Genomic DNA, 144,179 nt, shown 5'->3' with positions numbered 1-144,179 from the left:
GGACTTCCCTGGACCGCCCACTCGCACAGCGTAATTTATGTGGTTCTCATCACCCACTGTGTTTGGCAGGCCACACCGCACAATGATGAAAGTGGCTTTTCTCTCCCTGCACACAGTAGCTAACACAAGTCAAAACAAAAAGAGGGGTTCTTGGATGTTACTTAGGGGTCACTGGTTGGGCAGAAACCTGCTAACTGACCTTTAGGAAATTTGTGTAAAGAAAAAACTTTCCTAATACACACAGAAAAACCCTTTTTCAACCTGAAAAACTGTTAAAAAGGACAAAGTGGATCCTTATGAAAAACACGGGACGTTTCACAGTAAAACAATTACACAGAGGTAAACCGAAAAACTGCGCCAAAAGTAACCTTGTTGCTGACGCAAAAATCACTCCTATCAGCACCGCTAAACGATCCACGTTATACACGCAATCTTTACTGCAACCACCTAGAACCGTTTACACAAAAAGTCTGCTGGACGTGAAACACGCGACACAGCAGCTTAAAACAAACCCGCTTTACAATAAGGAACTACTTTTAACAGGAAAAACACAAGAAAAACATAATCACTATACAAGAAATCTATGTGCAAAAACCCAGACTACACCGCGCTCATTAAATGTGGAACACGTGAAGGGAAAACTCGCTTAATACACTTTAAATTGGCTGGCAATACGCAAATTTAAAGCTAAAAGCAAACAAATGAAACTGTAAAAAATTTGGATTAAAAACACAATATGGGTCAAATGCATATAGGAAACTTCATGCACATTGCATAGAGATTACTGCACATTTGGTAGCCAACAAAATGGCCACCAAACAAAAGGAGTCCATGTGGTTTAGTCAAGAAAATGACCCCCCACAGGGAAGCACATGGTAATACTAGAATGACCCCCCACAGGGAAACACACGGCAGACTCTAGCCTCAAAATTGCCTCTTACATAAAACAGACTTTTAGACAGAACATACACTGGACAATTACACAACAATATGAAGCACACATACAACACAATTTGGGCACAATCACAGAACGGACATAAAACACCAACATATCACACTAACATGCACATGTAACAGAAAGGACCCCCTGCTGCATGCTTGCTGGGAGCAGTAGTACCACAAAACATTGTACAGACTACATACACACAGATCTTACAACAGTTAACAATTAACCTAAGCCTTTCAGCACTGTAATAATTACCTCACGTGGAGGGGGTAGAGCAATCACCACAGTACCTACAGCCCACAAATACTTACCTAACACTATGCAACAACTTTTACCCACTAAAACATATACCCGTTTAATTTTTGGTTGGAAGATTTTTAAACTTGACCAAATCCAGCCAACCAAACCCACCCCCCCTGCTGCTCTCAGCAGAGACAAACCCTCGTCTTTTCACCCACAAATCAAGAGTTTAGGACAAAAAATGAGGTCCTTGCCAAGCGGTATTTCTTGTTAGCTAACAGAGAGCGAAATCAGCCACACGAACACGCAAAAAGCGATCCTCTTAATGGCAGAGAGACCTGAAATGTGCCGGCATACTTTTTGCTAGTTCATGATGGCCATTCCCCCCTCGTTCTAGGTTAGCTACGCAAGAATACGCGTTAGTATCCACCAGGCTCGCCAAACTGTCTTGGAAATTCGCTTTAACGAATTTCTCCTTACCGTGAGTACTCGCAGTTGGATGCGCAGAAATCCCCCATAAAGCTGTGCGAATCTCGCTTACCACGACTGCAGCCAAACTACACGATTCCTGCCCATCCAAATACTTTGGTTCTGTTGAATTTGTGGGTGATTGGAGCTCCGTTACCCTAGAATGATCACACGACACTCTAAGGCTGGTTGCAATCCACATAAGGGCCGGCTTTAGGCTCAGCTCTCTGTTTTATTAAGAATACACACATGCCCCCCACATGAATAAAGTCAATCCCTCCCACCGAACAATACAATGGGGATTGCCTATACAGAGGATGTACATTCCAATTGGAGCATAGCCTTTCCTATTATCTATCACTGGTCCTCCCCCATGAGTCTTCTGAGGTCAGCAGACTTCCTCCCCTTCCCCCCTATGAGCCATCTGAGGTCATATTTCCTGTCCTACTAGCTTCTATTGGTATGTAAAATTCTCTGCACAAGCGCTCCCTAAAAATATCAGTCTGTACCTGGATGGGCCCGATACGATCTTTATTAAAACACATCCATCCCAGATACAGTTCAGATTAGTAATGGGTTGTAAGATATGCATAAGCCTACACGTGGAGTTCACACCGCTTGCGCATTGCGTTATGAAGCCCACGTGGTACCATGCTGCTGATATGTGGATACAGGCCCACGGTCTACTGACAGCAGCATTCGCATGGAATGCCGTGGTGGTATACACGCCGGTCTATAAGCGCAGATCTGCCATCTCATCCATTACCAAGCTGAGTACTGTAATACATACATTGTACATGCGCATGGCCCAATTGCAGCCTTCAGAGCTTTAATTAAGCCACACGAGAGACATATGAATAACACGAATATATGACACATTTAAAGTTCGACCAACAATACAAAATTTCCATGACAGCCCCTTGAGGGTTAGGGATTGATGTGAATTTACCACATCTATATGTAAAGCGCGGTGCAAATTGACAGCACCATATGCAAATATGTCCAAACTAACCAACCAAAAGCCCCCTATTGCACCTCAAGACCATGTTATGTACCAATGAATAGGTCGTGTTCAATGTGTAGCTAGATATTCTTCTTCTACAATCCTCATAACAGTAATAAATTGGGCCCCCAATTTATGTTGACTTTGGGCCTTTACCACCAAATATATATTCACCAATGTCATATACACAGTATAGCTGCAAGCATACATTCACCAATGTCATATACACAGTAGAGCTGCAAGCATACATTCACCAATGTCATATACACAGTATAGCTGCAAACATACATTCACCAATGTCATATACACAGTATAGCTGCAAGCATACATTCACCAATGTCATATACACAGTATAGCTGCAAGCATACATTCACCAATGTCATATACACAGTATAGCTGCAAGTATACATTCACCAATGTCATATACACAATGGAGCTGCATGTAAAATTGCTATGGTGCACAAATAAACGCCAAGACGGCTGTTGGAGGAGGCACTAGAGCAGCTGTCATACCTGAAATACGTCATGACGTTTGCGGAAGGACGTTTGCACACACCCGGAAGTGGCAGTGGGGAGTGTGAGTGGATGGGAGTGTAGTTAGGAGAGTTTAGTGGTCATTTACAAGTCTATTTTTTAGTTTTGTGAATTGTTCTTTTGTGGAATTCCAGGCCACATCTGGACATGGCGAGATCGCTGTTCTCCACCGAGGAGCTGATCCTCATTGGCTGGGGAAACATTACTAATAATTGTTGTATGTTCAGGATGAAACATGTCCAATTCCTAGATCCATTGAGGTACATAGCAGAGGTTCAAGGTTCTTCCTAACTATACAGGTGGCACAGACACAAGCATACACCCAGGGCCACTGTTAGATATCACGGGCCCCGTACAGCATACCTGACAGCCCCCCACCGCCAGAGAAAATATCCAAATTATATTTATGGTAAAAATACACTAAAAACATTATTAATGGACATAATCCCAACCATATTCCTGTGAAATCTAAATGATAAAACTGTACTGAGTTCATAAATCAAGCTGTGTGTGTAATGGAGGTCTTGGGGCTCATTCACATGGGTGCTGTGGCCTGTAGAGTGTGAATCAGTGGTTGGTTTTTGTGGCTATCGCCATTTGCAGGCAACCTATGTTACACTATGGAAATGCTGCAGGTCCTAATCTGACAAGCATATGGGTGCAGGTGTACAGCCCTGAACACAGACAGTGAGCATTAAGGGCCACTTCCCCACGCCTTCACACCTGTCAGATGACAACCTGTGTTCATACAGCTGCTGTGTCCCCATAGTGTAACAGGTGTCTCCAGCCACATGAACAACCCCCTCATTCATGCTGTACAGGACAGAGGACCTGTGTGAATGGGGCACTTTTTACTTTTTTTTTCCCTCAGATCATTAATTTCAATGGGCTGCCTAACATGTGGGAACATGCAGAGATACTGCAGGCATGTTATTGTAAACGTGTGTTACACCTAACTGCACAGTAGTGTGGTGCCATGCGTTTTGGTGGCTGTGAATGCATCTGTGTTTACTAGACATGTGGAGGTGCAATTAAGTTTTCATCATGGTACCTGCGCACATCTGCAGAGGGCATTGCGTGTCTTTGCTGTGCAGGACAATGCGTGTTCTTCCATGCGTTTCTGCACCACCAATGGTGTGAACAAGTCCTAAGGGCCAGTTCACACTATAGAAACACAGTAAATTGCAGTATCTCTCCCATAGTTTGTATCTCTATAACATTCACACAAAGCAATCAATATCCACTTATTGGATTTTTTTACCATAAACATGCAGCGGGAGACATTTTGGCCTAAATTTATAACTAACTTTGAGTTTACTATATATTATTTATAGTCGGAAGTAAAAAATATAATTTTTATTCAAAATGTTTGGTCTTTTTTTGTTTATAGTGCAAAAAATAAAAAGCGCACAGGTGATCAAATACCACCAAAAGAAAGATCTATTTGTGTGAAAAAAGGACGTAAATTTCATTTGGGTGCAGCGTTGCATGACCGCGCAATTGTCAGTTGAATTAGTGCAGCACCGAGTAGCAAAAAGAGGCGTGGTCATTAAGGGGGGTAAATCCTCAGGAGTGGGAGGGGTTAATGACTGATAATGAACGTATAAACATTAAACTATAATAACTGCATTGTGTCACTATCTTGTCTCAGGCCAGTAATAGTGTGCAGATCATCTCACAGGATATATACTATGTCTATAACAATACATATTAATACTATAAGATGCTAATGTAAGCCACGAGGTGTATATATATATATATAGCAATGCCACTATATCAATTATTTCATAATTAAAAAAACCTGATTTATATTAAACACATGAAATAAAAATATAGAAAAATACATATATAACAAATATAATATTATAACTAAAATTTACAGATCACAAATATATATACAGTACATATGAAATCCATATATATTAATTCCCTATAATGATCCTAAAATGTATTTAAACCACACTAACTCTGAGGTATAATTATAATAAACATAAGATTAAATATTCACCCTCAACCCAATTTATATACCACCATAAAATCTTACTAAATATATAATGAAATGTGTTTATTATGAATCTCCTATTGGCAGATCATAGTATCCACTACTCCTTTAATACTAAAATAACTAAAAAATTTAAATATTTGATGATATGAGGTTAAAACTTATTAAAATATCCCCAACATTGATAATTAAGATATAAATCTGAGATAAAATCAATTATTTATTTAAAATTAGTAATTACTTATAAAACATGAGAAGTCAAACTCTTTATTTAGGCCCTTAGGGGCTAGACAACTCACTTCATGTATCCCTTTAGACTCCTTCTTGCTAATCTCTCTAATGATGTTGTCTCCTCTCCAATGACTAATGTGTTTTTCAATGCCCCAAAATTCCAGCATCTTTGTTATGGTCGTGCCTAAAATTCTGCGATACATAATGATTTGTATCCTCTATTATTGTTATAGACACGCTCCTTTATCCGCTCTTTCAGCAACCTTTTATTGCCTCCTATATATATTAAGTTGCACGGACACTGCAAGGCATATATCACCCCTTTGGTTTCACACGAGATGAACTGTTTGATTTTATACTCGTTGTTATTGTTTGTATTGTGAAACTTCAATCTGCGTTTAGGGTTGTTGTTACCCTACTACATCTGTAGCACCGCCCACACGCATAACAACCTCCTCCTTGGAAAGAACTGAAGTCATTACCTATTACTGGTGGCTCTAAAATATTTGTTACCACTTTATCTCTTATGGTGGAGCTTTCCTGTAAATACATTTAGGTTTATCAGGAATGATGTTAGTCACATTGTTATCCAACCTGAACACATTGCAATGCCTACTAATAATATTCTGTACGCTTTATACTGTGTATTATATTGTAGTACCGCTTTATACTGTGTATTATATTGTAGTACCGCTTTATACTGTGTATTATATTGTAGTATCGCTTTATACTGTGTATTATATTGTAGTATCTCTGGTACTTCCATATATTCTGTAGTTACATTTTGTTTGTTTACATGATTTTCCTCCCATTAGTCCCTCTGTGTTTCTCTCTCTGTTTTCTTTGTGATATCCTTTATCTATAATCTCTGTGATAATATCATACTTTCATCTTTATAATCGATATCCTTCCTGCAGGTTCTTCCTAACCTCATGAACTGCCCCCGAGGTATATTATTCAGCCATGGTTGATAATGACAGATATTCATCGGAAGATATGAATTTCTGTCCGTTTTGTTTTTTAAAATTTTGTATATAAATTAGGTCCCTCTTTTATAATTTGAATATCCAAAAAGTTAATACATTCTGTACTTATATCCCAACTTAAAATAATATTTTTGTCATTCTTATTTAAACCTTCATAAAACTTGATGAGTTGTTTCCTATCACCATCCCGTATAATCAGCACATCATCGATATATCTATCATACACAAACATTTCTTTCCTGGTATTATGGGAGATAAACTCTTCTTCCCACTTAGCCATGTATAGATTAGCTATACTTGGGGTGAACTTGGCCCCCATAGCCACGCCTTTTATTTGTACAAAGTATACCAGAAATAATTGTGATCTTGGCTGAATTTTAAACATTTCAAAACAAATCTTTTCTGTTTAGTTGGAATATTAGAATATGTATTAAGGGCCCATTTTGCTGCTTCTATATCTCCTTCATGGTCCATGTTTGTATATAGCGAGGAGACATGTGCTGGACTTACACGCGTGTTTATATTTACATTCACATGTTGGATGACTTGTATGACATGCTTTGTGTCTCTGAGGTCAGCTGGTGTCTGTTCCACCAATGGTTGTAGAGAATGATCAATGTATTCCCCTAATCTAGATGTCAGAGAATCTATCCCATTGATGATTGGTCTGCCTGGCGGGTGACGGCCATCTTTATGTATCTTTGGGACTGAATAGATTTTGGGTCATTTACAGACTGAGGGGACCAAATACTTCTCCTCTTTATTATTTACAATTCCTTTCCGGCTGCCACACTGTATTCCTTTCATCAACTCTTTCTTGTAGGTTTTATAGGATTTCTGTTCAGTTTCTTGTCTGTATGAACATCAGCGATCATATTATTCATAGTAGACTGATAATAGTCTGTAGATAATCCCGCCATGGCTCCTCCCCCCGCTGGACGCATTACTACGTCTTTCCTGCTTTATAAACCTTTCATCCCTTTTTCCAAGATGCGTTCTTCTTTGTATGTTTAATATTTAGGGCCCCTAAATCTTCTATTCCCGATATCAATATATTTATTATGTACAATGTTGGGGCTAAAAACCGACTTATCCCTGAAATTGCTGCAATGTTTTACCCCCCCTCACAATTGTTCTGATAATAGGATTTGGGGCGTAATATTTGTTTAGGTTGAGATTTCTTACTACCGCCGGAGTGAAGAACTCCATTAATTTGCGGGGCCCCTCCTTTATTTTCTGCTTCCCCATCCTACTGCCTCTGTGCCCCCCCACCCGGAGGTGAGTAGTAATGTCGGCGGGTTTCCCCGCTGTCACTCCTCGCTTTGACACCCTGCGGCTCTCGGCGGCTCCCGGAGCTCTGCTACTGTGCGGCCATCTCTGTCCATGGCTGGCCACGCCCCCCAATTACATTTATTCTTAACAGTTGAAAAACAACAGTTATATTTGACAGTTGAAAAATGACAGTTTATTTTACCGTGGCAATAAAATGCAGATAATTTTTGACAGTGAAAAAAAAATCACACTTTAAAAAGAGGGTTTTTTTTGACAATTGAAAAATTTTTTTTTCATCATTTTTTTCACCCCCTTTACTCTGATGGCCAATGTCCCCAGTTACCCTGATAGCAAGTGATTCCCTTTACCATAATAGCCAGTGCCCCCCCTTTCCCTAATAGCCAGTGCCCCCCCTTTCCCTAATAGCCAGTGTCCCTCCCTTTCCCTAATAGCCAATGTCCCCCCTTTTCCTTATGCCCAGTGTCCCCCCTTTTCCTAATAGCCAGTGTCCCCCCTTTCCCTTATGCCCAGTGTCCCCCCCTTTCCCTTATGCCCAGTGCCCCCCCTTTCCCTTATGCCCAGTGCCCCCCATTTCCCTTATGCCCAGTGCCCCCCCTTTCCCTTATGCCCAGTGCCCCCCCTTTCACTTATGCCCAGTGTCCCCCCTTATGCCCAGTGTCCCCCCTTATGCCCAGTGCCCCCCTTTCCCTTATGCCCAGTATCCCCCCTTATGCCCAGTGCCCCCCTTTCCCTTATGCCCAGTGCCCCCCCTTTCCCTTATGCCCAGTGCCCCCCATTTCCCTTATGCCCAGTGCCCCCCCTTTCCCTTATGCCCAGTGTCCCCCCTTATGCCCAGTGTCCCCCCTTATGCCCAGTGCCCCCCCCTTTCCCTTATGCCCAGTGTCCCCCCTTACAATGATGCCCAGTGCCCCCCCTTATGCCCAGTGGCCCCCCCCTTTCCCTTATGCCGAGTGTCCCCCCCTTATGCCCAGTGTCCCCCCCTTATGCCCAGTGCCCCCCCCTTTCCCTTATGCCCAGTGCCCCCCCTTATGCCCAGTGTCCCCCCCGTATGCCCAGTGCCCCCCCATTATGCCCAGTGTCCCCCCCTTATGCCCAGTGTCCCCCCTTACAATGATGGCCAGTATCCCTGTACCGGACATGTAAGATGTGATTGGTGGAAATCTGGATCCTAGCCATAGCCGGTGTGAGTAGATTAGATGTGGATTGGCCCTTTCATTACACGTGTGTTCAGGAACAGATCTGCAGACATTCCCGCCCGGCTCATTCAGGATATATATGGAGTCCGGGGCATTCGGGAGATGAGTAGACGGGACACACTGATTGGCTAGTATGGGGAATCTCCCATCCATCTGCAGAACACGCCACAATCCAAACATCAACACGCATGACACTCCGGTCACATCAAAGCCCATTTACAAATCATGCCACTTGCAGTAACGTTCACCATTTCAGTGCAATTTTCCCGACATGTGACACAGATCTCTCTGCAAATCACCACTAAAGTAGTCCACGTACTATAGAGATCCGTGTCAGAATCGCACCCATGTGACCCTCTAATAGCAGACAATGGGGTGCGACTTGGCATACGATTTGTGACTCACATGTTGTGCAGATCACATGCCAAGTCGCCCTCCATGTGCCCGCTATTGGGGCGTTCATATTGTTGTGGTTCAAACTTGGTTGGAGCCGCAAGAAATAATAAAGTGAGGAATACACGACTTTTCATGCGATTTGCAGAGAGATCTGTCAGATGTGTTGGAAATTGCAACTGAAATCAGCATGTCCTCCGACTTTGAAATCATGTGACGTCAATGTAAGTCCCATGATGTGACGTCAATGTAAGTCCCATGATGTGACCGCGGTGTAAGTCCCATGATGTGTCCGCGGTGTAAGTCCCATGATGTGACCGCGGTGTAAGTCCCGTGATGTGACCGCGGTGTAAGTCCCATGATGTGACCGCGGTGTAAGTCACATGATGTGACCGCGGTGTAAGTCCCGTGATGTGACCGCGGTGTAAGTCGCACCGCTTAGAAATCTGCTGTAATGTGAGCGGGGTGGCCCAGTAACATTGGTGGCCCCAGTAACATTGGGTGCGATTTGCCATGTAAATGGGAAGTCGCTGGCCATGTCGATCACATGACAAGTCACATCCAGGGTGTGCAGTTTCAGGTGTGATTTGTGACTTGACATGGTACCTGATATCGGATATAATGACTGGGAATGTGAGGGGAGGAACATTCGCCATTTGTTGCAGCGACATTTCAAGGGGAGTTCTTGGAGAAGTTTTGGGCCATTTAGTAGCGATTTCACATCTAGACTCCAATAGAAATCGCAATGCTGAACACAACTGGAATCACAACTAGTCTGAAAATCTCTAGAAAACACTGAAATTGGCAACTTAAAGCGCAATTTTCAATCGCATCGAGTGTTAGCGAAGCGGGAAAACCAACAAAGGAAATCCATCATTGAAGGCGTGCGGCACCTGCCTGCTGAGAGGAGGGTATGCTATGCATTTGGGGGGAATCCACACCAGTAATTGTAACAATTCTGATGTGTGGATTCCCCACCCAAGCATCTTCTCCCTCACTCTTCAGTATGTCTCCTTTATCACTCTTCAGTATGTATCTCTTTATCACTCTTCAGTATGTATCTCTTTATCACTCTTCAGTATGTATCTCTCTTTCTCTCTTCTGTACTTCTCTCCTTATCACTCTTCAGTATTTATCTCTTTATCACTCTTCAGTATGTATCTCTTTATCACTCTTCAGTATGTATCTCTTTATCACTCTTCAGTATGTATCTCTCTTTCTCTCTTCTGTACTTCTCTCCTTATCACTCTTCAGTATTTATCTCTTTATCACTCTTCAGTATGTATCTCTCGCTCTCTCTTCTTTGTCTCACTGGCTCACTCTTCTCTCTCTCTCACTCTTCAGTATGTATGTATCTCTCGCTCACTCTTCTCTCTCTCAGCTCTTTGCTTTACAAATCTTTCCCAAAAGCGGGCGGAGTAAACCAGTATTATCCAATCAATGATTAGTCCCGGCCCTTATCTCCTCCCGTTTGACATTCACATAAGGTGCAGCATTGAAGGTGATTGGACAGACAAGGCCTCATTCTAATTCACATTCTAGGGATCATTAGACAGAAAGCAGAGATGCTGCCACCAGCACATGTATGTTAGGGTAGTCACACGGAGATCATACAAAGTCATTGCTGTGGTTGGGATTCACACCGACACCCCTAGTGTTGTGAGGCAGCAGTGCTAACCACTAATCCACGGAGCTGTGACACTAATCCTGCCTGTATTTCTGTGCTGTGAATCCACCCGAAGTCCCTGGGCAAGGTCAGTGTAACTACCAGATATCTCCAATGTGACACACATGTTGTGCTATGTTACCAATTCACATGTATGTTGGTTGTATGTATCCCAATACAAAGGATTACAATACTAATGCAGGCGTACCTCGGGGTCCCCCCACCTCGGGGAACGTCATATTTGGGGTACAAATGCCAAACCATTTCCATGAATTGTTGGGTGTAGAAATGTTGGGATCATTTGGCTGACAATATGAAGTGTATGTCGGCTGATTCCTCAATGCTAATGGCGTGCTCAGCTGTCACTTTCCCCGAAGTTACAGGAAAATCTCTTCATTATAATAACTAAAAGTCACCTTGTTACCTTTCAGGAAATAAACTCCAAACTTTCTCCTTTAGTCGGGGGAGGTGACAGCCGAATTTCTGAGCTATAGTGAAGACCCAAAAAAGACAGAATTACATGTAAAAACCGGCACCATAGTAATAAAAAACGGCGTGGGGTCCCCCCAAAACCCACACCAGACCCTTATCCGAGCATGCAGCCTGGTAGGTCAGGAAAGGGGGGGCGAGACGAGCGAGCACCCCCCCTGAACCATACCAGGCCACATGCCCTCAACATGGGGGGGTGCTTTGGGGCAGGGGGGGCTCCCCCTCAAAGCACTTTGTCCCCATGTTGATGGGGACAAGGGCCTCTTCCCCACAACCCTGGCAGGTGGTTGGGGGGGTCTGCGGGCGGGGGGCTTATCAGAATCTGGAAGCCCCCTTTAACAAGGGGGCCCCCAGATCCCACCCCCCCTTACATGAATGAGTATGCAGTACATGGTACCACTACTCATTCACAAAAAAACAAAGTGTAGTGTAAAACCACAGTACAGGGTGTGACGGGAGTGACTTTTGGGGGTGGGGGGACCGCTTGGTCAGCTCATGTCCCCCTCATTATGTTTAACCCACCCTGTGCCTGTTAAGGGGTACAGGGTGTACATGTGAATGTCCCAGTATTGTGTATAGTGTGTGTTCCTTTGTCCCTGCCATATGGTTGCCTATTGTTCTATGCCATGTGCTACCCCCCATCTGTGTCTTGCCATGTGTTCCTGCATTGTCTACTGCCATGTGGCTATTCCTTTGTTCTAGACCACATGGCTGTCCATTGTTTGTTTGCCATGTGCTTCATCCCATTGTTCTGTGTCTTGGGTTGGTTGGGGTGGTTCCCTGTAGCCCTTCCCACTGATGGGGCGGGCTGATGATGTATTTCCTGTTCCTGGTTGTGTTTCCCCGCCCTCTGTATATATCCTGTGTTTTGTGTACAATAAAGAGCGTTGGCTTCCTGTTTAAGAAGCGCTGGGTGCTGTCTGTTTCCTGAGGGATTTCAAGGCTGTGGTCTGTGGATGGTGGATGGACGTCGGGTACCGGTTCCGTAAATTGGTGGCAGCGGTGGGATTGTGCTTCCAGCTGTAAACACATCCAAACCACCACCGGGATTCAAGAGCAGGAGAAGACGTCAGTCACCCCAGTGGAGATATGGACCTGGCATCAGAGTTCCCAGGGCTGCTACAGACTGTTCTTGCAACATACCCCAGGACTGTGTCTAGGGATCAGTACCTGGAGCTCAGGCAGTGGATTTGAGAGGTGCTTTATTTGATCGCCTGTGCGGTTTTTATTTTTTGCGCTATAGAAAAAAAGGCTGACAATTTTGAGGAAAAAAAACAATATTTTTGGCTTTTTGCTATAAAACACATCCAGTAAAAAAAAATTTAAAAATCAAATTTAGTCATAAATTTCTGCCAAAATGTATTCTGCTCCGTGTCTTTGCTAAAAAAATCCCAATACGTGTAAATTAATCGGTTTACGTGAAAGTTATAGCGTCTACAAATGGCGGGAAAAATACTGGGATTTTTAGTTTTTTTTATACTAATTATGGCGGTGATCAGCGACTTGGCGGGACTGCGGCGGACATTCTGACACTGGGGGGGGGGGAACTGACTTGGGGTCACTGACATCCCCAGTGACACCAATACAGTGATCAGTGCAAAAAAAAACACTGACACTGTACTAATGGCACTGGGGAGGAAGGGGTTAGGTTTATTATTCAGTAAAAGGGTTAACTGTGTGACGGGAGCGACTTTTGGGGGTGGGGGGACCTCTGTATCATCTCCCCAAATCATTATGTTTAACCCACCCTGTGCCTGTTAAGGGGTACAGGGTGTGTATGTGAATGTCCCAGTATTGTGTATAGTGTGTGTTCCTTTGTCTAGGCCACATGGCTGTCCATTGTCTGTTTGCCATGTGCTCCCCCCCATTGTGCTGTGTCTTCCTGTCCAGCCAACTATTATGGGATGTACTGTTTGTGTATTGGTGTGGGGGTTGGTCAATGTCCTTTACCATGTGTTTCATCCCATTGTTCTGTGTCTGGGTGGGATGGGGCGGGCTGATGATGTATTTCCTGTTCTGTTTCCTTCTCATCACCTTCTCCTTCCCCACAAGATTCTATGGACTGAATCCTGCCAGTCACATCTTGTTCTACAGCCTACTTCTCTCGCAGATGACCGATGCCACCCACACAGTTGACACTTGCGGGTTTATTCAGTTGACCCCTCCCCTGACTGCAGATGCCGCACACCCGTATCCTTACATTTGCCCGTTGGGCTCCAATTGTTTTCTCATAACCTCTTCCTTTACAGCTCAGGACCTTCTTCACCTTAAATGCAATTTGCTGGTTTATTTCTTCGTTGGTTATGTCTGAGCTGCTGTTGTGCCTCTATCCTACTCGGAGGACCCTCGGTTCCGGCAGCTCGGTCGGTTTGGTCTCCGCTTCCCTGTAGTCAAGCCTGACTGGCCGGAGCCGCCCGCCCCGAGGTTCTCTCGGTTCTTTGCTCACAGATTTTGTTGTTTTCTTTCCCACCAGGATCGCTTTAGCATGCAATTGTCCACATGCTGTCTTCCCAGCCGCCCCCGTGTCTGTGCACTCTCCACTAGCCCCCCTGGTGTCGCGGTTTTCTATTTACACCACTTGGGCTACAACCGTTCCCCAGGCCTCCCGGGCTCTAGGTGCTCCTCACCATCCCTTCTCCACCCTCCCTTTTCCTCCCCCACCCCCCTCACCCTCCCTTCTCTACCCACCCTCACCCTCCCTTCCCCACCCCCCCACCCCCTCACCCTCCCTTCTCCACCCCCCCAACACTCCCTTCTCCACCCACCCTCACCCTCCCTTCCCCACCCCTCACCCTCCCTTCTCCACCCCCCCTAGCCGCTCACCATCCCTTCTCCACCCCCCCACTCTCCCTTCTCCACCCCCCCACCCCCTCTCCCTCCCTTCTCCACCCCCCCAACACTCCCTTCTCCACCCCCCCTCACCCTACCTTCTCCACCCCCCCTCCCCCTCCCTTCCCCACCCCCCCACCCCCTTTTCTATTAGGCTTCAGTTGCCAGATGCCAATTCTTGATACATAACATTGTATCTATGGGAATTTTTATTGTACAAATGCTTTATACTTCCAACGTCCCATTTATTTTCTCCTGTTAAAACAATAAAATATTCAAAAAAGAAAAATTAGTGTTTTTCATAGTTGAAAAATGACAGTTATTTTTTGTCATTAAAATTTTTTTTTTTTTTTACAGTTGAAAAATTAGATTAACCAGATGAAAAATAACAGTTATATTTGACAGTTGGAAAATGACAGGTTTTTTTACAGTGGCAATAAAATGCAGATCATTTTTGACAGTGAAAAAAAAATCACATTTAAAAAAAGAGGGTTTTTTTCAACAGTTGAAAATAACAGTTAATTTTATACAGAAGCAAAAAATGACAGGTGATTTTTGACAGTGGAAAAAATTGGCAATTGAAAAATGAGTTTTTTTTGACAGTTGAAAAATTTATTATTTTTTGTCAATTGAAAAATGACAGTTATTTTTTGTCGTAAAAAATAAGGGTTTTTTTACAGTTGAAAAATTACATTTATTTTTAACAGTCGAAAAACGACAGTTATATATGACAGTTGAAAAATGACAGGTTTTTTTGACAGTGGCAAAAAATGAGTTATTTTTTTGTCAATTGAAAAATGACATTTATTTTTGACAGTAGAAAAATGACAGTTATTTTTTGTCAGTTGAAAAATGACAGTGGCAAAAATGACAGTTATTTTTTACATCTAAAAAATGTTTTTTTTTTGTAATTTAAAAAAATTAGTTATTTTTGTCAGTTGAAAAATGACAGTTATTTTTTACAACAAATTTTTCAACTGTCAAAAAAACCCTCATTTTTCAATTGCCATTTTTTCCACTGTCAAAAATGACTAATTTTTCTACTCTTAAATATAAGTTTTTTTCAAAAATAAAATTTTAACTGACAAAAAAGTAATTTTTAAAATGTTAAAAAAAACCCCTAATATTTCAATTGGAATTTTTTTGTCACTGTCAAAAATAACTGTCATTTTTCAACTGACAAAAAACCCCTCATTTTTAATTGTCAAAAATATCTCATTTGTTGCCTCTGTCAAAAAAAAGCTGTCATTTTTCAACTGTCAAAAAAAGAACTCATTTCAGTGGTCAAAAATAATTATCAACTGACAAAATAACTGTCATTTTTCGACTGTCAAAAACAACTCAATTTTTATGACAAAAAAAACCTGTCATTTTTAAATTGTCAATAAAGCCATAATTTTTCAATTGCTTTTTTTTGCCACTGTCAAATATAACTGTCATTTTCAACTGAAAAAAATTACTGTCATTTTTTAAATGACCAAAAAAATACACATTTTTCATCTGTCAAAACCCCTTCATTTTTTCAGCTGTCATTTGTTTGCCACTGTCATAAATCAACTGTCTTTTTTCAACTTAATATAAATAACTGTCATTTTTTAATTGTCATAAAAACTCATTTTTCGATTGCCATTTATTGCTACTCTCAAAAATAAGTTCTATAGGCGATATATAGATGACATACTGCTCCTATGGGAAGGGGAGGAGAGCTCTCTGGTTAATTTTTTCAGTACCCTCAACAATAACAATTTAAACATGAAATTGACTTATGAGTATAACACAAAAGAAATACATTTTCTGGATGTAATACTCATCAACAACGGAGAACATATTGTTTGTGAAGAATTCTTTAAAAATACAGATAGAAACAGCTTCATTCCCTCGGGTAGCTGCCACCACCCTATCTGGCTAGCAAACATCCCTAAGAGTCAGTTCATGAGGGAAGAAGAAACTGCACTAACCTAACATCTTACTATATTAAGGCAGACATCTTAAAAGAAAGGTTCATAGAAAAAGGCTACGGCAAAGATAAACTTGATATGGAAATGGAGAATGTAGCAAAGATGAACAGAGAGCTCATGTTATCTAACTCTACAACTCAAGCCATAGGTAAAACTTGCCCATTAGTAACCACTTTTTCACTTCAATACAAAGCAATTAACAAAATCATTCATGAACATTGGGGCATCTTGAAGGCAGACCCGATTTTATCCAACGAGCTGCCAGATAGACCTGAGATAGTTTTCAGGAGAGCACCCACTCTTCGCAATAGGATAGCCCCTAACATCATAGATCCCCCCATACACTCTACCTTTTTCTCACAAATGAAGAGATTCTATCCTTGCAAGAAATGCGTTATTTGCCAACAAAGTAAAATGAAACTTAAGAAGGTAGACACCTTTTCATCTACATCCACAGGACAAACGTATGAGGTCACCTCCTTTATCTCTTGCAACAGCAAGTTTGCTGTCTATCTTCTAGAATGTCCTTGCAAGAGACAGTACATAGGACGTACCATCAGATGCTTACGCGATAGATTTAGAGAACATGTGTATAACATCAGTAAAGGCTTTAAGGAACATCCTTTGTCCAAACACTTTCGATATCATCATAATCGAGACCCTTCTATGCTGAAATTTATGGGCATCGAAATTATTACCAACCATTGGAGGGGGTGTAATGGAACCGGAACCCAGACCGCACTGAGTTTTTCCGTTATACCACAGCTTCCCCTGTCCGAACACCATCCACGGACCCCACCCTTGAAATCCCTCAGGAAACAGACCGCACCCAGCTCTTCTTAAGACAGAAAGCAAACTCCTTTTTATTGTACACAAAACACAGGATATATACAGAGGGCGGGGCAAGACAACCAGGGACAGGAAACACCTCATCAGCCCGCCCCATCCAACCAAGACACAGAACAATGGGATGAAACACATGGTAAAGGACATTGACCAGCCCCCACACTAATACACAAACAGTATATCCCATAATAGTTTGCTGGACAGGAAGACACAGCACCATGGGGGGTAGCACATGGCAAACAAACAATGGACAACCATGTGGCCTAGACAAAGGAAAACACACAAATGCACAATACTGGGACATTCACATGTACACCCTGTACCCCTAAACAGGCACAGGGTGGATTAAACATAAGGATTTGGGGAGATGATACAGAGGTCCCCCCCTCCCCCAAAAGTCACTCCCGTCACATAGAGCACCCACTCTTCGCACAAGAGACAGTACATAGGACGTACCATCAGACGCTTACGCAATAGATTTAGAGAACATGTGTATAACATCAGAAAAGGCTTTAAGGAACATCCTTTGTCCAAACACTTTCGATATCATCATAATCGAGACCCTTCTATGCTGAAATTTATGGACATCGAAATTATTACCAACCATTGGAGGGGGTGTAACAAGACAAGACAAGTCTCACAGGCCGAGACCAAGTGGATCTTTAATATGAGAACCCTGACACCGGCAGGTCACAACGTGGATATTGATCTGAACTGCTATATCGGTAACAGTTAACAATGTATTTTACCCCCTACACATTTTTCATGTCCATATAGACAACATTCAATTTCACTTGACTATGTTACCATTCTTTATCTGTTTTTGTTCACATTCTTGTGACTGGATTACATCTCTATTATATATTTTGACATACCCTTTTAATAATATTAATTTAATAATTTTATTATCATTTTTATGTATTCCCTGGGAAAAAAAACGCGTCCATATGGCGTATGGATACGTTTTTCTCCAATGAAACTTCCCCTTTTTATAATTTCTTTTTATCATTGTTATTCCTTTTTTATCATTGTTATTGTATTTCTTACTATTGGTACTGCATTTATAATATTCATTGTTTTATTTTATGTAATGTAGAGACTCAGATGGCTTTAAATATTCCATATTATAATTTTTATACCATAGGAAGCATCAAATACGCGTAACTTTCATGATACAGCAATATTTATTTTATTTCACTGTATATTCAACCCCTTTTTTTACTTACCAGTGAGACCTATATAAGCCACTGCATGTGATATATAAGTAATATGGTTGCTAGAAATAGCACTACATCACAAAATTGTACTGTCGAGTTCGAAACGCGTTAAGGAGGAGCCCTTGTAAGCCGTTGACGTCAAGCCGTCGGATCACGGGGATCCGACGGCCACTTCATATTTCCAGCTGGTCAGTTGTTCGTGTGTTTTATATAAGCGAACCTTTTGTGGCACTTCTATAATACTACAGTTCTTTCTGTACGTTTTTTAAACACAATTTTTATTATTACCAATAAAGTACCTTTATAATACTACACTATGGGATATTCCTAATGTTTGCTCTGTACTGAGCATCTTAAATCCCCCAGCACCACTTCCAGTTAGTATTCCGGCACCCTGAAGAGGCTGAGTTACCTGTATAGACCAGTGTACCCCAGCACTTTGAGGAGGATCATCCATCCCTAGGCTGCATCTTCATCCACACCTGAGGGACCTCTTCATACCAGGAATACTAAAAACAACGCGCTTTTAATTAGCGCATCTGGTAAGTGCGCATTCTGTACATTTATTACATCATCCTGAGGAGAACAAACATTTTGAGACTCCATACAAGCTTTTTGAAGATTGCACCTGATCCTTAGAAATTTGGACATTAGGATACTTCTACGCATGTCATGATCATGCGTTTTTTATGATCATACTAATTCATTCATTTTCAGTGTACTTTTGCTACCTTTCATGATTACTATGCATATGCATAATGCATTTATCTTACACATGCGTTTATAATACATACATCAGGTTTTTTGTTTAACATCCAGCATGCATCCAGTGAAGGCGGAACACTCGGACCTCCTGCATGCTTGTTCCTGGTCAGTGAGACACTAGGGAGTGAAGTGAAGTTTAGGATGAAGATGACGGCCCCGGAACCTGCACCTTTCTCCACAAGTCACTCCTGTTTCCTGCCCTTCCTCCTATTGGCTGAGTATTGCCCCAATCACCAATCAGATCATCCCCCTTCTGATGTCTCTGGGCAGATCTCTCACTTCTGGCTCCTCCCACATATCTTTATACAACCTCCCCCTCCCCCTACCCATACCCCGGCATGGAGGGGCTGAGTGAAGGTGGTGGTGAAGGTGTGGAGGTGTCGGATCGGGTCACACAGATCATAGAAGGAGATCCGCCCGGCCTCATAATCCAGATCTATCCTGACTCTGGTACTGGAGACACCGCCGGGGAATCGGGTCCTATTACTGTCATGTATCACTGAGCACTGATTACCCCCCAACCACCCCCCCCTCTCCAACCCCCAGGACTTCTTATTACATCCAATCACTGACTGATCTCCTCTCCTGTCTATATTGGGGTAACACATCCCGACTCTCCAGTACCATGACCCCCCGACATCCACTTCCCAGTAATGTCTCCCGGAGGAGAAGCTCTGACTGCTCATCACCTGAGGATAACCCTGGAACCTCTCTGGTGTTTCTGGCCGATCTGATGTGATGATGACCAGGATGCAGTTTTCCCGTCATCTGATATATGTAGATGATTACCAGCTGTCCTCACATCCAGTAATATGTCTGTAACCCCCGACACCCCCCGTGTTTGCTGTACAGCCCCAATATTTGGTCCTCCAGCGGGGGAGGGTTGGGGGTCTGGCCTGGATGGTGGACCATTGATGGGACCTTTGCCCTTTGTAGTAGAATGTGGAGAGACATGTGTGCCTGTACATTTCTGTACATTGACCCCAGACATGATATCAGATAAACCCGTGTGTAATGTGTGTGAGATCCCCCCCACATCCCCATCCCCTCCATCATGGAGGAGGGTCTCATGTCTCTCTCTGTCCTCATTATCTCCATCCTCAGTATCACACAAGTCACCTGTGTCTGATTCTTGTAGGACAGTCAGTGGATCCGTCATGTTACACAGCTCCTCAATGTCCCTCATCTTCCTGGACAGCTCCTCCTTCTTTATTTCCAGATCCCAAATATAATCCAACATGGGACGGGAGACCCGCTCTGCCCACCCGGAGATGTCCCTCTGGACTCTCTTCTCCAGGTCTTCCAGACGTCTCCTGAGGTCTCTGAACAGGGCAGTGACTCTCTCGGTTTCATCATCTGCTTTTCCTTGTACTTTCCTCCTGCGTTCCTGCAGACTCTGGACTCTTTTCTCCATCTCCTCTCTCTCTGTCATCAGTTTCTGCAGAACATTCCTCAGTTTCTTCTTCTTCATCTCAGAGGCCTCCTCCAGAGTCTCCACCTGGTGTCCCCGATGTTCTCCAATGTACCCGCAGTACACACAGATACAGGTGGAGTCCTTGGTGCAGTAATACTCCAGGATCTTCTTATGGATGGAGCATTTCCTGTCCTTCAGGGAAGTGGTGGGGTCACATAGGACGTGTTCTGGTGACTTGCTGTGGACTCTCAGGTGGTTGTCACACAGAGAAGCTTCACACAGCAGACAGGATTTCACAGCCGGTACAGGAGTGTGAATACAGTGAGTACAGAAGACCCCGGACTCCTCCTGCTCTGGATGGGTAGACTGGAAGTTCTCCACTATGTTACGTAGTGTTATGTTCCTGTGCAGTGCAGGACGTTCCTGGAACTCTTCTCTGCATTCAGGACAGGAATAACCTCCAGACCCCTCCTGTGTATCCAACACACGGCCAATACAGTCCCGGCAGAAGTTGTGTCCACATCTCAGGGTTACAGGATCTGTATAAATGTTCAGACAGATGGAACATTCCAGCTCCTTCCTCAGATCAGCAGACGCCATCGCTGAGAGCAGAAGACAGAATGACGGGGAAAGTCTCTGACACTCCGTATCCAATGTGACCCGTTCTGTACCCTCCTACACGGGGCGAGGTGTACATTCCTACACAGGGAGAGGCTGGGACTGAGACACGTAGCTAGAAGAATTCTTCTACAGAAGGACACAGACATGTAATAAGTAGTGACGGGTCCAACACCCCCCTGTTCGGTTCGCGGTCCAACATTCCAACTTGACGAAAGTTCAACCGCAAACTTCGAACTCAATGCAAGTCTATGGGACTGGAACTTGTAAATGGAAAAGTGTCCATTCTGAAGGCTTTTATGCCAGTTATTGGCCCCAGAAGTGGTATGGGGACTCGGGGACGGCCCTGAGGGACAGGAATCACTGGGGAAAAAAAAAGTACCATTTTTAAAGGGGCCGTCATTTTTCATTGCTTAAATGAAAAAAAACAAAAAAAATGAAAAAATGTAATTATCATGCCTGGGGGGTCCCCATAAACTCCCTGCAAAGTTGCACATCTGTACAATGTATAGGACCTGCTGCACCACGACTGATATTTATATTAAAAAAAAGACATGTGGGGTCCCCCCTAATCCATAACAGACTCATTAGGTCTGGTGGGAAGGTTAGGAGGGACCCCACAGTGATTTTTTTTTAAAGTGTGTGGAGTTCCCCCTAAATGCCACACCAGGTCCTTTAGACCTTATAGGCCTTCTAAGGAGAACCCCACCCCCCACAAATAGGTGAAAAAAGTGTGGGGTCCCTCCTAACTTCCTACCAGACCCTTCATCCGAGCACAGGCCTGGTAGGCCTGAAAGGGGGGTGAACAAGTGGCCCTCCCCTCCCTGGGCCTTACCAGGACACATGCCCTCGGCATGGGGACAAGGGCCTCTTCCCCAAAACCCTGGTTGTGGGGGTCTGCGGGCAGGGAGCTCATTAGCATTAGTGTACCCCTTTAAATAAGGAGGCACCTGATGCTGCCCCCCTTGTGAATGAGTAAGGGGGTACAAAATAATTAAAATTGGGCCTTGGGTGTTGGTGGTACCTGGACACTGTAACCCCTCACAGTCACTCTTGCTGGGCGCAGGCAGGGGCCCCGCAGTTAAAAATTGATAACAATTACAGAAAAATGGTAAACAAACATTGAAATGACTTGCACCTGTGAAACGGGGGCCGAAAAATTGTGCCTTGAGTGTTGGTGGGGCCCTAAACCAAACAAATAGTTGGAAGCGACCATAATCAGGATTGAGGAATAGGATAGGCAGCATAGGCAGTCTTCAAGGGATCCCAGATCCCTAACAAATGGAATCAGTTACATCAGCATCAGGGACAAGATAGTTGCTGTTGATCCAGGACTGATTCATGTTGATAAATGTCAGCTGGTCAGCGGAGTCTGTGGACAGACGCACTCTTTTATCCATCACAAAACCTCCAGCAGCACTGAATGTCCGTTCGGAAAGCACGCTGGATGTAGGACAGGTCAGTAGCTCGATGGCATATTGAGCAAGTTCTGGCCAGTGATCCATCCTCAAGACCCAGTAACCCAGTGGATGCTCAGTTGGAAAGGTCTCCAAGTCTGCTCTTGCCCCTAGATAATCCTGCACCATATGATGCAGACCCTGCCGATGGGTGCTTAAACCTAACATCCCTGGGCTCTGAGGACTAAAGAACTGTTTGAAGGCATCGGTCAGCCGGCCACCTTCTCCACCGCTCTTCCTTTGACAGAACGAAGCCTCAGAAACACATTGTCCTGGAAATGGTAACCTCCCATTGTCTGGAAAGGTGCTACACAGATTTTTTTTTTTCTTGGTGTCCTCAAGATGTTTCATCCTCTGCTCCCTCTGTGAAGGCTGGATGAGCTCTGCAACTTCACCCTTGTAACATGGATCAAGAGGGGTTGACAACCAGTACTGATCCCTCTCCTTGATACCACGAATCCTCGGGCCCTTACGCAGGCTTTGCAGAGTCATGGAGCCCATGCAGCGTAAGTTTGAGGAGGCAGGAGATTCTAAGTCCTCTGGGTCACTGAGGATGACATTGTCAGGAACTACCTCCTCCCAGCCATGTACTACTCCTGGTTGGGGTTCTGGGGACTGAACACCACCCCTTGAAGACTGCTGTATGTGATCCTCTACTTCCATGCTGCTGCAATCCTCCTCCTTCTCTTCCTCCTCCTGCTGTGTATTTTGTGGCCCCTCAGGAATGGTTTCTGCATAAAGGGGGCCTTGAGAGGACAGGAAATCCTCCTCTTCCTCCTGCTGTTCTTCCTCAAGTGCCCTGTCCATGATTCCAGGCAGCGTGTGCTCCAGCAGGAAGACTAGAGGGATAATGTCACTGATGCATGCATTGTCACGGCTCACCATCCCTGTGGCCCCTCAAATGGTGACAGGACAGTGCATGCATCCTTTTCAGCAGCCACTGGTGTGGTGAAAAGAAGCCAAGCTCCCCTGAGCCTGTCCTTGTGCCATATTCACACAGGTACTCATTGTTGGTCCTCTGCTGTGTGTGCAGCCGCTGCAGCATTGCCAATGTTGAGTTCCACCTGGTGGACATGTCACAAATGAGGTGGTTGGTGGGCAGGTTGAATTCCCGTTGAATGTCAGCCAGCCGAACACTGGGCGTGTATGACCGCAGGAAATGGCCACAGACTTTTCTGGCCTGCCTCAGAAGATCTGGAAAGCCTCGGTACCTGTACAAGAAACACTGCACCACAAAATTCAGGACGTGTGCCATGCATGGAACATTTGCCAAGTGTCCCTGTTGGAGGGCAGAGAGAAGGGTGGTGCCATAGCCACATGCAACCATTCAAGGATCAATCTGCCATGGTGTCAACCACCTCTGAGCCTGCCCCTGCAGAGCTGACAGAATCTCTGGCCCGGTGTGGCTCCTGTCCCCTAGACAGACCGGCTGAAGCACCACGTGGCATCTCTTAGCCTGACTGCTTGTGTAGCCCCTTGAATGCTTACGGAGCACTGCTGGTTCAGAGGACAATTCAGCAGAAGAGGCCATAGAGGCAGAGGAAGAGGAGGGGGTGGGGCAGACAGATGTGGCAGAATCACCACTAGATTTTTGGAGGCGTGGTGGTGGAACAAGCTCCAGCACTGAACCCTGTCCTGCATCCTTCCCAGCTGCTAGCAGAGTCACCCAGTGTGCCGTGAAGGATATGTAATGTCCCTGACCACGCCTGCTGGACCACGTGTCAGTAATGTGGACCTTGCTGCTGACCGCCCTGTCCAATGAGGCCAATACATTGCCTTCCACATGATGGTACAGAGCTGGAATGGACTTACGTGATAAGAATTGTCTTTTCAGAACCTGCCACTGTGGTACCGAACATTCTGCAAATTCACGGAAGGGGCGGAGTCCACCAGATGGAAAGGCAGAAGTTGTAATGCAGCAATTTGGCCAGGCTAGCATTTAGATGCTGAGCATGTGGATGGGTGGGACATGTGGATGGGTGGTACATGTGGATGGGTGGGACATGTGGATGGGTGAGACATGTGGATGGGTGGGACATGTGGATGGGTGAGACATGTGGACAGGTGAGACATGTGGACGGGTGAGACATGTGGACAGGTGGGACATGTGGAGGGGCGGGACATGTGGACATTCACGGTTCAGTAAATGAGGTAGCAACATTTTATAAATATATTTCAAATATACAGAATGTCTTTAAAAATAAAATCTACATTTTTGGAATTCATTTACAAATATAAGTAAAACTATATGTTAAAAAACATCTGAAGAATATACAGGTGAAACTGGAAAAATTAGAATCTGGTGCATTCATTCATTCATTCATTTATTTCAGTGCAGCAACTTAAAAGGTGAAACTAATATATGAGATAGACTCATTCCATGCAAAGCAAGATAGTTCCAGCCGTGATTTGTCATCATTGTGATGATTATGGCTTACAGCTCATGAAAACCCCAAATCTACAATCCCAGAAAATGAGAATATTCTATGCAATCAATAAAACACGGATTGTACATAGAACAATATCGCACCTCTGAAAAGTAGAAGCTGCATATGTACTCAGTACTTGGTTTGGGCCCCTTTTGCAGCAATTACTGCCTCAATGCGGCGTGGCATGGAAGCTATCAGCCTGTGGCACTGCTGAGGGGTTATGGAAGACCAGGATGCTTCAATAGCGGCTGTAACGGAACCGAAACCCGACCGCACTTGGGTATATTCCGTTATCCTGCAGCTTCCCCTGTCCGAACACCATCCACGGACCACACCCTTGAAATCCCTCTGGAAACAGACAGCACCCAGCTCCTCTTAAACAGGAAGCCAACTCTTTATTTTACACAAACAACATGTTTTATACAGAGGGCGGGGAAACACAACCAGGAACAGGAAATACATCATCAGCCCGCCCCATCCCACCCAGACACAGAACAATGGGATGAAACACATGGTAAAGGACATTGACCAACCCCCACACCAATACACAAACAGTACATCCCATAATAGTTGGCTGGACAGGAATTCACAGCACAATGGGGGGTAGCACATGGCAAACAGACAATGGACAGCCATGTGGCCTAGACAAAGGAACACACACTATACACAAGACTCCGACATTCACATACACACTTTGTACCCCTTAAACAGGCACATGGTGGGTTAAACATAATGATTTGGGGAGATGATACAGAGGTCCCCCCACCCCCAAAAGTCACTCCCGTCACAGCGGCCTTCAGCTCTTCTGCATTGTTCGGTCTCATGTCTCTCATCTTTCTCTTGGCAATGCCCCATAGATTCTCTATGGGGTTCAGGTCAGGCGAGTTTGCTGGCCAATCAATCACAGTAATCCCACGGTCAGTGAACCAGGTTTTGGTGCTTTTGGCAGTGTGGGCGGTGCCAAGTCCTGCTGGAAAATGAAGTCAGCGTCCCCATAATGCTGGTCTGTGGAAGGAAGCATGAAGTGCTCCAAAATCTCCTGGTAGACGGCTGCGGTGACCCTGGACTTAATGAAGCACAGAGGACCAACACCAGCAGATGACATGGCTCCCCAAATCAACACAGACTGTGGAAACTTCACACTGAACTTCATGCATCTTGCAGTGTGTGCCTCTCCATTCTTCCTCCATACTCGGGGATCCTCGGGCCTCTCCATTCTTCCTCCATACTCGGGGGTCCTCGGGCCTCTCCATTCTTCCTCCATACTCGGGGGTCCTCGGGCCTCTCCATTCTTCCTCCATACTCGGGGGTCCTCGGGCCTCTCCATTCTTCCTCCATACTCGGGGGTCCTCGGCCCTCTCCATTCTTCCTCCATACTCGGGGTCCTCGGGCCTCTCCATTCTTCCTCCATACTCGGGGTCCTTGTGCCTCTCCATTTTTCCTCCATACTCGGGGTCATTGGGCCTCTCCATTCTTCCTCCATAGTCGGGGTCCTCGGGCCTCTCCATTCTTCCTCCATACTCAGGGTCCTTGGGCCTCTCCATTCTTCCTCCATACTTGGGGTCCTTGGGCCTCTCCATTCTTCCTCCATACTTGGGGTCCTTGTGCCTCTCCATTCTTCCTCCATACTCGGGGTCCTTGGTTTCCAAATGAGAGGCAAAAGTTGCTCTCATCAGAAAAGAGGACTTTGGACCACTGAGGACAGACCAGGTCTGTTTTTCTTTAGCCCAGGTAAGACACTTCTGACGTTGTTTGTTGTTCAGGAGCGGCTTGACAAGAGGAATACGACATTTGAAGCCCATGTCCAGGATCTGTCTGTGTGTGGTGGCTCTTTTTTTTTATATTAACAATTTTTATTGGTTTTCAAAGAAATCATATGTTACAGAAAACAAAGGAGAGAAAAACAAAAAAGACAAGCAAAACAGAGAAGTACTTCGATGGCAAGGATTACATTTAGTCAAGACCAATGGAGTCATATAATAACAGTGCGTTAATAATCAGGGTCTTACATTTCAGGCCAGCATAGAGGAAGAGAAATTATCCCACGGGAGCCAAATCATCTCAAATACAGCAAACGAACCACTATGTGAAGCAGTCAAACACTCCATCTGTCTTACATCGGTAATAAGTTTATACAAAGTTGGCAATGAAGGTGGAGTAGAGGATAACCAACACATAGGAATACTTCTCCTGGCCGCGGTTAGCACATGTGCAGCAAGTTTTCTGGCTAGTTTAGGTAGACCCGGGAATGGCAAGCCCAGCAAAAAATGCAGTGGGTCAAATGGGAGAGAAACTTGCAACAATGATTGCAACAAGGAGCGGACCTCTTCCCAAAAAGGAGCAATGGAGCTGCAGGTCCAAAAAATATGATAAAGAGAGCCAGAAGCTCTACTACAGCGCCAGCAGGCAGGAGAAGCACTTGGATTATAAATAGAGATGAGCGAAGTATTCAAAAATTCGATTCTGCTGATTCGGCGAATTCGAGGAATAAATTTGATTCGAGTCGAATATATTCGCTGCGAATTCAACTTATAAAAAGGGTGTTTCTAGGCTTCAGAGAGCCTTTATATTAGTGCAGAACACTGTACCTTTAATTTAAATGCCCTTGGAGTCTGCTGGGGAAGAGAAATAATACTGTCAGTCAGTATGACATGCAGATGAGTGCCGTCGATCTTAGAATCACCGCACACTTCACTCATTTGGGCAGTCACGGGGCCAAAACCAGAGTGTGGAGCCACAGTTTGGCGGTGGAGGCAGCAGCAATGGGAGGCCATACAGCACCCTATGACAAAATGGAACCCACCAGCAGTGTGAGGAGACCTGAAAGTGGCACATGGCAGAGTGTGGCGATGGAGACAGCAGCAATGGGAGGCCGTACAGGGACCCATGACACACTCTGGACCTGGCAGCAGCATGAGGAGGCGGTACAGGGGCCCATGACAGATTACGGGCCTGGCAGCAGCATGAGGAGTCGGTACGGGGGCCCATGGCAGATTACGGGCCTGGCAGCAGCAATGGGAGGCCCGTAATCTGCCAGCACCCTATCACAAAATGGAACCCACCAGCAATGTGAGGAGACCTGAAAGTGGCACATGGCAGAGTGTGGCGATGGAGACAGCAGCAATGGGAGGCCGTACAGGGACCCATGACACACTCTGGACCTGGCAGCAGCAAGAGGAGGCGGTACAGGGGCCCATGGCAGAGTGGCGAAGCGTAAGCAGCTTAAATTGAAGGCCATACAGAGGCCTATGTTAAAAATAATAACATGTTTGGGGCATGATTCATGGCGGATTTAGTCAGTTGTGTCAGGAACTGGTGGTTTGAAATCCAGACTAATCCACGCCTGATTCATTTTCACAAACGTGAGTCTCTCCACACTTTGGGTGGACAGTCGTGTCCTCCGCGGAGTTACAATACCTCCTGCCGCACTAAACACGCGCTCCGATGCCACGCTACTGGCCGGGCATGACAGCCTTTCAAGGGCAAATTCAGCTAGTTGGGGCCAAAGGTCAAGTTTCGTTGCCCAGTAGTCAAGGGGATTGTCTACCTCGGTTGGCAGGGTGCTGTCCAAGTAGGCCCAAGCCTGTTGTTTGAGCTCCTGCTCCAGGTCCACCTGATGCTGCTGCTGCTGCGGCTGGTTAGTAGTTTCCTCACTGCGCTGGTGAAGAAAGCTACTCATCATCGACTGCAGACTGAGGCAGCCGCTGCTGGTGGAGCTGCCACTGCTCCTACCATCCCACCCCTCCCCTGCTGCCATGGCAGCGGAACGCGAGCGCACAGGGCCCACAGTGTCTGAGGATGGACGTTGGAGCAGAAAGGCAGAGACCAACTGACTACATAGGTGGTTTTTATAGTACGTTATTTTGGCCTCCCTCTCAGCAGGTGTGAAAAAGGCCACCATTTTGGAACGGTAGCGAGGGTCCAACAAGGTGGACAGCCAAAAGTCATCCCTCTGTCTGATGGTTATTATTCGGCTGTCGCTACGCAAGCAACCGAGCATGCTATGGGCCATTTGTGCCAAGGAATGCGAGGGACTCCCTGCCTCCATCTCCACAGCATACTGCCACGGTGCGTCTGGGTCCTCTGTCTCCTCCTCCTCCTCTACCAGATGCTCCTGCTCCTCCACTCCTGTCCGCTGAGTGGAAAAACCACCCATTTCACTCAATAATTCCTGAGCACCAATGTCCTCCTCTACCTCCTCCTCTTCTTCCTGTCCTGCCCCCACAGGGGTCATGTGGCGTTGAGATCTGTGCGCCACGTCTACCGCACCCTGACCAGCCATTGTTAACAGCATTTGTTCCAGGACGTGCAGCAGAGGAATGACGTCGTTCATCCCATAGTCCTGCCGACTCACGAATAGCGTGGCCTCCTCAAAGGGCCTGAGCAAGCGGCAGGTGTCACGCATGAGCTGCCAATGGCTGACATCTAAGTTACACAGGGGAGTACCTTTATCCGCTTGTAACATCAGGAAATCGGTGATGGTCTTTCGCTGTTCGTAAAGGCGGTCTAACACATGTAGGGTTGAATTCCACCTTGTTGCAACGTCGCAGATCAGGCGATGCTGTGGAATTCCGTTCTGCCGCTGCAGCTCAAGGAGGGTGTGCTTTGCGGTGTAGGAATGGCTGAAATGCATGCAAAGTTTACGTGACATTTTAAGGATGTCTTGCAGTGGGATGGTGGATTTTAGGAACCGCTTGACAACCAGATTGAACACGTGAGCCATGCATGGCGCATGGCACAACCTTCCTTGACGCAGAGCAGACACCATGTTCTTTCCGTTGTCGGTCAACATGGTTCCGATTTTCAGTTTGCGCGGAGACAGCCATCTGTCGATTTCTCTGTTCATTACACTCAGAAGTTCCTCCCCTGTGTGACTACATTCGCCAAGGCATACCAGGTGCAGCACAGCGTGACACCGTTGCGCCCTGCACATGTGATATGCCGGTCGGGTAATGGGACTTGGCATGGGGGTGGCGGCTGAGGACACGGCGGAAGAAGAGGTGGTAGAGGCGGACATCTTTGCCGGACCAAGGACGTGCAAACGTGGAGGCAAAAGCGGCGTGACCTGTCCAAGTTGCTGGTGCGGCTGTGCCGGCACCACGTTCACCCAGTGGGCCGTAAATGACATATACTGTCCCTGACCGTAGTTACAGCTCCACACGTCGGCGCTGCCGTGCACTTTGGCAGAGACCGTCATGCTCAAAGACTGGCCCACCATCTCTTCTACATGTGAATGCAGGGCTGGCACTGCCTTTTTGGCAAAGAAATGCCGGCTTGGCACTCTCCACCGCGGCGCGGCACAAGCCATCATTTCTCGGAAAGGTGCTGAGTCCACCAGTTGGAAAGGGAGGGACTGCAGCACCAGCAACTTGGACAGGAGGACGTTCAGCTTTTGCACCGTCGGGTGCGTGCTCGCAAACTGTTGTCTCTTGGAAACGGATTCCAAGAAAGACTGCTGACGGAATCCGTGAAGAGGAGTAGCAGGAGAAGGAGCATCTGACCGAGCGGAAGATGCCAACGAGCGACAACTCCCCTCAGCAGAGGTGTTGGAGCCTTGACTGGCTGATAGAGGGCGATTGACGTCGGGTGACGGAGCAAGTAACGGAGCGGGTGATGGAGCGGGGGCTGGGGCAGGCAGAACCGCCGTATCTTTATCACGGTTTTCCCAGGCCACCGAATGGCGACCCTGCATATGCTGACGCAACGCTGTAGTCCCAACATGGGCCCCCTGGCCACGCTTGACTTTCTGGCCACATAGTCGACATACGGCTACGTTTACGTCCTCGGGCGGCTTGACGAAAAACTGCCACACCGCCGAGTAGGAAACTTTGCCCCCGCTACTCCTCACTGGCTGACTGCTACTTCCTCCGTGCACACCGGCACCACTACTGGCCGTGGTGGTAGGCTGCAGTGGAGCTGGTGCTCTACTCCGTGGCCGTTTGCCTCCACTGACACTGCTGCGACCCTGCTGCCTCCTGGGCAACCCACCGACTGTTTTGCTCGCTGCCAAGCTGCCACCCTCTTCTCCTGATGATGCGGAAGCAATAGCCTGATGACGACGAGGCTGCCAAGTGCGATCAGCCTCATCATCATCAATTAGGGTCTCCGCCTCACTACTAGCCCCCTCGGCTGCGTGTGGGTCAGGAGACAGACCTGTCTCTAGACCGGCTACCGAGCCACTCTCCTCGCCAGTACTTCTTCGCCTGGCTGCTGAAGAGGCAGATGTCTCCCCCCGTTCCTGACCGCCCTCTGTTAGCTCTTCCTCACTGTACAGTGGGGCTGAGCCCACAGCATGCGATACTTTGCTTGGTGAGGGAACAGCAAAGGACAGGGGCAGGTAGAGGACACGTGATTTCAGTGGGCTTGCTCCCGGGCCATGCCAACTAACGGTTGTGTTTGACGTACACACCGACCGTTGGCTGTAGGTGTCAGAGGTGACCTGGGAAGAGGAAGACGACCGAGCCAACCAATCGATGACGGCAGGGTTGTCGGTGGAGACACAACCGCTGGATGACACCGGGAGCACTGGTCTCTGGCTGCGACTAGTGCTGCCTTGACCCCTTCCTCTGCTGCCACGTCTGCTCGCTCCTGAAACATTGCCTCCTCTGCCACTCCTCTGCGTGTTGTCTGACATACTCTTTAATTCAACGATTCTGTGTCCCTGAGCAACAATTCTGTGTCCCTGAGTAACGATTCTGTGTCCCTGAGTAACGATTCTGTGTCCCTGAGTAACAATTCTGTGTCCCTGAGTAACAATTATGTGTCCCTGAGTAACAATTCTGTGTCCCTCAGTAACGATTCTGTGTCCCTCAGTAACAATTCTGTGTCCCTCAGTAACAATTCTGTGTCCCTGAGTAACAATTCTGTGTCCCTCAGTAACGATTCTGTGTCCCTCAGTAATGATTCTGTGTCCCTGAGTAACGATTCTGTGTCCCTGAGTAACGATTCTGTGTCCCTGAGTAACAATTCTGTGTCTGTCCCTGAGTAACGATTCTGTGTCCCTCAGTAACAATTCTGTGTCCCTGAGTAACAATTATGTGTCCCTGAGTAACAATTCTGTGTCCCTCAGTAACGATTCTGTGTCCCTCAGTAACAATTCTGTGTCCCTGAGTAACGATTCTGTGTCCCTGAGTAACGATTCTGTGTCCCTCAGTAATGATTCTGTGTCCCTCAGTAACGATTCTGTGTCCCTGAGTAACGATTCTGTGTCCCTGAGTAACAATTCTGTGTCCCTCAGTAACGATTCTGTGTCCCTCAGTAACGATTCTGTGTCCCTGAGTAACGATTCTGTGTCCCTGAGTAACAATTCTGTGTTCCTGAGTAACGATTCTGTGTCCCTGAGTAACGATTCTGTGTCCCTGAGTAACAATTCTGTGTCTGTCCCTGAGTAACGATTCTGTGTCCCTCAGTAACAATTCTGTGTCCCTGAGTAACAATTCTGTGTCCCTGAGTAACAATTCTGTGTCCCTCAGTAACGATTCTGTGTCCCTCAGTAACAATTCTGTGTCCCTCAGTAACAATTCTGTGTTCCTGAGTAACAATTCTGTGTCCCTGAGTAACAATTCTGTGTCCCTCAGTAACGATTCTGTGTCCCTCAGTAACAATTCTGTGTCCCTCAGTAACAATTCTGTGTCCCTGAGTAACAATTCTGTGTCCCTGAGTAACAATTCTGTGTCTGTCCCTGAGTAACGATTCTGTGTCCCTCAGTAACAATTCTGTGTCCCTCAGTAACGATTCTGTGTCCCTGAGTAACAATTCTGTGTCCCTCAGTAACGATTCTGTGTCCCTCAGTAACAATTCTGTGTCCCTGAGTAACGATTCTGTGTCCCTGAGTAACAATTCTGTGTCCCTGAGTAACAATTCTGTGTCTGTCCCTGAGTAACGATTCTGTGTCACTCAGTAACAATTATGTGTCCCTCAGTAACAATTCTGTGTCCCTGAGTAACAATTCTGTGTCCCTGAGTAACAATTCTGTGTCCCTCAGTAATGATTCTGTGTCCCTTAGTAACAATTCTGTGTCCCTGAGTAACGATTCTGTGTCCCTGAGTAACAATTCTGTGTCCCTGAGTAACAATTCTGTGTCTGTCCCTGAGTAACGATTCTGTGTCCCTCAGTAACAATTCTGTGTCCCTCAGTAACAATTCTGTGTCCCTGAGTAACAATTCTGTGTCTCTGAGTAACAATTCTGTGTCCCTCAGTAACGATTCTGTGTCCCTCAGTAACAATTCTGTGTCCCTGAGTAACGATTCTGTGTCCCTGAGTAACAATTCTGTGTCCCTGAGTAACAATTCTGTGTCTGTCCCTGAGTAACGATTCTGTGTCCCTCAGTAACAATTCTGTGTCCCTCAGTAACAATTCTGTGTCCCTGAGTAACAATTCTGTGTCCCTGAGTAACAATTCTGTGTCCCTCAGTAACGATTCTGTGTCCCTCAGTAACAATTCTGTGTCCCCCAGTAACAATTCTGTGTCCCTGAGTAACGATTCTGTGTCCCTGAGTAACAATTATGTGTCCCTGAGTAACAATTCTGTGTCCCTGAGTAACAATTCTGTGTCCCTGAGTAACGATTGTGTGTCCCTGAGTAACGTCTCATTAAGGCGCCAGTGACACGGTTTGGGCATAGCAGGGGGAAAAAAAAGATTTAAGGTCAAAGAGGCATGGTCAGACCAAGTGATGGGATTGATTTCAGAGGAAACCAGAAGTGGGAGCAAAGAGACAGAGATGAAAAAATGATCTAGGCGGGAATAACTACGGTGAGGGTTGGAGTAAAATGTAAATTGTTTATGAAGGGGGTGTTTAATCCGCCAAGCGTCAAAGAGACGATGCTCCCTAATCAATTTACGGAAAGATTTTGAAGAGGAGCATTGCCGCTTCGAGGGGGTGGACTCAAAAAGCACTTTTCTGTCTTTATGGGGGGAAACAATCAGATTAAAATCTCCCCCTACAATCACCTGTGAGGTAGTAATAGAGTCTAGATTAGCGAGCGTTTGGGATAGGAATTGCAGTTGACCTGTATTGGGAGCATATAAATTCAACAGAACAAGGGGAGTCTCGCCATGCATACACTCTAAAATAATAAAACGACCCTGGCGGTCAACCTTGGAGGAAACAACCCGAAGGGAGCAGTGTGACCCAATAAGGATTGCCACCCCGGCCTTCCCAGAAGGATTAAAGGCCGAGTAGGCTTGGGGAAAAAATCTCGAGGCAAAACGAAAAGAGCCAGTTGATTTAAAATGGGTTTCTTGGACAAAAATAATGTCTGCTCCAGAGGATCGGAATTCCCTCAAAGCCATCCACCATTTTTGAATGGAGTTGAGGCCCTTGACGTTATAGGACAGAAACCTCAACGCCATTATGAAACAACGACAACTGACCTACATGTAATAGCATGAAAAATGAATGGAATACCATCGATGTAATATAGTGAGAAACAAAAAACATAAAACAGTTGAATAACACAGTACAGTGCAAGGTAATAGTATAAAAAACAAAAAACAGAGAACTAACACTAATAAGTATCCGCAAGGATATAAACTCGGGGGTAACAATGGGACCCAAGTCGTCTAGGCCTATGGCTAGACAAAGTCGGGGGCAACACGACAACCAGGACATCGGAAAGATCGTCAAGCCCGGCCAGAAAAAAAAAAAAAAAATCAACCATGAAAAACACCCGACAATTTGGCCGGACAGATAAGGTAAACCTGTGGGAAAATTATGTAAAGACAAAAAGAACCAAAAACCCAGGAAGGAAGGTTCATCACCGGATTCAGAAGGGCGCCCCAGAGAATCGTCAAGCAGGTGGATCAGTTGACCGAGGAAGACGCGGACGTTGTGGGGTACGAGAAAGTCTCTTCCGACCTCTGCGAACTGGGGTCCAGATCTTGTTGGGGGTGGCGGATGTACGAGACGGAGTTGGTGGCAGTGGGGATACATCTTCAGACAGAGGTGGAAGTCCCAGGCGTTTTAAGAAGGAGTCCGCCTCATGAAGATCACGGAGCACAACTTGGGTATTGTCCCTAGTTACGATCAGCCGAAAGGGAAACCCCCAGGGGTAAGGGACACGGTGGTGTTGAAGATGTGTGGTGATCCGTTTCAGATCTCGTCGCTTAGCCAGTGTAATCGGGGACAGGTCGCAGAAGAGTTGGAGTCTGTCCCCCTGAAATTCCAGAGACGATTTATGGCGAACAGCAGAAAGTAGAGCTTCTTTGCTTTGAAAAAAATGAAAGCGAAAAATAACGTCGCGAGATCTGGTGCCTTCAGCAGGTTTTGGGCCCAAGGAGCGGTGAGCCCTATCCATACGCCAATCTGCTTCTGGAACCAAGGGGGCAGTCGCGGTAAAGAAAGACAGAAGATGAGGGTGCAACTGTGCATCTGCAATAGACTCGGACATACTGCGGATACGGATATTTTGGCGCCGTTCCCTGTTTTCCAGATCCTCTTGCTGGAGCTGCATTTGGGACATGGAATGCTTCAGATAAGCGTTATCCTCCTCCAGCACGTGGACGTATTGAACCAGATCATCAAACTCATTTTCCAGTCTGTCCGTGCGATCTCCAATCTGGGTAATGTCCCCTCTAAGATCCAAGGCCAGCTTTCCAATTTCAGCGGATATGGACGCGGTAATGTTGCGCAAAAAATTTTGTAGCTTGTCATCCAACGCTGACAATGTGAGGGAAGGTGACTGGGTGGCCTGTTGAGATGCCAGGGTGGAAGGAGGATGCTTCTCTGAGGCAGAGTGCTCCGCAGCCCTTGCAGTAGCATGCTGAGGCTCATAGTCCTCCAGCAGGGAGTGTGTCAGGGCAGAGGCTGGAGTGTCTGTGGGTGCAGTACCCTCCGCGACCACCGGGGGGCCGTGATCCCTCCCTGGGCTCTCAGTCATACCTGAGGCTGGGGATTGTGGCCTGGAGAGGAACCTCCGGTGCGGCGAGGGCCGCGGGTCACGTGGTTGCGGGGAGGGGGGCCTCCAGCGCCCTATCTTCCCCATCAAGCCTTCGCTCAGGTGCCGGGCCGGGTGCAGAGTATGGGTGACTCACCCGCAGCGGAAGAGGAGCGGAGGCGAGTGTCGGGTGAGTCTTCGCTGGCCGGGATGAGCGGAGCTCACTTAAAGTGCGGCCGCCATCGTCCCTGGCCACGCATGCGCCCCCAACTTTTTTACTTTTAATGCACAGAAACACTAAATATTGACCAATTATTTGGTAAAATATAAAAGATAATGGTATGCCGAGTAAATAGATACCAAACATGACATGCTTTAAAACTGCGCATGCCCCGTGCAATGGTGACAAACTGCATATGTGTTTAATATTCATAGACAACATTTAAGATCCTTTACAAGCCACCATTATAGATTTACAGAGGAGGTCTGGTGTTAGAATTACTGCCCTTCATCTGACGTTCGTGGCGATACCTCACATACATGGTACAACCGCTGTTTCCATACTGGCGCAGGGTCAAGGCTCACAAATGCAGATGCGGGCGTGCACAGGGGGGGGAGGGTACTTTTTTTAAGTTATTTTGATTTTTTTTATTATTTTTACACTGTCCCTTCTTTGTTTTTTATCACTTTTAATGCTATCACAGGGAATGCAAATATCCCCGATAGCTTCAATGGGCATTGTCATAGATTCTATTTTGAGGAATCTGGGGTCTATCAGACTCTGGATCTCTCCTCTGCCCTCACATTATCTCATCTCACCAACATCGCTGATCAGATGCTTTCCCAATTTACAAATGGCGCTGTTTATATCCTGCGAAACTGAAGTGATGAAATGCTCGTAGCTTCCGATTTCTTAGGCTATAGAGATGATTGGCACCACTTTGGTCTCTAATCAGCTCTATGGTCAGCTGGCAGAAACACTGGCTGCATTCTCAGGTTCCCCCGATGGCACGGGACTGCCTGAGAAGGCCATGGAAGGCAGTGGGGGAGGGGGGACATCATTTCCCACTGCTTGTAAAAGCAATCCTGCAGCTAATTAGCCAATAAAAGCTGATCGCCGGCTGAAAAAACTATACCAGGATGATGCCTGCAGCTGTACCATCATCCTGGTATAACCATTCAAAGTCCAGTGATGTACCAGGACCTCGGTCTACGAATTTAATTTGTTCTGTAGGACATTTCATATAGCAAAAAATTTGTAAACCAAAACACTGTTTCCCATAGGAATGCATTGAAAACCAATTAATACGTTCTGAAGGTCAGAAAAACAGTAAACACGACTAAAATACTGCGTGAGTTATGTTATTAACTCGTTATTAATTTATTATTTAGTAGTGACAACCATGTGCTCATGTTTCAGCTGTCAGCGGGGTTCCCCACTGAATGTAAAAGAATTGCTGGCAATTAAGAAAAAGTGTTTTTTTCTTCTCTATACAATAGTTCAGAAATTCAGCAGTTACTTCCCCCTCCCCCACCTGAAAGAGAGAAAGTTTCCTTTAGTTTATTTCCCCAAGTTACAAGATACAATGTTTCCTTTAAATTTCCTAAAATATACAATGTTTCATTTCAGTTTCTTAGAAGATACAAAGTATCCTTTAGCTCCAGGAAACTGACAGCGAATGTTGTGAGTTATAGTGAAGAAAATAAAAGATGACAATTGCATTTAAAAATCAGCGCCGACATACACTTAGTATTGTGAAAACAATTAGTAAACAATCAGTAATCCGAGGCGTTATTTTCAATGGATTTTCATTCGTAAATCACAAATAACGTGATTGGAGGCATTGGTAAAGGTATTGCTGTACATGTTATGTTCATTATTCTTGTATGCAGCCTGTGGACTGAATGAAAAAAAGAGAAGAAATCTCTGCCAGAAAAGTGTGTGGTATGCCCACCACTGGAATATACCGCCCTGCATCCACCCACTTCTAATGGTGGGCACACATTAGGTCGCACGGTGCCACATGCGCCAGTTCCAGGATTGTACAAAGGTCTAAATAGTGGCACGCTTGGATAAACATTGTCCACGTATAAGTGGTACCCCATATGGAGAAGGATGACACCAAGTCCCAAACTATCTTGTCACTGCTCCCCATGTAGTCTGGGCATCCGGGGGGTTCCACGTGACTATCTTTTCCCTCGCAAATCCTAACAATACTTGTGCTCACCACCGCACCAGCTTGTACTACACTTATGGGACTCGCCACGTCACCAAGTCATACTGCAGTGCTGGTATTATTATTATTATACAGGATTTATGGCGCCAACAGTTTGCTCAGCACTTTACAATATAACGGGAGACAATACAGCAACAATACAGTTCAATACAAGAGGGTTAGGAGGACCTGATCCTGGGAGCTTACAATCTAAGAGGTATGTGAAAGACCAGGATGTACTAGGCCGCTGGTGTCGCCAGTTCACCAAAAGGTAGCGCGGCACTAGTACTGGCACTCTGCTGCATATGAGAGTCATCAAAATTTACCGACAAGTGCTAACAGAGATCAGGCCTGAATCTGCCAACACTGCGGTTTTGTGTGCAATGTATCAGGTGACAGTGACCTACTGACATTGTACTTGCTGGGGGAGAAGGGGGGGGTAAGCGTAGGGGCTAAACACAGGTGCTGGCAGGTGCCGGGGCTGATCCCGCTAACGCTGCATTTGTGGGGACGCTATACTAATGTGAACGCTGGTATAGTGCTGATCTGATGAAAGATATTGACCCGTTCAGATACTATACTAGCAATGGAGGTTTATTGTGCATGAGTGTCTTCCTGGCAATCAAGGGGTTAAATGTGATGACTGCTGTACTGACTGACAATCTGACACCATCCGGGAGGGGCGTGAAAACCACGGGAGTGCAAATCGTGTATATATATGTGATTTTGCGCACCCATGCCGCCCTGTAGCAGCATTTCTGCTGGTCAGGAAGCGGTTAAAGAAGCAGTTTGTGTTACGTCGCTGCGTTACTTTAACTGACAATTGCGCGGTCGTGCAACGCTGCACTAAAATTACATTTACATCTTTTTTTCCAACAAATTGATCTTTCTTTTGGTGGTATTTGATCGCCTGTGCGTTTTTTATTTTTTGCGCTATAAAAAAAGACCGACAATTATGAGGAAAAAAACATATTTTGGACTTTTTGCTATAAAACATGTCCAGTAAAAAAATTAAAAAATCTAATTTTGTCATGAATTTTGGCCAAAATGTATTCTGCGACATGTCTTTGCTCAAAAAAATCCCAATACGTGTAAATTAATTGGTTTATGTGAAAGTTATAGCGTTTACAAATGGCGGTATAGATACTGGATTGTTAATTTTTTTATACTAATAATGGTGGTGATCAGCGACTTATGGTGGCGATCAGCGACTTATGACTTATGAGTTTTTGAGCTGTCAGTGTGCGCTGCCTGCGCTGGGATCTATAGAGAGCCGGGACCCTGGTGAGACACTGCGGATGCATGCTGACCTGGATGGGGGCTGCTCATGGAGAAGGCCGATTGCAAGGTGTTGGACAAAGAAGGGGACCTGACCAGATCTGACCAGACTTCAGTTGAGACATTGGAGGTCTCCATGTTATAGAAAAGCGCACAAAGGTTGCGCATCTGGTGAGTGCGTAATCTGTACCCCCATTATTTCACCGTGCACACAGTCTGTGTTGTCTGGAGAGCCATAGATCGGTTGAGATCTTGTTCACATCCTCACGCTGGACTTACCTTTGGATATAATAATCCTTCTAATAATCACGTTCTATTAGCCACTATACAGTGGCGTATATTCGAATGCACAGTGTCACTTTATACCTTTGCATGAGTTTGTACATGTATATACACCTTTGTCTTTTTGTGTTTTAGCGCTGCACCTTTTTGTATATTACTGTGATCGGTGACTTATGGCGGCGATCAGTGACTTATGGTGGTGATCAGCGGCTTATGGCGGCAATCAGTGAATTATGGTGGCGATCAGTGACTTATGGTGGTGATCAGCGACTTATGGTGGTGATCAGCGACTTATGGTGGCGATCAGTGACTTATGGCGGCGATCAGTGACTTATGGCGGCGATCAGCTACTTATGGCAGCGATCATCGACTTATGGCGGCGATCAGCGACTTATGGCAGCGATCATCGACTTATGGCGGCGATCATCGACTTATGGTGGCGATCAGTGACTTATGGCGGCGATCAGTGACTTATGGCGGCGATCAGCTACTTATGGCAGCGATCATCGACTTATGGCGGCGATCAGCGACTTATGGCGGCGATCAGTGACTTTTGGCGGGACTGCAGTAGACATTCTGACACTGGGGGGGGGTACTGACTTGGGGTTACTGACATCGCCAGTGACACCAATACAGTGATCAGTGCAAAGAAAACCACTGAAACTGTACTAATGGCACTGGGGGGGAGGGGTTAAATGTTTTAGGCAATCAAAGGGTTAATTGTGTGAGGGGAGTGTTTTACTAGGGGGTGGGGGGGGGGTGTACTTCACAGGAACACGCTGATCCCCAGAGGTAAACTCCGCTCTCAGGAACAGTGTGCTGGAAACTGACAGGGAGCAGAGTTACATTGAAAACAATACAGCTGTGCTCTGTGTCACTGTTTGCCAGCAATCGCCGGGACCTGGCGGGTAATGACTGGCCGGGACCCGGTGATTGACACCCGCGATCAGCGGTGCGGGTAGGGCGGTCGTGCGCCTCGCGCATGCCCCCTACCTGTTTTGCAAAATGAGGTTTTAAATGTGATTTTGTGCAGCGGTGCCGCCCTGTCGCAGTATATACACCGTGGCTGGTCGGCAACCAGTTAAATACTTGTTTTTGATTATAATCTTGAATTTCTCTCTGATATTTCTTCTTTTTCTTGTTTTTAATCTCTGAATTCCTGTTTTTATCGTTTTTGTTCAGCTCATTCATATATTTAGAAAACTCTGGATGCTCTTTGAATGTTTCTACTTTAGCTATATAATCCTCCAAAACCATCTCCATTTTCCTCATTTTCTTTGTTTCCTTTTAATAGAAAATAATAATAATTCCACGCTTTTGTCACTAAAGAAATCGTACCATTCTAGAATATTCCTTCTTCTATGAACCCCCCGCAATGGGAAATACCATCTTCATTTTCAGGGGGTTATTCCTTCTTTAATGTATCTCTCCATAGTTGTTATACCCCCCCAAGTGTGGATCCTTTTATCCAGAATATCCCCCCCTTTCTGAATACATTATTCATGTTAATATCCACTTTTTCTTCCCCTTTAAAAATGCTTTCTATATCTAAATACGAAAAACCTCCATTGTGTCTGCTAACAAGTGTATGACTTCTAGTGATTAAAGGGTATAAATTGTACTTGTGAGCCACAAAAACTGTACATTATATACTGAATTGGTCAATAATGCGATTCGCTGACATTAATTATGTGTAATCTGATCCTCATCCCCTCCCCCAATATTTCCATGTGTAATCTGATCCTCATCCCCACCCCCAATATTTCCATGTGTAATCCGATCCTCATCCCCACCCCCAATATTTCCATGTGTAATCCTATCCTCATCCCCACCCCAAATATTTCCATGTGTGATCTGATCCTCATCCCCACCCCCAATATTTCCATGTATAATCTGATCCTCATCCCCACCCCCAATATTTCCATGTGTAATCTGATCCTCATCCCCACCCCCAATATTTCCATGTGTAATCTGATCCTCATCCCAATCCCCCAATATTTCCATGTGTAATCTGATCCTCATCCCAATCCCCCAATATTTCTATGTGTAATCCGATCCTCATCCCCACCCCCAATATGTCCATGTGTAATCCGATCCTCATCCCCACCCCCAATATTTCCATGTGTAATCTGATCCTCATCCCCACCCCCAATATGTCCATGTGTAATCCGATCCTCATCCCCACCCACAATATTTCCATGTGTAATCTGATCCTCATCCCCACCCCCAATATTTCCATGTATAATCTTATCCTCATCCCCACCCCCAATATTTCCATGTGTAATCTGATCCTCATCCCCACCCCCAATATGTCCATGTGTAATCCGATTCTCATCTCTATCCCCAATATTTCCATGTGTAATCTGATCCTCATCCCCACCCCCAATATTTCCATGTGTAATCCGATTCTCATCCCCACCCCCAATATTTCCATGTGTAATCTGATCCTCATCCCAATCCCCAATATTTCCATGTGTAATCTAATCCTCATCCCCACCCCCAATATTTCCATGTGTAATCTGATCCTCATCTCTATCCCCAATATTTCCATCTGTAATCCGATCCTCATCCCTATCTCCAATATTTCCATGTGTAATCCGATCCTCATCCCCACCCCCAATATTTCCATGTGTAATCCGATCCTCATCCCCAACCCCAATATTTCCACGTGTAATCCGATCCTCATCCCCACCCCCAATATTTCCATGTGTAATCTGATCCTCATCCCTATCCCCAATATTTCCATGTGTAATCTGATCCTCATCCCCACCCCAATATTTCCATGTGCAATCTGATCCTCATCCCCACCCCCAATATTTCCATGTGTAATCTGATCCTCATCCCCACCCCCAATATTTCCAGGTGTAATCTGATCCTCATCCTCACCCCCAATATTTCAATATTTCCATGTGTAATCTGATCCTCATCCCCACCCCCAATATTTCCATGTATAATCTTATCCTCATCCCCACCACCAATATTTCCATATGTAATCTGATCCTCATCCCCACCCCCAATATTTCCATGTGTAATCTGATCCTCATCCCCACCCCCAATATGTCCATGTGTAATCTGATCCTCATCCCTATCCCCAATATTTCCATGTGTAATCTGATCCTCATCCCCACCCCAATATTTCCATGTGTAATCTGATCCTCATCTCTATCCCCAATATTTCCATCTGTAATCCGATCCTCATCCCTATCCCCAATATTTCCATGTGTAATCCGATCCTCATCCCCACCCCCAATATTTCCATGTGTAATCCGATCCTCATCCCCACCCCCAATATTTCCATGTGTAATCTGATCCTCATCCCTATCCCCAATATTTCCATGTGTAATCTGATCCTCATCCCCACCCCAATATTTCCATGTGTAATCTGATCCTCATCTCTATCCCCAATATTTCCATCTGTAATCCGATCCTCATCCCCATCCCCAATATTTCCATGTGTAATCCGATCCTCATCCCCACCCCCAATATTTCCATGTGTAATCCGATCCTCATCCCCACCCCCAATATTTCCATGTGTAATCTGATCCTCATCCCCACCCCCAATATTTCCATGTGCAATCTGATCCTCATCAGATCCTCATCCCCACCCCCAATATTTCCATGTGTACACATACTGTACATACACTAAACCCATCAGGTGCTAAAGGGGTGTGGCCACATGAACACCAACCATTTGGATCCACCCACTTGAAGAGATAAAATGAATTTCATGGTGACATCACCTTCTAGACAGAGTATCTATCTGACCCTTTCTCTGCCAGGTCCAGATGAGGCTGCAGGAAAGGAACTGCAGACTGTCAAGAAAGGGACATTAGAGGTCTGTTTGAACCCCTAATGTCTCCAAAGCCCCCCCCCCCCACAAAAAATGTACAAATATAAAAAAAACTATAACTGTACTTGTGTAAAAAAAAAAGATAAAACACACAGTAAGAGTAGAGTTAGACCTGCATCTAAAACTCCCTTTCCTCTGAAGCTTGATCTGTATTTGGATTGCTCTTCAGAGGCTACTGACAGGCAGTGAGGAAGCGATGTGACCCCCCCCCCCTCACCACCTGTTTTATCCCCATTTTACCGACCAATGAACCGACACCTACACCCGCACAGATGTCTGATCTGTCCTTGCACCTGCTGTGTCCCGATTCCCATGAATGGGACTGTCTGCATAGGGAGGCACAGATCACCCGTCCATCCCCATGCAGGTAATCCCAGCCCCCCCCATGGGCGCATGCTTCTCTACCCCCCATGTGACCGAGGCCTTGGTAGGAATTTAGCAGGAATTTTGTAAGTTACGTTGTGTCTATGTGCGCCAATAAGGATTTTACTGCTTTTCTGAAAATAACGATTTGATAAACATTTCTGCAACTATTGCTGGGCCTAAAAAATCAGCAGCCCCTTCTGTTTATTCTACTGGTCATGTGATTTCAGGAAACGTCTGGTATGGGGGGTCTTGTAGAAACTCTGAAAACTAGAAGTAAATAATAAAAAAAAAATTTGAAAAATTGCCAAACTGGCAGGGCGTGTCAGTGAGAGGGTTCAACTGCAGTGACACCTTCCAGTGTCGGGATCCTGAGAAGAGAAACCTGTGATTTCTGAGACATGAGAGTGTGTGATCAGCGAGTTTCATTTCCTCTACGTATCCCTTGTTATCCTGTGATTGGCTCCAGCTCAGCCACCTCCCTATGTTTCCTCTATAGAAATATCTAACCTGCAAATACAATGTAGATACTGATGTAAACACCAACAAGAAAACGAGCGCTAAAATCCAAAGCTGCTGCAGCATCGAAAAGGTAACCAAATAAAGCTTCCAAAGTCACTGATAAATGATAGGTGCAGCGCTAAAAAGACTGAAATGACTCTAAAAGTAGTATATGTGATAAAGTGCAAACATAATAAAGTGCTGATGCAATCATCAAAGTAAAACATTATATATATCTATCACTGCCCCAGATGAGTGACAACAATAAATAAATAAGGTGACTGTTAGTGCTGATAAAGTGACAAATATGATTAGGGGTGCAATTATGACTAAGTACATTGGCACGAAACGCGTCAGTGAGGAGCTGTACGTCATGACGTTATGCCGCCAGAGCCTCGAGCAGGTCCGGTAGCCATCTTGGATTTCCCTCATGATCAGTTTTTTGTACTCTTATTATTGTATACCAAACGGAAGGAATACATTTACTTTGAAGCAGTATCACGCTATTGGCATCCTTTCTTTGGGCTCTTTATGAGCTTACCAACCCCCAGAGCTTAATACGGAGGATGGCAGAGGTAATGCAGATGACCCAGAGAGGGGGACTCCATACCAGGCTGTAGACATCCTTAAAGGGACCTCCGACTGACCACAGTATATATATATACAGGCATATTATTATTACGCATCTGGTGAGTGCGTAATTCTACTACTTACCTGGCACATCACCAAATCATTGAGTATGGCGTGTGGAACACTGATTTTGAGATCATACATACCCAGATCTCCACTTTGTCACTTTATGGACTTTGTATTGTTATTTCTGTGGAATTATTTGTTTATTGCATTGATCACTTATATATATATAATGTTTTACTTTGATGATTGCATCAGCACTTTATTATATTTGCACTTCATCACATATACCAGTTTTAGAGTCATTTAAGTCTATTTAGCGCTGCACCTATCATTTATCAATGTAGATACTGAGCCATCCAATCCCTGCCTGTGCCTTGTGTCTTCTGGAATCCCAAGCTCCTGGGAAGAATCTGATCCAGCAGAAGAGACACCAAAGTCTGCCGCAGATTTAACCCTGGGGGATTATGGGAGGAACCCAACACCTCCACACTCCGCCACACACCACCATACACCTCCATACACCTCCATACACCCTCACACATTTCTAGCACACTTTACATTAAACAGGAATTTATGGTTCACATACATGGCAATACATGTTCAAGCTGGCCGACTACAACAAAGTAATCCCTGTCTGGCCAGTCCCTACTCTACCCACCTGAAGACCTCCTAATGTACATATACGTTGTGGCTTTCAAGTGGTATAGTGGGATGATATCTGCAGCTACAGACATCATCCTGGTATTGGTTGTTTCTGCTGAGAAGCGCCTCTAAGTGCAATAAGTCTTTTAATTCAAGTCTAAATGTAGAAACACTCACATGTGTGAAGTAATCATAAGCATAAAAACCGTGGTTAACAATAGTTACCGGTGGGGTGGTAACCCGGGTGAAGAGCCGTCATCTCTCTGCGATGTGGGGAGGTCAGCTCTCGGCTGGAACAGCGTGGTGGCTGGAGGGGGAACAGTGGTGAGGCAAGCCTTCATGCACGTCCTCCCTCAAAGCCGGATGGAACGCACGCTGGAACGTAGCGGCGGCGTGGCCGTGATGACGTCAGATCCCAGGGTGCACTGCGACGCGTTTCGGAGCATGCACTGGCCGTGGAAGGCGGAAGTGCACTCCTTTTTCAAGCAGGGGGAAGTGGATGAACAGGGGTGAATATATAGGGAACGTGAGTCTAATTGATCAATTAACCAATTAACCAGTGATTGACCATTGCTGTCAGGTGAATAGTGTAAAGTCATGGATGTTAACTGGGGGGTAAAAGGAAACCAAATGGAAAAAAGAGAGGATGTAATAAATAAGAAAACGGAAGACGAAAGAAAAAAAAAAAAAAAAAAAAAATTATGTTCTGGGAGATTAGTGGGGTAAAATGTTCACCTTGCAGCACTGGCACATCAATTATGTAACAGTAGTGAGCAGATATTTAGTGGTAATACAGCATGATTGCAAGATGATAAACATATTGGTAATAATACATGCAGATGACATTATAAAAAGTAAATTACATTGTAAAAAATTGTAAAAAATAGAATAAAATATAAATAATGAACAAAAGGAAAAAAAAAAAAAAAAAAAAAAATTCGATAAAAAATTTTTTTGATTAAAAAATTTGATTAAAAAATTTGATTAAAAAAATTATAAAGAAGGGGGGGGGGGAAGTATCATTGTGAGTGTTGAGTGGCTTTGAATGGGAGATTGTAGTGTTTATAGTATAGTGTTAATGTCTAATTCCTCGTTGAGTCCGCCTGGGGACAATGTATCTAATGTAAATATCCAATAAGTTTCTTGTGAACAGAGTTTTTTGAAACGATCAGACTCAGAGAGATTGTTGTGTATGGATTCTAAGACCCATACTTGTAGGCCATCAGTGGATTTTTGGTGATATTCAAGGAAGTGGCGGGGGACGCTATGTTTGTCTTTACCATCTTCAATAAGACGTCTGTGCTCGCCAAACCTGGCGCGGAGGGGTCTGATGGTTCGTCCCACATATAGGAGGCCGCAAGGGCAGGATATACAATAGATCACATGATCAGTGGAGCAGTTGTAAAATTCTTTGAATGAATAGGTTTTTCCTTTTGTGGTGAAGTTTTTTTGTCCGTGTTTAACGAATTGGCAAGTTTTGCATAGCGCTTTGTTGCATCTATACATGCCGACAATGGGTATGAGGCAGATTGTGTTGAGTGTGTTGGTGGGTGGGTTGTATTTGCTGGGGGCAATCTTGTTTTTAAGGTTGATGGCTTTGCGGTAGGTGTATTTTGGTTTTTTATCTAAGATGTCTATTAAATGTGGATCCTGTAGTAGTATCGGCCAATGTCTATTGATGATAGACTCCATTTTGTGAAAGTTGTTGTGGAATTTGGTTATAAATCTGACCTGGTTGGGAGGCTCTGAGTTATTGTGTGTTTGGGGTCTACCCTTGTGGTAGAAGGAGTGGGCCTCATCTACTAGCTTGTGTGGGTAACCTTTGTCTAGGAATTTCTTTATTAGAATGTCACTCTGGAGATTGTAATCTGAATCTGTGGTGCAGTTTTGTCTGAGACGACAGAATTGTCCTTTAGGTATATTTTGGATCCATTTGGGGTGGTGGCAGCTGTTGAAGTGGAGGTATGAGTTGCCAGATACGGGTTTGAAGTGGTTTTTTGTTAATATTTGGAGATTGTCATGGTATAATTCGAGATCTAGGAATACAAGAGTATGTTTGTGGTGAGTGGAGGTGAAGGACAGTCCAAAAGGATTTGAATTGCAATGGGTTACGAACTGGTCTACGTGTGATATTGGTCCATCCCAGATGACGATAATGTCATCTATGTAACGGCCGTAAAAGATGATGTGGGCGGCAAAGGGATTGTTGTGCCATATGTGTTTGTCCTCCCAGAAACTCATAGTCAAGTTGGCATATGAGGGTGCAAAGTTGGCTCCCATGGCTGTACCTTGAGTTTGTAAGTAGAAATCGTGGTTGAATGTGAAGTAATTGTGTTTGAGGCAAAATGAGGTGGCGTCTACTATAAAGGAAGATTGTTTGGGGTTGAGTGATGGATCCAAGGATAGATAATGCTGGATGGCGGTGATGCCTACATCATGGGGTATCGAGGTGTATAGGGAGCAGACATCTAACGAGACCCAACAATAGTCGGGTTCCCAGGAGTATGTTTGGAGTAATTCTAGCAAGTGTCCGCTGTCCCGGATATATGAGTGTTGAGCCTGTGCAAGGGGTTGTAGGAAGTGGTCGATATATTGGGAGAAACCGCTGGTAATGCTCCCTGTGGCCGCTACGATTGGTCTTCCTGGTGGATTATTTGGATTTTTGTGTACTTTGGGGAGAAAGTAAAAATACGGGGTGTTGTAGAAGTCTTTAGATAGAAAAGAGGCTTCCTGCTTGGTGATGACACCATCAAGTAAGGCTGTGTTCGTTAGTAGTAGTGCGTCCTGTTTGAATTCGGGTAGTGGGTCTTTAGTTAATTTGGTATACGTGGATGTGTCTGAGAGGAGTCTGAGGGCTTCGTCTATGTAGTCAGTGGTATTAAGAAGTACAATGCCGCCGCCTTTATCGGCGGGCTTGATAATAATGTCCTTATTGTTTGATAAAGTGGTAATGGATTTTTTTACAGTGTTTGGTAGATTAGAGGCGGAATGGTGCTGGTTGGGATTGCACAATTTGATGAATTCCGAGTAGACTACTCTATAAAAACTTTCCAGGTAGGGGCCCTTAGAATGTGTGGGATTGAATACTGATTTGGGTCTGAGCGTAGTGTGTGCCACAGGTGGGGGGTATAAAAGTTGTGAAGTGAGTGTAAAATCTAAAGGTGGGCCATCATCAGGGTGAGACTCAGCAAATAATTGTTCTAATATGTCTAAGGCGTCTGAGTCAGATGGGGTTGAGGGGTTGATATTGTCTGTGTCAGGTGAAATGGCTGTAGGCTGAGTTTTTTTGGATTGAATGTGAAAGAATCTTTTTAAGGTGAGATTGCGTATAAATTTATTCAGGTCTTTGAATAGTGTGAATAAGTTGGGTGGGGAAGTTGGGGCAAAGTTTAGACCGTGATTGAGCAGAGAGATTTCAGTTTGTGATAGTTGATGGTTGGATAAGTTGAAGATTTTTACAGTTTGCGGTGTTTGTGTTTGGTGTGTGTTGCGGTGTTTATTTCGTCCCCCCCTACAGCCTCTGTGTGTTTTCTTTTTCCGTGGGGGGGATTTTGACCTAAAAAAGACGGTGAGGTGTTGGTGGGGGAGTGGTGAGCAGAAATGAGAGTGGGGTTAAGATGATTGTTCGAAATCGGAAGGCCAAGGGTGATGACAGTATGGGCATCGGTGGATGGGGATATGGGTTGAGGGGTGTTTGTGTGGGTGATGGGAATCTGAGTGCCATTAGGTGTGGTGTCACCAGTTATGGGTATAGGGGTGGTGATGGTCTGAGGTATATTTATAGGGTTTTTTTGTTGTTGGTTTGTGGAAGTGTTATTGGGAGGTGTTTTAGTGTTGGGGCGAGACTTGGGTGTGTCTTTATTGTGCAAGCTTTTATGGTTGAAGTGATTGGTGTGTTGTGTGGGATATGATTTGGTGAATCGTGTTTGAATGAGAGGGGGGATGGGTTGTCGTGGTGTGGTATGTTGTTGTGGTGTTCTAGATGTGCGGAGGAGGACTAAATCCATGAGGGCGGGGATGCTGTGATTTTTCCAAGTGAAAACTCTATTGTGGTTATAGTCATCTAGATCTCTTTTAAATTTGGCAATTTTGTTTGATACTATGAGGTTCTCTTGATGTTTGGTGTTCTTTTTTAGAGTTTTTAGCCACTGTGTGGGTAATTTGTGTCCGCTGTCTAGGAATTCTTGTAACATGATTTGGATGTGATGTGTATGCTGTTGGAATTTGTTCTCTCTTTGGGAGATGATGACTTCTATCCACTTGGTGGTACAAAATTCAGAGAGATTTTGCCAATTTTTGTGGTTTGTAGGATCCAAGACTCATTTCCATCGCCAACCACCAATGGTGGGACAAATTCTTCCTCAATCAATATCTTACATACAAGATTACCCCTAGGGGCCTGAGAATCTTAAAGGCCTGCCCCTTCTTGGATCCTACAAACCACAAAAATTGGCAAAATCTCTCTGAATTTTGTACCACCAAGTGGATAGAAGTCATCATCTCCCAAAGAGAGAACAAATTCCAACAGCATACACATCACATCCAAATCATGTTACAAGAATTCCTAGACAGCGGACACAAATTACCCACACAGTGGCTAAAAACTCTAAAAAAGAACACCAAACATCAAGAGAACCTCATAGTATCAAACAAAATTGCCAAATTTAAAAGAGATCTAGATGACTATAACCACAATAGAGTTTTCACTTGGAAAAATCACAGCATCCCCGCCCTCATGGATTTAGTCCTCCCCCGCACATCTAGAACACCACAACAACATACCACACCACGACAACCCATCCCCCCTCTCATTCAAACACGATTCACCAAATCATATCCCACACAACACACCAATCACTTCAACCATAAAAGCTTGCACAATAAAGACACACCCAAGTCTCGCCCCAACACTAAAACACCTCCCAATAACACTTCCACAAACCAACAACAAAAAAACCCTATAAATATACCTCAGACCATCACCACCCCTATACCCATAACTGGTGACACCACACCTAATGGCACTCAGATTCCCATCACCCACACAAACACCCCTCAACCCATATCCCCATCCACCGATGCCCATACTGTCATCACCCTTGGCCTTCCGATTTCGAACAATCATCTTAACCCCACTCTCATTTCTGCTCACCACTCCCCCACCAACACCTCACCGTCTTTTTTAGGTCAAAATCCCCCCCACGGAAAAAGAAAACACACAGAGGCTGTAGGGGGGGACGAAATAAACACCGCAACACACACCAAACACAAACACCGCAAACTGTAAAAATCTTCAACTTATCCAACCATCAACTATCACAAACTGAAATCTCTCTGCTCAATCACGGTCTAAACTTTGCCCCAACTTCCCCACCCAACTTATTCACACTATTCAAAGACCTGAATAAATTTATACGCAATCTCACCTTAAAAAGATTCTTTCACATTCAATCCAAAAAAACTCAGCCTACAGCCATTTCACCTGACACAGACAATATCAACCCCTCAACCCCATCTGACTCAGACGCCTTAGACATATTAGAACAATTATTTGCTGAGTCTCACCCTGATGATGGCCCACCTTTAGATTTTACACTCACTTCACAACTTTTATACCCCCCACCTGTGGCACACACTACGCTCAGACCCAAATCAGTATTCAATCCCACACATTCTAAGGGCCCCTACCTGGAAAGTTTTTATAGAGTAGTCTACTCGGAATTCATCAAATTGTGCAATCCCAACCAGCACCATTCCGCCTCTAATCTACCAAACACTGTAAAAAAATCCATTACCACTTTATCAAACAATAAGGACATTATTATCAAGCCCGCCGATAAAGGCGGCGGCATTGTACTTCTTAATACCACTGACTACATAGACGAAGCCCTCAGACTCCTCTCAGACACATCCACGTATACCAAATTAACTAAAGACCCACTACCCGAATTCAAACAGGACGCACTACTACTAACGAACACAGCCTTACTTGATGGTGTCATCACCAAGCAGGAAGCCTCTTTTCTATCTAAAGACTTCTACAACACCCCGTATTTTTACTTTCTCCCCAAAGTACACAAAAATCCAAATAATCCACCAGGAAGACCAATCGTAGCGGCCACAGGGAGCATTACCAGCGGTTTCTCCCAATATATCGACCACTTCCTACAACCCCTTGCACAGGCTCAACACTCATATATCCGGGACAGCGGACACTTGCTAGAATTACTCCAAACATACTCCTGGGAACCCGACTATTGTTGGGTCTCGTTAGATGTCTGCTCCCTATACACCTCGATACCCCATGATGTAGGCATCACCGCCATCCAGCATTATCTATCCTTGGATCCATCACTCAACCCCAAACAATCTTCCTTTATAGTAGACGCCACCTCATTTTGCCTCAAACACAATTACTTCACATTCAACCACGATTTCTACTTACAAACTCAAGGTACAGCCATGGGAGCCAACTTTGCACCCTCATATGCCAACTTGACTATGAGTTTCTGGGAGGACAAACACATATGGCACAACAATCCCTTTGCCGCCCACATCATCTTTTACGGCCGTTACATAGATGACATTATCGTCATCTGGGATGGACCAATATCACACGTAGACCAGTTCGTAACCCATTGCAATTCAAATCCTTTTGGACTGTCCTTCACCTCCACTCACCACAAACATACTCTTGTATTCCTAGATCTCGAATTATACCATGACAATCTCCAAATATTAACAAAAAACCACTTCAAACCCGTATCTGGCAACTCATACCTCCACTTCAACAGCTGCCACCACCCCAAATGGATCCAAAATATACCTAAAGGACAATTCTGTCGTCTCAGACAAAACTGCACCACAGATTCAGATTACAATCTCCAGAGTGACATTCTAATAAAGAAATTCCTAGACAAAGGTTACCCACACAAGCTAGTAGATGAGGCCCACTCCTTCTACCACAAGGGTAGACCCCAAACACACAATAACTCAGAGCCTCCCAACCAGGTCAGATTTATAACCAAATTCCACAACAACTTTCACAAAATGGAGTCTATCATCAATAGACATTGGCCGATACTACTACAGGATCCACATTTAATAGACATCTTAGATAAAAAACCAAAATACACCTACCGCAAAGCCATCAACCTTAAAAACAAGATTGCCCCCAGCAAATACAACCCACCCACCAACACACTCAACACAATCTGCCTCATACCCATTGTCGGCATGTATAGATGCAACAAAGCGCTATGCAAAACTTGCCAATTCGTTAAACACGGACAAAAAAACTTCACCACAAAAGGAAAAACCTATTCATTCAAAGAATTTTACAACTGCTCCACTGATCATGTGATCTATTGTATATCCTGCCCTTGCGGCCTCCTATATGTGGGACGAACCATCAGACCCCTCCGCGCCAGGTTTGGCGAGCACAGACGTCTTATTGAAGATGGTAAAGACAAACATAGCGTCCCCCGCCACTTCCTTGAATATCACCAAAAATCCACTGATGGCCTACAAGTATGGGTCTTAGAATCCATACACAACAATCTCTCTGAGTCTGATCGTTTCAAAAAACTCTGTTCACAAGAAACTTATTGGATATTTACATTAGATACATTGTCCCCAGGCGGACTCAACGAGGAATTAGACATTAACACTATACTATAAACACTACAATCTCCCATTCAAAGCCACTCAACACTCACAATGATACTTCCCCCCCCCCTTCTTTATAATTTTTTTAATCAAATTTTTTAATCAAATTTTTTAATCAAAAAAATTTTTTATCGAATTTTTTTTTTTTTTTTTTTTTTTTTTTCCTTTTGTTCATTATTTATATTTTATTCTATTTTTTACAATTTTTTACAATGTAATTTACTTTTTATAATGTCATCTGCATGTATTATTACCAATATGTTTATCATCTTGCAATCATGCTGTATTACCACTAAATATCTGCTCACTACTGTTACATAATTGATGTGCCAGTGCTGCAAGGTGAACATTTTACCCCACTAATCTCCCAGAACATAATTTTTTTTTTTTTTTCTTTCGTCTTCCGTTTTCTTATTTATTACATCCTCTCTTTTTTCCATTTGGTTTCCTTTTACCCCCCAGTTAACATCCATGACTTTACACTATTCACCTGACAGCAATGGTCAATCACTGGTTAATTGGTTAATTGATCAATTAGACTCACGTTCCCTATATATTCACCCCTGTTCATCCACTTCCCCCTGCTTGAAAAAGGAGTGCACTTCCGCCTTCCACGGCCAGTGCATGCTCCGAAACGCGTCGCAGTGCACCCTGGGATCTGACGTCATCACGGCCACGCCGCCGCTACGTTCCAGCGTGCGTTCCATCCGGCTTTGAGGGAGGACGTGCATGAAGGCTTGCCTCACCACTGTTCCCCCTCCAGCCACCACGCTGTTCCAGCCGAGAGCTGAGCTCCCCACATCGCAGAGAGATGACGGCTCTTCACCCGGGTTACCACCCCACCGGTAACTATTGTTAACCACGGTTTTTATGCTTATGATTACTTCACACATGTGAGTGTTTCTACATTTAGACTTGAATTAAAAGACTTATTGCACTTAGAGGCGCTTCTCTCCTTTTTCTCATCTACAGAAGTTGCTACAGCTTATTTGGAAGCCTTGCCCTCAGTGCCACACGGAATCCTACGCTCTTCATACAGTAGCCACTAATACCACCATCACCCATACTACCATTTCCCAGGACTTTGCAGTGTTTGCGCTGTTACAACCCTTCCTCATTGGTTGTTTCTGCTGGTGGACGGTTTGTTTGTATAATCCATCCTAGAAGATAATTAGCAGCTAGATTGCTTTTGCAGGCAGTGTGAGGGGACTCCCCCCACCACACACAGATGCCTCTCCGGGTTCTGTGTCCCAACAGAGAAACCAGAACTGAAGCCAACAATCCCACCAGCTTATCAAAGAGCTTTTTGAGGACCAGAAGATCCCTCATGAGTAGAGATGAGCGAATTATTCAAAAATTTGATTCGACTGATTCGGCGATTTCGTGGAAAAAATTTGAGTCGAATATATTCGCTGCAAATTTAATAGAGATGAGCGAATCGAAGTAGGCGAAGTGGAATTCGTTTCGAATATTGGAAAATTTTCTATTCGCGGCGAATCCGAAAAATAGCCTACTTCGGATGCGCGAATCAAAATTTTTCCTAAAATGGCGGCGACATGTGCGGCGACGGAGCGGGGATGTCTGGGAAGGCGCGCAGACAAGGCGCGCTGACCCATAATGCATTCATTAATGACATGTAATCGCATTAGCCAATCAGCAGCCAGCCAGCCAGCACTGTGTAATGGTCGAGCTATAAATGGTGGCCATTTTAGAATTCTCCATTTGCCTCCAGTCATTCAAGAGAGGCAGACCGCTCTGTATTAGGGACAGAGTTAGGGCCACAGAAACGTTACTCGGACACAGAATTGTTACTGAGGGCCATAGAACCGTTACTTAGGGCCACAGAAACTTTACTTAGGGACACAGAATTGTTACTCCGGGACAGACACAGAATTGTTACTCCGGGACACAGAGGGCCACAGAACCGTTACTCAGGGACACAGAATTGTTACTTAGGGCCACAGAAACGTTACTCAGGGACACAGAATTGTTACTTAGGGCCACAGAATTGTTACTCAGGGACACAGAATTGTTACTGAGGGCCACAGAACCGTTACTTAGGGCCACAGAATTGTTACTCAGGGACAGACACAGAATTGTTACTGAGGGTCACAGAATTGTTACTGAGGGCCACAGAACCGTTACTTAGGGCCACAGAATTGTTACTCAGGGACACAGAATTGTTACTGAGGGCCACAGAACCGTTACTTAGGGCCACAGAATTGTTACTCAGGGACAGACACAGAATTGTTACTGAGGGTCACAGAATTGTTACTGAGGGTCACAGAATTGTTACTGAGGGCCACAGAACCGTTACTTAGGGACACAGAATTGTTACTGAGGGCCACAGAACCGTTACTTAGGGCCACAGAATTGTTACTCAGGGACAGACACAGAATTGTTACTCAGGGACACAGAATTGTTACTGAGGGTCACAGAATTGTTACTGAGGGTCACAGAATTGTTACTGAGGGTCACAGAATTGTTACTGAGGGTCACAGAATTGTTACTGAGGGTCACAGAATTGTTACTGAGGGCCACAGAACCGTTACTTAGGGACACAGAATTGTTACTGAGGGCCACAGAACCGTTACTTAGGGCCACAGAATTGTTACTCAGGGACAGACACAGAATTGTTACTGAGGGACACAGAACCGTTACTTAGGGCCACAGAAACGTTACTCAGGGACACAGAATTGTTACTGAGGGCCACAGAACCGTTACTTAGGGCCACAGAATTGTTACTCAGGGACACAGAATTGTTACTGAGGGCCACAGAACCGTTACTTAGGGCCACAGAATTGTTACTCAGGGACACAGAATTGTTACTGAGGGCCACAGAACCGTTACTTAGGGCCACAGAACTGTTACTCAGGGACAGACACAGAATTGTTACTCAGGGACACAGAATTGTTACTGAGGGCCACAGAACCGTTACTTAGGGCCACAGAAACGTTACTCAGGGACACAGAATTGTTACTGAGGGCCACAGAACCGTTACTTAGGGCCACAGAATTGTTACTCAGGGACAAATAATTGTTACTGAGGGCCACAGAACCGTTACTTAGGGCCACAGAATTGTTACTCAGGGACAGACACAGAATTGTTACTGAGGGACACAGAATTGTTACTGAGGGCCACAGAACCGTTACTTAGGGCCACAGAATTGTTACTCAGGGACACAGAATTGTTACTGAGGGCCACAGAACCGTTACTTAGGGCCACAGAATTGTTACTCAGGGACAGACACAGAATTGTTACTCAGGGACACAGAATTGTTACTGAGGGCCACAGAACCGTTACTTAGGGCCACAGAAACGTTACTCAGGGACACAGAATTGTTACTGAGGGCCACAGAACCGTTACTTAGGGCCACAGAATTGTTACTCAGGGACACAGAATTGTTACTGAGGGCCACAGAACCGTTACTTAGGGCCACAGAATTGTTACTCAGGGACAGACACAGAATTGTTACTGAGGGACACAGAATTGTTACTGAGGGACACAGAATTGTTACTGAGGGACACAGAATTGTTACTGAGGGACACAGAATTGTTACTGAGGGCCACAGAACCGTTACTTAGGGCCACAGAATTGTTACTCAGGGACACAGAATTGTTACTGAGGGCCACAGAACCGTTACTTAGGGCCACAGAATTGTTACTCAGGGACAGACACAGAATTGTTACTCAGGGACACAGAACTATTACTGAGGGCCACAGAACCGTTACTTAGGGCCACAGAATTGTTACTCAGGGACACAGAATTGTTACTGAGGGCCACAGAACCGTTACTTAGGGCCACAGAATTGTTACTCAGGGACAGACACAGAATTGTTACTCAGGGACACAGAACTGTTACTGAGGGCCACAGAACCGTTACTTAGGGCCACAGAATTGTTACTCAGGGCCACAGAATTGTTACTGAGGGCCACAGAACCGTTACTTAGGGCCACAGAAACGTTACTCAGGGACACAGAATTGTTACTGAGGGCCACAGAACCGTTACTTAGGGCCACAGAAACGTTACTCAGGGACACAGAATTGTTACTGAGGGCCACAGAACCGTTACTTAAGGCCACAAAATTGTTACTCAGGGACAGACACAGAATTGTTACTCAGGGACACAGAATTGTTACTGAGGGCCACAGAACCGTTACTTAGGGCCACAGAATTGTTACTCAGGGACAGACACAAAATTGTTACTCAGGGACACAGAACTGTTACTGAGGGCCACAGAACCGTTACTTAGGGCCACAGAATTGTTACTCAGGGACAGACACAGAATTGTTACTGAGGGACACAGAATTGTTACTGAGGGACACAGAATTGTTACTGAGGGACACAGAATTGTTACTCAGGGCCACAGAATTGTTACTCAGGGACAGACACAGAATTGTTACTCAGGGACAAAGAATCGTTGAATTAAAGAGTATGTCAGACAACATGCAGAGGAGTGGCAGAGGAGGCAATGTTTTAGGAGCGAGCAGACGTGGCAGCAGAGGAAGGGGTCGAGGCAGCACTAGTCGCAGCCAGAGGCCAGTGGTCCCGGTGTCATCCAGCGGTCGTGTCTCCACCGACAACCCTGCCGTCATCGACTGGTTGGCTCGGTCGTCTTCCTCTTCCCAGGTCACCTCTGACACCTACAGCCAACGGTCGGTGGGTACGCCAGACACAACCGTTAGTTGGCATGGCCCGGGAGCAAGCCCACTGAAATCACGTGTCCTCTACCTGCCCCTGTCCTTTGCTGTTCCCTCACCAAGCGAAGTATCGCATGCTGTGGGCTCAGCCCCACTGTACAGTGAGGAAGAGCTAACAGAGGGCGGTCAGGAACGGGGGGAGACATCCGCCTCTTCAGCAGCCAGGCGAAGAAGTACTGGCGAGGAGAGTGGCTCGGTAGCCGGTCTAGAGACAGGTCTGTCTCCTGACCCAGACGCAGCCGAGGGGGCTAGTAGTGAGGCGGAGACCCTACTTGATGATGAGGAGGTTGATCGCACTTGGCAGCCTCGTCGTCATCAGGCAATTTCTTCCGCATCATCAGGAGAAGAGGGTGGCAGCTTGGCAGCGAGCGAAACAGTCGGTGGGTTGCCCAGGAGGCAGCAGGGTCGCAGCAGTGTCAGTGGAGCCAAACGGCCACGGAGTAGAGCACCAGCTCCACTGCAGCCTACCACCACGGCCAGTAGTGGTGCCGGTGCGCACGGAGGAAGTAGCAGTCAGCCAGTGAGGAGTAGCGGGGGCAAAGTTTCCTACTCGGCGGTGTGGCAATTTTTCGTCAAGCCGCCCGAGGAAGTAAACGTAGCCGTATGTCGACTATGTGGCCAGAAAGTCAAGCGTGGCCAGGGGGCCCATGTTGGGACTACAGCGTTGCGTCAGCATATGCAGCGTCGCCATTCGGTGGCCTGGGAAAACCGTGATAAAGATACGGCGGTTCTGCCTGCCCCAGCCCCCGCTCCATCACCCGCTCCGTTACTTGCTCCGTCACCCGACGTCAGTCGCCCTCTATCAGCCAGTCAAGGCTCCAACACCTCTGCTGAGGGGAGTTGTCGCTCGTTGGCATCTTCCGCTCGTTCAGATGCTCCTTCTCCTGCTACTCCTCTTCACGTATTCCGTCAGCAGTCTTTCTTGGAATCCGTTTCCAAGAGACAACAGTTTGCGAGCACGCACCCGACGGTGCAAAAGCTGAACGTCCTCCTGTCCAAGTTGATGGTGCTGCAGTCCCTCCCTTTCCAACTGGTGGACTCCGCACCTTTCCGAGAAATGATGGCTTGTGCCGCGCCGCGGTGGAGAGTGCCAAGCCGTCATTTCTTCGCCAAAAAGGCAGTGCCAGCCCTGCATTCACATGTAGAAGAGATGGTGGGCCAGTCTTTGAGCATGTCGGTCTCTGCCAAAGTGCACGGCAGCGCTGACGTGTGGAGCTGTAACTACGGTCAGGGACAGTACATGTCATTTACGGCCCACTGGGTCAACGTGGTGCCGGCACAGCCGCACCAGCAACTTGGACAGGTCACGCCGCTTTTGCCTCCACGTTTGCACGTCCTTGGTCCAGCAAACATGTCCGCCTCTACCACCTCTTCTTCCGCCGTGTCCTCAGCCGCCACCCCCGTGCCAAGTCCCATTACCCGACCGGCATATCACATGTGCAGGGCGCAACGGTGTCACGCTGTGCTGCACCTGGTATGCCTTGGCGAACGTAGTCACACAGGGGAGGAACTTCTGAGTGTAATGAACAGAGAAATCGACAGATGGCTGTCTCCGCGCAAACTGAAAATCGGAACCATGTTGACCGACAACGGAAAGAACATGGTGTCTGCTCTGCGTCAAGGAAGGTTGTGCCATGCGCCATGCATGGCTCACGTGTTCAATCTGGTTGTCAAGCGGTTCCTAAAATCCACCATCCCACTGCAAGACATCCTTAAAATGTCACGTAAACTTTGCATGCATTTCAGCCATTCCTACACCGCAAAGCACACCCTCCTTGAGCTGCAGCGGCAGAATGGAATTCCACAGCATCGCCTGATCTGCGACGTTGCAACAAGGTGGAATTCAACCCTACACATGTTAGACCGCCTTTACGAACAGCGAAAGGCCATCACCGATTTCCTGATGTTACAAGCGGATAAAGGTACTCCCCTGTGTAACTTAGATGTCAGCCATTGGCAGCTCATGCGTGACACCTGCCGCTTGCTCAGGCCCTTTGAGGAGGCCACGCTATTCGTGAGTCGGCAGGACTATGGGATGAACGACGTCATTCCTCTGTTGCACGTCCTGGAACAAATGCTGTTAACAATGGCTGGTCAGGGTGCGGTAGACGTGGCGCACAGATCTCAACGCCACATGACCCCTGTGGGGGCAGGACAGGAAGAAGAGGAGGAGGTAGAGGAGGACATTTGTGCTCAGGAATTATTGAGTGAAATGGGTGGTTTTTCCACTCAGCGGACAGGAGTGGAGGAGCAGGAGCATCTGGTAGAGGAGGAGGAGGAGACAGAGGACCCAGACGCACCGTGGCAGTATGCTGTGGAGATGGAGGCAGGGAGTCCCTCGCATTCCTTGGCACAAATGGCCCATAGCATGCTCGCTTGCTTGCATAGCGACAGCCGAATAATAACTATCAGACAGAGGGATGACTTTTGGCTGTCCACCTTGTTGGACCCTCGCTACCGTTCAAAAATGGTGGCCTTTTTCACACCTGCTGAGAGGGAGGCCAAAATAACGTACTATAAAAACCACCTATGTAGTCAGTTGGTCTCTGCCTTTGTGCGCCAACGTCCATCCTCAGACACTGTGGGCCCTGTGCGCTCGCGTTCCGCTGCCATGGCAGCAGGGGAGGGGTGGGGTGGTAGGAGCAGTGGCAGCTCCACCAGCAGCGGCTGCCTCAGTCTGCAGTCGATGATGAGTAGCTTTCTTCACCAGCGCAGTGAGGAAACTACTAACCAGCCGCAGCAGCAGCAGCATCAGGTGGACCTGGAGCAGGACCTCAAACAACAGGCTTGGGCCTACTTGGACAGCACCCTGCCAACCGAGGTAGACAATCCCCTTGACTACTGGGCAACGAAACTTGACCTTTGGCCCCAACTAGCTGAATTTGCCCTTGAAAGGCTGTCATGCCCGGCCAGTAGCGTGGCATCGGAGCGCGTGTTTAGTGCGGCAGGAGGTATTGTAACTCCGCGGAGGACACGACTGTCCACCCAAAGTGTGGAGAGACTCACGTTTGTGAAAATGAATCAGGCGTGGATTAGTCTGGATTTCAAACCACCAGTTCCTGACACAACTGACTAAATCCGCCATGAATCATGCCTCAAACATGTTATTATTTTTAACATAGGCCTCTGTATGGCCTTCAATTTAAGCTGCTTACGCTTCGCCACTCTGCCATGGGCCCCCGTACCGCCTCCTCATGCTGCTGCCAGGTCCAGAGTGTCTCATGGGTCCCTGTACGGCCTCCCATTGCTGCTGTCTCCATCGCCACACTCTGCCATGTGCCACTTTCAGGTCTCCTCACACTGCTGGTGGGTTCCATTTTGTCATAGGGGGCTGGCAGATTATGGGCCTCCCATTGCTGCTGCCAGGCCCGTAACCTGCCATGGGCCCCCGTACCGACTCCTCATGCTGCTGCCAGGTCCAGAGTGTCTCATGGGTCCCTGTACGGCCTCCCATTGCTGCTGTCTCCATCGCCACACTCTGCCATGTGCCACTTTCAGGTCTCCTCACACTGCTGGTGGGTTCCATTTTGTCATAGGGGGCTGGCAGATTATGGGCCTCCCATTGCTGCTGCCAGGCCCGTAACCTGCCATGGGCCCCCGTACCGACTCCTCATGCTGCTGCCAGGTCCAGAGTGTCTCATGGGTCCCTGTACGGCCTCCTATTGCTGCTGTCTCCATCGCCACACTCTGCCATGTGCCACTTTCAGGTCTCCTCACACTGCTGGTGTGTTCAATTTTTTGTCATAGGGTGCTGGCAGATTACGGGCCTCCCATTGCTGCTGCCAGGCCCCTAATCTGCCATAGGCCCCTATATACCGCCTCCTCATGCTGCTGCCAGGCCCGTAATCTGTCATGGGCCCCTGTACCGCCTCCTCATGCTGCTGCCAGGTCCAGAGTCTCTCATGGGTCCCTGTACGGCCTCCCATTGCTGCTGTCTCCATCGCCACACTCTGCCATGTGCCACTTTCAGGTCTCCTCACACTGCTGGTGGGTTCCATTTTGTCATAGGGTGCTGGCAGATTACGGGCCTCCCATTGCTGCTGCCAGGCCCATAATCTGCCATGGGCCCCCGTACCGACTCCTCATGCTGCTGCCAGGCCCGTAATCTGTCATGGGCCCCCGTACCGCCTCCTCATGCTGCTGCCAGGTCCAGAGTGTCTCATGGGTCCCTGTACGGCCTCCCATTGCTGCTGTCTCCATCGCCACACTCTGCCATGTGCCACTTTCAGGTCTCCTCACACTGCTGCTGGTTTCCATTTTGTCATAGGGTGCTGTATGGCCTCCCATTGCTGCTGCCTCCACCGCCACACTGTGGCTCCACACTCTGGTTTTGGCCCCGTGACTGGCCAAATGAGTGAAGTGTGCGGTGATTCTAAGATCGACGGCACTCATCTGCATGTCATACTGACTGACAGTATTATTTCTCTTCCCCAGCAGACTCCAAGGGCATTTAAATTAAAGGTACAGTGTTCTGCACTAATATAAAGGCTCTCTGAAGCCTAGAAACACCCTTTTTTAAGTTAAATTCACAGCGAATATATTCGACTCGAATAGAATATTGTCCACAAATTCGTCGAATCAGTCGAATCGAATTTTTGAATACTTCGCTCATCTCTAGTCAGAACCAACATCGGAAGCAACGCCAGAACCATTGCTAGAGCCCAGAGAACAGAGAGAGCGTAGAGTTATTCAACCCCCAAAGAGACTGACATATGATGTGTTGGGTGAAAACTCTGAGGAAGTAGTACATGCTTCTCAAAGGAATCACGTGACGCCTGGTTCTCCTACAGCAGTTTCGGTAGAGAACAGCCCCAACTCACCCCCTGGAACATCTGGTTGGGCCATTCCCATTAGTGTGGCCTATGGGCAGGACAACCCTCACTCTGCTACATGGTGGGAGGTTCCTCTGCCAGATTCTTATGCAAGTGTGAATAATTTAATTTCCTGTGTATACTAACTTTGCTTTTTCTCCGCGTGTATATAAAAAGCATGTAACAGGTTGCTTTTACTGCTGTCTTTGGAGAACCAAAGCTTCTCTGGTGGGGGGAGTGTGTAGCAGGCTCCTTGTACAAGAGGATTCAGAAGGAATCACATGTTCAGCAGTCAGTCCTTTCTCTCTCTCTCCTATTTGTAAAACCTGGGCATTCTGCCAAGTTCATGACTCATCCACTACACAGCAAAGAAGGCTGGGAGGGGGAGGAAGCAGGAAGGGAAGGGGAGAACAGAGAGACATGAGGCTGGAGAAAAGACAGGGACACGTGGAGCCCGTCCAAGCAGTGGAGGAGGCACTACAGCACCCAGCTCAGATAGAGGGACCCTGCTGTGTGTTCAGAGTCTGGTGAGCTGTCCCCCTGGAGAGAGTAAGACACACCATTTACACTTTGCATATAGACTGGGACATCCGCACCCCACTGCTGGGATCTCACCCATCCGGGGCCCTGTGCAAGCCACAGATCCCTCTGCCTGCTTTGCCCCTCACCACCAGTGTAATTGAGACTGTCTGCCCCGGGGACTGACACATACTGGGAGATTGCATCCTGCGACTGCCCCTGTTCTTGGGGTGCTTTGTGTTGCGTTTAGACACTGAGGTTGGACCCTCTCAGCCCAGAAACCTAGTGAAATTGGATGTAACCCACACCAGCTGAAACTCCAAAGAAGCCTTCAGCTGCTATTTACTTCATTGTAAGGACTAAACGTGCACCAACTAGAGCTCCACCGTTACAAGGACTGAAGTGGGGGAATCTGGCTTAGTAGCTTTATTAGAGGTACCTCTTTATTGCATTCTGTTCTGACTCTGAGGTGATTTTTGGCTAACGCCCCTCAGAAGCAGAATCATACCCCGGTGTGGGTAATACATTTCATTGATAGAGTATAAGTAAGTTTATTTGTTTGATATCAGTTGTATTCGACTTAAAGTGCGACTCTGCCATCCGGAGACTCTTGGCTGTGAAGCCCTCTAGTGGCAGACCACATTTACTGCATTGCATAAAAGAAGAAAAGTAAGTTTTGAAGTTGAAAGGGGAACCCCACCCCTCTACACTGCATTTCATTCTCCAAAAAATTGTTCTTGTTTCATGTAACCCCGTGTCAGCAGATTTCTTGGCGGGGTATTTGCTATTCATTACCAGTTGTGCCAGAGGGATTGGGTTTTCTTAGGGTTGGATCTATTGAGCGCAGGACCCATAATATATTCCAGCTTGTCCCAAGGGGCAGTGCTACATACGGAAAAGAACAGAGGAGGCAACACCGTGCCCCAACCTTTTTTGGAATTGGGGTTGTAGTTCAGATAGGAATGTCATCTCAGAATCAGATTTGTCTTTGAGTGTAAATTCTAAAGCTGTAATTTCCCAGTTGAGTTGAGAATCGTACCTCACTGTATTCAGAGAATTTGGACCGAACACTTCAATCCCTTATTATAGAACTCACCCTTCTGTCTGCCTATTGCAGGTGATTGCGGATTCTGATTGTACAAGAGAGTATTCTTGCTCTATAACAGTGGTCTCGAAACTGTGGCCCACGGATTAGATGTGGCCCTTTGCTTGCCTTTATCCAGTTCTTAGGGCACGGATCCTCCCACTGGAACCAACAATGGGGTACTATTCATCCCACTGACACCAACTAAGGGGACACTATTCCTCCCACTGATACCAATGATGGGACACTATTCCTCCCACTGATACCAATGATGGGGCACTATTCCTCCCACTGACACCAATGATGGGGCACTATTCCTCCCACTGACACCAATGATGGGGCACTATTCCTCACATGACACCAATGATGGGGCACTATTCCTCACATGACACCAATGATGGGGCACTATTCCTCCCACTGATACCAATGATGGGGCACTATTCCTCACATGACACCAATGATGGGGCACTATTCCTCACATGACACCGATGATGGGGCACTATTCCTCCCACTGATACCAATGATGGGACACTATTCCTCCCACTGACACCAATGATGGGGCACTATTCCTCCCACTGATACCAATGATGGGACACTATTCCTCCCACTGACACCAATGATGGGACACTATTCCTCCCACTGATACCAATGATGGGGCACTATTCCTCCCACTGACACCAATGATGGGACACTATTCCTCCCACTGACACCAATGATGGGGCGCTATTCCTCCCACTGATACCAATGATGGGGCACTATTCCTCCCACTGATACCAATGATGGGGCACTATTCCTCCCACTGACACCAATGATGGGGCACTATTCCTCCCACTAACACCAATGATGGGGCACTATTCCTCACATGACACCAATGATGGGGCACTATTCCTCACATGACACCAATGATGGGGCACTATTCCTCCCACTGACATTAATGATGGGGCACTATTCCTCCCACTGACACCAATGATGGGGCACTATTCCTCCCACTGACACCAATGATGGGACACTATTCCTCCCACTGATACCAATGATGGGGCACTATTCCTCACATGACACCAATGATGGGGCACTATTCCTCACATGACACCAATGATGGGGCACTATTCCTCCCACTGATACCAATGATGGGACACTATTCCTCCCACTGACACCAATGATGGGGCACTATTCCTCCCACTAACACCAATGATGGGGCACTATTCCTCACATGACACCAATGATGGGGCACTATTCCTCACATGACACCAATGATGGGGCACTATTCCTCCCACTGACATTAATGATGGGGCACTATTCCTCCCACTGACACCAATGATGGGGCACTATTCCTCCCACTGACACCAATGATGGGACACTATTCCTCCCACTGACACCAATGATGGGACACTATTCCTCCCACTAACACCAATGATGGGGCACTATTCCTCCCACTAACACCAATGATGGGGCACTATTCCTCCCACTGACATTAATGATGGGGCACTATTCCTCCCACTGACACCAATGATGGGGCACTGTTCCTCCCACTGACACCAATGATGGGACACTATTCCTCCCACTGACACCAATGATGGGACACTATTCCTCCCACTAACACCAATGATGGGGCACTATTCCTCCCACTGACACCAATGATGGGGCACTATTCCTCCCACTAACACCAATGATGGGGCACTATTCCTCCCACTAACACCAATGATGGGGCACTATTCCTCCCACTGACACCAATGATGGGGCACTATTCCTCACATGACACCAATGATGGGGCACTATTCCTCACATGACACCAATGATGGGGCACTATTCCTCTCACTGAAATTAATGATGGGGCACTATTCCTCCCACTGACACCAATGATGGGGCACTATTCCTCCCACTGACACCAATGATGGGGCACTATTCCTCCCACTGACACCAATGATGGGGCACTATTCCTCCCACTGACACCAATGATGGGACACTATTCTTCCCGCTGATACCAATGATGGGGCACTATTCCTCCCACTGACATTAATGATGGGGCACTATTCCTCCCACTGACACCAATGATGGGGCACTATTCCTCCCACTGACATTAATGATGGGGCACTATTCCTCCCACTGACACCAATGATGGGGCACTATTCCTCCCACTGACACCAATGATGGGGCACTATTCCTCCCGCTGATACCAATGATGGGGCACTATTCCTCCCACTGACACCAATGATGGGGCATTATTCCTCCCACTGACACCAATGATGGGGCACTATTCCTCCCACTGACATTAATGATGGGGCACTATTCCTCCCACTGACACCAATGATGGGGCACTATTCCTCCCACTGACACCAATGATGGGGCGCTATTTCTCCCACTGACACCAATGATGGGGCACTATTCCTCCCACTGATACCGATGATGGGGCACTATTCCTCCCACTGACACCAATGATGGGGCACTATTCCTCCCACTGATACCAATGATGGGGCACTATTCCTCCCACTGACACCAATGATGGGACACTATTCCTCCCACTGACACCAATGATGGGGCACTATTCCTCCCACTGACACCAATGATGGGGCACTATTCCTCCCACTGACACCAATGATGGGACACTATTCCCCCCACTGACACCAATGATGGGGCACTATTCCTCCCACTGACACCAATGATGGGGCACTATTCCTCCCACTGACACCAATGATGGGACACTATTCCTCCCACTGACACAAATGATGGGGCACTGTTCCTCCCACTGACACCAATGATGGGGCACTATTCCTCCCACTGACACCAATGATGGGGCACTATTCCTCCCACTGACACCAATGATGGGGCACTATTCCTCCCACTGACACCAATGATGGGACACTATTCCTCCTCCACTGACACCAATGATGGGGCACTATTCCTCCCACTGACACCAATGATGGTACACTATTCCTCCCACTGACACCAATAATGGGGCACTACTCCTTCTACTGACACGTATGATGGGGCACTATTCCCCCCACTGACACCAATGATGGGGCACTATTCCTCCCACTGACACCAATGATGGGACACTTTTCCTCCCACTAACACCAATGATGGGGCACTATTCCTCACATGACACCAATGATGGGGCACTATTCCTCACATGACACCAATGATGGGGCACTATTCCTCACATGACACCAATGATGGGGCACTATTCCTCCCACTGACATTAATGATGGGGCACTATTCCTCCCACTGACACCAATGATGGGGCACTGTTCCTCCCACTGACACCAATGATGGGACACTATTCCTCCCACTGACACCAATGATGGGACACTATTCCTCCCACTAACACCAATGATGGGGCACTATTCCTCCCACTGACACCAATGATGGGGCACTATTCCTCCCACTAACACCAATGATGGGGCACTATTCCTCCCACTAACACCAATGATGGGGCACTATTCCTCCCACTGACACCAATGATGGGGCACTATTCCTCACATGACACCAATGATGGGGCACTATTCCTCACATGACACCAATGATGGGGCACTATTCCTCTCACTGAAATTAATGATGGGGCACTATTCCTCCCACTGACACCAATGATGGGGCACTATTCCTCCCACTGACACCAATGATGGGACACTATTCTTCCCGCTGATACCAATGATGGGGCACTATTCCTCCCACTGACACCAATGATGGGACACTATTCCCCCCACTGACACCAATGATGGGGCACTATTCCTCACATGACACCAATGATGGGGCACTATTCCTCACATGACACCAATGATGGGGCACTATTCCTCCCACTGACACAAATGATGGGGCACTATTCCTCCCACTGACACCAATGATGGGGCACTATTCCTCCCACTGACACCAATGATGGGGCACTATTCCTCCCACTGACACCAATGATGGGGCACTATTCCTCCCACTGACACCAATGATGGGACACTATTCCTCCTCCACTGACACCAATGATGGGGCACTATTCCTCCCACTGACACCAATGATGGTACACTATTCCTCCCACTGACACCAATAATGGGGCACTACTCCTTCTACTGACACGTATGATGGGGCACTATTCCTCCCAGTGATACCAATGATGGGGCACTATTCCTCCCACTGACACCAATGATGGGACACTTTTCCTCCCACTAACACCAATGATGGGGCACTATTCCTCACATGACACCAATGATGGGGCACTATTCCTCACATGACACCAATGATGGGGCACTATTCCTCCCACTGACATTAATGATGGGGCACTATTCCTCCCACTGACACCAATGATGGGGCACTATTCCTCCCACTGACATTAATGATGGGGCACTATTCCTCCCACTGACATTAATGATGGGACACTATTCCTCCCACTGACACCAATGATGGGGCACTATTCCTCCCACTGACACCAATGATGGGGCACTATTCCTCCCACTGACACCAACGATGGGTCACTATTCCTCCCACTGATACCAACGATGGGGCACTATTCCTCCCACTGATACCAATGATGGGGCACTATTCCTCCCACTGACACCAATGATGGGGCACTATTCCTCCCACTGACACCAATGATGGGGCACTATTCCCCCCACTGATACCAATGATGGGGCACTATTCCTCCCACTGACACCAATGATGGGGCACTATTCCTCCCACTGACACCAATGATGGGGCACTATTCCTCCCACTGATAACAATGATGGGGCACTATTCCTCCCACTGACACCAATGATGGGGCACTATTCCTCCCACTGACACCAATGATGGGGCACTATTCCTCCCACTGACACCAATGATGGGGCACTATTCCTCCCACTGATACCAATGATGGGACACTATTCCTCCCACTGACACCAATGATGGGGCACTATTCCTCCCACTGACACCAATGATGGGGCACTATTCCTCCCACTGATAACAATGATGGGGCACTATTCCTCCCACTGATAACAATGATGGGGCACTATTCCTCCCACTGACACCAATGATGGGGCACTATTCCTCCCACTGACACCAATGATGGGGCACTATTCCTCCCACTGACACCAATGATGGGACACTATTCTTCCCGCTGATACCAATGATGGGGCACTATTCCTCCCACTGACACCAATGATGGGACACTATTCTTCCCGCTGATACCAATGATGGGGCACTATTCCTCACATGACACCAATGATGGGGCACTATTCCTCCCACTGACACCAATGATGGGGCACTATTCCTCCCACTGACACCAATGATGGGGCGCTATTTCTCCCACTGACACCAATGATGGGGCGCTATTCCTCCCACTGATACCGATGATGGGGCACTATTCCTCCCACTGACACCAATGATGGGACACTATTACTCCCACTGACACCAATGATGGGGCACTATTCCTCCCACTGACATTAATGATGGGGCACTATTCTTCCCGCTGATACCAATGATGGGGCACTATTCCTCCCACTGACACCAATGATGGGACACTATTCTTCCCGCTGATACCAATGATGGGGCACTATTCCTCCCACTGACACCAATGATGGGACACTATTCTTCCCGCTGGTACCAATGATGGGGCACTATTCCTCACATGACACCAATGATGGGGCACTATTCCTCCCACTGACACCAATGATGGGGCACTATTCCTCCCACTGACACCAATGATGGGACACTATTCCTCCCACTGATACCGATGATGGGGCACTATTCCTCCCACTGACACCAATGATGGGACACTATTACTCCCACTGACACCAATGATGGGGCACTATTCCTCCCACTGACACCAATGATGGGACACTATTCCTCCTCCACTGACACCAATGATGGGGCACTATTCCTCCCACTGACACCAATGATGGGGCACTATTCCTCCCACTGACACCAATGATGGGGCACTATTCCTCCCACTGACACCAATGATGGGGCACTATTCCTCCCACTGATACCAATGATGGGACACTATTCCTCCCACTGACACCAATGATGGGACACTATTCCTCCCACTGACACCAATGATGGGGCACTATTCCTCCTCCACTGACACCAATGATGGGGCACTATTCCTCCCACTGACACCAATGATGGGGCACTATTCCTCCCACTGATACCAATGATGGGACACTATTCCTCCTCCACTGATACCAATGATGGGGCACTATTCCTCCCACTGACACCAATGATGGGGCACTATTCCTCCCACTGACACCAATGATGGGGCACTATTCCTCCCACTGACACCAATGATGGGGCACTATTCCTCCCACTGACACCAATGATGGGGCACTATTCCTCCCACTGACACCAATGATGGGACACTATTCCTCCTCCACTGACACCAATGATGGGGCACTATTCCTCCCACTGACACCAATGATGGGGCACTATTCCTCCCACTGATACCAATGATGGGACACTATTCCTCCCACTGACACCAATGATGGGGCACTATTCCTCCCACTGACACCAATGATGGGGCACTATTCCTCCCACTGATACCAATGATGGGGCACTATTCCTCCCACTGACACCAATGATGGGGCGCTATTCCTCCCACTGACACCAATGATGGGGCGCTATTACTCCCACTGACACCAATGATGGGGCACTATTCCTCCCACTGACACCAATGATGGGACACTATTCCTCCCACTGACACAAATGATGGGGCACTATTCCTCCCACTGACACCAATGATGGGACACTATTACTCCCACTGACACCAATGATGGGGCACTATTCCTCCCACTGACACCAATGATGGGACACTATTACTCCCACTGACACCAATGATGGGGCACTATTCCTCCCACTGACACCAATGATGGGACACTATTCCTCCCACTGACACAAATGATGGGGCACTATTCCTCCCACTGACACCAATGATGGGGCACTATTCCTCCCACTGACACCAATGATGGGGCACTATTCCTCCCACTGACACCAATGATGGGACACTATTCCTCCTCCACTGACACCAATGATGGGGCACTATTCCTCCCACTGACACCAATGATGGGGCACTATTCCTCCCACTGACACCAATGATGGGGCACTATTCCTCCCACTGACACCAATGATGGGGCACTATTCCTCCCACTGACACCAATGATGGGGCACTATTCCTCCCACTGATACCAATGATGGGACACTATTCCTCCCACTGACACCAATGATGGGGCACTATTCCTCCAACTGACACCAATGATGGGACACTATTCCTCCTCCACTGACACCAATGATGGGGCACTATTCCTCCCACTAACACCAATGATGGGGCACTATTCCTCCCACTGACACCAATGATGGGGCACTATTCCTCCCACTGACACCAATGATGGGGCACTATTCCTCCCACTGACACCAATGATGGGACACTATTCCTCCTCCACTGACACCAATGATGGGGCACTATTCCTCCCACTGACACCAATGATGGGGCACTATTCCTCCCACTGACACCAATGATGGGGCACTATTCCTCCCACTGATACCAATGATGGGACACTATTCCTCCCACTGACACCAATGATGGGGCACTATTCCTCCCACTGACACCAATGATGGGGCACTATTCCTCCCACTGACACCAATGATGGGGCACTATTCCTCCCACTGACACCAATGATGGGGCACTATTCCTCCCACTGACACCAATGATGGGGCACTATTCCTCCCACTGATACCAATGATGGGACACTATTCCTCCCACTGACACCAATGATGGGGCACTATTCCTCCCACTGACACCAATGATGGGGCACTATTCCTCCCACTGACACCAATGATGGGGCACTATTCCTCCCACTGACACCAATGATGGGGCACTATTCCTCCCACTGACACCAATGATGGGGCACTATTCCTCCCACTGATACCAATGATGGGACACTATTCCTCCCACTGACACCAATGATGGGGCACTATTCCTCCCACTGATACCAATGATGGGGCACTATTCCTCCCACTGACACCAATGATGGGGCACTATTCCTCCCACTGATACCAATGATGGGGCACTATTCCTCCCACTGATACCAATGATGGGGCACTATTCCCCCCACTGACACCAATGATGGGGCACTATTCCTCCCACTGACACCAATGATGGGGGACTATTCCTCCCACTGACACCAATGATGGGGCACTATTCCTCCTCTTACTGCCCACAGGCATTTACCCTGATTGACCACCAAGTCTGAAGCATTTTCTACTCCCACTGGCCACAATCCAGCCCTCCTAAAGTCTGAAGACAGTAAACTGGCCCTTTGCTTAGAAGGTATAGAGACCCCTTCTCTGTAATTCAGGATCTGTGGGGGGGGGGGGGGGGCTTCCTATATATAACACATATTCACACACTGAATCTTCAGGTGTATCCCGGCCAGAACCAGAGATGGGATTTCCAGGAAGACAATGTTACATCGGAGATAAGTGAGTATATACCGGAATCGTCATTCTGGGAGTTTCACAACCAAGTCAACGATTAGCTGGAGATATAGTTTGTTGTTTAATCGCCGAGAATTGTCCATAATGAGCAAAATTCTCCAGAAACGTAGAGAAGAGGAGCCAGGAATGGTCACCGTGGCAGGAGGAAACCTGACACCATGTATGATGTGCAGCCCAGACTAAGGGGGCTCAGAGTCCTTCATTCAAACAGCTTAACTAGCAATACAGATCTCAGTGTCCTCATCAGTAACTAGTACAGATCTCGGTGCCCCCAGCAGTGACCAGTACAGATCTCGGTGTCCCCAGCAGTGACCAGTACAGATCTCGGTGTCCCCAGCAGTGACCAGTACAGATCTCAGTGTCCTCATCAGTGACCAGTACAGATCTCGGTGTCCCCAGCAGTGACCAGTACAGATCTCAGTGTCCTCATCAGTGACCAGTACAGATCTCGGTGTCCCCAGCAGTGACCAGTACAGATCTCGGTGTCCCCAGCAGTGACCAGTACAGATCTCGGTGTCCCCAGCAGTGACCAGTACAGATCTCAGTGGCCCCAGCAGTGACCAGTACAGATCTCGGTGTCCCCAGCAGTGACCAGTACAGATCTCGGTGTCCCCAGCAGTGACCAGTACAGATCTCGGTGTCCCCAGCAGTGACCAGTACAGATCTCGGTGTCCCCAGCAGTGACCAGTTCAGATCTTGGTGTCCCCAGCAGTGACCAGTACAGATCTCGGTGTCCCCAGCAGTGACCAGTACAGATCTCGGTGTCCCCAGCAGTGACCAGTTCAGATCTCAGTGGCCCCAGCAGTGACCAGTACAGATCTCAGTGTCTCCAGCAGTAACTAGTACAGATCTCGGTGTCTCCAGCAGTAACTAGTACAGATCTCAGTGGCCCCAGCAGTGACCAGTACAGATCTCAGTGTCTCCAGCAGTAACTAGTACAGATCTCGGTGTCCCCAGCATTGACCAGTGCAGATCTCAGTGTCTCCAGCAGTAACTAGTACAGATCTCAGTGGCCCCAGCAGTGACCAGTACAGATCTCAGTGGCCCCAGCAGTGACCAGTACAGATCTCGGTGTACCCAGCAGTGACCAGTACAGATCTCGGTGTCCCCAGCAGTGACCAGTACAGATCTCAGTATCCCCAGCAGTGACCATTACAGATCTCAGTATCCCCAGCAGTGACCAGTACAGATCTCAGTATCCCCAGCAGTGACCAGTACAGATCTCAGTGGCCCCAGCAGTGACCAGTACTGATCTCAGTGTCTCCAGCAGTAACTAGTACAGATCTCAGTGTCTCCAGCAGTAACTAGTACAGATCTCAGTGGTCCACCTGCATCGGATGACGTGGCCAATCAGAGTGATTGGTTAGCCATTTGGGTCCTTCCTTCTTCCTGGCCAGATTATTGCAATGTCACATAGTCCTGCCTGCTGCTCTGTGATTCCTCTATTACTACTTGCTACCGACATTGGCTTGTGACCCAGAAGCTGATTCTCTGCTACCTTGTGATCTGGACTGCTTGATTCCTTCCACTAAGAACTGTCCCTAATCGGAGGTTTCTGGCAACTGGTCTCCATTACAGGTCCTAACACCAGTACAGATCTCAGTCCCCCCAGCAGTGACCTATACAATCCTAAATTCCCCCAGCAGTGATCAATACGAATCCAGCAGTGAGCAGTATGGATCTCGGTGCCCCCAACAATGACCAGTAGACATCTTAATTCCCCTTTAAATTAACCAGTACAGATCTCATATCCCCCAGCAGCAACCAGTAGAGATCTCAGTGCCCAGAGCAGTGACCAGGACAGATCTCAGTGTCCTCAGCGGTGAGCAGTACAGACCTCAGTGCACCTAGCTGTGACCAGTAGAGATCTCGGTGACCAATCAGGGACCTGTACAGATCTTTTTGCCCCCAGCAGTGACCAATAGAGATCTCAGTACTCCCAGTAGTGACCAAAACAGATTCCAGTTTCCTCAGCAGTAGCCTGTAAAGATCAGTGTCCCCAGCAATGACCAGTACAGACCTTATGGTTCCCATCAGTGACCAATAGAGATCTCAGTGACCAAACAGTGACCAGTAGGGATCTCAGTGCCCCCATCAGTGACCAGTAGGGATCTAAGTGACCAAGCAGTGACCAGTACAGATCTTAGTGCACCCAGCAGTACCAGCACATATCTGTGTCCCCAAAATTGACCATTAGAGATCTCAGTACCCCAATATTGACCAGAACAGATTTCAGTGTCCCTCAGCTGTGAGCCATACAGACCTCAGTGCACCTAGCTGTGACCAGTTGAGATTTCAGTGACCTATACAGATCATTGTGCCCCCAGCAGTAGCCATCAGAGATCTCAGTGCTCCCAGTAGTGACCAAAACAGATCTCAGTCTCCTCAGCAGTAACCAGTAAATATATCTGTCCCCAACAATGACCAGTACAGGCCTTAGGGTCCCTATCAGTGACCAGTTGAGATCTCAGTGACCAAGCAGTGACCATTAGGGATCTTAGTGCCCCCATCAGTGACCAGTAGAGATCTAAGTGACCATACAGTGACCAGCACAGATCTTAGTGCACCCAGCAGTACCAGTACATATCTGTGTCCCTAAACAGACCAATTGAGATCTCAGTACCCCAACAGTGACCAGTACAAATCTCAAGGCCCCCAGCAATGACCAGTACATGTCTTGGTGGCCCCAGCAGTGTCAATCACAGATCTTGGCGCCCACAGCAGTGAACAATACAGAACTCTATGCCCCCTCAGGAGGAAAATCTATAAAATCTGATTGATGAGGCCCAAATAAAACTGAAGAGAACCTGTTGTGTCACCCCAAGGAAATGTCCTTCTCTGGCCTCCCACTGATAGGAATAATAGGAAAGAATCCAGGTTTAGGGTGGAGTAAATGAGAGACTTTCAGGAAAACTTTATTTGCCACAAAGGAAACCACAAAATATCAATCTCAGTCTTTTATAGTTGGGCCCCGTAAGCCGTTCTATGAAGCTACAACTTCTATGATGTGCAGCTCCCAGCTGATTGTGATAGTAGAGATCATTCAGGGGTGTCACTCCCATCGATGAGCGTCCCCCCTCTGGTGGTCAGACTACTTAGATCCGACCTTGCAGCAGCGGGCCGATGTCCAGTCCATATTGTTGCACTGACAGTGGCACGTTCTCTCCGATTGGATGTCCCACGAGCCGCAGCCCATCCCGCAGGAACACCCCGTGGTGCTGTAATCTGCATAAAATGAGAAGGCGGTGATGAAATATCAGATTAGAACATTCTACAATCATACATATACTGTATACACACAATGTGCAGAGGTTTGCAGCCCCGAGGTGTACCCCAAAAATAACCTCATAGAGGCTTTTGGTTGAATGTCCAGCACTCCCCTCCTGTCATTTCTTGGATTGATCCCATCCTGTTCTTCTGGGGAGGTGACAGCGGTCCTTCTTTGGTCTGAGATCTCTAGGACCTCATGGGTGGTCTGGAATGAAGTATACATCTCATCACACTGACATTGAGGTCTATTGGAGGTCTTGTGGTCATTTACCTGCAGGACAGGCAGCGTATGCTCCTGGTTGGCTGACAGCAGTGCAGACAAGCTTACTGTTCTGCAAGATTATAGAAGCTGGAAGAGAAGACAGAGATATGAGGAACCAACAAATGTAAATGAGCAGATATGGCTGCCCCCCTCCCCCCAATACTAGCAAAACATTTTCCCTTATTGACTATGCAACCAAAACATAACCCACCCTTATCAATATTATCTACCAATGCCTAGAAGACCTTTGGTCATCTTGGCTGGACCTTATTATTATTATTATTATACAGGATTTATGGCACCAACAGTTTGCTCAGCACTTTACAATATAACGGGAGACAATACAGCAACAATACAGATCAGTACAAGAGGGATAGGAGGGCCTGATCCTGGGAGCTTACAATCTAGGAGATTTGAGGACCAGCCTTCAAAGGATTGGGATCCCACCTTCCTTCCTCAACAAAATTGTATCTTTATGACTGATCAATGGCTAGCTAATGATGCAAACAATTTCTTGCTTTTTAGCCATTAAGTATTTTGGGGTTCCTCTAACCTGTACAACCCGCAAGGGCTTTTCAAGATGGACATTGTCCCTTATCAACGTCTTTCAAGCATTGCCCCAAAATGAAAACCACATTACTGAACTGTATCTGGGCTCACCCCTCCCAATTATGATGCAATATCTTTGTCAGGTAAACGTCAGCTGGTGGTGTGTGGTCTTCCTCACCTCAAACTATATTAGAATGCCATGAGCTTCTATTACTAACCTCTATCCTTGACTGGATACATCAATGGAAGGACACGTTATGGGTCACAATTCAGAACCAGCCAACAATTTTCCTGGCTGTTTCTTGGATATCACTCCAAAAGCTCCCCCAACTCTTCACCTTTCCCATTGGGTTTCCTCCTCTCTTAAAGGCCCGGGACTTCATTTGTAAACATCAATATCTGTCTCCAGATGTTGGACCACTCACTCCTTCCCTGGGCAATTCTGAGTTGCCACCAGGATTCTCCCTTTCTCAAACTGATGTTACAGATCTTTCTCCGATCTCTGGAGCTACTCACCATGTTAAACATAAATATATTTTCCACTATAACATCCACTCTACAACCCGCCCCATGACCTGGCTCCAGTACTTTCAATGGCGTGGTCTTCTTACCTACTGGTCACACCTCCAGGGACTAGACTTCTTTTTGAATCCCTTTGGATATTTGTGCCCTTAAGCAGCCATACTTGGATCAAAATTTAATTGCTTCAGTAGGGACCGGTTGAATTTCAATCCATGTATGGGCAGGCTGGTTGTACAGAAGTCGACCTACTAATCGACTTCTGTACAATCAGCCTCTAGGAAAATTTCTGCACAATTATCAGCGCCGGGTATAGCTGGCAGCACTGATCAGTGTATTCTGGTGGCAATGAAGTCTCTTCACTGTCAGAACACATTACCTCGGCAGGAGTGATTCCCCATCTACATTGAATTTGTGGATGAGAGAACTGAGTAACATTTTTTTTCGTTCAACACATTGTTGGACGAGAAAGAATGACTAATGTATAGACTGCCTCACTGAGCCTACCTTAATGGAGAACACCATTAAAACCAGCAACTATTGAGAAAATGAACACCTTGGTCAGGTCCCCCTTACATCAGAGTCCAGAAGATTTCCCCTTACATCAGAGTCCGGCAGAGTGCCCCTTACATCAGAATCCAGCAGAGTGCCCCCTTACATCAGAATCCAGCAGAGTGCCCCCTTACATCAGAATCCAGCAGATTTCCCCTTACATCAGAGTCCAGCAGATTTCCCCTTACATCAGAGTCCAGCAGAGTGCCCCCTTACATCAGAGTCCAGCAGAGTGCCCCCTTACATCAGAGTCCAGCATAGTGCTCCCTTACTTCAGAGTCCAGCAGAGTGCCCCCTTACATCAGAGTCCGGCAGAGTGCCCCCTTACTTCAGAGTCCAGCAGAGTGCCCCATGACAAAGGGATTTTTTAAGGGCACTTTTCTCCTGTCTATGATCATTTGCAGATAGGAGAAAAGTGTCTGTTTTATACAAACTGTAAATTTATGGCTGGTTGGCAGCACAGGGTTGGGGTGTACACATAATGCCACTCTGATGTTTTGTGGCTGTGGAAGAAATTCTATCCACTGTTGCTTTCTGTGGGCACAGTGCCTGCTGAATGTGACCCATTCAAGTGAATGAAGCTGCTCTGCAAGCACCCCACAACTACATGCAATGCACATGGTTGCAGTGAGCTAGTGTGGGGTTCTAGGGGTTAAAGCAGGTGGTGAGGAGACTACATCTCCTCATTGCCTGCTAACTGCTCTCTGAAGAGTGATCTGAATGCAGATCGCTCTTCAGAGACCAAAGTTCATGTGAACAATCCCATAAAGGGATGCTGAGGCTGGGCAGGAAGGGGTTAAACAGAAGCATCACAAACTTGTGAGTAATAACTCCATCAGTTTATCCAGCCTTCAGATTGTCAGCCATCCCAATAATACTGAAATTGTCCCTGTGTGTTAACATGAACAGAGAGGGGGAGGGAGACAAATGGGGGAGAGAGGAAAGGGGGAGAGAAGGGAGGAGATACAGGGGGGATAGAGGGGGAGAGAAAAGGGATAGAAGGGCAGAGAAGGGGGGGAGGGAGATAGAGGGGGTGATGGGGGGGGGAAGGGGGGTGATAGAGGGGGAGAGAAGATGGAGAGAAAAAGGGGGGAGAGAAAGGAGGGGAGAGAGGGGGAGAGAAAGGGGGGATATAGAGGGGGGAGAGAAGGGAGGGGAGAGAAAGGGGGGATATAGAGGGGGGAGAGAAGGGAGGGAGTTAGAGGGGGAGAGAAGGGGGGTGATAGAGGGGGGCAAAGGTGGGAAGAAAGGAAGGAGAGATAGAAGGGGGATAGAGGGGGGGAAATAGAGGTGGGAGAGAAGGGGGATATAGAGGGGGGAGAGAAGGTGTGGAGAGAAGGGGGCAAGATAGAGGGGCAGAGAAAGGGGGATACAGAAGGGTAGAGGGGGAGAGAAGGAGGGAGATGGGGAGAGTTCAGCTGTAGTGTAGCTCAGCTCACTCACTCAGACTGGTCTATGCAGGCACAGACAGAGGAGTCAATCCTGCAGCCACCATGTAGTTGCCGGCTGCAGTGCTTCAAATTTCCCACCCACACATCTTCTTAGGCACAGCACTGGCTGGGAATTGGAGTGTGGGCGGGGCAGACAGGAGGAAAGGGGCGGGAGGAAGCAGTGTACATCAATCTCCTCTGCTGTGAGTGCAGGGAAGGGGAGGAGGAAATGTGCTGTGTCGGGCTGTGTGAGCCACTGCAGACAGCTTCTCTTGTTGGACAAAGTCCATGGGTTGCTGGGGGGGCACAGCTGAAATGTGGGGGGCATAGCCCACCCCAGCACCCCCTAGATGCAGCCATATTCCACGCTGTATACTCTGTTTTCAATGATGTGATCCAGATGTATGGATATGTCTGAGAACATATATTCTAACTCCTAGTACACACGTTCAGAAAACTGGATGACAAAAATAGCTTTTGGAGGATCGTTTGATAGTCTGATCGATAGTGCACGGCTTTCCTGACAGTTCATGTGACAATATCTGAAGTGAAGAGCATGAACGTTTTTCTCGTACGATAACAGAGCAAACAATTTTCGTTTAATCAGTATAGTAGTTGTCCAAAAAAAAACATGAAATGACATGAAAGAGCTTCTACTAAGGGGTCTACATATCAGTGCTTTCACCCAAAATTCACAGATTTGTTAAAAATTTTATGTTTTGTGAATTTTGTATGAAAACTGATAAATACCCCCAAGAGGATAGCTTAACTGCCCTGAGGGGCCCCATGTGATCAAACACCTTGAATAAATCAATATACTATTGAGAAACAGTATAGGTGAGGGCCCCTGGCCTCCATGCATTTTATTCCCTCCATACCCTTCCCAACCTAACATTCCCCCAACCTTTCTACCCACTAAGCCAGCGTTTTTCAACCACTGTGCCGCGGCACACTAGTGTGCCGTGAGATATTGTCTGGTGTGCCGTGGGAAAAATTGCAATTTCATCCGTAACATAGACCTTTTAATCCGGCCCGCGGAGCGTGATACTGTCAGGATGATCTGTCCCCCTGGACGTATCTGCGCATGTGCCGGAGATCGCCGATCGGCAGCTAATGCCTGAAACTGGCACATGCGCAGATACGTCAAGGGGGACAGATCCTTATAGGAGACAGATTTTCATGCTACACCGGAACGGCGCGGGAAGACGGCGAGAGGAACGCGCGGAGCAAAGGTAAGTGAATTGACACAGGGGGGGCTTGGGGACTTAATATGGGGGATGAATTAATATGGGGGATGAATTACTATATGGGGGATGAATTACTATATGGGGGATGAATTACTATGGGGGATGAATTACTATATGGGGGATGAATTACTATATGGGGGATGAATTACTATGGGGGATGAATTACTATGGGGGATGAATTACTATATGGGGGATGAATTACTATGGGGGATGAATTACTATGGGGGATGAATTACTATATGGGGGATGAATTACTATATGGGGGATGAATTACTATGGGGGATGAATTACTATGGGGGATGAATTACTATGGGGGATGAATTACTATATGGGGGATTAATTACTATATGGGGGATAAATTACTATGGGGGATGAATTACTATATGGGGGATGAATTACTATGGGGGATGAATTACTATATGGGGGATGAATTACTATATGGGGGATGAATTACTATATGGGGGATGAATTACTATGGGGGATTAATTACTATATGGGGGATGAATTACTATGGGGGATGAATTAATATATGGGGGATGAATTACTATGGGGGATGAATTACTATATGGGGGATTAATTACTATATGAGGGATGAATTACTATATGGGGGGTGAATTACTATGGGGGATGAATTACTATATGGGGGTGAATTACTATATGGGGGATGAATTACTATGGGGGATGAATTACTATATGGGGGATGAATTACTATATGGGGGATTAATTACTATGGGGGATGAATTACTATGGGGGATGAATTACTATATGGGGGATGAATTACTATGGGGGATGAATTACTATGGGGGATGAATTACTATATGGGGGATGAATTACTATATGGGGGATTAATTACTATGGGGGATGAATTACTATGGGGGATGAATTACTATATGGGGGATGAATTACTATGGGGGATGAATTACTATATGGGGGATTAATTACTATGGGGGATGAATTACTATATGGGGGATGAATTACTATATGGGGGATGAATTACTATATGGGGAATGAATTACTATGGGGGATGAATTACTATATGGGGGATGAATTACTATATGGGGATTGTATTACTATGCTTACTATGGGGGAATATTACTATACTTACTATTAGAGATGAGCGAAGTATCCAAAAATTCGATTCGACTGATTCGGCGAATTCGTGGACAATATTCAATTCGAGTCGAATAAATTCGCTGTGAATTTAACTTAAAAAAGGGTGTTTCTAGGCTTCAGAGAGACTTAATATTAGTGCAGAACACTGTACCTTTAATTTAAATGCCCTTGGAGTCTGCTGGGGAAGAGAAATAATACTGTCACTCAGTATGACATGCAGATGAGTGCCGTCGATCTTAGAATCACCGCACACTTCACTCATTTGGCCAATCATGGGGCCAAAACCAGTGTTTGGAGCCACAGTGTGGCGGTGGAGGCAGCAGCAATGGGAGGCCATACAGCAACCTATGACAAAATGGAAAACCGCAGGAGTGTGAGGAGACCTGAAAGTGGCACATGGCAGAGTGGGAGCAATGGGAGGCGGTACAGGGACCCAGGTCACACTGTGGGCCCAGCAGCAGCGTGACCAGGCGGTACGGGGGCCCATGGCAGATTTGGGGCCTGGCAGCACCTATGGGAGGCCTGTAATCTGCCAGCAAACTATGACAAAATGGAACACACCAGCAGTGTGTGAGGAGACCTCAAAGTGGCACATGTTTGTGGCATGATTCATGGCGGATTTAGTCAGTTGTGTCAGGAACTGGTGGTTTGAAATCCAGACTAATCCACGCCTGATTCATTTTCACAAACGTGAGTCTCTCCACACTTTGGGTGGACAGTCGTGTCCTCCGCGGAGTTACAATACCTCCTGCCGCACTAAACACGCGCTCCGATGCCACGCTACTGGCCGGGCATGACAGCCTTTCAAGGGCAAATTCAGCTAGTTGGGGCCAAAGGTCAAGTTTCGTTGCCCAGTAGTCAAGGGGATTGTCTACCTCGGTTGGCAGGGTGCTGTCCAAGTAGGCCCAAGCCTGTTGTTTGAGCTCCTGCTCCAGGTCCACCTGATGCTGCTGCTGCTGCGGCTGGTTAGTAGTTTCCTCACTGCGCTGGTGAAGAAAGCTACTCATCATCGACTGTAGACTGAGGCAGCCGCTGCTGGTGGAGCTGCCACTGCTCCTACCACCCCACCCCTCCCCTGCTGCCATGGCAGCGGAACGCGAGCGCACAGGGCCCACAGTGTCTGAGGATGGACGTTGGCGCAGAAAGGCAGAGACCAGCTGACTACATAGGTGGTTTTTATAGTACGTTATTTTGGCCTCCCTCTCAGCAGGTGTGAAAAAGGCCACCATTTTTGAACGGTAGCGAGGGTCCAACAAGGTGGACAGCCAAAAGTCATCCCTCTGTCTGATGGTTATTATTCGGCTGTCGCTACGCAAGCAACCGAGCATGCTATGGGCCATTTGTGCCAAGGAATGCGAGGGACTCCCTGCCTCCATCTCCACAGCATACTGCCACGGTGCGTCTGGGTCCTCTGTCTCCTCCTCCTCCTCCTCCTCTCCCAGATGCTCCTGCTCCTCCACTCCTGTCCGCTGAGTGGAAAAACCACCCATTTCACTCAATAATTCCTGAGCACAAATGTCCTCCTCTACCTCCTCCTCTTCTTCCTGTCCTGCCCCCACAGGGGTCATGTGGCGTTGAGATCTGTGCGCCACGTCTACCGCACCCTGACCAGCCATTGTTAACAGCATTTGTTCAAGGACGTGCAACAGAGGAATGACGTCGTTCATCCCATAGTCCTGCCGACTCACGAATAGCGTGGCCTCCTCAAAGGGCCTGAGCAAGCGGCAGGTGTCACGCATGAGCTGCCAATGGCTGACATCGAAGTTACACAGGGGAGTACCTTTATCCGCTTGTAACATCAGGAAATCGGTGATGGCCTTTCGCTGCTCGTAAAGGCGGTCTAACATGTGTAGGGTTGAATTCCACCTTGTTGCAACGTCGCAGATCAGGCGATGCTGTGGAATTCTGTTCTGCCGCTGCAGCTCAAGGAGGGTGTGCTTTGCGGTGTAGGAATGGCTGAAATGCATGCACAGTTTACGTGACATTTTAAGGATGTCTTGCAGTGGGATGGTGGATTTTAGGAACCGCTTGACAACCAGATTGAACACGTGAGCCATGCATGGCGCATGGCACAACCTTCCTTGACGCAGAGCAGACACCATGTTCTTTCCGTTGTCGGTCAACATGGTTCCGATTTTCAGTTTGCGCGGAGACAGCCATCTGTCGATTTCTCTGTTCATTACACTCAGAAGTTCCTCCCCTGTGTGACTACGTTCGCCAAGGCATACCAGGTGCAGCACAGCGTGACACCGTTGCGCCCTGCACATGTGATATGCCGGTCGGGTAATGGGACTTGGCACGGGGGTGGCGGCTGAGGACACGGCGGAAGAAGAGGTGGTAGAGGCGGACATGTTTGCTGGACCAAGGACGTGCAAACGTGGAGGCAAAAGCATCGTGACCTGTCCAAGTTGCTGGTGCGGCTGTGCCGGCACCACGTTCACCCAGTGGGCCGTAAATGACATGTACTGTCCCTGACCGTAGTTACAGCTCCACACGTCGGCGCTGCCGTGCACTTTGGCAGAGACCGACATGCTCAAAGACTGGCCCACCATCTCTTCTACATGTGAATGCAGGGCTGGCACTGCCTTTTTGGCGAAGAAATGACGGCTTTGCACTCTCCACCGCGGCGCGGCACAAGCCATCATTTCTCGGAAAGGTGCTGAGTCCACCAGTTGGAAAGGGAGGGACTGCAGCACCAGCAACTTGGACAGGAGGACGTTCAGCTTTTGCACCGTCGGGTGCGTGCTCGCAAACTGTTGTCTCTTGGAAACGGATTCCAAGAAAGACTGCTGACGGAATCCGAGAAGAGGAGTAGCAGGAGAAGGAGCATCTGAACGAGCGGAAGATGTCAACGAGCGACAACTCCCCTCAGCAGAGGTGTTGGAGCCTTGACTGGCTGATAGAGGGCGATTGACGTCGGGTGACGGAGCAAGTAACGGAGCGGGTGATGGAGCGGGGGCTGGGGCAGGCAGAACCGCCGTATCTTTATCACGGTTTTCCCAGGCCACCGAATGGTGATGCTGCATATGCTGACGCAACGCTGTAGTCCCAACATGGACCCCCTGGCCACGCTTGCATTTCTGGCCACATAGTCGACATACGGCTACGTTTACTTCCTCGGGCGGCTTGACGAAAAATTGCCACACCACCGAGTAGGAAACTTTGCACCCGCTACTCCTCACTGGCTGACTGCTACTTCCTCCGTGCGCACCGGCACCACTACTGGCCGTGGTGGTAGGCTACAGTGGAGCTGGTGCTGTACTCCGTGGCCGTTTGGCTCCACTGACACTGCTGCGACCCTGCTGCCTCCTGGGCAACCCACCGACTGTTTCGCTCGCTGCCAAGCTGGCACCCTCTTCTCCTGATGATGCGGAAGAAATTACCTGATGACGACGAGGCTGCCAAGTGTGATCAACCTCCTCATCATCAAGTAGGGTCTCCGCCTCACTACTAGCCCCCTCGGCTGCGTCTGGGTCAGGAGACAGACCTGTCTCTAGACCGGCTACCGAGCCACTCTCCTCGCCAGTACTTCTTCACCTGGCTGCTGAAAAGGCCGATGTCTCCCCCCGTTCCTGACCGCCCTCTGTTAGCTCTTCCTCACTGTACAGTGGGGCTGAGCCCACAGCATGCGATACTTCGCTTGGTGAGGGAACAGCAAAGGACAGGGGCAGGTAGAGGACACGTGATTTCAGTGGGCTTGCTCCCGGGCCATGCCAACTAACGGTTGTGTCTGACGTACCCACCGACCGTTGGCTGTAGGTGTCAGAGGTGACCTGGGAAGAGGAAGACGACCGAGCCAACCAATCGATGACGGCAGGGTTGTCGGTGGAGACACGACCGCTGGATGACACCGGGAGCACTGGCCTCTGGCTGCGAATAGTGCTGCCTCGACCCCTTCCTCTGCTGCCACGTCTGCTCGCTCCTAAAACATTGCCTCCTCTGCCACTCCTCTGCATGTTGTCTGACATACTCTTTAATTCAACGATTCTGTGTCCCTGAGTAACAATTCTGTGTCCCTGAGTAACAATTCTGTGTCTGTCCGAGTAACAATTCTGTGGCCCTAAGTAACGGTTCTGTGGCCCTCAGTAACAATTCTGTGTCCCTGAGTAACGTTTCTGTGGCCCTAAGTAACGGTTCTGTGGCCCTCAGTAACAATTCTGTGTCCCTCAGTAACAATTCTGTGTCTGTCCCTGAGTAACAATTCTGTGGCCCTAAGTAACGGTTCTGTGGCCCTCAGTAACAATTCTGTGTCCCTGAGTAACGTTTCTGTGGCCCTAAGTAACGGTTCTGTGGCCCTCAGTAACAATTCTGTGTCCCTGAGTAACAATTCTGTGTCTGTCCCTGAGTAACAATTCTGTGGCCCTAAGTAACGGTTCTGTGGCCCTCAGTAACAATTCTGTGTCCCTGAGTAACAATTCTGTGGCCCTAAGTAACGGTTCTGTGGCCCTCAGTAACAATTCTGTGTCCCTCAGTAACAATTCTGTGTCTGTCCCTGAGTAACAATTCTGTGGCCCTAAGTAACGGTTCTGTGGCCCTCAGTAACAATTCTGTGTCCCTGAGTAACGTTTCTGTGGCCCTAAGTAACGGTTCTGTGGCCCTCAGTAACAATTCTGTGTCCCTGAGTAACAATTCTGTGTGTGTCCCTGAGTAACAATTCTGTGGCCCTAAGTAACGGTTCTGTGGCCCTCAGTAACAATTCTGTGTCCCTGAGTAACAATTCTGTGGCCCTAAGTAACGGTTCTGTGGCCCTCAGTAACAATTCTGTGTCCCTCAGTAACAATTCTGTGTCTGTCCCTGAGTAACAATTCTGTGGCCCTAAGTAACGGTTCTGTGGCCCTCAGTAACAATTCTGTGTCTCTGAGTAACGTTTCTGTGGCCCCAAGTAACGGTTCTGTGTCCCTCAGTAACAATTCTGTGTCCCTGAGTAACAATTCTGTGTCTGTCCCTGAGTAACAATTCTGTGGCCCTAACTAACGTTTCTGTGGCCCTAAGTAACAGTTGTGTGGCCCTCAGTAACAATTCTGTGTCCCTGAGAAACGTTTCTGTGGCCCTAAGTAACAATTCTGTGTCCCTCAGTAACAATTCTGTGTCTGTCCCTGAGTAACAATTCTGTAGCCCTAAGTAACGGTTCTGTGGCCCTCAGTAACAATTCTGTGTCCCTCAGTAACAATTCTGTGTCTGTCCCTGAGTAACAATTCTGTGGCCCTAAGTAACGGTTCTGTGGCCCTCAGTAACAATTCTGTGTCCCTGAGTAACGTTTATGTGGCCCTAAGTAACGGTTCTGTAGCCATCAGTAACAATTCTGTGTCCCTGAGTAACAATTCTGTGTCTGTCCCTGGGTATATATTCTGTGGCCCTAAGTAACGGTTCTGTGGCCCTCAGTAACAATTCTGTGTCCCTCAGTAACAATTCTGTGTCTGTCCCTGAGTAACAATTCTGTGGCCCTAAGTAATGGTTCTGTGGCCCTCAGTAACAATTCTGTGTCCTTGAGTAACGTTTCTGTGGCCCTAAGTAACGGTTCTGTGGCCCTCAGTAACAATTCTGTGTCCCTGAGTAACGTTTCTGTGGCCCTAAGTAACGGTTCTGTGGCCCTCAGTAACAATTCTGTGTCCCTGAGTAACAATTCTGTGTCTGTCCCTGAGTAACAATTCTGTGGCCCTAACTAACGTTTCTGTGGCCCTAAGTAACAGTTCTGTGGCCCTCAGTAACAATTCTGTGTCCCTGAGTAACGTTTCTGTGGCCCTAAGTAACAATTCTGTGGCCCTCACTAACAATTCTGTGTCTGTCCCTGAGTAACAATTCTGTGGCCCTAAGTAACGGTTCTGTGGCCCTCAGTAACAATTCTGTGTCCCTGAGTAACAATTCTGTGGCCCTAAGTAATTGTTCTGTGGCCCTCAGTAACAATTCTGTGTCCCTCAGTAACAATTCTGTGTCTGTCCCTGAGTAACAATTCTGTGGCCCTAAGTAACGGTTCTGTGGCCCTCAGTAACAATTCTGTGTCCCTGAGTAACGTTTCTGTGGCCCTAAGTAACTGTTCTGTGGCCCTCAGTAACAATTCTGTGTCCCTGAGTAACAATTCTGTGTCTGTCCCTGAGTAACAATTCTGTGGCCCTAAGTAACGGTTCTGTGGCCCTCAGTAACAATTCTGTGTCCCTCAGTAACGGTTCTGTGGCCCTCAGTAACAATTCTGTGTCCCTCAGTAACAATTCTGTGGCCCTAAGTAACGGTTCTGTGGCCCTCAGTAACAATTCTGTGGCCCTCAGTAACAATTCTGTGTCCCTCAGTAACAATTCTGTGTCTGTCCCTGAGTAACAATTCTGTGGCCCTAACTAACGTTTCTGTGGCCCTAAGTAACAGTTCTGTGGCCCTCAGTAACAATTCTGTGTCCCTGAGTAACGTTTCTGTGGCCCTAAGTAACAATTCTGTGGCCCTCAGTAACAATTCTGTGTCTGTCCCTGAGTAACAATTCTGTGGCCCTAACTAACGTTTTTGTGGCCCTAAGTAACAGTTCTGTGGCCCTCAGTAACAATTCTGTGGCCCTGAGTAACGTTTCTGTGGCCCTAAGTAACAATTCTGTGGCCCTCAGTAACAATTTTGTGTCTGTCCCTGAGTAACAATTCTGTGGCTCTAACTAACGTTTCTGTGGCCCTAAGTAACAGTTCTGTGGCCCTCAGTAACAATTCTGTGTCCCTGAGTAACGTTTATGTGGCCCTCAGTAACAATTCTGTGGCCCTCAGTAACAATTCTGTCTGTCCCTGAGTAACAATTCTGTGGCCCTAACTAGCATTTCTTTGGCCCTAAGTAACAATTCTCTGTCCCTAAGTAACGTTTCTGTGGCCCTAAGTAACGTTTCTGTGGCCCTAACTCTGTCCCTAATACAGAGCGGTCTGCCTCTCTTGAATGACTGGAGGCAAATGGAGAATTCTACAATGGCCGCCATTTATAGCTCGACCATTACACAGTGCTGGCTGGCTGGCTGCTGATTGGCTAATGCGATCACATGTCATTAAGGAATGCATTATGGGTCAGCGCGCCTTGTCTGCGCGCCTTCCCAGACATCCCCGCTCCGTCGCCGCACATGTCGCCGCCATTTTAGGAAAAATTTCGATTCGCGCGTCCGAAGTAGGCTATTTTTCGGATTCGGCGCGAATCGAAAATTTTCCAATATTCGACTCGAATTCCACTTCGCCTACTTCGATTCGCTCATCTCTAGTTACTATGGATGACACATACACATCATTCATCTACTCTTGGTCCGGCCCCCGGGTCCAATTATAAAATACTTTATTATTTCATAATAAAGTAATTATAAAATAATTTCTTTGTGTTTGATTCCTATTCAAGAGAATTACTTTATATATAGTCAATATAGGCACAGAGGTAAATTTTTTTAACATTTTCTAATGGTGGTGTGCCTCGTGATTTTTTTCATGAAAAAAGTGTGCCTTTGCACAAAAAAGGTTGAAAAACACTGCACTAAGCTATCTCTTCTACCATTTCTTCCTTTACCCTTCTGTCCCCTACAGCTGTTCACCCAGTCTTCCTTCAAGTTCCGATGTCTAACACCAACACAGCTTACAAACACTGCATTCAACTGTCCAACCAATGGAGGGTCACCACTACATGTTCTACAGCAGTGGTCTCCAAACTGCGGCCCTTTGCTTGTCTTTATCTGGCCCTTGGGGCACTATTCCACCAAATGACACCAATGATGAGGCACCATTCCCCCTATGACACAATCAATGGGGCACTATTCCTCCCACCATTACCAACAATGGGCCACCATTCCCCCCATTAAAACCAATGATGGGCCACTGATGCCAGGGTATTTTATACTCCCACTGGCCACAGTCTGGCCCCCCTAAAGTCTGAAGGACAGTAAAATTGACCTTTTCTCAGAAAGTTTGGAGACTCCTGTTCTACAGAATAGGCAACCTCAACAGTCCTTTCTTGCGCCCAGCCATGAAACCGACCATCATTCTTTTTGGAATTTATTGAAGAATAGAGTTGCTCTTGTGTTGGGTTCCATTGCCTTGTGGGCTTCACCTCCCACCTGGACAGTATTTGATAACAGCCGGGTCTATGACAACAAAGCTCTGTGGGAACCTTTCGGTGATGCAAATTGATTCAGAATCATGCGGTACGAAGATACATAGCAGACTTACAATTGTGTTATTATCATGAAGAGGTTAAACCTACCCATAGACTTCATGAGGTTGGAACATTCCCCAGGAGAGCTACTGGTGTCTGCTGTGACCACAGACAGGAGAAAGAAACAAAGTAGAAGCCTCATCTTCTGGATTCCAGGAACACCTGAGAGGGATGGAGAATGTGCGGATATCTCACCACAAATAACAAATCTCTATACAAGTACAGCTGACAACTACGACACCAAGTATGACATGAATAATGGAAAACATCACAAGGAATCCCACCATCTATCTACACCGGGAAGCAATTTTTAAGAAAGAAAAAAATAATTTCAGGTTTTTACTGATACATTTCCCCACTATGTCCACAACATGGAGAAGCTTCACCAGGAACTCGAAGTGTCGGCTAAGGTGAAATGTTCCTCCTCTGGCTTCTTCCACTGATAATAATTGATGTCACTGGCTTAAAGGTGGAGTAAAGTGGTGTGAAATGGAGTTTTGTACATCAGAATATATTTGGGAAGATTATAAAAGAGGAATTTATCTTGTGGAAGTCTCTTCTATTTACTTCTGGTGTGATGTCCCATAGACTCTCCAAGTAGAGCTGTACGGGGGGTTATTGGAAGAGTCAACACGCTCCACTCCTTTAGTAGATCCCCCTGAGCTCTCTATATATATTTCAGTATTATTATTATTCAGGATGTATATAGCACCAACATTATAAAGGGAGGCAGGACATCAGTAACCCATCATTATCTCAGTGATACGAAGATTCAGGACCCCCATACAGGACTGAGCTCTGCCCCCTCCCATAACACTTACCTGATGGATATGAGAGAAGTTCTACATCTCCTGAAGGTAAGAGGACACTTATATACCTGATGGGAACCGACCTTCCACCAATCACAGCTTCTTATAAGGAAAGGAGTCATCTTTCTCATTAACCCTTCCCATGCTAGAGGCCAGCCACCTCCCTGAATGGAAGAGAATAGAATGTGTATACTCCCAGATACAATTCTACCTTTGTGAGCCCACAGAGCTGACAATCCAGAATTTCACATAAAACAGTAATGTTTATATCTGCAGGACTGTACTAGCATGTTCTGATCTTACACAGCGATAGCATATATCATAGCGCAGTACAGAGAATGTGGACTTCATACACTGTTGGTATAATTATACATGTATATAGCTCTGACATATACCGCAGCGCTGTACAGAGAACATTGAGCCAGTCCCATCAGTCTCTGTACCAGAGGAGCTTACACTCTAATGTCCCCTCCCCCACAGTCCCATCAGTCTCTGTATCAGAAGAGCTTACACTCTAATGTCCCCTCCCCCGCAGTCCCATCAGTCTCTGTACCAGAGGAGCTTACGCTCTAATGTCCCCTCCCCCATAGTCACATCAGTCTCTGTACCAGAGGAGCTTACACTCTAATGTCCCCTCCCCCACAGTCCCATCAGTCTCTGTACCAGAGGAGCTTACACTCTAATGTCCCCTCCCCTACAGTCCCATCAGTCTCTGTACCAGAGGAGCTTACGCTCTAATGTCCCCTCCCCCACAGTCACATCAGTCTCTGTATCAGAGGAGCTTACACTCTATTGTCCCCTCCCCATAGTCACATCAGTCTCTGTATCAGAAGAGCTTACACTCTAATGTCCCCTCCCCCATAGTCACATCAGTCTCTGTATCAGAAGAGCTTACACTCTAATGTCCCCTCCCCCACCATTCAGCAGATTATTGAGGTAGAAATGGGGAGATGCATGGTCTTAGATGTCTCCATGGGGGGGGCAGGACCTGCACCTGATTAACATCTATGGGCCCCAGACAAAATGGGACAGGAAATGCCTCTTCATGAAGATCAAGCCTTTCCTTTTTACAGCCCAGCAAGTTGTCTTCGGTGGTGACTTTAACACCGTCACTAGGACTAAGGACAGGAGAGGGACCGGAGTCAGGCTGGACTGTGACGGCTAGAGAGGCAGGTCTGGTTGATGTGCACATTCATTGCTGCCCAGACGACACGGGATTCACTTTTCAGCGAGGTTCCAGTCAGAGTAGAATAGATAGGTTTTTCTTAAAGGGGAACTCCGCCTTCTCGGCACCAGTGTGTCAGGTGGTGGAGTTTTCCGATCACTGTATTCTGTCTGTGACTCTGAGTGGCCCCGATACACCACCTAAGGGGAGGGGTACCTGGAAGCTGAATTCAGCACTGCTGGACGATGAGAAGGTGAGTCAATCCTTTGAGGATTATTTTCAGGCACAGGAATCGATCATGGACGTTTGCAGCAGTAAGTCCGAGTGGTGGGAGCTTACAAAACGAAGGATCGTTGGGTTTTTCAAGGCCATAGGAAGGAATAAACAGCTTGATAAGTATGTCACCTACCAGCGTCTGCGGAGGAAGCTCGATCGGCTTGTCTAGAATAATGGAGATCCAGAAGCGATCTCTGAGGTTAAACTCTTGCTCAGGCAGTGTCAATATGACAGGCATGCCTCTTTGCTTCTGGAAAGGGATTATGGGAAATATCACTCGCCTGACCCTTACCAGAACTGCAAACAAGGTAGAGCAGTTAAGTCAGTTGTAGGCCTGGCTGACAGTACGGGTTCCCTGACAAAGTCCAAGTCAGGGATCCTGGAAACCTCCAGGTCATATTATGCTGACCTCCTGGGTAGGAGGGACCTCGATCGAGCGAGCATGTCGGGTTTTCTGGACTCTACTCCAGGACTGGGAAATGGCAGTTCTCTTGTGAGTTTGACAGAGGACATCATGGCAGATGAGGTGGTGAAAGCTATTGATCAGCTTGCCATGAAGAAGTCGCCTGGGCCAGATGGATCGACAGCTGAGTTTTATAAGCACTTTAAGGTGACTCTGGCCCCATATTTGGTGGAGGTGTTTAATGGCTGTCTGAGAGAGGGTTCGCTCTCTCCCTCCATGCGACAATCTGCAGTGATTCTTCTGGCAAAGATACTTTATTGCTTTTATAGTCTCTTGCCATCAGCACTGTTCGGTTCAGGGTAGAAGCACTTTTTCAGCGGTGTTAGCTGTCCAGGAGGCCCTGGAGCGGTGCAGGGCTTCAGGCTGGGGAAAGTTTCTGCTGGCATTGGATCAGGCCAAAGCTTTTGATTGGGTCAATCATGAGTACTGTGACAGTATGAATGGCGAGGTGATTGATGGACGTTATGTGTCACCTTGCATGCCTTCATATCTGGGAGATTGTTGAGAAGGAATGTTTGGCCATCAAATGGGCCTTGGAGGCCCTGAAATATTACCTGTTGGGGAGAAAATTCAAATTGGTTACTGATCATGCCCTGCTCAAGTGGATGTGTGATAACAAGGAAAAAGGTAGTCGAGTGACAAGGTGATCTCTTGCGCTACAAGTATTCAAATTTTCAGTGGAGCATAGAGTGGGGAAATTTCAGAATAATGTAGATGCCCTTTCCCGTATCCATTGCCTGGTTGGGACAGTTGCTCAGCAACGGTGGCTTGAGCAGAGAGGGGGGATATGTGACAGTATGAAAGGCGAGGTGATTGATGGACATATGTGTCACCTCGCATGCGTTCATATCTGGGAGCTTAAGGTGGAGTCCAGTCCAGGATTTCCAGGCCACTATGGCACAGGCAGTTCCAGATCGGATTTGTGGTCCACTGATGACCACCAGCAGGTGGTACAAATAAGGCAGGGCTGGAGCAAGAAGTTTCTCTTGGCCTGGGACTCAGAGAGTCATATCTGAGTGAGCTGTGGATGAAAGTTTGTGTTATACAAGCAAGGAAAAGGTTTGCATACTGGTTTCATTTTGTTGGTGACAGGGAGAAGCCCTTCACCTTTGAGAGAGGAATCTTCTGTGTTTAGTTAGTGCCTGGATGGCGAGGATTTATTTTCTGTTTTGTTTTGATGCTTGCAACCTTGTAAATAAAACTGACAACAAGTCAGATTTTAAGAAAGCCCTGCGGTTTGGATTACCTTTTTCCCAGGGAAGGTGATCCTCCACCTGAGCTACCTCCATAGTACCTATGGCTGCTTCTTGGCAAGTATGGCCTGGAGGAGGTCTTTATTGATTGGCTGAAGTTATACAAGGGGGCTGAAAGATTCATGCTTATAAATGGTTGGATTGGACGGTTCTTTGAGGTTCGCTCAGGTGTGCATAAGGGGTGTCTTTGAGTCCTCAGCTATACGCATTTGCAATGGATCCCTTCATTCGGAGGTTAGAGAGTGGACCTTTGTGTGGAGTTTCTTTGAGAATTCCTGGGGAGCCCCCTCTGAAGGTCATGGCCTATGCTAATGACGTGTCTGTTTTCATCTCCGGGATGCAGGAGGCGGAGGAGGTGGTCTCGGTGATGGAACAGTATGCTGAGGCAGGAGATGGAGGAGGTGGTTTCGGTGATGGAACAGTATGCTGAGGCAGGAGGTGGAGGAGGTGGTCACAGTGATGGAACAGTATGCTGAGGCAGGAGGCGGAGGAGGTGGTCTCGGTGATGGAACAGTATGCTGAGGCATCTGGCTCAAAGATCAATCAGGATAAGAGTGAGATTTTCTGGATGGGAGAGGAAGGCGAAGGCTTTACCCTTCCGGACGCCTTCCCAGAGCCCCAGCAGGAAATTAAAGTTTTAGGCATCAGATTTAGTCCCGGTGATTACGGCCTTGCAAATTGGGTAAGCAGGCTACAAGATGCCGATGCCAAGGTTGCCAGCTGGAAGGATTGGCAACTTTCTTACAGGTAAAAGGATTGACCGGATTAAAACTTACCTGATCCCGGTATTTCTGTATGTCAGCTTTGTCTGTGTTTTGCCAGTGTCTCTCTATGCGAGGATCTACAGTTGTTTCTTCCAGCTGTTAGGGGGGAACAGACTGAACCTCATTAAAAGGTCTGTAACCTACCTTCCCAGGCAGATGGGTGGCCTAGGTATGGTCAACCCGGTGGTTTTCTTTTCTCTGATGTTTTTGAAACATAATTTTGGTAGCATGCTGGCCGTGGAACCGCCTGGGTGGGTTGGTATTTTTCAGTCCTGGTTTAGGTCTTTTCTGCGGAGCTGGGAGAATGGTGGGCCAGTGAAAAGCCTGAGGGTCCAACATGGTAAGCTCCTGGCTTATGTTGCCCCATGTCTGAAAATGCTTTGGCAATGGCGAGTGATGGTGGAGGAAACTAAGTCTCTTCCTAGGAAGGTCCTGGAGAGGAGGGTTGTTGAATCTGCCTTTAGTGAGCCATTGGCCTTGAGGGATTGCCCAGGCCCGGTTATGAGGGAGGGTCTGCTTTTGATGAATCTGGAGAGAATCCCTTTAAAGTTTTGGGATTTGGCCTGGCTCTCGTTCCATGGCAGACTCTATGTGAAGGGCAACCTGAAGCATCGCTCTGCGGAGAACCGTGGTTGTCCAAAAGTGGAGTGCGGTGGGGTGGAGGAGATGGTGGACCATTTCTTGCTTCAGTATCCCTTCAATATAGAAGTCTACAAGCGGGTGGGTGGGGCTCTGGGGAACCCTTTCCTTTCCTGCTTGAGTTATGCGGAGTGGTCTTACGGAGCCTTTCAGACTCACCGGGACTTTGATTTTGAGACACTTTTTCTAGTTAGCTTAGTAGTCCGTTACTACACGTGGAATGCACGGTGTCAGGTTTCCATTCGCAAAAAAGTCCTTCCTGTCGAGGTGGTGGTGACCAACATTCTGGGTGAGGTTGGGAAGATTTGGGGTCTTGAGAAGGACAGGTGGTGGCCGGGAGCCTGGACAAAGGCGTGGAGGAATGTCAGGTCCCCGTAGCTGCTGTCTGTCAGTCTCTGGGGGCGTGGCTTCTTTCTGTCCTTTCACGTCCCCTAGATTTTTGTAACATCAGATTTTTGAAAAAAGGCGGCATGTATAGGATCAATGTTTCATCGTTTCTTAGTCTGGGGGGGGGGGGGGGGTTAGGTGACGGTCGGGTTTGTTAAGATGCATTATAAAGATGATAATAATAGTAATATTAAAATGAATGGCTCTGTTTTGTTGTTTTCCGGCAAAAAAGCCGTTTGTTTCTATGCTGAAGTAAGATGTTTTTTGCTTAATTTTATATATATATATGTGTACATTTTTTTTTATTATGATGTTTGTAAGATGTTTAATAAACAAAAATTTAGACTCTAATGCCCCCCAATATCTCCATGTCCTAGCACCTCATTCATAAGAACCTAAAGCATGCACCCTACAATATCTCCATGTCCTAGCACCTCATTCATAAGAACCTAAATCATGCACCCTACAATATCTCCATGTCCTAGCACCTCATCCATAGGAACCTAAAGCATGCACCCTACAATATCTCCATGTCCTGGCACCACATCCATAGGAACCTAAAGCATGCACCCTACAATATCTCCATGTCCTGGCACCTCATCCATAGGAACCTAAAGCATGCACCCTACAATATCTCCATGTCCTGGCACCTCATCCATAGGAACCTAAAGCATGCACCCTACAATATCTCCATGTCCTAGCACCACATCCATGAGAACCTAAAGCATACACCCTACAATATCTCCATGTCCTAGCACCACATCCATGAGAACCTAAAGCATGCACCCTACAATATCTCCATGTCCTGGCACCACATCCATAGGAACCTAAAGCATGCACCCTACAATATCTCCATGTCCTTGCACCTCATCCATAGGAACCTAAAGCATGCACCCTACAATATCTCCATGTCCTGGCACCACATCCATAGGAACCTAAAGCATGCACCCTACAATATCTCCATGTCCTAGCACCACATCCATGAGAACCTAAACCATGCACCCTACAATATCTCCATTTTCTAGCACCTCATCCTTAAGAACCTAAAGCATGCACCCTACAATATCTCCATGTCCTAGCACCTCATCCATAAGACCCTAAACCATGCACCCTACAATATCTCCATGTCCTAGCACCTCATCCATAGGAACCTAAAGCATGCACCCTACAATATCTCCATGTCCTAGCACCTCATCTATAGGAAGCTAAAGCATGCACCCTGCAATATCTCCATGTCCTGGCACCTCATCTATAAGAACCTAAAGCGTGCACCCTACAATATCTCCATGTCCTAGCACCACATCCATAGGAACCTAAAGCATGCACCCTACAATATCTCCATGTCCTAGCACCTCATTCATAGGAACCTAAAGCATGCACCCTACAATATCTCCATGTCCTGGCACCTCATCCAGAAGAACCTAAACCATGCACCCTACAATATCTCCATATCGCACCTCATCCATAGGAACCTAAAGCATGCACCCTACAATATCTCCATATCGCACCTCATCCATAGGAACCTAAAGCATGCACCCTACAATATCTCCATATCGCACCTCATCCATAAGAACCTAAATTTGACAACCATGTCTTTTTTTTAGAGCCTGACCTAGATTAGCTTGGAGACAACACACATCTCAGAACGGGGGTCTTTCTGCAGTATGTGAAAGACATCTGTCTTCGTAAAACTGAGCAGTGTTTCGCAGTAGTTTGAACAATGGGATGATATTCCTCTGAGTAGGCATTTATGAATGCAACTCTCTCATGTCTTGACAGATACAATATTTCACCCTCTTTGTATTTAGCTGTCAGGTTTATCTCGCCCTCTAAGTATTTCTTGCATAACGTAGTAATCATCAGAGCCTAAAATATCATTTGTTACATCATAAATACCAGACCTCTTCGAAGTCTTCCTTGCCGGACATTCGAAAGAGTATAGATTGTATATAAATGAACAATTACTCCTCGATGAGAAATTCCCCTCCAGCTGCTTCGGGTGTGGAGGACGACAACCAGACACCTTTAGTGGAGAGTTGTCAGCACAAGATTTGCAGAACCTTTTTTCCATAGTACAGCCTTGCCCTCACACACCCAGAAACTCTAGAGATTCTTTCCAGCAATTTGATGTATCAGTAAGAGGGGGAGATTTAGTTATGGAGAAATTTTGACAACATTTCTGTAGCAATTGACTGTTTCAGGTGGCTGGTTGTCATCCTACATACAATGGAAGCTGCACCTGCGGGGGAACTTTCTCATGGGTAAGGCGATTGTTCTACTAATACTCATTTTTTTCTTCTGACTGTTATGTCCCGCAAGAAAAATGTTTAGAATACAAGAATAATCTGGCAGCTTAATACACAGAGGAAGATATTGCCACCTGTCATGACATGGGAGAGTCTACTTGGACCTGGCAAAGCCAGAATCGGTGAACTGAGACGGGGGAGGGAGAAACGAGGTACATCTGTAATATGTGTTCAGTAGGGATGGGCTACATGTTCTCCAACATCGGCTGTTCAAGTGTTCGCCGAACACTCCAACGGTATGGGCTTTCGGCGGGAAGTTCACCCGTGCGCCCCATAATGCAATGCACGCAATGTGATTGGCCAAAGCATTGCACCTTACCCCGGGTCAGGTGCAATGCTTTGGCCGATCACAGCTGAGTTCACAGGAAGACCCATTTTTTGGCCAAACTTTCAGTGACTTTGGCCAATCCACGCCCCACACTATATAAGACTTCTTACACAGCAGCCTTGTGTAGTGTGTTGGTGGAGTTATGCCGGCCATAGATGGGTCGAACATCGGCCGAAAACCCAGAAAAATCGGTCATTCATTCGGCTGACGTTACCACCAACAGTAAAAAAAATCGGCCAACAAAATTTATAAAGTTCACCCCATAACTTCTGTCCCTTGCAGGTCACGGCTCATGCGCGGATTTTTTATCAGTAAAACTATTGACCGATTTGCCCTTCACTGCCGGGAAAATCGGCCGCAAATTTTCCAACATGACTGATAAAAAAACTGTGCAAAAAAACCCTAAATACGGCCGACCAATTAACCCACTAACAGTGTGAAAATCGGCCGATTTTTGACCCGTCTATGGCTGGCATTAGATAGGTGAGGATAGTTAGTGGTGTGTTAGGAGACAGGGTAGTCAGGGTAGTCAGTGTAGCCAGTGTAGTGCAGTGTTGTGGTGTCAGCAGGGGCAGACTGACAACTCATGGGGCCCCCAGGCAATAGGGGATCATTGGGCCCCTATGTCCTTGCCCACACTCAAAGCACACCCAAAAAAGCCTATAAAAAAGGTACCAGGGGCATTGCATGGGGCCCCCTACTGACCCCGGGCCCTCAGGCAGTGCCTGAGTGCTCGAATGGTCAGTCTGCCCCTGGGTGTCAGTGTTGTGGTGTCAGTGTCGTGGTGTCAGTGTCGTGGTGTCAGTGTCGTGGTGTCAGTGTGTTGATTTTGTGACACTTTTGCATCACTGCTGTTCCAATATTTTTTTTTTTTTTTTTTTTGTCAGCATCAGGTTATGTTGCTGCTTCTCTAGTTTTCCCCTTTTGTGTCGCAGGTGTTCCTCCTTCTGTGTCAGCACTGGTTTCCTTTTTTTTTTTTTTTTTTTTTAATTTATATTTTTTAATTTGATTTTTTTTTTGGCTGCACCACTAAAACCATTTATGGCATAATTATTGTTCTCCCCTTTTGGAGGTGTTCCTCCTTCTGCGTCAGCAGTGGTTCACTTTTTTTTCTTTTACATTTATTTTATTTTTTTACTGCTGTGGCAAAAAAAATAATTTGCCACTATTTTCTATTATAAAAAGAAAAAAATGTTAATAATAAAACAGTTTATAGTGCACCAAACATATTGCACCCAAACACCAAAATCCCATCCCCCACAGAAAAATAAAGTGATATAAATCCCCATCATGTCGGAAAGGCCAAGAAGGAGAGGCAGATTCTCACAGGCAGCTAAGAGAGGGCAAGCAGCCTCTGTGTCCACAGTGACCAGTGGTGGCCGTGGACATGGTGGACCCTCTGCAGGCAGGGCACGCTTGTCCTTTGTTTCTGGTGCTGGCCGTATTATTGAGCCACAACATGCCGAAGAGGTGGGGGAGGGGATAACTCAGTCATCCTCATCCTCCTCATCCTCTGTCACCCAGGATCATACTATTTTGCCTTCCACCACAGCTGCCAAAGCGGCCTGTTCCACAGGCTCCTTGTCCACCACAGCTGCTCCTTCCGTAGCCCCACCATCATGCATGGAGGAGTCACCTCAATCATGTGATCCTGGTGTCAGTCCCATGCTGCTGGAGGATGGGCAGCAATCTGAATGCTCCGATGTTGGTTCCCAGGATGAGGAAAGGAGTGACGTGAGCCTAGAGAGAGGGGGCGCCAGTGAGGGAAAAGAAATTGGCAGTCATGTTCCCCCAGCCGCAGCACACTGCCAGCGCCTGCATCATATGCTGCAGGATTATCTAGGGACAAGAGCAGACTTGGAGACCTTTCCAGCTGAACATCCACTGGGTTACTGGGTCTTGAGGATGGATCACTGGCCAGAACTTGGTCAATATGCCATCCAGCTACTGACCTGTCCTGCACCCAGCGTGCTTTCCGAACGGACATTCAGTGCTGCTGGAGGTTGTGTGACGGATAAAAGAGTGCGTCTGTCCACAGACTCCGCTGACCAGCTGACATTTATCAACATGAATCAGTCCTGGATCAACAGCAACTATCTTGTCCCTGATGCTGATGTAACTGATTCCATTTGTTAGGGATCTGGGATCCCTTGAAGACTGCCTATGCTGCCTATCCTATTCCTCAGTCCTGATTATGGGCGCTTCCAACTATTTGTTTGGTTTAGGGCCCCAACAACACCCAAGGCACAATTTTTGGGCACCCGTTTTACAGGTGCAAGTCATTTCCATTTTTTTAACCATTTTTCTGTAATTGTTAACAATTTTTATCTGTGGGGCCCCTGCCTGCGCCCAGCAAGAGTAACTGTGAGGGGTTACAGTGTTCAGGCACCACCAACACCCAAGGCCCAATTTTTTGGCACCTGTTTGACAGGTACATGTTATTTAAATTTTTTTTCCATTTTTCTGTATTTGTTACCAATTTATATCTGTGGGGCCCAATCCTGCACCCAGCAAGAGTAACTGATGAGTTACAGTGTCCAGGTACCACCAACACCCAAGGCCCAATTTTTCGGCACCTGTATGACAGGTACATATAATTAGAATTTTTCCAGCAGGGTCCAATCCTGCACCCATCAAGAATAACTCTGATGCGGCCCTTTGCTTTCTTTTATCTGGCCTTTTGGGCCACCGTTCCATCCATTGACACCGGCAATGGGGCATAATTACTCCCAGTGGCTTCAACAAAGGTGCACAATTATTCCCAATGACACCAAAAATGGGGCACTATTTCTCCCACTGACACCAATATTAGGGTCCTATTCCTCTCACTGACACCAATAATGGAGCAATATTCCTCCCACCAATGATAGGACACTTCCTTACACTGACATTAATGATGTGGCACCATTCTATCCACTGACACCAACAAAGGGGCACTATTCCTTCCACTAACCCCAACAAAGAGGCACAATTGTTCCCAATGACACCAAAGATGGGGCACTATTTCTCCCACTGATACCAATGTGAGTGCCCCCCCAGCAGTGACCAGAAGAGATCCCAGTGCCTCCAGTATTGACCAGTACAGATCTCTGTGTCCCCAGCAGTGACCAGTACAGATCTCGGTGTTCCCAGTAGTGCCCAGTACAGATCTCAATGTTCCCAGCAGTGACCAGTATAGATTCCAGTGTCCTCAGCAGTGACCAGTACAGATCTCGGTGTCCCCAGCAGTGACCAGTACAGATCTTGGTGTCTCCAGCAGTGACCAGTACAGATCTCGGTGTCCCCAGCAGTGAGCAGTACAGATCTCAGTGTCCCCAGCAGTGACCAGTACAGCTCTTAATGTTCCCAGCAGTGACCAGTATAAATCTCAGTGTCCCTAGTAGTGACCAGTACAGATCACATTGTCCCCCGCAGTGACCAGTACAGATCTCAGTATCCCCAGCCGTGACCAGTACAGATCTCTGTGTCCCCAGTAGTGACCAGTACAGATCTCAGTATCCCCAGCAGTGACCAGTACAGATCTCAGTGTCCCCAGCAGTGACCAGTACAGATCTCAGTGTCCCCAGCAGTGACCAGTACAGATCTCAGTGTCCCCCAGCAGTGACCAGTACAGATCTCAGTGTCCCCAGTAGTGACCAGTACAGATCTCAGTGTCCCCAGCAGTGACCAGTACAGATATCAGTGTCCCCAGCAGTGACCAGTACAGATCACATTGTCCCCAGCAGTGACCAGTACAGATCTCAGTGTCCCCAGTAGTGACCAGTACAGATCTCAGTGTCCCCAGCAGTGACCAGTACAGATCTCAATGTTCCCAGCAGTGACCAGTATAGATTTCAGTGTCCCCAGCAGTGACCAATACAAATCTCAGTGTCCCCAGCAGTGACCAGAACAGATCTCTGTGTCCCCAGCAGTGACCAGAACAGATCTCTGTGTCCCCAGCAGTGACCAGAACAGATCTCTGTGTCCCCAGCAGTGACCAGTACAGATCTCAGTGTTAATACATTGATCACCGTGTTTTGTAGATGAACTGACAGTTGTCCTGAAGGGATTATGCCAATATTTGCAGTTTTTTGGGTATTTTCACTGTCATTCTCAGAATGTGTGTATTTCCTATGCTCCTCAGCTCCACCTAGTGGCCATAATGCAATATTGTAGTACTGCCCCAACCAATCATATTGCTCAGCCTTGTCAGATTTATGGCTCTTTGCTTCAGACAAAAGAACAACTAAAACTTTTTCCATTATACTCACTGAAGGATCCATATACACAGTTCATGGGGGGCAGTGCTTGCGGCCATGAGGGTCCTTGATTGGCTGATTCTGACCTGTTACTCAGGTAACCAATCTTATCACTCCATATTTGTGTGTTCTCCCATCTCAAATGTCTGAAATCTGCATACATCTCAGGAGGAAAATCTATAAAATCGGATTGATGAGGCCCAGCTAAAAGTGAAGAGAACCTGTTGTGTCACCCCAAGGAAATGTCCTTCTCTGGCCTCCCACTGATAGGAATAATAAGAAAGAATCCAGAATTAGGGTGGAGTAAATGAGAGAATTTCAGGAAAACTTTATTTGCCACAAAGGAAAATCACAAAATATCAATCTCAACCTTGGGCCCCGTAAGCCGTTCTATGAAGCTACAACTTCTATGATGTGCAGCTCCCAGCTGATTGTGATAGTAGAGATTATTCAGGGGTGTCACTCCCATCGATGAGCGTCCCCCCTCTGGTGGTCAGACTACTTAGATACGATCTTGCAGCAGCGGGCCGATGTCCAGTCCATATTGCCGCACTGACAGTGGCACGTTCTCTCTGATCGGATGTCCCACGAGCCGCAGCCCATCCCGCAGGAACACCCCGTGGTGCTGTAATCTGCATAAAATGAGGAGGCGGTGATGAAATATCAGATTAGAACATTCTACAATCATACATATACTGTATACACACAATGTGCAGAGGTTTGCAGCCCTGAGGTGTACCCCAAAAATAACCTCATAGAGGCTTTTGTTTGAATGTCCAGAACTCCCCTCCTGTCATTTCTTGGATTGATCCCACCCTGTTCTTCTGGGGAGGTGACAGCGGTCCTTCTTTGGTCTGAGATCTCTAGGACCTCATGGGTGGTCTGGAATGAAGTATACATCTCATCACACTGACATTGAGGTCTATTCATGATCATTTACCTGCAGGACAGGCAGCGTATGCTCCTCGCTGGTTGACAGCAGTGCAGACAAGCTTACTGTTCTTCAAGATTATAGAAGCTGGAAGAGAAGACAGAGATATGAGGAACCAACAAATGTAAATGAGCAGATATGGCTGCCCCCCCCCCAATACTAGCAAAACATTTTCCCTTGTAGACCATGAAACCAAAACATAACCCACCCAGATCAACATTATCTATCAATGCCTAGAAGGCCTTTGATCTTGGCTGGACCTTATTGTGTTTTACCCTCCAAAGGATTGGGATCCCCCCTGCCTTCCTCAACAAAATTTTATCTCTATGACTGATCAATGGCTAGACTTTGAATAATTGGCTCTTTTCAGACCTTTTCCATATGAACAATGCTTCCTAACCTTTGCCCATGGAGCACCTAGCTAACAATGCAAACACTTGCTTGCACTTTAGCCATTAAGTATTTTGGGGTTCATATCCCCACTAATCTTTAAATAATCCTAGTTTGGCCACAAGGGCTTTTCAAGATGGACATTGTCCCTTATATAATCTATGTCTTTCAAGCATTGCCCCAAAATGTTTCTGTATCTTGAAAACCACATTACTGAACTATATCTGGCCTCACCCCTCCCAAGTTATGATGCAATATCTTTGTCAGGTAAACGTCAGCTGGTGGTGTGTGGTCTTCCTCACCTCATATTATATTACAATGCCATGAGCTTCTATTACTAACCTCTATCCTTGATTGGATACATCAATGGAAGGACAAGTTATGGGTTACAATTCAGAACCATCCAACAATTTTCCCATTTCTTGGATATCACTCCAAAAGCTCCCCCAATTCCTCACCTTTCCCATTGGGTTTCCTCCTCTCCTAAAGGCCCGGGACTTCATTTGTAAACATCAATATCTGTCTCCAGATGTTGGACCACTCACTCCTTCCCTGGGCAATTCTGAGTTCACACCAGGATTCTCCCTTTCATAAACTGATGTTACAGATCTTACTCCGATCTCTGGAGCTACTGACCATGTTAAACATAAACATATTTTCCACTATAACATCCACTCTACAACCCGCCCCATGACCTGGCTCCAGTACTTTCAATGGCGTGGTCTTGTTACCTACTGGTCACACCTCCAGGGACTAGACTTCTTTTTGAATCACTTTGTCTACACGACATGCCACCTACACAGCTTCTAATAGAATTGTAGAACATTCTATTAGGCATCTCCTACATGATACTATTTCTCGGTGTGGGAAAAAACTAAACCATGAAATTCAGAAGGACAACCTAAGCTAAATTTAAACTCTCACCCTTAAAATCAGCATCACTAGCATGGCTCAAGAGGGTACAATTGTGACCTGCTGGTACCATTGCCATTATTACCCCAACCCTTACACAAACATTTTCTAACCACATCTGACCACTGTTGGAGATGTAATATGACAGTAAGGACTATGCTTCCCATATGGTGGAACTGCCCTTCAGTCTACAATTTCTAGACCAAAATATTCTACAGTTGTGCTGAAAGGTTTGCCCCACCCTGGCAGAAATGGTGAAATGTTGACATTGATATTGAAAATCTGACTGATCATGCTTTTTTCCCCTCAAACAATAGGTGCAGGTACTCCCCCCTTCTGAGCCACCCACTGTCTCTGCCCCCTACCCACCTCTGGGCATTGTCCCCTGGTTTCACCCTCTACCCACCTCCCAGAATATACAGAATCAAGTATCTTTTTGTCAGGCTAAGTACTTTGTATGATTTGTTAGTAATAAACAATGCAGTAAATTTGATTCCCTGCTGCTAGGAATAACCCCCTCCCCAGTAACTATAGATCTCCCAGTGAAAATAGAGCCCCACAAGCAACAATGGCTCCTCTCAGCAACAATAAATCCATCCCAGCAACAACAGACCCCTGCCAACAACAACGGATCTCACAGCAGCCAGCATCAATAGACCCCCTCCCTTAGAAGTAGATCTCTCCCAGTAGATATTGACCCCGCCAGCAAAAACATATCCCCCATCAGCAATAATAGACCTCCAAGGCAAACAATAGACCCCCCTGAAATAATAGATCCAACTAGCAACAATAAAAATGCCAGAAACCAGCTTCAATAGACCCTCCAGCACACCCCACCAACCTCAGTGTTAAGGTATGTCCCCCTGCATTCTTGCTGTAAAAACACCCTGGTTGTTTGGCTCCTTTTTAAATCCTAATGATAACAGTATTCCCCAAAATGGCCCAGATCAAAATGTTTCCTCCCCTGGAGTGTTTGGCCTTGGTACAGACACACAAAGTGACACACACAGGTTACAATGTCAATTAAAGATGAATTACTCACATCTGTGGCTTTTTAAATTGCGGTTAGTGTCTGTGTATGGTCAGTGAGTTTGTTACCTCTCACGTGGATGCACTGAGCAGGCTAGATACTGAGCCATGGGGAGCAGAAAAGAACTGTCAACCAACCTAAATGGCAAGGTAATGGAACTTTATAAAGATGGAAAAGGATATACAAAGATATTCAAAACTTTGAATATGCCAGTGCTGTTCAAACACTTACTGAGAAATGGAAAATTCAGGGATCTCTCGAAACCAAGCCAAGGTCAGGTAGAGCAAGAAAGATTGCAGCCACAACTGCCAGAAGAATTGTTCGGGATACAAACAATAACCCCACAGGTAACCTGAAGAGATATACAAGCTTCTCTGGAAAAAGATGGTCCGGTTGTTTCAAGGAGCACAATATGATGATTCTTGAACAAAAATGAGCTGCTTGGTGGAGTTGTCAGAAAGAAGCCTTTACTGTGCCAATGCGACAAAAAAACCAGGCTACAATATGTCCAACAACACATTGACAGGTCTCACAGTTGGCTCACTGTAGACCAAAATAGAGCTTTATGGTCCCAATCATAAGTGCTGTGTTTGGAGAGTTGTCAATAAGGCCTATAGTGGCAAGAATACCATCCCCACTGTGAAGCATAGTGGTGGCTCACTGATGTTTACAGCAGAAAAAGGTGAAGGTTCTGGAGTGACCATCACAGTCTCCCAACCTTAATATCATTAAGTCGCTTGGGGAGATTTCAAACATGCGGTTCATGGAAGATCACCAAAGAATTTGCATGACCTGGAGGCATTTTGCCAAGACGGATGGGCAGCTCTACCACCGGCAAGAATTTGGGGGCCTCATAGACAACTATTACAGAAGATGGCATGCTGTCATTGATGGTAATGGGGGCAATACACAGGATTAGGAAATAGGAAGGTGCAGACTATTGAATAGGGGGAATTTCATTGGTTGCCTTGTTGCCATGTTCTGTTTTATGATTGGGCCATTCAGTTATCATCTACAGTTACAGAATAGGACTCCCATAAGAAATACAAGAAATGGGATTTGCTGGCTCACTCGTGGTACATCCTGTCTATTACCAATTCTCCAGGGGGGGCAAAATTTTTAGCACAACTGTATATTGTGTTGCTCAATCGTAACCAACCCCAAACTAGTTACTTATATTAAATGTTACACGCCAGGGCTGGATCTAGCTAGTCTGATATGGGGGTGCATTAAAAAATGCCAGGGGGGCAGAGGATAGGAGGTTGGCAGGGCAGTGCACAAAAACAGGAATAAGTAGCAGAGTGTACTGGGGGTCAGCAGGGCAGAGGACAGGAATTAGCAGAGCTAAGGGATGGGATCTGCAGTGTGTAGGGCAGTGTACAGGGGGTCATCAGGGCAGAGGATGGGCGGTCAGCAGAGTGGAGGACAAGGGTCAGTATGGTAGTGTATTGCAGGGGTCAGAAGTTTGTAGGCCAGTGTACAGGGGGTCAGCAGTGTAGCAATCGTGCACACAGAGATGGACGCGGTCATTCATTTTGCTCCAAACCCTCCATCTTGTATCTCTCTCTCCCTCTTCCCTCATCCCCCCTCCCTCTATGTTGAGTGACACGTGGTCCTTAGATGCTGAGTTCAAAAAGGTATCAATGCCCAGCGGGGGAGCTCATGGCTATAAACCCCAATTAGCCTGGCACCCATATGTCTGCGAAACTCTTGCTGGAGAAGGATCTTAAAGCCATAAACCAAGTCCTTCACTGAGTTCAAAGACATTCCAGATAAGCCATAAAGCAGACATCACATTCAAGACCCACTTTCCCCTATGATTACATATCTTGGAATATGAGAGACTTGCATAAAAAACAGGCATATATTCAGACCGCTCACTTTAATACAAGTCGCCTGGTAGGTTACACCCCCTAGCTGACAGCTACAGGAGAGCAGAAAATGATATCCCCTTAACCATCCCAGCAGGTATGTCATATTTCATACCTAGACGTTCAGCAGATGATTCTGCGTATTAATCTACCCATGGGTGGAATGTTACATGTACCTAGGAAAAGTTATCAACCATAGTATAATTTGTGAGGGCTTTGGTCAGAGCCCGAGCTCCCCGCCTACAACTCCCTCCTCAAATGAGACGATTGGTTCTCTGCTTCAGCGAGACACCCTGCTGAGTTCCTAGAAAAAAGCTGTTATGCTTGAAGCTAAGCTGAGTAGAGCTAAGTTGAAGATTCTCCCTTGTAACATCAGCACCAACTTTGGGAGATAACATACCCTTTTGGCTCAGAAAACTTGAAAGCTGCTTAAACCAGGACTCTTGGCAAGTACTTTAACTCTCTAAATTCCTTTTGGTTATCTCTTTGCTGTGTTATTGTTCTCTCTCTCTCTCTCTCTCTCTCTCTCTCTTTCTCTCTCTCTATATAGGCTACATCTTTTCTGTGAATATTTTTATTGCACCCTTTTGACCTTTTAATAATAAATCTTACTTTCTGAAAGTGTTGAATTGTTTCTAAAGCTCTTTAATGCAAACTACGAACCCCTGTCTCTGAAGAGCGCTACTGTGTGTGTGTTTTAAACTTCGGTATATCTCTGCCTGCGGTGACAGTGGTATACATATGATTATTCAAACATCATAGTGTTATTGCTGATATTGCCGAGTTTCTTCTTTCTCTGTACAAAAAGGAGGTGGTGGCAGTGTGAAGGGTTAATTGCGTAATTAACCTGACCCAGTAACAATCGCTCCCAGGCTGAAAGAACACAGATTGTGGTCCATTACCTGGAAAATCTTTGTACAGGTTGCAGCTGGGCGTGGCATTGTTACGCACGTGATATTGTGGTTTTAGATTGGCTAGTCATTGGGTTACGAGTTTGGTGAAAAGGGCTGGGGTCTGATGCCGCGATCGTCACATATTGGCTGGCAGCGAACGTGGGATAGTTCTGCGTTAGAGCTTCAGTGCATTGATAGGAATTGGCTCTGCACTGAAAGATTGTAACCTTTGTGGAAACAGTCCTTAGAAACAAGCAGTAGAGAGAGAGAGAGAGAGACATATAGCAACAGCTCCTTCATTTTTCTACTTTCTATTCTATCTTTACTTGTGATCATTCCTGGTGACGCATAATACAGGGAAATGAGCAAAAGTGATTTGAGTACTGAATGTACCTCACGAGGAATTGACATTGGTCGCAAATCTGATGAAGATTTGATTTGTGACCTACAGGAGCATGATAGCTGAGCAGACCAGAACTCGGGGGAACTTGACCATGACGGGGTTCCTGCTACCTCCCAGTGGCTCAGGTACGGCTTCACAGGATGGGCATACAGAGACTGACACTGGAGTATCACCGAATGTTATCTTCACACCACCACCTGAGCAGGCCAGCATTGGAGTGCCTGTAACCAGCAGAGACTTTTCTCGGATGCAGGAAGCCATGGAACGCATTAAGGAGGTGGATCCTATGGCATACCTGCGGTTCTTTGAATGCCAGGCTGACAGAGAGGCAGTGGAACGCCAAGCATCGGCTGACAGAGCAGCTGCGGAATGCCAGGCTGAGAGAGAGGAACGCCAGGCTGAAAGAGAGGAATGAAAGGCTGAGAGAGAGGCATTGCAGAGGCAAACTGATTGTCTGCACGAGCTGGGGATGGCGAGGCTCCAGCCGCAGTGACAGGTTCAGAACCTCGGGTCATTAGAGAACAGGAACGCCTCTCTGGTCGTGGGCACAGCAGCCAAGTTTCCAGTGATGGAAAAAGATAGTGACATTGACGTGTATTTACTGTCATTTGAAAAAACTTGCCATCAGTACCATGTGCCCCAAACACAATGGGCTCGGTACCTGACACCAAGGCTACGAGGCAAGGCCCTGGATGCATTTGTCAAATTCAGGATGATTATGAAGCTCTAAAAGATGCCATTGTCTGGAAGTACCAGATGACCCTGGAAGTGTACCGCAAGCGATTTAGGTCCTTGCAAAAGGGACCTGGGGACTCTTACATGGATGTGGCGAGTCGCTTACTCACCACATTCCGGCAGTGGACTAAAGGACTGAAAGCTGACTCCTACGAGTCTTTAGAGGATCTCATGATACGAGATCAGCTCCTGCATATCTGCCCGGCAGACGTCAGACAGTTTGTCTTGGAGAGGGAGCCAGCATCTGCCAAAGCTGCAGCCGATCTGGCAGATACCTTCGTCCACACGTGGGTGTCTGACCCTCGCAAGGCTCCTCCAAATGGCTGGAAAGGAGGGAAATCACCCATAGCAACCCCTCCTACTCCAGTGAGTCAAGCTCCCCCTCACCCAACACCTGCAGTACTTGAAGCCAAGCCATTCCTGACTGACAACCGCAGATGTTACACCTGTGGGAAATCCAGACATCTCAGGATGCAGTGTCCTGAGCAGAAGCAGATGACATCACCTGGCCAACCACCCAGCAACTCTTCTTCAGTGCTGTTTGTCCGCAGGAAGATGCGGGTAACCCCCATAAACTTGCAGCCAGTCACTGTGGGCAACCGGTCTGTAACTGGTTTCTGGGACACCGGAGCAGAAGTTACCTTGATCCGGCCAGAGCTGATTGAGCCACAGAACCTCATCCCAGGAAAGTTCCTTACCCTCACGGGAGTTGGGGGGACCCGTTCACGCATACCCTGTGCAAAAGTATTCCTAGATTGGGGTGCGAGAAGGGGAATGAGGGAGGTGGGGGTCTTGGATAAAATTCCCACACCTGTTTTGTTGGGTGCCGATTTGGGTACTCTTGTGGCCTATTATGCTCCTGCCGAGAATACCCTGAAGGCCCCCTGGAACTCTCTGGACATGCCAAGGTACTGTGTGCAGATGTTAGGGTAATGTCTGGGCAACTGGTAGATGGACAGAGGGAGGGGGCTGGGAATAGAGTGGGGCTACAGGATTCTCCATTAGCTGGAGAAGGAGAAGGAATCCCCTTGCATGGGGAGGTAATGAACTCATGTATCATTGATATTACAAACGTAACTGTTGATAATGATGATGATAATGATAACGATGATGCTGACATTGATAATGTTGATGATAATGTTGATAATGCTAATGATGATGATGATGATAATGGTCATGATAAAAATGATGCATTTTCATTATTGGGGGTCACCCACAGTTCTGTGAAGTGGGCAGAGGTACAATCTCTGGGTGCTGAGCAAAGGGATGGTCCGGATAGACCTCTTTCTTGCTCTGGCTCAGAGGATCCTACCTTGATAATCGCCCAGCCATTGTCCTTGCATGGTACACAACAGCCGGCTGGTAATTGTACTCCCACGGCCAAGGCAGCACTGAAGAGTGATCAAAATGTGGACTTCAGAAGCAATCTAGCTGTGAGATTCCCTGCTGAGAAAGGTAAACAATGGCTTGAAGGGGATAGGGGGGCTTGGGGACTAAAAGAGTGTCATCTGATCTAGCCTGTCAAAGTGTGTGGGGGAAATCTGAAGCTAGGGAGGAAGACACCTCCAACTATTTCTGGCTTAGATTCCCTCCCCAAACACCAGGCAGACAAACATATGTCATAGGCAGTGACAGCACACCTGGATTGGAACTTTCCATTCAGGTACAGAAGCTGCTGGCAAGACCTATGATAGATGTTGTCTAGGTTCAGGGAAACCCGGGGAGAGCTCACCGTGCTTTTCATGAGTTGGACGGCAGGGTGTATCCTTCCCTCATGCCTTCGACCCACCTCACCTCACAGGAGGTGCAGACTGAATGGGCCAAAGAGGCAGAGGGAATATCGCAATCAGGAATCCAGGGGTCCTGCAGGGTCTGGGCATCACCAGTAGTCTTGGTCCCCAAACAGGATCAGATGACAAGGCTTTGTGAGGACCTTGGAAAACTGAGCGCCAGCCCTGTGGTTGTGGCCTACCCCATGCCCAGGAGCCATGAGTTAATGAAGCATCCGGCAGGTGCCCTCTGTCTAACCATCATGGACCTGAGCAGAGTGTATGGGTCACCATCTCTAACCCAGGAGGCTCAGGACGAGTCAGCCTTCACCACCCCAGGTGGCTTTCCTGAATTCACGGGAAAGCTAGTTGGGGTTGAGAATGCACCAACCACCTCCCCAGGTGTCAGGAATGACCTACAATGTGGAGTGGAACTGTGTGCAGTTGCCCACTTTAGGGGCCTTGCAGTGTACGGCCCTGTCTGGGAAGAGCAACCTTGGCTCCGGTCACTAGTCAGGAACAAACTGCCCTTGCCTAGTCTGACAGTCCAGAATGGTAACTGTCAGAGGGGCGTGTTAGTGGTTCAGCCTTGGGAACCACCGGTAGGAAGAGACCCCCAGAGGTCTGGGAATAGGGAGACTGAGGCAGTTACGGCCTGGCCTACTCCCCAGGCCGAAAAGCAGATTACGTCAGTCTTGGGTACAGCTGGCTACTGCAAGATGCCTGGGTGCAACTATCATGGCTCAGCTGGACCTGTGACTGACCTGGCAGAAAAGAAACTGATGGAAATGGTGTCCTGGATGCTAGCAGGTAAAGAGGACTTTTCATCTTGGACGAGGGTACCTGTAGACACCTCTGGAAGGCGAGTTCCAGAATTTGCCTGTCCGCTACCGGTGCACACAGGCACCACTACCTTCGGGCCAGATGTAGTCTTTGGCCTGAGGAAGGAGATTGGAGAGGGAAATCTCATTCTCTACCTTGACAAGAAGCTACATCTTAATATGTTAGCATATGACACCCCTGAACAGAAGTGTTGTGTGAACAGGTGGGCACCACGGCAGTTGCCACAATGTCCGGGTAGTCACAGCCGACTGGTGCTTACCCCTGACAACTCACTTGGTTGGCACAACGGTGTTGCTGGGGAGAACAGCACCCTTCTCAGAAGGAACCTGGTTCTCCTGCAGTGCAGCGGTACCAGATCACACCAAGGTGAACCTCTGGGCACAATGGGTCTGTGCTCTGGTCAAACCAGCAGCAGTTGTCGGTTGCATCAGGAGGCAGTTCCCTCCCATGCAACCACCTGAGGGGGGAGGTGTAGCAATCGTGCACACAGAGATATCCGCGGTCATCCATTTTGCTCCAAACCCTCCATCTTGTATCTCTCTCTCCCTCTTCCCTCATCCTCCCTCCCTCTCTGTTGAGTGACACGTGGTCCCTAGATGCTGAGTTCAAAAAGGCATCAATGACCAGCGGGGAGCTCATGGCTATAAAACCCAATTAGCCTGGCACCCATATGTCTGCGAGACTCTTGAACTCACTGAGTTCAAAGACATTCCAGATAGGCCATAGAGCAGACATCACATTCAAGACCCACTTTCCCCTATGATTACATATCTTGGAATATGAGAGACTTACATAAAAAACAGGCATATATTCAGACCGCTCACTTTAATACAAGTCGCCTGGTAGGTTACACCCCCTAGCTGACAGCTACAGGAGAGCAGAAAATTATATTTCCTTAACCATTCCAGCAGGTATGTCATATTTCATACCTAGACGTTCAGCAGATGATTCTGCATATTAAACTACCCGTGGGTGGAATGTTACATGTACCTAGGAAAAGTTATCGACCATAGTATAATTTGTGAGGGCTTTAGTCAGAGCCCGAGCTCCCCGCCTACAACTCCCTCTCCAAATGAGACGATTGGTTCTCTGCTTCAGGGAGACACCCTGCTGAGTTCCTAGAAAAAAGCTGTTATGCTTGAAGCTAAGCTGAGTTGAGCTAAGCTGAAGATTCTCCCTTGTAACATCGGAACCAACTTTGGGAGATAAAGCACCCTTTTGGCTCAGAAAACTTGAAAGCTGCTTAAACCAGGACTCTTGGCAAGTACTTTATCGCTCTAAATTCCTGTTATCTCTTTGCTGTGTAATTGCTCTCTGTATATTTTTATATATAGGCTACATCTTTTCTGTAAATATTTTTATTGCACCCTTTTGACCTTTTAGTAAAAAATCTTTGTGAAAGTGTTGAACTGTTTCTAAAGTTCTTTAATTCAAACTACAAACCCCTGTCTCTGAAGAGCGTTACTGTGTGTGTTTTTTAAACTTCGCTATATCTCTGCCTGTGGTGACAGTGGTATACAGACAATTATTCAAAAATCATAGTGTTATTGCTGATATTGCTGAGTTTCCTCTTTCTCTGTATAAAAAGGAGGTGGTGGCAGTGTGAAGGGTTAATTGCGTAATTAACCTGACCCAATAACAATCGCTCAGGCTGCCAGGACACAGATTATGGTCCATTAGCTGGAAAATCTTTTTGCAGGGTGCAGCGGGGCGGGGCATTGTTACGCACGCCACAGCGTGGTTTTAGTTTGGCTAGTCCTTTGGTCATGAGTTTGGTGAGAAGGGCTGGGGTCTGACGCCGCGATCGTCACAAGCAGGGCAGAGGACAGTTAGTCAGAAGGGGAGTGGACAGGGGTCAGTAAGGCAGTGTACAGGGGGTCAGCAGGGCAGAGGACGGGCAGTCAAAAGGGGAGTGATCAGGGATCAGTATGGCAGTGTACAGGAGGTCAGCAGGGCAGAGGACAGTTAGTCAGAAGGGGGGTGGACAGGGGTCAGTAAGGCAGTGTACAGGGGGTCAGCAGGGCAGAGGACGGTCAGTCAGCAGGGGATTGGACAGGGGTCAGTATGGGAGTGTACAGGGGGTCAGCAGGGCAAAGGATGGTCAGTCAGGAGGGGAGTGGACAGAGGTCAGTATGGCAGTGTACAGGGGGTCAGCAGGGCAGACGACCGTTAGAAGGGGAGTGGACAGGGGTCAGTATGGCAGTGTACAGGGGGTCAGCAGGGCAGACGACCGTTAGAAGGGGAGTGGACAGGGGTCAGTATGGCAGTGTACAGGGGGTCGGCAGTGTACAGGGGGTCAGCAGTGCGTAGGACATATACATTTTTAAAGGCAAAACTAGCCTCTAAACAATATAAACAATATGTGAACGTTGACAATAATAACAATACTCATAGCAAGTCATCTGATTGACTTTACAATTAAAAAGTCAACACAGGATGACAAAATGTGAGCCAGACTGGGATGATGAAAGACATGGGGCACCCTGGGAAAGAACAAAGAAATAGGTTCTGTGTCTGGCCAGTGGGAGGGTCTTAAGGGGTGCCTGCTGTATACAATGCCCACCTATACCACAGTACTCTTACCCACAAAATACTAAATACTGCGCCACAACCGACCGTCTCAGAGACACAAACCTCAGGACAAAGGAACATTTTTTGTATTAATTGTTTCCATTCCATATGTTTTTATGCACACAAATGATATTTTTGCCATAGGCAGCCATACTTGGATCAAAATTCATCTTCTTCAGTAGGGATCGGTTGAATTTCAATCCATGTATGGGCAGGCTGGTTGTACAGAAGTCGACCTACTAATCGACTTCTGTACAATCAGCCTCTAGGAAAATTTCTGCACAATTAGCAGCGCCGGGTATAGCTGGCAGCACTGATCAGTGTATTCTGGTGGCAATGAAGTCTCTTCGCTGTCAGAACACATTACCTCGGCGGGAGTGATTCCCCATCTACATTGAATTTGTGGATGAGAGAACTGAGTAATATTTTTTTCCTTCAACACATTGTTGGACGAGAAAGAATGACTAATGTATAGACTGCCTCACTGAGCCTACCTTAATGGAGAACACCATTAAAACTATTGAGAAAATGAACACTTTGGTCAGGTCCCTCTTACATCAGAGTCCAGCAGATTTCCCCCTTACATCAACAGAGTCAAGCAGAGGGCCCCTTACATCAGAATCCAGCAGACTGCCCCCTTACATCAGAATCCAGCAAAGTGCCCCCTTACATCAGAATCCAGCAAAGTGCCCCCTTACATCAGAATCCAGCAAAGTGCCCCCTTACATCAGAATCCATCAAAGTGCCCCCTTACATCAGAATCCAGCAAAGTGCCTCTTACATCAGAATCCAGCAAAGTGCCCCCTTACATCAGAATCCAGCAAAGTGCCCCCTTACATCAGAATCCAGCAAAGTGCCCCCTTACATAAGAATCCAGCAAAGTGCCCCCTTACATAAGAATCCAGCAAAGTGCCCCCTTACATCAGAATCCATCAAAGTGCCCCCTTACATCAGAGTCCAGCAGAGTGCCCCCTTACATCAGAGTCCAGCATTGTGCCCCATGACAAAGGGATTTATTAAGGGCACTTTTCTCCTGTCTATGATCATTTGCAGATAGGAGAAAAGTGTCTGTTTTATACAAACTGTCTATAAATTTAGAGCGCTCTTCATCTTCTTTCTCAGACTGCTGCGCCCTCATCTTTCTTTCTGTCTACTTCTTACCTCTTGGTTTCCAGGCCTAGACAAATGACATCATGCATCGCAGGAATCTTCAGGAGGGGAGGAGGAGCTTTCTCAGCTAAGTATACCCTCCTGTCTGCCTGAGCTAAAGGTAGACAGATTCCTGGAAGGGAGCATTGATTTTCAGACACCCAGTATCCAGTCTCCAGAGAGGGAGCCTCCTGTACACCCTGTGAGCTGCACCCATCCATCCCTTAAGGGAAACTCTGGTATTTCCTGATCATCACTTAAAGGTCCCAGGATCCATCCACCTTGAGAGGGATTCAACCCTATTCCTGACTTATTTCAGATGATCTTTTGATGACATCAGGATTTGTTATTCAAACGCGCATTTTATTGTGCTTTCCGGTGAGTGCGCATTTCTTCCATACCTGATTGCACGGGCACTGAGTTGGGGAGAACGCAGGATACTTATGAGCACTTAAAGTCACTTCACAAACTTTTATATGATCTTATTAATTTTCATATGATGATATTTATTCATTTGTACCTTTTACAATATTTTAATATTTTAGCCCTGCACATTTTTGATTATATTAGATGTATGGATATGTCTGAGAACATATATTCTAACTCCTAGTACACACATTCAGAAAACTGGATGACAAAAATCGCTTTTGGAGGATCGTTTGATAATCTGATCGATAATGCACAGCTTTCATGACAGTTCATGTGACAATATCTGAAGTGACGAGCATGAACGTTTTTCTCGTACGATAACAGAACAAATTATTTTCATTTAATCAGCACAGTAGTTGTCTAAAAAAAAAAAAATGAAATTACATGAAAGAGCTTCTACTACATATCAGTGCTTTCAAACAAAATTCACAGATTTGTTAAAAATGTAATGTGTGAATTTTGTATGAAAACTGATAAATACCCCCAAGAGGATAGCTAAATTGCCCTGAGGGGCCCCATGTGATTGAACACCTTGAATAAATCAATATACTATTGAGAAACAGTACGGGTGAGGGCCCCTGGCCCCCAGGCATTTTATTCCCTCCATACCCTTCCCAACCTGACATTCCCCCAACCTTTCTACCCACTAAGCTATCTCTTCTACCATTTCTTCCTTTACCCTTCTGTCCCCTACAGCTGTTCAACCAGTCTTCCTTCAAGTTCCGATGTCTAACACCAACACAGCTTACAAACACTGCATTCAATTGTCCAACCAATGGAGGGTCACCACTACATGTTCTACAGCAGTGGTCTCCAAACTGCGGCCCTTTGCTTGTCTTTATCTGGCTCTTGGGGCACTATTCCGCCAAATAACACCAATGATGAGGCACCATTCCCCCTATGACACAATCAATGGGGCACTATTCCTCCCACCATTACCAACAATGAGCCACCATTCCCCTCATTAAAACCAATGATGGGCCACGGATGTTGGGGTATTTTCTACTTCCAGTGGAAACAGTCTGGCCACCCTAAAGTCTGAAGGACAGTAAACTTGCCATTTGCTCAGAAAGTTTGGAGACCCCTGTTCTACAGAATAGGCAACCTCAAAAGTCCTTTCTTGTGCTCAGCCATGTAATCAACCATCATTCTGGTTGGAATTGCTAATACATTGAAGAATAGAGTTGCTCTTGTGTTGGGTTCCATTGCCTTGTGGGCTTCACCTCCCATCCAGACAGTACTTGATAACAGCCGGGTCTATCCCAACAAAGCACTGTGGAAACTTTTCGGTGATGCAAATTGATTCAGAATCATGCGGTAAGAAGATACATAGCAGACTTACAATTGTGTTATTATCACAAAGAGGTTAAACCTACCCATAGACTTCATGACGTTGGAACATTCCCCAGGAGAGCTACTGGTGTTTGATGTGACCGCAGACAGGAGAAAGAAACAAAGCAGAAGCCTCATCTTCTGGATTCCAGGAACACCTGAGAGGGACGGAGAATGTGCGGAGAACGGGATTATATCTCACCACAAATAACAAATCTCTATACAAGTACAGCTGACAACTACGACACCAAGTATGACATGAATAATGGAAAACATCACAAGGAATCCCAACATCCATTTACAAGCAATTTTTGAGAATGAAAAAAAAAATTTCAGGTTTTTTACTGATACATTTCCCTACTACGTCCACAACATGGAGAAGCTTCACCAGGAACTCGAAGTGTCAGCTAAGGTGAAATGTTCCTCCTCTGGCTTCTTCCACTGATAATAATTGATGTCACCGGCTTTAAGGTGGAGTAAAGTGGTGTGAAATGGAGTTTTGTACATCACAATATATTTGGGAAGATTATAAAAGAGGAATTTATCTTGTGAAAGTCTCTTCTATTTACTTCTGGTGTGATGTCCCATAGACTCTCCAAGTATAAATGTACGGGGGGTTACTGGAAGAGTCAACATGCTCCACTCCTTTAGTAAATCCCCCTGAGCTCTATATACAGTGAAGGAAATGTGTATTTGCTCCCTACTGATGTTGAATGTTTGCCCCTCACAAAGAAATGATCGGTCTAAAAATTGAATGGTATGTGTATTGTAACACTGAGAGACAAAATATCAGCAGAAAATCAGCAGAATTGCGTCTAACAAATGATGACTGATTTGCATGTTCATGAGGGAAAGAAGGATTTGATCCCCTATCATTCAGCAGGATTTCTGGCTCCCAGGTGTCTTTCATACAGGTAACAAGCTGAGATTAGAAGCAGTCTCTTAAAGGGAGTGCTGCTAATCTCATTGTGTTACCTGTATAAAAGACACCTGTCCACAGGAGCCATCAAACCATCAGATTCCAAACTCTCCACCATGGCAAAGACCAAAGAGCTGTCCAAGGATGTCAGGGACAAGATGGTAGACCTACACAAGGCTGGACTGGGCTACCAAACTATGGCCAAGCAGCTTGGTGAGAAGGTGACAACAGTTGGTGCAATCATTAACAAATGGAAGAAACACAAAACAAGTGTCAGTCTCCCTAGGTCTGGTGCACCATGCAAGATCTCACCTCGTGGAGTGTCAATGATCATGAGAACAGTGAGGAATCATCCCAGAACTACACGTGAGGATCTTGTCAATGATCTCCAGGCAGCTGGGACCACAGTCACCAAGAAAACAATTGGTAACACACTACGCCGACAAGGACTGAAATCCTGCAGTGCCCGCACGGTCCCTCTGCTCAAGAAAGCCCATGTCCAGGCCCGTCTGAAGTCTGCCACTGAACATCTGAATGATGCAGAGGAGGACTGGTGGGAAGTGTTGTGGTCAGATGAGACCAAAATCCAGCTCTTTGGCATCAACTCAACTCGCCGTGTTTGGAGGAGGAAGAATGCTGCCTATGACCCCAAGAACACCATCCCAACTGTGAAACATGGTGGAGGAAGCATTCTGCTTTGGGGGTATTTTTCTGCTAAGGGGACAGGACAACTGCACCGCATCAAAGGGACGATGGACGGGGCAATGGAACATCAAATCTTGGGTGAGAACCTTCTTCCATCAGCCAGGGCATTGAAAATGGGTGGTGGATGGGTGTTCCAGCATGACAATGACCCAAAACACACGGCCAAGGCAACAAAGGAGCGGCTCAAGAAGAAGCACATTAAGGTCTTGGAGTGGCCTAGCCAGTCTCCAGACCTTCATCCGATTGAAAATCTGTGGAGGGAGCTGAAAGTTCGAGTTGCCAAACGTCAGCCACCAAACCTTAATAACTTGGAGAGGATCTGCCAAGAGGAGTGGGTCAAAATCCCTCCTGAGATGTGTGCGAACCTGGGGGCCAACTCCAGGAAACGTCTGACCTCTGTGATGGCCAACAAGGGATTGGCCACCAAGTACTAAGTCATGTTTTGTGAAGGGGATCAAATCCTTCTTTCCCTCATGAACATGCAGATCCGTCATCATTTGTTAGACGCATTTCTGCTGAATTTGTTGTTGTATTCTGTCTCTCAGTGTTACACCGAACATTCCATTGTTAGACCGATCATTTCTGTGTGAGGGGCGAACATTCCATTGTTAGACCGATCATTTCTGTGTGAGGGGCGAACATTCCATTGTTAGACCGATCATTTCTGTGTGAGGGGCGAACATTCCATTGTTAGACCGATCATTTCTGTGTGAGGGGCGAACATTCAGCATCCGCCGGGGAGCAAATACACATTTCCTTCACTGTATGTTACAGTATTATTATTATTCAGGATGTATATAGCACCAACATTATAAAGGGAGGCAGGACATCAGTAACCCATCATTATCTCAGTGATATGAAGATTCAGGACCCCCATACAGAACTGAGCCCTGCCCCCTCCCATAACACTTACCTGATGGATATGAGAGAAGTTCTACATCTCCTGAAGGTAAGAGGACACTTATATACCTGATGGGAACCGACCTTCCACCAATCACAGCTTCTTATAAGGAAAGGAGTCATCTTTCTCATTAACCCTTCCCCTGCTAGAGGCCAGCCACCTCCCTGAATGGAAGAGAATAGAATGTGTATACTCCCAGATACAATTCTACCTTTGTGAGCCCACAGAGCTGACAATCCAGAATTTCACATAAAACAGTAATGTTTATATCTGCAGGACTGTACTAGCATGTTCTGATCTTACACAGCGATAGCATATATCATAGCGCAGTACAGAGAATGTGGACTTCATACACTGTTGGTATAATTATACAGCTCTGACATATACCACAGCGCTGTACAGAGAACACTGAGCCAGTCCCATCAGTCTCTGTACCAGAGGAACTTACACTCTAATGTCCCCTCCCCCGCAGTGACATCAGTCTCTATACCAGAGGAGCTTACACTCTATTGTCCCCTCCCCCATGGTCCCATCCATCTCTGTACCAGAGGAGCCTACACACTAATGTCCCCTCCCCCACAGTCCCATCCGCCTTTGTACCAGAGGACCCATGTTCCCCCTGAGGGACCCAGCTTGCCCTCCCATGCTTCACTTACACCAGAAGACCTTGACTGTGGCCCTAAAAGAGGGGAATCCCTCCCTGTCTTCAGAGAGTGGGTTGCTGACTATTTGCTGAGAATTGCAAAGGAGGAGGAAAAGCTGATGAACCTGAAAGCTGATTATAAGAAGAAGAAAGTTCTCCATGATAAGGCATGGAGCAGCAAGCGGCAGAGTCTGAAGCTGGAGATGAAAGGTTTGGAGGACGTCATGAAGCAGCGGCAGAGTCTGAAGCCGGAGATAAAAGGTTTGGAGGACGCCATCAAGAAGCAGCAGAGTTTGGTAAAGGCACTGAAGGAGAAGAGCTGAGCTTTCAAAGAAAAGTTCCAAAATGAGGAAAGGTTCAGGAAAATGAAGGGAGACTCCAGTAAAGATCCAGCATTGGTGGTGGCAGTACGGGTGGAGAGTGAGGAGGGGGTCCTGGATGCTGCCCCTGGTATCCCATCCACCTCAGGATCTGCTTCCCTGGAGAAAATGTCAGCCTCTGCCTCCCTACCTCCCCAGCAAGCTGGAGGAACAGCACAGGAGATAGAAGAAAATGGCGGAGGGCTGCTAAAGAGTCTCCCCTAAGTGGAAGAACCTTCCGGTTTTCTGAGGACTCTGCGGATGAGGATGACAGTGAGAACTCTGTACCTGGTCCTGTAAAGGAGAAAAAGACAGCAAAGCCATGCTTTATTAAAAGTGACAATTTGGACTCCAGTATGAACAGCCATGTGCCTGGACATGGAGGAGGCAGAGGAGAGGGAGGCTGTGCCAGGGGTCCCCAATGTCCCTGTCCCTGTAGTCCCAGTGTCTGATGATCCATCCAATGTGTCATCTCCTTGTGTTGTGCCCCCTGAGTCAGTGTCCGTGGATGTTGTGTCTGATCCTCCTGTGTCAGTTTCCCCAGAGGTAGTGGTGGCTGTGGAGGGAGCTGGACCAATGTGTATGGTTGTACCGACCCCCGCTCCCCGGTGTCTGAGGATCAGAGGGTGTGAGGCGCTGGGGGGTGGAGTGAATTATTTTGGGAGTTGTCAAGAGAGCCAGAGAGCACACAGAAACAGATTACACAGAACCCGGCTTTTAATGGGGAGGTTTTTGGGGCACAGACAACAGTTCCTTTAGTCCACAGATCCACACCAGACACAGCAACACAGTACAGTTCTCTGGAAGGCAATATGAAACAACAGGGGTATGGTAATCCACAGGGTTAGTCCACACAGGAGGCTCCAGGCAGGGAAGGGTTAAGTCCAGGAGGGTTCACAGAGAACAAGGGGTTAAGTCCAGGCAGGGGATAGATCCAGCTAGGCAGATGCACGGGGACAGCAGAAGATTCCTCCACAGTGCAGGGATTCCAGGCAACACAGACAGTCCGGGAGATGAGAAGGAGGACGGGGGAGTGGTCTTACGGAGCCTTTCACACTCACCGGGACTTTGATTTTGAGACACTTTTTCTAGTTAACCTAGTAGTCCGTTACTACACGTGGAATGCACGGTGTCAGGTTTCCTCCTGTCGAGGTGGTGGTGAACAACATCCTGGGTGAGGTTCGGAATATTCGGGGTCTTGAGAAGGACAGGTGGTGGCCGGGAGCCTGGACAAAGGCGTGGAGGAATGTCAGGTCCCCGTAGCTGCTGCCTGTTAGTCTCTGGGGGCGTGGCTTCTCTTTCTGTCCTTTCACGTCCCCTAGATTTTTGTAACATCAGATTTTTGAAGAAAGGCGGCATGCATGGGATCAATGTTTCATCGTTTCTTAGCCTGAGGGGGGTTCAGGTGACGTCAGGATTTGTTAGTACTTTGCTGAAGTAAGCTGGTTTTGTTTAATTATATATTTTATTCTGTATATATGTAAATATGATTTTTATGATGTTATTTGTTTGCAAGATTTTAATAAACAAAAATTTACACTCTAATGTCCCCTCCCCCCACAGTCCCATCAGTCTCTGTACCAGAGGAGCTTACACTCTAATGTCCCCTCCCCCACAGTCACAGTATTATTGTACATGTATATAGCTCTGACATATACTGTACCATAGTGACATAATGTGTGCTCTGTAGGTCTGTAAGTAAAATGTGGTCATCAGGAGTGACCCTCAAAGTGGTCTCCATGTTTCCTCGGTAATAGGATGGGATGCCAGCCTGGCTCTCCTAGGATATGACACACTACAATCAGTTTGCTGATAGCAGCAGGACATATGTCATGGTGGTTACTGCTAATCTGCAGGAATTGGTTCTCTGAGCAGATGCTGGTGGATTCTTATCACTCTGATATGCTCTGTTTATGTTGGGGGGTAATTACTCACCTTATTATTTGTCTAATATTTGCACGAGATAATATCATTGTCCATGTGTCACACCCATGATTGCTTCCTATCTAGAACAAGCTCCATGTTAGGTGGGGGGAAGGATGACAAGAGAACGTCCTTTGAGGAGACAAACTGTTGGTATAAATATACATGTATATAGCTCTGACATATACCGCAGCGCTGTACAGAAAACACTGAGCCAGTCCCATCAGTCTCTGTACCAGAGGAGCTTACACTCTAATGTCCCCTCCCCCACGGTCCCATCAATCTCTGTACCAGAGGAGCTTACACTCTAATGTCCCCTCCCCCACGGTCCCATCAGTCTCTGTACCAGAGGAGCTTACACTCTGCACCAGAGAGGTTGGTTGTGCAGTTGCTCTCCCTCTCCAGACACTAGGGGGCCAGGCCTGCTCGCCTGGCCCCAGAAACATGGCTAATTTTGGGATAGGCTCAGGCCATGCTCCCCCTGAGGGACCCAGCTTGCCCTCCCATGCTTCATCTACACCAGAAGACCTTGGCTGTGGCCCTAAAAGAGGGGAATCCCTCCCTGTCTTCAGAGAGCGGGTTGCTGATTATCTGGTGAGAATTGCTAAGGAGGAGGAAAAGCTGATGAACCTGAAAGCAAATTATAAGAAGAAGAAAGTTCTCCATGATAAGGCATGGAGCAGTAAATAGCAGAGTCTGAAGCCGGAGATGAAAGGTTTGGAGGACGTCATGAAGCAGCGGCAGAGTCTGAAGCCGGAGATGAAAGGTTTGGAGGACGTCATGAAGCAGCGGCAGAGTCTGAAGCCGGAGATGAAAGGTTTGGAGGACGTCATGAAGCAGCGGCAGAGTCTGAAGCCGGAGATGAAAGGTTTGGAGGACGTCATGAAGCAGCGGCAGAGTCTGAAGCCGGAGATGAAAGGTTTGGAGGACGTCATGAAGCAGCGGCAGAGTCTGAAGCCGAAGATGAAAGGTTTGGAGGACGTCATGAAGCAGCGGCAGAGTCTGAAGCCGGAGATGAAAGGTTTGGAGGACGTCATGAAGCAGCGGCAGAGTCTGAAGCCGGAGATGAAAGGTTTGGAGGACGTCATGAAGCAGCGGCAGAGTCTGAAGCCGGAGATGAAAGGTTTGGAGGACGTCATGAAGCAGCGGCAGAGTCTGAAGCCGGAGATGAAAGGTTTGGAGGACGTCATGAAGCAGCGGCAGAGTCTGAAGCCGGAGATAAAAGGTTTGGAGGACGCCATCAAGAAGCAGCAGAATCTGGTAAAGGCACTGAAGGAGAAGAGTGGAGCTTTTAAAGAAAAGTTCCGGAATGAGGAAAGGTTCCGGAAGATGAAGGGAGACTCCAGTAAGGATCCAGCATCGGCGGTGGCAGTACAGGTGGAGAGCGAGGAGGGGGTCCTGGATGCTGCCCCTGGTATCCCATCCACCTCAGGATCTGCTTCCCTGGAGGAAATGTCAGCCTCTGCCTCCCTCCTCAGCAAGCTGGAGGAACAGCACAGGAGGTAGAAGAAAATGGCGGAGGGCTGCTAAAGCTCATTAATGAAATGGAGTCTCCCCTAAGTGGAAGAATCTTCCGCTTTTCTGAGGACTCTGCAGATGAGGATGATGGTGAGGACTCTGTACCTGGTCCTGTAAAGGAGAAAAAAACAGCAAAGCCATGCTTTATGAAAAGTGACAGTTTGGACTCCAGTATGGACAGCCATGTGCACTGCAGAGTTTTGGAGGGAAATCCTCCTGTGTCTGCACAGAGCTCTGCAGGGAAGATGGTTGCTGTGCCTGCAGGACTGCACTCTGCTGGGACTGAGGACTCTGATACCAGGAACCCTGTGACTGTGGACTCTGCTGGGGGGAAGGTAAAGGGGGGATCTGAGACTTTTTCTGGACAATCCCTGCTGATGGCTGCAAATGCAGCAGAAAATGGTGGGAGGGAAGATGTCAGCTGCACTGTGAATGGTGTTGCTGAAACCCAGGGGAGAGTGACCAGGAGTGGAAGGCTTTTACCTAAGAGGAGTATGTTGGGGGAGGGGGAGACAGGAGTCTCTGGTGTGAGTGGGTCTGCTGGGAGTAGTAGTGCCACGAGTGAAAGGAAACATGTGGATGATAAGAGTGCTTGCAATGCTGGAAAGGGGAATGCCTGTGTGTTGGTGGATGGAGTGACTGCTGCTGCCTCTGATGGTGGTCTGCAGAGCGGGGGCTCTGAGGTTCCTGCAAACAATGGGCGGGGTGCAGCTTTAAGGTTCACTACAACTAATGCTGCAAATAAGACCTATGCTGGGGCTCTGGCTGGGAGGAGGGGGTCACATCATGTTGTCAGCTCTGGGGGGAGGTCTGCTGCAGGTCTGTCATCTGCACCCCTATCCTTCAGGAGGAGGAATTTGGTGCAGCTCAGGTGGGAAGGTGGGGGTGCTCCCCCGGTCAGGAAGTTGGTGGTGGACAGGATTTTGGAGATGGGCTTTAAGGCTGATGAGATCTTTGCTTTGATCAGTCCAGTGGGATCCTATGAATACGATCTGTCCTTTGTGCGCCCCGAGTCTCTGGATATATTCTGGGAGAAATATGAACATATATATAGGGGTCTGCCGAAGTGGAAGGGACTCGTCCCAAAGGTTGTCTCACGCCAACCTCTAGTTAAGACGGTCACCATCCTAGTAAGGAATGAGTCGATCCCTTCTGCTGACTTGGCTGTCTGGCTGAGAAGATTTGGGGAGCTACTTACACCCCTGAAGATTGTGGATGAGAGAGGGATATGGACTGGTGGGTGGTCGGTGCAGATGAGGTTGTATGTGTGTGGGAATGTGGTCCAGCATCTGCCCTCCTCAGCCTTCATTGGGAAGGATAGGATTGTTGTGTTCTACCCTGGACAGCCCAAGCTCTGCAATAAGTGCGGTTCTCGGGGTCACTTCGCCTCCTCATGCCCAGAGATGAAGTGCTCTCTATGTCAGGATCTGGGGCATCTGGTTCTCGGGGTCCCTTGGCCTTCTCATGCCCAGAGATGAAGTGCTCTCTATGTCAGGATCTGGGGCATCTGGCTAAGGATTATAACATCATCAGGTGGAATCTGTGTGATAAGGTTGGCCATTCGTACAACCGGTGCCCTGAGGCCATGCATAACCAGTCAGCTTTGGTGGAAGAGTTTTTTTGTCTGGACATGGAGGAGGCAGAGGAGAGGGGGGCTGTGCCAGGGGGCCCCAATGTCTCTGTCCCTGTGATCCTAGTGTCTGATGATCCATCCAATGTGTCATCTCCTTGTGTTGTGCCCCCTGAGTCAGTGTCTGTGGATGTTGTGTCTGATCCTCCTGTGTCAGTTTCGCCAGAGGTATGGGGGCCGTGGAGGGAACTGGACCAATATGTATGGTTGCACCGACCCCCGCTCCCCGGCGTCTGAGGGTCAGAGGGTGTGAGGCACTGGGGGGTGGAGTAAATGATGGTGGGGGTGTTGGGGTGAAGGTCAGGGGGACTGCTGTGGTGAGTGGAGAGAGTGGGGTGGATGATGTTGTCGTGATGGTGGAAAGGAAGGGGAGGGGGCTTTGCAGTGTGGGTTATCAAATGATGATATGGAGTGGTTGGAGGCAAAAAGGAAGTCTGGGAAGAAGAAGCGGAAGAAGGATGTGCCTGTACCTGACCCTGGGAGGGTGGAGGTGTCAAACACATTTGACATTATCTGAGGTGGAGGATGAGGGATCTTCGGGTGATGAGTCTGTGGTTTCCATGGAGGAGGAATCACAGAGGACACTGAAGCATGTAGGGTCTCCAAGCAGGGAGGGGGGTAAACAGGCTAAGAAACGGGTACCTCGATCATCCTGATGGCAGTTCCCACTCCTTTGAAGGTGGCGACCATTAATGTCGCCAGCATAAAATCAGTAAGCTCTCATAACATGGCCTTATCTTTGCTCAGCAGGTTTGATGCTGACATTTTCTTTTTGAAAGAGACCAGGTTGTCCAGTTTGGGGGATGTTCATATGGCGAAGAAGGAGTGGAGGCGCGGCCCCTCCTTCTGGTCTCTTGCGGCCGAGCCTTACACTGGAGTTGCGGTACTTTTTTCCAGCATGGTAACCTGTCGGCGGATTATTGAGGTAGAAATGGGGAGATGCATGGTCTTAGATGTCTCCATGGGGGAGCAGGACCTGCGCCTGATTAACATCTATGGGCCCCAGACAAAATGGGACAGGAAATGCCTCTTCATGAAGATCAAGCCTTTCCTTTGTACAGCCCAGCAAGTTGTCTTCGGTGGTGACTTTAACACCGTCACTAGGACTAAAGACAGGAGAGGGACCGGAGTCAGGCTGGAGTGTGACGGCTAGAGAGGCAGGTCTGGTTGATGTGCACATTCATTGCTGCCCAGACAACACGGGATTCACTTTTCAGCGAGGTGCTAGTCAGTCGAATTGATAGTTTTTTTTTTTTTGGGGAACTCCGCCTTCTCGGCACCAGTGTGTCAGGCGGTGGAGTTTTCCGATCACTGTATTCTGTCTGTGACTCTGAGTGGCCCCGATACACCACCTAAGGGGAGGGGTACCTGGAAGCTGAATTCGGCACTCCTGGACGATGAGAAGGTGAGTCAATCCTTTGAGGATTTTTTTCAGGCACAGGTATCAATCATGGACGTTTGCAGCAGTAAGTCCGAGTGGTGGGAGCTTACAAAACGAAGGATCGTTGGGTTTTTCAAGACCATAGGAAGAAATAAACAACTTGATAAGTATGTCACCTACCAGCGTCTGCGGAGGAAGCTCGATCGGCTTGTCTCCAATAATGGAGATCCAGAAGCGATCTCTGAGGTTAAACTCTTGCTCAGGCAGTGTCAATATGACAGGCATGCCTCTTTGGTTCTGGAAAGGGATTATGGGAAATATCACTCGTCCGACCCTTACCAGAACTGCAAACAAGGTAGAGTAGTTAAGTCAGTTGTAGGCCTGGTTGACAGTATTACATTACATTACATTACATTGAGTTTATATAGCGCCAAAGGGTTTGCTCAGCGCTGTACAATAGAGGGGGGGACAATACATGAAGCATTACAGCAACTACAAACAGCACACGAGGGGTAAGAGGGCCCTACTCTTTCGAGCTTACAATCTAGGAGGGAGGGGGTAGTGGTACAGGAGGAAGTGGCTGTGGGGGATGGAGTGGTAGGAGGAATGAAGGAGAGCAGCAGTTAGGTGAGGGTGGGGTAGGCTTCCCTGAAGAGGTGGGTTTTCAGGGAGCGCCTGAAGGCGAGGAGGGAAGGTGACAGTCTGATGGATTGGGGTAGTGAGTTCCAGAGGATGGGGAGGACCTGGAGAAGTCTTGCAGACGTGCGTGTGAGGAGGAGACCAGGGAGCAAGATAGAAGGAGGTCCTGTGAAGAGTGAAGGGTACAGGTAGGGTGGTACTTGGGGATCAGGTCGGTGAGGTAGTCATGGGCAGTGTTGTGCATGGCTTTGTAGGTCAGAGTGAGTAGTTTGAATTTGATGCGTTGGGCGATAGGGAGCCAGTGGAGGGATAGGCAGAGGGGGGTGGCAGAGGTGGAGCGGGTGGTGAGGTGGATGAGTCTAGCCGCTGAGTTCAGGATGGTCTGAAGCAGGGAGAGCCTGCACTGGGGTAGGCCGGTGAGGAGGGAGTTGCAGTAGTCAAGGCGTGAGATGACGAGGGAGTGTACAAGTAGTTTAGTGGTGTCTGCGGTAAGGAAGGTGCGTATTTTGGTGATATTGCGGAGGTGGAGTCTGCATGTGTTTGTAAGTGATTTGACATGAGGTTGGAAGGAGAGGTTAGAGTCCAGAATGACTCCAAGGACTTTGGCTTGCGGGGCGGGATTGATGGTGGTGATGTTAGTAGTGATGGATAGGATGGGGGGGGGGGGGGCGCGGGCAGGAGGGAAGACGAGAAGCTCGGTTTTGGAGAGGTTAAGCTTGAGGAAATGGAGCGACATCCAGTCAGAGATGTCGTTTAGGAGGTGAGTGATGCGGGCGGAGAAAGTGGAGGTGAGGTGGGGGGTGGAGAGGTAAATTTGAGTGTCATCAGCGTAGAGGTGGTAGTTGAAGCCGTGGGAGTGTATGAGTTTGCCAAGGGAGGAGGTGTAGATGGAGAAGAGAAGGGGTCCAAGGACAGAGCCCTGGGGGACCCCAACAGAGAGGGGGAGGGAAGGGGAGGTGGCACCATTGTAGGAAACGCTGAAGGAGCGTCAGGATAGGTAAGAGGAGAACCAGGAGAGAGCGGTGTCTCTGATGCCAAGGGAGAGTAGTTTATTAAGGAGGAGGGGGTGGTCAACTGTGTCGAAGGCCGCGGAGAGGTCCAGGAGAAGGAGGACAGAGTAGTCGCCTTTGGCTTTGGCGGTTAGTAGGTCGTTGGTGATTTTGAGGAGGGCGGTTTCGGTGGAGTGTAGGGGACGGAAGCCGGACTGTAGTGGATCAAGGAGGTTGTTGTCAGTTAGGTGGGCGCTTAGGCGGTTGTAGACTAAGCGCTCCAGGAGTTTGGAAGTGAGTGGCAGCAGGGAGATGGGTCTGAGGTTGTTTGGGTCAGAGGGGTCCAGGGAGGGCTTTTTGAGTATGGGGGTGATTTGCGCATGCTTTAGGGGGGAGGGGAATACGCCGGTAGAGAGGGAGAGATTGAAGATGTGGGTGAGGGAGCAGATGAGGGAAGAGGGGGTGACTGGAGGAGTCGAGAGGGGATAGGGTCCAGGGGGCAGGTAGTGAGGCGGGCTTCTGAGAAGACCCTGGTGACTTCCTCAGTGGTAGCGGGGCTGAAGGAGTGCAGAGCTGGTGGGGTTACGGTAAGCAGGGTCTTGGGTGTGGAGGGGGGCAGTGCGGTTGCGAGGTCAGAGGAGGGAAGAGATGAGGGGGAGATAGTGGGGGGGAGGCTAGGTGGGGAGGTAGATTGCGAGTTGACTATGTCCTGATGGATTGCATCAATCTTGTTGTGGAAATGAGTGGCAATTTCGTGGGCGGTGAGTGAGGTACTGAGTGGAGGAGGGGGGGGAGAGAGCAGGGAGTTGAAGGTGGAGAAGAGTCGGCGAGGGCAGGAGGAGAGGGTGTTAATCAGGTTTACGAAGTAAGCCTGCTTGGCGGCGTGGAGGGAGGAGGTGTAGGTGAGGAAGGCAGATTTGTAGAGGGAGAATGAACGGGGGGACCTGGTTTTGCTCCATAGTCTCTCTAGCGCGCGACTGCGACGTTTGAGGCGTTTAGTGTGGTCATTCTGCCATGGTTGGAGCGGTCTGGGTTTGATGTAGCGTGTGGTTAGGGGTGCCAGAGAGTCTAGGGTGGCTGATAGTGAGTTGTTGTACGTGTTAGTGGCTAGGTCAGGACAAGACAGTGGAAGGATGCTGTCGTGTAGGCGGTCGGCAGCTGAGTGGAGGGGGGCCGGGTGCAGGTTGCGGAGGTTGCGGCTGGTGATGGTTTGGTGCTCTGGGGGGGGGGAGTTAGGGGAAGGGGAGATGGAGAACGTGAGGAGGTGGTGGTCGGAGAGAGGGAAGTGGGTGTTAGAGAACTGGTTGAGGGTACAGAGGTGGGAGAAGACGAGGCCCAGGGTGTTCCCAATGATGTGGGTGGAGGATTGAGTGTGCTGTGTGAGCGCGAAGGAGGAGGTTAGGTGGAGGAGTTGGGAAGTAGCCGGGCTGTTGTCATTGATGGGGATGTTGAAGTCCCCGAGGATGATGGTCGGTAGCTCAGAGGAGAGGAAGAAGGGAAGCCAGGCGGCGAAGTCATCCAGGAAGCGGGCTATGGATCCGGGGGGCCTGTAGATCACTGCGATCCTTAGGGGGGTGGGTGAGAAGAGCCGGATGCAGTGAGCCTCGAAGGAGGAGAAGGTTAGGGAGGGAGGGTTAGGGAGGACCTGGAAGGTGCTCAGTGGTGATAGGAGCAGGCCGACCCCACCACCTTTGTGACCGCTCAGTCTTGGTGAATGGGACCAGACGAGACCTCCATAGGAGAGTGCCGCAGGGGAGGTGGAGTCAGTGGCCTGTACCCAGGTTTCGGTGACCGCTAGGAGGTTAAGGGAGTGGGAGATAAAGAGGTCATGGATGGCAGTAAGTTTGTTGCAGACCGAGCGGGCGTTCAGGAGTGCAACCGAGAGAGGGGGGATGGATGCGGGGAGAAGGGGCACAGATATGAGGTTGAGGGGGTTACGGCAGCTGGCAGGAGCAGGGGGGTCCCTAGAGGAGGGGTGAGGTGGCGAGGGGCCAGGTTTCGGGGAGATGTCCCCAGCAGATAGGAGAAGGAGAAGGGTGAGGAAGGTGGCATGGGGATGGGAAGTGTAGGAGCGTGTGGGTCTGATAGTGGTGGCACGTGGGTCGACGGGGGAGTGGAGTAGCAGGAGGAGGTGGTGAGTGCCGTAGTGGGGAGAGGGGAGAAGTGAAGGGGCAATGTAGAGCTGTTTTGGGGGGGTAGGCGGGTAGAGGGAGGTGATTTTTGGGATGGTGGAGAGGAAAATGAGGAGGAGGAGTGCAGGAGGCATGTTGGGGTGGGTGGGGTGACAGTTGGGTCAGGGGAGGTGAAGGGATACAGGTCAGGGCAAGGTGGTGTGGGGAATCTGTATTACCGTGGGAGAGTCATTTGAGTCCTTCTGTAGGGGTAGAGTGAGGGTGGAGGGCGGCAGCTGGTTGGCAGCAGTCTGTGGGTGCAGTAAGCTGGCGACCATGGGTGCTGTGGCATGTCTTCAGTGGGTACGGTGGTTCGGCTAGTGGAGGGGTCGTAGGGTGCGATGGCTGGGGGTGATGGTAGGCACGGCGACTGGTGATGCTGGCGGCTCGGTGACTGGGGTTGTTGAGGCCAGGCATCGGGTGCTGAGGGCTCGGCGTCGTGAGGCGCTGAAGGTGTTGAAGGATCGTCATCAGGGTCGAGTGGGGCGTTGCGGTAGCGATCGTCGGCCCTGCGTGGTTTGTGCTCAACCGTGATCTGTTGCGGCCGGTAGGAGAGACCGCGGCTTCAAGGGTCGTGGTGGGCCATTAGTCGCCGGGGCATCGCCAGAGGGAATAGCGTGCCGGAAAGCAGGGTGCTGGGCGAGCGTTCCCTGGTGTGGTGGCTGGCTGGTAGTCCCAGGTGGGGTGGTGGGCAGGGGATCCCCGGTGGGATGGTGGCCGTGCTATCCCTGGTGGGGTAGTAGCGATCCCTGGAGGGATAGTGGCTTAGGGTCCCTGGTGGTTTGGGGTTTCAGGTGGATGGTGGGATCCCTGAGTGAGTCCCTGGAGGCTGGTGGTGTGATGGTGGTTGGGCTCCCTGGTGGGTAGTGGGCGCCCCTGGTGAAGTACCTGGTGTCCTGGAGCGTCGGGGTGGAGGTGGATCCCTCCTGGGTTAGCAGGACCATTGGTGGTGGTGGTGGTAGCTTCCCGGAGGAGCGGAGGCGTCCCGCCGCGGCCGCAATTCCCGCCGCAATTTCAGCCACGGCTGGCAGGAAACACCGCGGCTTCGGGTGCCGTGGTAGGCCTCAAGCTGCTTCAAACCGCCGGAGCTCTGCTGGAGGGACGGAGTGACTGTGGGTGTTGGTGGGGACCTCGGCAGCAGGCACAGGGGCCCGGATGGCAGCGGTAGGGGCGCAGGGGTGCCGAAGCTGACCATCCAGTGGCTGCTCCGGGCGATCTGGTACCCGGTGGTCGGGGATGGACCCAGAGTCGGTGAGGGGGGCCCTGGGGAGGCTGGCTGATCGGCGGGGACCGAGGAGCGGAGCGGCAGTAGTCCGGGCTGATGTCCGGCGATCCTGGTCGGCCGCGCCAAAAATCAAGGCCGCGGCTTCAGGTGCCGGGTAGGCCGCAAGTCCCAGAGCTCCGGAAGAAAGGTCCAGTGGCCTTCCCTGGCTGGCGAACAGGGACCGGAGGGTCATGGGGCCCCCGTCAGGGTCCGCTGCCGCCCAGATGGCAGCGGATTGGGGCCGGGGGAGCAGGAGCTCGCCGAGACACGTCCGTCTCGCCGGACCCACAGACTCAACTGTATGGGTTCCCTGACAAAGTCCAAGTCGGGGATCCTGGAAACCTCCAGGTCATATTATGCTGACCTCCAGGGTAGGAGAGACCTTGATCGGGCGAGCATGTTGGGTTTTCTGGACTCTACTCCAGGACTGGGAAATGGCAGTTCTCCTGTGAGTCCTGGGTAGGAGGGACCTCGATCGGGCGAGCATGTTGGGTTTTCTGGACTGTGAGTTGGACAGAGGACATCACAGCAGATGAGGTGGTGAAAGCTATTGATCAGCTTGCCATGAAGAAGTCGCCTGGGCCAGACGGATTGACAGCCGAGTTTTATAAGCACTTTAAGGTCACTCTGGCCCCATATTTGGTGGAGGTTTTTAATGGCTGTCTGAAAGAGGGTTCGCTCTCTCCCTCCATGTGACAATCTGCAGTGATCCTTCTGTCAAAGGGTAAGGATTCCTCGAGAATTGAGAATTGGCAGCCCATTAGCCTTCTCAATGTTGATAGGAAGATATTGGCAAAGATTATTTTCTGGCGTTTATTGTCTGTTGCGGGCAATTTACTTTCCCGCCATCAGCACTGTTCGGTTCAGGGTAGAAGCACTTTTTCAGCAGTGTTAGCTGTCCGGGAGGCCCTGGAGCGGTGCAGGGCTGCAGGCTGGGGAAAGTTCCTGCTGGCATGGGATCAGGCCAAAGCTTTTAATAGAGTCAATCATGAGTACCAATGGCTGCTTCTTGGCAAGTATGGCCTGGAGGGGGGCTTTATTGATTGGCTAAAGACTTTATACAGAGGGGCTAAAAGCTTCATGCTTGTAAATGGTTGGATTGGACGGCCCTTTGAGGTTGTCTCAGGTGTACATCAGGGATGTCCTTTGAGTCATCTTATATGCGTTTGTAATCGATCCCTTCATTTGGAGGTTAGAGAGCGGACCGTTGTGTGTAGTTTCTTTGGGCATTCCTGGGGAGCCCCCTCTGAGGGTCGTGGCCTATGCTAATGACGTGTCTGTTTTCATCTCCGGGATGCAGGAGGCGGAGGAGGTGGTCTCGGTGATGGAACAGTACGCTGAAGCAGGAGGCAGAGGAGGTGGTGGTCTCGGTGATGGAACAGTATGCTGAGGCAGGAGGCAGAGGGGGTGGTCTCGGTGATGGAACAGTATGCTGAGGCAGGAGGCAGAGGGGGTGGTCTCAGTGATGGAACAGTATGCTGAGGCAGGAGGCAGAGGGGGTGGTCTCGGTGATGGAACAGTATGCTGAGGCAGGAGGCAGAGGGGGTGGTCTCGGTAGTGGAACAGTATGCTGAGGCAGGAGGCGGAGGAGGTAGTCTCGGTGATGGAACAGTACGCTGAGGCAGGAGGCGGAGGAGGTGGTCTCGGTGACGGAACAGTATGCTGAGGCAGGAGGCAGAGGGGGTGGTCTCGGTAGTGGAACAGTATGCTGAGGCAGGAGGCGGAGGAGGTGGTCTCGGTGATAAAACAGTAGGCTGAGGCAGGAGGCGGAGGAGGTAGTCTCGGTGATGGAACAGTACGCTGAGGCAGGAGGCGGAGGAGGTGGTCTCGGTGACGGAACAGTATGCTGAGTCAGGAGGCGGAGGAGGTGGTCTCGGTGATAAAACAGTAGGCTGAGGCAGGAGGCGGAGGAGGTGGTCTCGGTGATGGAACAGTACACTGAGGCAGGAGGCGGAGGAGGTGGTCTCGGTGATGGAACAGTACACTGAGGCAGGAGGCGGAGGAGGTGGTCTCAGTGATGGAACAGTACGCTGAGGCAGGAGGCGGAGGAGGTGGTCTCAGTGATGGAACAGTACACTGAGGCAGGAGGCGGAGGAGGTGGTCTCGGTGATGGAACAGTACACTGAGGCAGGAGGCGGAGGAGGTGGTCTCGGTGATGGAACAGTACACTGAGGCAGGAGGCGGAGGAGGTGGTCTCAGTGATGGAACAGTACACTGAGGCAGGAGGCGGAGGAGGTGGTCTCGGTGATGGAACAGTACGCTGAGGCAGGAGGCGGAGGAGGTGGTCTCTATGATGGAACAGTATGCTGAGGCATCTGGCTCAAAGATCAATCAGGATAAAAGTGAGGTTTTCTGGATGAGAGAGGAAGGTGAAGGCTTTACCCTTCCGGACACCTGCCCAGAGCCCCAGCAGGAAATTAAAGTTTTAGGCATCAGATTTGGTCCCAGTGATTATGGCTTTGCAAATTGGGTAAGCAGGCTACAAGATACCGATGCCAAGGTAGCCAGCTGGAAGGATTGGAAACTCTCTTACAGGGAAAGGATTGACCTGATTAAAACTTACCTGATCCCAGTATTTCTGTATGTCAGCTTTGTCTGTGTTTTGCCAGTGTCTCTCTATGCGAGGATCTACAGTTGTTTCTTCCAGCTGTTATGGGGGCACAAACTGAACCTCATTAAGAGGTCTGTAACCTACCTTTCCATGTGGATGGGAGGCCTAGGTATGGTCAACCCAGTGGTTTTCTTTTCTCGGATGTTTTTGAAACATAATTTTGGTAGCATGCTGGCAGAGGAACCGCCTAGGTGGGTTGGTCCTGGTTTAGGCCTTTTCTGCGGAGCTGGGAGAATGGTGGGCCAGTAAAAACCCAAGGGTCCAACATGGTAAGCTCCCGGCTTATGTTGCCCCATGTCTGAAAATGCTTCGGCAATGGCAAGTGAAGGTGGAGGAAATTAAGTCTCTTCCTAGGAAGGCCCTAGAGAGGAGGGTTGTTGAATCTGCCTTTAGCGAGCCATTGACCTTGAGGGATTGCCCAGGCCCGCTTATGAGGGAGGGTCTGCGTTTGATGAATCTGGAGAGAATCCCTTTAAAGTCTTGGGATTTGGCCTGGCTCTCGTTCCATGGCAGACTATGTGAAGGGCAACCTGAAGCATCGCTCTGTGGAGAACCGTGGTTGTCCAAGAGTGGAATGTGATGGGATGGAGGAGACGATGGACCATTTCTTGCTTCAGTGCCCCTTCAATATAGATGTATACAAGCGGGTGGGTGGGGCTCTAGGGATCCCTTTCCTTTCCCGCTTGAGTTATGCGGAGTGGTCTTACGGTGCCTTTCAGACTCACCGAGACTTTGATTTTGAGACACTTTTTCTAGTTAACCTAGTAGTCCGTTACTACACGTGGAATGCACGGTGTCAGGTTTCCTCCTGTCGAGGTGGTGGTGAACAACATCCTGGGTGAGGTTCGGAATATTCGGGGTCTTGAGAAGGACAGGTGGTGGCCGGGAGCCTGGACAAAGGCGTGGAGGAATGTCAGGTCCCCGTAGCTGCTGCCTGTTAGTCTCTGGGGGCGTGGCTTCTCTTTCTGTCCTTTCACGTCCCCTAGATTTTTGTAACATCAGATTTTTGAAGAAAGGCGGCATGCATGGGATCAATGTTTCATCGTTTCTTAGCCTGAGGGGGGTTCAGGTGACGTCAGGATTTGTTAGTACTTTGCTGAAGTAAGCTGGTTTTGTTTAATTATATATTTTATTCTGTATATATGTAAATATGATTTTTATGATGTTATTTGTTTGCAAGATTTTAATAAACAAAAATTTACACTCTAATGTCCCCTCCCCCCACAGTCCCATCAGTCTCTGTACCAGAGGAGCTTACACTCTAATGTCCCCTCCCCCACAGTCACAGTATTATTGTACATGTATATAGCTCTGACATATACTGTACCATAGTGACATAATGTGTGCTCTGTAGGTCTGTAAGTAAAATGTGGTCATCAGGAGTGACCCTCAAAGTGGTCTCCATGTTTCCTCGGTAATAGGATGGGATGCCAGCCTGGCTCTCCTAGGATATGACACACTACAATCAGTTTGCTGATAGCAGCAGGACATATGTCATGGTGGTTACTGCTAATCTGCAGGAATTGGTTCTCTGAGCAGATGCTGGTGGATTCTTATCACTCTGATATGCTCTGTTTATGTTGGGGGGTAATTACTCACCTTATTATTTGTCTAATATTTGCACGAGATAATATCATTGTCCATGTGTCACACCCATGATTGCTTCCTATCTAGAACAAGCTCCATGTTAGGTGGGGGGAAGGATGACAAGAGAACGTCCTTTGAGGAGACAAACTGTTGGTATAAATATACATGTATATAGCTCTGACATATACCGCAGCGCTGTACAGAAAACACTGAGCCAGTCCCATCAGTCTCTGTACCAGAGGAGCTTACACTCTAATGTCCCCTCCCCCACGGTCCCATCAATCTCTGTACCAGAGGAGCTTACACTCTAATGTCCCCTCCCTCACGGTCCCATCAGTCTCTGTACCAGAGGAGCTTACACTCTGCACCAGAGAGGTTGGTTGTGCAGTTGCTCTCCCTCTCCAGACACTAGGGGGCCAGGCCTGCTCGCCTGGCCCCAGAAACATGGCAAATTTTGGGATAGGCTCAGGCCATGCTCCCCCTGAGGGACCCAGCTTGCCCTCCCATGCTTCATCTACACCAGGAGACCATGGCTGTGGCCCTAAAAGAGAGGAATCCCTCCCTGTCTTCAGAGAGTGGGTTGCTGATTATCTGGTGAGAATTGCAAAGGAGGAGGAAAAGTTGATGAACCTGAAAGCAAATTATAAGAAGAAGAAAGTTCTCCATGATAAGGCATGGAGCAGTAAATAGCAGAGTCTGAAGCCGGAGATGAAAGGTTTGGAGGACGTCATGAAGCAGCGGCAGAGTCTGAAGCCGGAGATGAAAGGTTTGGAGGACGTCATGAAGCTGCGGCAGAGTCTGAAGCTGGAGATGAAAGGTTTGGAGGACGTCATGAAGCAGCGGCAGAGTCTGAAGCTGGAGATGAAAGGTTTGGAGGACGTCATGAAGCAGCGGCAGAGTCTGAAGCTGGAGATGAAAGGTTTGGAGGACACCATTAAGAAGCAGCAGAATTTGGTAAAGGCACTGAAGGAAAAGAGCGGAGTTTTCAAAGAAAAGTTCCAGAATGAGGAAAGGTTCCGGAAAATGAAGGGAGACTCCAGTAAGGATCCAGCATCAGCGGTGGCAGTACGGGTGGAGAGCGAGGAGGGGTCCTGGATGCTTCCCCTGGTATCCTATCCACCTCAGGATCTGCTTCCCTGGAGGAAATGTCAGCCTCTGCTTCCCTCCCTCCCCAGCAAGCTGGAGGAACAGCACAGGAGGTAGAAGAAAATGGTGGAGGACTGCTAAAGTTCATTGATGAATTGGAGTCTCCCCTAAGTGGAGGAACTTTCCACTTTTCTGAGGATTCTGCGGATGAGGATGACGGTGAGGACTCTGTACCTGGTCCTGTAAAGGAGAAAAAGACAGAAAAGCCGCGCTTTATTAAAAGTGACAGTTTGGACTCCAGTATGGACAGCCATCTGCACTGCAGAGTTTTGGAGGGAAATCCTCCTGTGTGCACAGAGCTCTGCAGGGAAGATGGCTGCTGTGCCTGCAGGACTGCACTCTGCTGGGACTGTGGACTCTGATACCAGGAACCCTGTGACTGTGGGCTCTGCTGGGGGGAAGGTAAAGGTGGGAACTGACATTTTGGATAGACAATCCCTGCTGATGGCTGCAAATGCAGCATAAAATGGTGGGAGGGAAGATGTCAGCTGCACTGTGAAAGGTGTTGCTGAAACCCAGGGGAGAGTGACCAGGAGTGGAAGGCTTTTGCCTAAGAGGAGTATGTTGGGGGAGGGGGAGATAGGAGCACCTGGTGTGAGTGGGTCTGCTGGGAGCAGTAGTGCCACGAGTGAAAGGAACCGCGAATGATAAAAGTGCTTGCAATGCTGGAAAGGGGAATACATGTGTGTTGGTGGATGGAGTGACTGCTGCTGCCTCTGATGGTAGTTTGCAGAGCGGGGGTTCTGAGGTTCCTGCAACCAATGGGCGGGGTGCAGCTTTAAGGTCTGATACATCTAATGTTGCAAATAAAACTTATGCTGGGGCTCTGGCTGGGAGGAGGGGGTCACATCATGTTGTCAGCTCTGGGGGGGGGGTCTGCTGCAGGTCTGCCATTTGCACCCCTATCCTTCAGGAGGAGGAATTTGGTGCAGCTCAGGTGGGAAGGTGGGGGTGCTCCTCCGTGCAGGAAGTTGGTGGTGGACAGGATTTTGGAGATGGGCTTTAAGGCTGATGAGATTTTCGCTTTGATCAGTCCAGTGGGATCCTATGAATATGATCTGTCCTTTGTGCGCCCCGAGTCTCTGGATATATTCTGGGAGAAATATGAGCATATATGTATAGGGGTCTGACAGAGTGGAAGGGACTTGTCCCAAAGGTGGTCTCACGCCAACCTCTAGTTAAGACGGTCACCATTGAAAGGATCTAGATAACCTCCATTTTGTTAATGTTCGCCATTTTAAGTATTAAGTTAGCTTTTTGTAGATATATTAGAAGTTTAATAAAACTGTTTTGGTTGTTCAAGGATGTATCAACAGAAGCTAACATGACCCTGACAATGTCTCTATCTGGTTGTTTTCAGAAAGTTAGCCAAAACAATTTGTACCAAGAAATGTATATGTCATGTTTCATGTAGTCAGCTCATGATGGAAAGTTACAAGTTACAGTTTTGAAACTCGCTCCCCCCTCCCCCCTCCCCCTCCCTTATTATTATCTGTAGTCTATATAATCTTAGTAATGTCTAATAAACTTTGAACATCTCTGAACATAAGCTGCCGTTATTTCCGTGTTCAAGGGGTGTTCCCAGAATTCTGCTGATAAACCAGGAATCTCTCCACAGACCGGGGGTCTCTGAGGGGATAAAGAAATCATCCTTTCAGCTGGGGGCTCGTCCGGGATGACCACCCACCTCACTTGGTAAGTAAACCTTTTGTCTTTTTATGACTAAATGCTCTTTCTTGCCCTGTGTTGAGGGAAGGTCTTGAATCATTCTGTATTGTCTATATAGACCCGTGATAACCTGTAGCTGCTTTTGGTAAGCAGACTTAACTCCTTGGTAGAGTTACAAAATAGTGCACTATAAAAAAGAGTGTTTTTGGTAAACACAGATTGTTCTCTGGTAGAACACACTGTCCTTTGGTAGAACAGTGAAGAGATAACTTTTGGGAAGTTATCAAAAGGTTAATAAGTCTGTGGAGCAGATTCTGGTTTATCTGTCTTTTGCTTTTTCTTTCTGTTGCGTAGAAGTAGAAGATAATTTGTTGTGTGGAACAAAATAAGATTTTAAGGTAAAATTGTCTTATCCACTGTCTAAATATGGGTCAAGGAGGTAGTTACTGTCAGGGCTCCGGGTATGACCAGAGGTGTGTGACTGACGCAGGGAAACGCAGACTTCAGATATGTTATAAACAATATAATTTATTAACACTAACAATACAAACATAAACGCAGTGCAATACTAAAACATAACACAGTGCAAACAAACCAAACCAACCACCCACAGATAACAATACATACAATGCAAGCGTCGTCAGGCAGGCCGGGTCAATATCAATCGGGCAGGTAGGTACAGGGGGAGCAAGCGGAGAATGGTCGGGGTCACAAGCCAGGTTCAGCAGGTAGCGGGCAGCATGGTACAGAGGGTCAGGCAGAGGGATGGTCAGGAACGAGCCGGGGTCAGAGCAGGAGAAGTCAGCAGAGATCCAGATCAGGCAGGGTCAGCAACAAGACAGGAACAGGATGCAGTAACAGGATACAGGGCCCAGGAAAAACATACACCAAGGCAGAGTCTGCAGGTCTGGCCATCCCTTAAATACACCAGTATAAGCAGTTTCAGGTGTTTGGCTGGCTGCAAGGTTGAGTCTCTGATTGCTGGGAGCACCCGCTGGCCAGCCCTGGTGCTGCAGCCCATAAGGCAGGTGAGTCCCACCATTGCTGGCCAGTCCATTCCTGACAGTACCCCCCCTCAAGGAGCGGCCTCAGGATGCTCCAAACAGTCCTAGCTGGGCAAAATGTTCCACCGCCCGGGTCTGGTAACTGGCGGGATATCAAAGACTGGCACACCGGGCAGGACTCCGGCCGAGGCCCCTCGGGCAGCGGCACACCGGGCAGAGGCACACCGGGCAGAGGCACATCGGGCTGGACTCCAGGCAGAGGCACATCGGGCTGGACTCCGGGCAGAGGCACATCGGGCTGGACTCCGGGCAGAGGCACATCGGGCTGGACTCCGGGCAGAGGCACATCGGGCTGGACTCCGGGCAGAGGCACATCGGGCTGGACTCCGGGCAGAGGCACATCGGATCACCAGGCGGAGCATCAGGCAGCGGGCCACCAGGCGGAGCAGCAGGCACCGGGCCCCCAGGTGGAGCAGCAGGCACCGGGCCCCCAGGCGGGGCGACAGGCACCGGGCCCCCAGGCGGGGCGACAGGCACCGGGCCCCCAGGCGGGGCGACAGGCACCGGGCCCCCAGGCGGGGCGACAGGCACCGGGCCCCCAGGTGGGGCGACAGGCATCGGGCCCCCAGGCGGAGCGGCGGGCGCCGGGCCCCCAGGCGGAGCAGCGGGCGCCGGGCCCCCAGGAGGGGCGACAGGCATCGGACCCCCAGGTGGAGCGACAGGTCTCGGGCCCCCAGGCGGAGCGGCGGGCGCCAGACCCCCAGGCGGAGCGACAGGTCTCGGGCCCCCAGGCGGAGTGGCGGGCGCCGGACCCCCAGGCGGAGCGACAGGTCTCGGGCCCCCAGGCGGAGCGGCGGGCGCCAGACCCCCAGGCGGAGCGACAGGTCTCGGGCCCCCAGGCGGAGCGGCGGGTGCCGGACCCCCAGGCGGAGCGACAGGCACCGAGTCACCAGGCACAACAGTGCCGCTGGCACTGGGTCAGACATTGGATCGTCTGGCTGGACAGCGGGCATCGGGTCACCAGGCATCAGGTCATTTGGCTCGACAGCGAGCACCGCGTCATCTGGCAAGGCAGTGGGCTCCGAGTCAACTGGCATGACCGCGGGCACTGGGTCAGACATTGGATCGTCTGGCTGGACAGCGGGCATCGGGTCACCAGGCATCAGGTCATTTGGCACGACAGTGGGCTCTGAGTCAATTGGCACGACAGCGGGCACCGGGTCATCAGGTACCGGATTGTCTGGCTCGACAGCGGGTATCAGGTCACCAGGTATGACAGCGGGCACTGGGTCACCAGGCATCAGGTCATTTGGCTCGCCAGCGGGCACCGCGTCATCTGGCAAGGCAGTGGGCACCGAGTCAACTGGCCTAATAGGATCATCAGGCTGGATCAGTTCATCAGGCTGAATGGAGGCATCAGGCTGAGTAGAGGCATCAGGCTGGGTACAGGCATCAGGCTGGATGGTACTGGTTGGAAAGAATTTTCGCTTTTTTCTGGTTTTAACTACTGGAGCACTGCAAGTAAACGCAGGTCTGCAAACGAATGGAGCAGCTGGAGACAGAGAAGAGCTGGAGGATGGAACAGGAGAGGGAGCAGTTGCTACAGAGGGCTTTTTTACAGGGTTAAAGGCAGGATAGGTGCAGCGAGTGGGAACAGGGTACTGACATGCGGTAGATAGCAGGGTATACTGGGCTGTAACTGGAGGAGCTGTTGGGAATGCAGGAATAGAGCTTTGAGGAAATAGATTAGAAGCAGGACTGGGTCTTTGTAAGCTGACTGAGGCTGGGTGTAACAAGTCTGTCCATGTCTGCAGTATGGGTTGAACAAAGCTGAGCTTACACAAAGTCTGTCTGGTCAATGACTGCACTGCGTTTATACAATCTCTTAGTACCTGTGGTGAACATGCAGAATAACGCTCCAAGAAGTAACCCACATCATCCTCTAATAACCACACCAGGGACTCTACCTGGTCGGCACTAAATGGCGGCAAAAATTCATCCCTGCATTCGGGGGTACCAGATGAAGCCAACTCCGCACAAATCTGAATCAATGGCTGCACCTCAGAGAATTCTGTGCCCTGATCCACTAGAACATGAGCGAGCCGTATACATTCTAGCAGTTCATCCCGGGGATACTCCTTCAGAGCCTGATAAGCATATTCTCTGTCATCAAACACTAGCAGAGATAAATACACAACCTCATCCAGATCCATCCTTCCCATCAACAAGCCAAGATGGCTTCCCTGTGCAGCCACTTCTGGTCAGGATTGGCCTTGGTGTAATGTCAGGGCTCCCGGGTATGACCAGAGGTATGTGACTGACGCAGGGAAACGCAGGCTTCAGATATGTGATAAACAATGTAATTTATTAACACTAACAATACAAACATAAACGCAGTGCAATACTAAAACATAACACAGTGCAAACAAACCCAACCAAACCACAGATAACAATACATACAATGCAAGCGTCGTCATGCAGGCCGGGTCAATATCAATCGGGCAGGTAGGTACAGGGGGAGCAAGCGGAGAATGGTCGGGGTCACAAGCCAGGTTCAGCAGGTAGCGGGCAGCGTGGTACAGAGGGTCAGGCAGAGGGATGGTCAGGAACGAGCCGGGGTCAGAGCAGGAGAAGTCAGCAGAGGTCAAGATCAGGCAGGGTCAGCAACAAGACAGGAACAGGAACATGATGCAGGAACAGGATACAGGGCCCAGGAAAAACACACACCAAGGCAGAGTCTGCAGGTCTGGCCATCCCTTAAATACACCAGTATAAGCAGTTTCAGGTGTTTGGCTGGCTGCAAGGTTGAGTCTCTGATTGCTGGGAGCACCCGCTGGCCAGCCCTGGTACTGCAGCCCATAAGGCAGGTGAGTCCCACCATTGCTGGCCAGTCCATTCCTGACATTACTGAAGCACTGCAAGTAAATGCAGGTCTGTAAACAGAGGAAGCAGCTGAGGACAGAGAAGAGCCGGAGGATGGAATAGAGGAGGGAGCAGCCTCTACAGAGGACTTCTTTACAGAGTTAAAGGCAGGATAGGTGCAGCGAGTGGGAGCAGGGGACTGACATGTGGTTGATAGCAGGGTATATTGGGCTGTCATTGCGGGTACTGACATGTGGTTGATAGCAGGGTATATTGGGCTGTCACTGGGGGTGCTGTGGGGAGTGCAGGAAGAGAGCTTTGAGCAGAGGAATGATGAGAAGCAGGACGGGTTGTTGCAAGCTGACTGAGGTTGGGTGTAACAAGTCTGACCAGGACTGTAGTATCGGTTGAACAAAACTCAGCTTACACAAG

General features: G+C 47.9%; 5 protein-coding genes and 1 pseudogene across 5 annotated transcripts; 1 reads left to right on the top strand and 5 right to left on the bottom strand.

Moving 5' to 3' along the window:
- Window positions 1-14,467: 14,467 nt before the first annotated feature.
- Window positions 14,468-21,076, bottom strand: LOC149435943 (E3 ubiquitin/ISG15 ligase TRIM25-like; annotated as a pseudogene).
- A 7,196-nt stretch (window positions 21,077-28,272) lies between these two features.
- LOC149435942 (zinc finger BED domain-containing protein 4-like) lies at window positions 28,273-40,893 on the bottom strand. The gene is made up of 6 exons (XM_089662237.1): window positions 40,720-40,893; window positions 30,664-30,783; window positions 30,082-30,420; window positions 29,440-29,781; window positions 28,894-28,974; window positions 28,273-28,503 (listed from the first exon to the last, which is right to left on the bottom strand). The coding sequence occupies exons 1-6, from the start codon at window positions 40,891-40,893 to the stop codon at window positions 28,273-28,275; spliced, it is 1,287 nt and encodes a 428-aa protein (XP_089518363.1).
- A 3,159-nt stretch (window positions 40,894-44,052) lies between these two features.
- On the bottom strand, window positions 44,053-49,231 carry LOC149435941 (uncharacterized; the record flags this gene model as incomplete). Its single annotated transcript, XM_089662236.1, has 2 exons — window positions 44,053-44,113; window positions 47,127-49,231. Coding segments are annotated over 2 exons (2,166 nt in total), but the record flags the coding sequence as incomplete, so codon positions are not given.
- Window positions 49,232-50,761: 1,530 nt separating this feature from the next.
- On the top strand, window positions 50,762-72,889 carry LOC149435940 (uncharacterized; the record flags this gene model as incomplete). Its single annotated transcript, XM_089662235.1, has 2 exons — window positions 50,762-52,852; window positions 72,773-72,889. Coding segments are annotated over 2 exons (2,208 nt in total), but the record flags the coding sequence as incomplete, so codon positions are not given.
- A 2,837-nt stretch (window positions 72,890-75,726) lies between these two features.
- LOC149435939 (resistin-like) lies at window positions 75,727-90,834 on the bottom strand. Its single transcript, XM_089662234.1, has 4 exons — window positions 90,763-90,834; window positions 89,990-90,103; window positions 76,390-76,467; window positions 75,727-76,073 (listed from the first exon to the last, which is right to left on the bottom strand). The coding sequence occupies exons 2-4, from the start codon at window positions 90,081-90,083 to the stop codon at window positions 75,940-75,942; spliced, it is 306 nt and encodes a 101-aa protein (XP_089518360.1). The 5' UTR covers window positions 90,084-90,103; window positions 90,763-90,834; the 3' UTR covers window positions 75,727-75,939.
- A 12,028-nt stretch (window positions 90,835-102,862) lies between these two features.
- Window positions 102,863-118,008, bottom strand: LOC149435938 (resistin-like). The gene is made up of 3 exons (XM_089662233.1): window positions 117,872-118,008; window positions 103,510-103,587; window positions 102,863-103,201 (listed from the first exon to the last, which is right to left on the bottom strand). Exons 1-3 carry the CDS (start codon window positions 117,963-117,965, stop codon window positions 103,068-103,070), a joined length of 306 nt encoding a protein of 101 aa, XP_089518359.1. The 5' UTR covers window positions 117,966-118,008; the 3' UTR covers window positions 102,863-103,067.
- Between the last annotated feature and the right edge of the window lie 26,171 nt (window positions 118,009-144,179).

The sequence above is a fragment of the Staurois parvus genome, unplaced genomic scaffold (assembly GCF_062004578.1).
Source record: "Staurois parvus isolate SC_StPar_1 unplaced genomic scaffold, SC_StPar_1.0 ptg001446l, whole genome shotgun sequence".
Taxonomy (NCBI): domain Eukaryota; kingdom Metazoa; phylum Chordata; class Amphibia; order Anura; family Ranidae; genus Staurois; species Staurois parvus.
Note: the sequence above shows the minus strand (reverse complement) of the source record. Positions and strands in the feature narration are given on the sequence as shown.

Excerpts from the sequence above, each read along its gene's own strand:
- LOC149435938 (XM_089662233.1), bottom strand. The coding sequence starts at position 117,965 with ATGAGGCTTCTGCTTTGTTTCTTTCTCCTGTCTGCGGTCACATCAAAC. Across the intron at positions 103,588-117,871 it reads CAACGTCATGAAGTCTATGG|CTTCTATAATCTTGAAGAAC; the intron begins GTAGGTTTAACC and ends CTTCTCTTCCAG. Across the intron at positions 103,202-103,509 it reads ATACGCTGCCTGTCCTGCAG|ATTACAGCACCACGGGGTGT; the intron begins GTAAATGATCAT and ends CATTTTATGCAG.
- LOC149435942 (XM_089662237.1), bottom strand. The coding sequence starts at position 40,893 with ATGGAGATGGTTTTGGAGGATTATATAGCTAAAGTAGAAACATTCAAA. Across the intron at positions 30,784-40,719 it reads AAGATTATAATCAAAAACAA|TTTTTCGTCAAGCCGCCCGA; the intron begins GTATTTAACTGG and ends GCGGTGTGGCAG. Across the intron at positions 30,421-30,663 it reads TGCGTCAGCATATGCAGGGT|TCCGTTTCCAAGAGACAACA; the intron begins CGCCATTCGGTG and ends TCTTTCTTGGAA.
- LOC149435939 (XM_089662234.1), bottom strand. The coding sequence starts at position 90,083 with ATGAGGCTTCTACTTTGTTTCTTTCTCCTGTCTGTGGTCACAGCAGAC. Across the intron at positions 76,468-89,989 it reads CAACCTCATGAAGTCTATGG|CTTCTATAATCTTGCAGAAC; the intron begins GTAGGTTTAACC and ends CTTCTCTTCCAG. Across the intron at positions 76,074-76,389 it reads ATACGCTGCCTGTCCTGCAG|ATTACAGCACCACGGGGTGT; the intron begins GTAAATGACCAC and ends CATTTTATGCAG.